The 120,755-nt window shown below is 37.3% G+C and overlaps 1 protein-coding gene and 2 long non-coding RNA genes across 6 annotated transcripts; 2 read left to right on the top strand and 1 right to left on the bottom strand.

Annotated features, from left to right (window-relative positions):
• The first annotated feature begins 2,186 nt into the window (after window positions 1-2,186).
• Window positions 2,187-31,290, top strand: LOC149789040 (alpha-L-fucosidase-like). Its single transcript, XM_089975215.1, has 8 exons — window positions 2,187-2,599; window positions 3,979-4,085; window positions 9,648-9,778; window positions 11,432-11,565; window positions 23,191-23,288; window positions 29,432-29,564; window positions 29,876-30,046; window positions 30,512-31,290. Exons 1-8 carry the CDS (start codon window positions 2,223-2,225, stop codon window positions 30,771-30,773), a joined length of 1,413 nt encoding a protein of 470 aa, XP_089831341.1. The 5' UTR covers window positions 2,187-2,222; the 3' UTR covers window positions 30,774-31,290.
• A 12,537-nt stretch (window positions 31,291-43,827) lies between these two features.
• LOC149789039 (uncharacterized) lies at window positions 43,828-48,064 on the top strand. Of its 4 annotated transcripts, none has more exons than XR_016424291.1 (3): window positions 43,828-44,069; window positions 44,894-46,562; window positions 46,943-48,064. It is a non-coding gene; the product is annotated as an uncharacterized LOC149789039 (long non-coding RNA). The 4 variants fall into 4 exon arrangements; XR_016424292.1 differs by having other exon boundaries at window positions 43,831-45,057; window positions 45,854-46,562; XR_016424294.1 differs by having other exon boundaries at window positions 43,838-44,069; window positions 46,334-46,562.
• Window positions 48,065-48,211: 147 nt separating this feature from the next.
• LOC149789038 (uncharacterized) lies at window positions 48,212-53,733 on the bottom strand. The gene is made up of 3 exons (XR_016424290.1): window positions 53,603-53,733; window positions 52,566-52,714; window positions 48,212-48,526 (listed from the first exon to the last, which is right to left on the bottom strand). It is a non-coding gene; the product is annotated as an uncharacterized LOC149789038 (long non-coding RNA).
• Window positions 53,734-120,755: the final 67,022 nt, after the last annotated feature.

Here is a 120,755-nt window from a genome sequence, read left to right as displayed (position 1 = left end):
CACGATTTTTCTCCATGTTAATTTTCCATTGTCGCTAGAGTTGCCCAAGGGGTCTTGTAATGCTAATTCCCATTGTCGCTAGGGTGCCCCCATTTACTACTATAGTAGATAATATGAAATGAGAAAAGTAGGGGATGTTTTCCTTCACGTACGCGCGTTTTAAGTAATGATCTAGGTAATATAAATTTTGTTTCTTAGGGGGATGTTTTCCTTCACATCCGCGCTTTAACTATAAGAACCCACAGTGTTGGTCGTTCGCACCATTCTAAGGAATAAACAAAGAAGATGGAGGTGACAAAATTATTTAACGATTTGAGACATAGCTATTTTTGGATCATGGATGGGACTTATGTAGTTGAAAGATTGAATAAGGAAGGAAGATTTGAAGGTAGCCTGAACAATGCGAAGAGTCTTGGAGTAGCAAAAGATCTAATAGGGGGAATGATTGAGGAAGAAGTAGAAAGAACCAGAGGATTCATTCATCCACCTTACGTGAGAGTAGGTACTTTAAAAGAAGCCTTGGATCATGTCATAGAAGTCAGGAGCTTCCTAGAAAATAGCTTTTATTGGACTGACTGGTGGTACGTAAAGTGGGGTTATAACCAGTTGATAAAAGCAGAAGAACTAATTAGAGAGGTAATGAAAGTAGAAGTGATGAAGATAAAAGAAAAATGGAGCAAAGAGAGAAAGGAAGAAGAGAATAAGAAGAAGAAATTAGAGTTTAAAAGATTGAATAACAACTGGATGAAGATCCAACAGAAATTCAGAGCGATGGGTCATCCTGACTGGATAACAGAAACTGAAAAGAGGAAGAAGAAAGGAATAATGGAATAAGTGAGAACTTGGTGGAAGAAGTGGAGGAGTTAGAAGAAACCCAAAGGCCCTTTTCATGGCCACTCCAATCTCTCGAAAAGAGATAGACTTTCAATTGCCTACCCCATTTTTTATTTTTTTATTTTTTAAAAAAAGTAGAGACCCCTCCCTGTTTCAATTTTCGTATGTTCCATTTCCATAGACCCATCAGGTCGGAACCATATTAAAATAGGGTCCCGACCCTGTTCCATTTCCCCTAGTCGCTCAACAGACCCAAACTCTATTCCCATGTTAAATTCCCCTTGTCCCTAGAATTGCTATTTTTTTCTCCCATGTTCAATTCCCCATATCCCTAAAGTAGTTTTTTTCTCACATGTTCAATTCCCCTTGTCCCTAAAGTAGTTTTTTTTTCTCCCATGTTCAATTCCCCTTGTCCCTAGACAAGCCCAAAATCTATTCCCATGTTAAATTCCATTGTCCCTATAGTGGTATGACAATATTGCCCATGTTAAATTTACATAGTCCCTATAGTGGCCCAGGGGTGTTTGTAATGGTAAGTCCCATTGTCCCTATGGTGGCCCCATTCACTACTCACCAATAAAACTTCATAAAGAGGTGGTCATCAATAGTAAATAATTGCATCCCTTCTCAGGGATGTTGCCAACAATTTCAAAAGAATATACAGGCTAAGTGTGTTGTTTTAGAATATCCAAACGAAAAAGAAAGAACATATTCATGATCTCATAACGAAGAGTTTTTTCAGCTGTCCACTACGTCCGATGCTTAATTTCTTCCCACACATGTGCCCTTAAATCAAGTCGTGTTAAGGAGTTATCAGATCCTGTCTTAATACCTACTTTTTCTACATATCAGTTTATCAGAAATCAAGAAGAAATGTTATCTTGCATTTTTAAGTGGATTTTTGCGTCTGCAAGTAAATATTACCTTAGAATGAGGTTTGCTTTCTAATATGAGATTAAAAAAATTGCGAAACAATATCAACCATACCTTCATTTATTTCTGTAAATTTTATATCTTAAGCTATTTAAGTAAATACGGGCAGGTGTAAAGATTCCTTTAACCCAGTTTCGAATTTGTTTGAATGACTCTTTAAACTCGCTTTAAAACAACCATGATCTATGCTAGCCTTAGAGGAAACTGGAGTCGCGGAATATTGTAGCAGAAAAAAACTACATGGTACAAATATGGTAATAGACCACTATAGCTCTGGTTTATCAGTAGGTCCTAAGTCGCAAATTTTGTTTGGCAAACATACAGTATCTACAAGTTTTGCACATTTTCTTGGCGCACAATGCATTAAATAGTTAGTACAGAGAACGTTTTTTCCGTAGCTTAAATCACATTTGCGCGACAACGTCTGGTTTTGCACCAGGGTCAACAAATTATAAATGAAGTCATGTGAGTTGTCCAAAATGGCTGCCATGGCTGCTTTCAGTTTCTATTTTGCTACTTTTATTTTTTCTTCTGTAGGTTCAGCACGATATGAGCCGACCTGGGAATCTCTAGATTCTAGACCATTGCCATCTTGGTATGACGAAAACAAAATCGGGATATTTATTCACTGGGGAGTATTTTCAGTACCAAGTTTTAGAAGCGAGTGGTTCTGGTGGGATTGGAAGGGAGACCAACCGACTCAAGATGTAGTGGAATACATGAAGGAGAACTACCCACCAGACTTCACTTATGCTGACTTTGCACCGATGTTTACCGCAGAGTTCTATAACCCTGATCAGTGGGCAGACATATTCAATGCTTCAGGTGCAAGGTACTGTAGACTTTGCTACACGTACGGCTATAATAGGACGAGTTGCCTCCCTTCCTGCATTTATGACCCTAGTCCTACAATGTAAACCCTCGACCCTGATATTTATGTTGGTGGTGGGTTGCTACCCCGAAAACATACATATCATGGTCAGTGACTTACATTGTTGGACCATTCGGGCCGGATCCATTTAATGTATTAATTTCAGGGAGTGGTTGGTGGAAAGTTGAACTGAATATATTCCAGCTTCAATGAAATCCACACCCCATCCTAAAAATGATTCGTCACTTGAGGTTGAATTCATTCAGATCATGTTTGGTACTAACTATTTCAACTAAAGGTGTCATTTAGCGAATTTGATGGTACACACCTTTAAAATTGTGATTATTTAGTTTCTTTCACTTGTCATCAATCAATATTACTTGGGAGACTACACATAAACGCCATGACAACCAAGTTGATGTCTTTTTTGTTTGTTTTTTAATGGTGAATCTGGTAGCAGAAAACAACCATAATATTAAGACATAATCAATATTTAGCAGTCCATACCATAATAAACATGGGTTGTCTGGCTCCTAGATCCTAATTAATGCATTTTTTTTTACTAACCTTTAATCCTAAGAACAAGTATAATCCCTCTTCTATTTATCTATGGTATTAAATCATTTTGGAACATTCACTTGTTAGTCTTCATCCATATCAAGACAGAACACCTGTGTATTCTTTAACTGTGAATCTCAAATTTCAATTGACAGTGAAAAACAATGTCATCCCAAGGCAAGAACAAAATTATTGCATATTAACCATCTAGCCCTGTCCCAAACATTAGTCAGTTCAGGTAATATAGATCTCATTGGACTTAAAATGTAATGTTCTGTTCTGTAACACACTAATGGTAATATTTTAAAATACAGTACATCACATGACTTTTTGATTCTTCACCCCCTAGTGGTGGACAGTTAATCCCCTTTATGCTTGCCCTACAATGAAGCACCACCATGAGCTAGCTTTTCCATCATGGATAGGTTTGGAGATATCAGTGATTGACAGGTGAATAGCCAGTACATATACATGGAAGCCACACAATGGAAAGATTGAAACTGAGTGAATCAGATCAAGAGATCAAAATTTTTTATATATAAAAATTTACCAATAAATGATAAATTTATAGATTCTCTTGTATGTTTATTTAGGATAAGTATAATGATGTAGTCATATTCTATACAACTGTGTATTTGCACTATGACCTTCTTTCAAAAAAATTAAATGCAACTATTTTCATGTACACATACACTCATTTTAGAAAAATGTTCACATGAATACTCCACAAACATTTAACTTTTGTTTATAAAATGCATGTATTTACATTGTTCCTTTTTCAGATATATTGTTTTAACCAGTAAACATCATGAAGGTTTCACAAATTGGCCTTCTAAATATTCCTTCAATTGGAATGCTATGGATGTGGGACCCAAGAAGGATCTAGTAGGTAAGATTATTAATGGAAAAGCAGTTTGCACATGGTGATCACTTTAGCATCTTTATGCATGACTTTCTGTATCTCTGTGCTCAACAAAAAGAAAGTCTTTTCCCCTTAGAGTAATTTGACCAAATTTGAAATGTACAACGACAGTGTCTAACTATTTCTTCTGAGCCACTGGGTATTTACCCATACCATCTTTACTTGCTTACAAGTCAAGTCCAACTTTAACCTACACAGACTCATATCTGCTATATAGCACAATGTGTTGACATTTTTGTATTTTGTTAGGAGTAATCAGTAGAACAAACAACATGGACATTAATTTGCCAGTGCATTATGCTGCATCAGATCAGGTTGCTGGTTGTTTGCATTTGGACTCAACTTATGAGGAAGTAGATATGGTACCAAGAGTTTTGTGACCTGAGATGTTAATACCAAAAAATATTGACATTCTGTCCCAAAAGTTGACCACAGAACCTGATTTGTTGGGACAATGTATGAACAAACCAAATAAAATCATAATTTGACAACATTTATGTAATGTTAGCTAAAATATTATCATAACTAATTGTACTTTAGAATGTTGAATACTGAAAGATAAATAATCTCACCCTGGAATCTTGAATTGTTGATTCTAACCTAAAAGAAGTAACTATAAGGCATGTCAGGTAGCAATTTGAAGTTGTGAAGTAAAATAAATGAATGTATTTAGATTTTAAGTATAGATAACATTTTATATATACATGTAATTGGAATTTATTTCATCTAGATATTTCTAGATGTATATTTATGTTTTTAGTTTTCAGCTTTTGAAATCATGTGGTATCAACAACAACAAAAAATTGTAATCTACATTAAAGCATTTAAATTTTCACAGAATTTTAAACAGATATGAGCATTTATCAAAACGTGTATGTCTAGGAGTGACTACCTCTTGCAGTTAATGTTTGCTAGCCTTTGAAAATGTGCACAGATCCATCTCTAAGTTTGATCTTCACTGTTGTAAAATTCCTGTGTTTATTGATTCCTGTGTTTATTGATTCCTGTGTTTATTGATTCCTGTATTTATTGATTCCTGTGTTTATTGATTCCTGTCTTAATTGATTCCTGTATTTATTGATTCCTGTGTTTATTGATTCCTGTGTTAATTGATTCCTGTGTTTATTGATTCCTGTGTTTATTGATTCATGTATTTATTGATTCCTGTATTTATTGATTCCTATGTTTATTGATTCCTGTATTTATTGTTTCCTGTGTTTATTGATTCCTGTGTTAGTTGATTCCTGTGTTTATTGATTCCTGTATTTATTGATTCCTATGTTTATTGATTCCACACGCAATGAGAAATTAAACTTAATATCTGCCATCATTCTTTTTTCAACCTATTTCCAACAGAGTCCGAAACCAAATGGCATCTCCCTTGAAATGCAGCAGAGTATACATGTATTTGCATTCTTTAAATGGGAATGGATGAGAGTAGTAAAATGAAATTGCAGAAAACAGTGATAATTATAAATGATTATTATATTTTTTATAATATTGCTGATATAAATGAATTTTAAATGCAAAAAAGCACTCTTATACAGTAAAAATTAAAATGATTCTTCTTATTTACACAAACAGCCAAAGTCATTTCAACAATGTAATGAAAAATGTTACAATAGCATTTAACTGGACAGCATCAAATCAAAGTTATAATATTTAAAGGCAGATTGTTTTGAAGCTATGTGGTACCTGCTAATACAAACAATGATCAGTCAGTTGTGAATTAATACATTTTATCGCAGGCTAGCTGATCATTTGATTGGTTTATAGTATAAACCAGTAATAAACAAAAATGTCTTCTTTTTAGTACTATTGAATAATGCAGAAACAAATCTGATCACTGAATACATAAAAGTGGTACCCAGCATTTGGGGTTGGCCAAGGTTGCATCAAGTATCACGCTGAAAATATGATTTTGTATGAATTATTTATCAACAAATGCTTGCTTCAAGAGTGATGACTTGGTTATGAAAGTACTGTAAAATTCCAACCTTCTTCCTCAACACTAATTTGACCCAAGTTTCAACACCAATTCTTCTGAACACTTCATATTTATTTAGCTTCACCTAAGTTGATGTAAGGTATGTAGACATCAAAATTAATTTCCTCATGTCTTGAGCCAGAGAGCATAAATGCATTTATTTTTAAGATTATATTGTTATTATTACTTGTATTACTGATTCTGTTTTAGTTCAAGTAGTTGTTCAGACTTCACATATGCTCTGTGTATTTCTGTATACTTTGTTTGGGTGAAGCATACAAATGTGAAGTTTTAAGAACAGTCAATCTGGACAGTTGTTTTTCATTATTGTGACAAGAAAAAAATTGTGCAATTGAAGTAAAATCTTTTGTGAAGAAAGGCATTAGAGAAAAGTTTAATTTTTTATACCTTATGTGAGATCAGGAAATTCCTGATTGTAGGGTACAGCTTTCATATAGTCAGTGCGCAGCCTTGTCTCTGTATTGGTCCATAAGTCCTTTTTTATTAGTAGTTTATATTGTAACTTGATCAAAGAGCCAGGTAGCCTGAACATGTATCATGACAAATATTAAAAATGTAAGACTTCTTGAGAGTCCCTTGTATGCACCTGGCATATTTTTAGTTGGGGCACATGGCTTTTATAAATTTATATCTATCTGACACAATTTATATCTATCTGACACAATTTATATCTATCTGACACATTCCAAATTTCATGTCTATGTAGAACTTTTCAAGGGTTTTTATTTTGAAACATAGTTTGATATGAGATCTTCTATCAAGAAACTAAAGACTTATTTCCATAAAAATTTGATGAACCATGTTTGCTTTTACACTAACTGAGGAAACCAGAATTTGTGGGAACTGCTCCGGTGGCCTAGTGGTTAGATTGACTGCATCGGATGTGGGAGGTTGTGGGTTCGATCCCTGGCAGAGTCATGCCAAAGACTTACAAAAATGGTACTAACAGCTGCTTCACTTGGTGCTCAGCATTAAGAGGTTAGTGTTAGGACTGGTCGGCCTGGTGTCAGGATAATGTGACTGGGTGGGACATGATGCTACATGTCTGTGGCATGATGCCCCAGTGCTAGACATCACTATAAACTGTCACACTGCAGACATCATAGCGATATGACTGATTTTTTTAAAAAGCTATGTTAAAAATCCAAATCACAGAAACACACAGAATTTGTGGGTGACTTATACACTTTGTAAGGAACAAGCTTATTGATTGTGGGGTAAAACGGTCAGTGGTCATGGTCACTTCGAAGATCTTGCATGATCATTTTAGTACCTTACCAGAGTTTGTGTAGAGCTTATGCTTAATGTATGAAAGAGACCTTTTGATTTTGGGATCGAAATTCCAAGGTCATGGTCAGTGGTACCAAGATAAAAGGGTTTCGTAGAACAATGTTTATTCTAGAGTATGTTCCTTAACCAAACTTTCTGGATCAATTGCTCATAGATAATAAAGAAGCCTGTAGATTCTGGGATTGTAAGGTCAGAGGTCTCAGTCATGGCAAGACTAACATGAAATTATGATTACTGTAAAATGAATGTAATGCAAGATCACATACATTGACCTAAGTGTTGTTGTTGTTGTTGTTGTTGTTGTAGGGTTTAATGTCATTTTTCAGCACACGATAGGCTATATATGGCGACCAGTATTAATGGTGGAGGAAGAACCCGGTAAAACCCTGGAAAGAACCACTGACCCACGAGAAGCTACTGACAAGCTTTCTCACATACCCACATTGGCTGAATCCGAGACTCGAACCCTCACAGACAGAGGTGAGATGGCAGTGATCCATAATGGAGAGCACTTTAGACCACTCGGCCACTTATGGCCCCTTGACCTAAGTGTAACAAGATAACTGGGTGGGATTTTGGATTTACAACACCACTTTGGATGGTGATACAAATACAATATTTAATGATGAATGATTTGAATGAGAAAAGAATTATGATTAATACATGTGCATAATATCCAAAGAATGGATCAATTAACATAATCTGCACGAACTGAATAATGCAAATACAAATAAATGACCTTACACAGTACAAGGACAAGGGGTGAATGATTCACAGTGATTTCACAGCAAAAGAATGATGTGTTTTACTCAAATAGTAAAACTGTATTCACTCAAATAGTGAAAATGATGAAAACAAAGGGACAGATGTACAAAATAGCTTTACAGTCCCAAAAACACACTGGGTATTATAAACCCCAAAGATTAGCCCACAGCTAAAAGATTACATGTGTGGAGTTACACACTCCATCACCACCACACTTGGCTACCAGTCATACTGGTCAATCAAACAGTCAGTATTCCAGGTTGGTCAATCAAGCAATCAGCACCCACCCATATCGGTCAGCATTGCCTGATCACCTGTTACTCAACCAGCAACACTGTTTACTCAGCTCTACAGCTGCTATGGTTCAGCTTCACAGCTGCTATGGTCAACTTCTATGGTTAGCTCTGCAGCTGGTACCATGTTGACTCCGATAACTCTGGTCACTCTGGTCAGCTATACAGCTGCAACTCTGATCACTCTGGTCAGCTGAAAATACATCTAACACCAAGTACTATGCATGACACATATACATTAAAACATAATGATGTTATATATGGTAAACTACACAGATTACGTTATTGACACAATAATTACAAAACAATACACAAGTTCAGACATTAACCTAACCATGCCTGACAAAAATCCTACACTGTTAAATGTTTCTTGCTAATATAAATCTTCTGCTAAGTCACAAACAAGAATAGAAAATATTTGCGTGATACTATGTAACCAAAGCTGCATAGAAAATATACAAAAATAAACGTGGTAGAACAATAGTTATAACTTATACACAAGAAATTAATAACTCACATACCTCTACAGCTGAAGATGTGCAAGTCCTTAAAGTAGACGGCTCACTGACAAGGCATTCCATAATGTAAAGATTTAGTCTTACGGTGAGGCATTTATACACAGACAATGCTGCAATACATCGTCTGTGTGCTGGAAGTATTTGGTTCTTCCCATCGAAAGCACTTCGTACGTGCAACATAAGATGAACTGAACTCAGTATTTCTAAATCTTTGTAGAATATACATAAATCACCCTCGGGTATCGTTGTACACAAGAAACGAAACCTGAGTACATGTATTTAATAAATAAAAGGATTTGTACAATTTGTGACACTAAGGTCAAGGTCATTGAGACCACTTGGTCGTAAATCTCCTATGTCAGTCTTATTGCCTGATTGAGGTCCTTTAAACATGTGGTGTGTGTATAATGTGCTGTTCAGGATATTCTTGTTTTGAGATGAAATAATGCAAAGATAAACAATAATATATTATTTTAAAAATTTCTCAGAATCCTAATTTAATGAACTGTGATCAGATACATGCTGAAAAAAGTCTTGGATTTTAAATGGCAAATTATACATGTTATGAATTCTTTTATTGTCTTCTTAAAAATGCTTGTTTTGCATTTTTTAAAAAGTTGTTATCTTTGATTAACTTTTGTCATTTATTTCCCAGGAATGTTAGCAGACTCAATACGAAGAAGGACTAACATCCACTTTGGGCTATACCATTCTCTCTTTGAGTGGTTTAACCCATTACTACTCCAGGATGAAGCAAACAAGTATGAAACAGATGAATTTGTTACTGTAAGTTATGAATTAATTCAAATACCATGTGTACTCACTTATAAGTACTACAAACTGAACAAATCCTGATCTACTTTTGCTTAATGTGCTAGCAGATCTGGGTCTTTGCAGTTGTTTATTAGGACTAATCAGTATTACAGATAACACAGAGTCAGAACTACTGGTGGATTATACAATGGCTGATCTGGGTCTGTATTATTTGCAGTTGGACCTGGGGCCCTGAGTGGCTGAGTGGTCTAAGGTGCTCATTGTTATGGATCAGATAACATCTCACCTCTGTCTGTGTGGGTTTGAGTCTCATGCTCAGCCATTGTGGGTGTGTGGGAAAGCTTGCCAGTAGCTTCTCATGGGTCGGTGGTTCTTTTGGGGGTTCCCCTGGTTCTTCCTCTACCATTTATACTGGCCGCCATGTATAGCCTAACTTGTGCTGAACAATTACATTAAACCCTATAACAACAACAACAGCAGTTGGACCTGACTTATAAGTGAGTATTGATTTTATCTTATGCACAGGAACATAACTTTGGCCATCACACTAATTTACCATAAATTTCTTGAGAACAAACCAGGTTTTTTGGTTTTTATTATTTTTTCATTATAGGTAGGAAAACAAAGTAACAGAATGATATAAAAGGCAGAATAAAACTTTGGGTATTTTTATTGTCAGTAGCCCTATTTGGCAAGTTTGGCTATCATGTGAAGTGATAAATGATGTTGGGGACCCGAGTGGCCAAATGGTCTAAAGTGCTCTCCATTACGGATCACTGCCATCTCACCTCTGTCTGCATGGGTTTGAGTCTAGGATTTGGCCAATAAGGGTATGTGAGAAAGCTTGCCAGTAGCTTCTTGTGGGTCGGTGGTTCTTCCCGGGGTTTTCCTGGGTTCAAACTCCACCATTAATACTGGCCGCCATGTATAGCCTATCATGTGCTGAAAAATGGCGTTAAACCCCACAACAACAACATAAATGATGTTATCTAGAACAAGAAGTCCCCAGAACTATATGCAAAAATTGAAGCAAAATCACTGGAGTATGAATGTAGGGCTTTCCTTATCAGCCATGAGCCAGATAGTTGACCTGGCTACTTTTATTTTACACATGGCTACTGAAAAAACCTCAATCTCCATTGGTGAGATCCCCCAAACCCTCCAGCTACTATGGCAACTTAAATCTAATGGAAGGGTCACTGTAACTTACTTATGCCCATGGTGAGTAGTGCTGGGTTAAATGAATTGTATGTATTGCAATTCTTCATGTAACACTGTCAGAGGAATGTAACTATGCTTGAAAACTTTCATACTGATGCCTAAGTGAACAAAAAACAATAGAAATTACAATGACATCACTGATACTTCATTGGCATGACCTCACATGGAAGACATACATTAATCTTAGACTTTAACGTATAATACACAAATGAGATACAAACAGTTGCTCTATAATTGTATAAATTACTTGTGCAAATAGAAGAATTTGCTGCCAGCATATTGTAAAATCTAAAGATTTTATAGTAATTCATGCTCAAGACATGCCTAGTTCATAACATTGATGACTGCTAAAACATGGAATAAGTTTTACTAATTTTGTTATGAAATCATTTTGTAAGATTAAATTTGTCAAATAAATTTATGATTTGCCATTTACATATTTAGGGTAAGACCTTGCCAGAACTTTATGAGATAGTCAATCGATATAAGCCAGACATTGTATGGTCTGATGGTGACTGGGCAGGGAACTATACTTACTGGAAGTCCCGAGAGTTCCTGGCTTGGCTTTATAATGACAGGTAGGTGTAGAACACACCTAGGGAGTATTGACTATTATTGATTTCATTTCTATAAATTTGTAGAGGAGAGAAATGCATGACCAGGAAAAGACTATACATGGGTGTGAAATATAGAAAATTATTGCTGAAGTAGTTTTTATTATAATTTTGACTGTAAAGTATATCCTTATATTTTCACACGTGACAGTACAATATTTCCCATCATGCCATGTGATGCTAAAGTGTGTGTGTGTGTGCCTTTTGAAGTTATAATTGCAGTAAGAGCAACATGATCATTTTGTGAGCTTGAGCAATGAATAGAAATTTCAATACATTTGAGTCATGGAAATAATTGTTGCTGAAGACATCCAACTCGTACCTGTTTGCTTCTTCATGAAGTTATGTCACTTTAACCACAATGACAACAATAAAAAAGATCTTGCATGTTGCAATGCATGAATGGAAGTGGTTTTTTGTTCAGATAGGGTAATATAGTTTACAGAATGTAAATAAAATTAATTTATTGCAACATACAGGATTATAACAAACCTACTCTTCCTTGCAGATCACTGTTTTTATCAGTAATGAAATGAGATTGTAATTGAACTTATGAAAGGGTGGCATTTTGCCAGAATGTGATATTAATCTTTAGAACCTTGATTCAGAAGAAAATTGCTACATAAGTTTGGTATTTCTTTTCCTGCTTAAATACTGATATAATTTATTTTATGGTACTCTGAAAAAGACATTTTAACTCATGGTTTTGCCACTGATTAAAATATCACATTTTGTCTCATTTGCTGTACCTTGAAATATGTATATATAGTATTAACATGTGAAAAGAAAATATACAATATAGATAGACAGTCAAAGGTACACTGTACAAACAGTGCCAGGAGTACATTATTATTTGTCATGGAAGTAAATTTCACAGCACTGTACAGTTGTTCCACTAATGTAACACAAAATAGTCAATAAATTATCATAATGTAACTTAAATATTGCTACATATAAAACAATTTCCAGCCAGGGTCATGTTACCAGGCAAAGTGGGTGACTATATTGCCTAAAAATATGAACTTCGCCTTCTTCTGTTATGAAAGCAAAATGACTTTGCCCTGTGATTTTTAGATGGATATTGAGTGACAGTAGTTTATGACTTTTGAAATGCACCCTCACTCAGTCCAGGTCCATTTAAGAGTTTAACATATTTTTCTGAGCTTATTGTGGTTTAAGCTGTCAGTTGCCGAATCATACAGCAAATAACGCCCTTAAACCCAGAAAAACCCCATTAAACTCTAATAATTGCAACTGTTTATTATTTTGTTTATTTTTTATTGTTATTTTAGAAAAAAGAAAATATTTCCTATCAGTTTTACAGCCTGTTTAAGTGTATGAATTCTTGTTGAGGCTTTCTACAGGGAATTCTCCATCTGCAACATAATAGCTACGTCAATATCAAATAATAAATTCTACCAGTGGTAGGTGAACTAAGATTTTGAACATTCTGCAGCATTGGTCTTAATCTTTTATCTAAACTGGCAATGTTTTCTGAGTAGAAGTTCAATATTGGAAGCAAAGGATGTGTTTGTTTGGACATATGAATGACTCTTGGATTTGATGCTATCATGAGTTCATTGTGACTTGTGAATCGTTATTGTCCAGACATGTGAGTAACCAACTTTTGCATCTTTAAATCTATTTTCATGTTGATTAAAAGTTTAGGTTACCTACAGGTGCTATTTACAAATGAAATTATGACTATCAGTAAATGGTTATATTGATGGGGGTCCAATAGTCAAACTGTGCAAGACAGCGACACCAAAAGTTACGATGGGGTGTGTAGCGGATCTCTCACCCACTCACTCACAAGGTTAGCATCTTACATTGTAGGACTGTGAATCCAACTGTAACAATGTTAGTCTTTGAACCCCTACCCTCCTTTCAATCATTGTATCCATTCACCTATAGTTTTAAATTCATTTGTGATGAGCTGCAGTGAAAGTGCTGAAGTTCCGATGTTCTTGGCAGATTTTGTGTTTTCCAGCTATTCTTTTTCAAATGTAGTGAAATAAAGAATTATTTTTATTGAGAAAAACAGCAAAGATGTGTTATTTGATTCTGTCAAATCAATTTGTTAAATTTTCTAAATAAAATATAAACTCACCATTTTTATTTCATTTTAGAGACAAGCAGTGAGTACACTTTAGAGTTCAGTATTTACATTATTTACTTTGCACGTGACTCTATTTATAGAAGTTAGTATAAAGTCGTTCTCCATAAAGTTTATACAGAAATAAACGCATTTGGTCCTGATCACATGATTATGTTCTGACCAGTGGAAATCTTCCCTTCATTTATCAACTGATGCAACTGCAATTATTATTCTGACAATGTTATGTCATAGCCCAAGGGGAAATGTATTGTACATGGGCTTGTGCCAACAAACTTTTGCGCATTGAGCGGTGTGTTTTAATAGCAGACTGACCATTAATCATTTCTCAAGCAAGTTATAACTGCTTGATTGCTGCAAGTTACAATTCTTCAATGTTGAAAACATAACTATTTGCGTTTTCAATTTAAACACCAATATGCATGGATCTCAGAAATGCTTAATTACGCGTATTTGGATGCCAATTTTTGATATGGGATGCAGGAAATTCACTGAGGCAGGAGTTCTCTGTACGCATTTAATAGGTGTGCAGCAAAATTCAAAGACATGCCAGTCCTGCTTCAGCCTCCTGCTTTGTGGGAAAATGTATTGATCAATTAGCTGTGCTGATATTTACAACAGAATTCAGTGACTGAAAGACCCCTTCATGTACATACATGTTGCCATTATAAGAGTACATCAAACAGAATATGATGCAATAGCTGGGCGGCAAGTTCAAAGGCTTTGACTGGCGGCTGAGTGGAAAAATGTACTGATATTTACAGTGATTGAATTCAGAGTCAGAAAGACCCAGAGATGTACATGTGGTCATTTATAAAAGTACATAAAATAAACAACTTTAGCTTTCGTTATTGTGTTCATTTCCGAATGTATCAGAATAAGTAGTGCACGAGAATCAAGACATATTTAGACTTAGGCAAAATGCCATTTGTAAATTTGGATAAGTATTTTGGGGTTAAACGGCAAACTTGCGAAGATTGTAACGAGATTCAGAAGAGTGTTAAAGCTGCTAGAATTGATAGTTCAGATAGGACACTAGGGTGGCGCTCACCAGATAATATGTGCTTTTGAGAGAGTGACGTATGTAAGGTGAAGTAGTTCGCATTTAAAACATGCACAGTGGAGAGAATGTTTGCATACCTCTATGCTACATTAATGTAATGTGGATGATATTTCTTTTGGATATTTTACTTTTGGAAATTTTACATGATTTAAGCACACTGCTAACTAAAATGACTGCTCCCTTGTGTTAAAAAATCAGTCTGAATTAGTCTAAAGTACACTATACATAGCAGCTATTAAAATAGGGAAAATGAATTTTGCCAGACTAGACAATACCAGCTTCTGAAAGTGCAATGAATGAATTACCAAATATATAAAATGTAAAAAAAGTTATCGGCTCTTTTTTATACAATTGACCTCTGAAGTTCAGGAAGTGAAAATGACCAAGTAGAGCTAGCACTTTTTTGAAAGGTGCACATTTGAAGTAAGGCCAAGCTGTATACTCTATAACCCATAGTACACCCATCAATCATACACCAAAATAAAGGGAATTAAAGGTTCTTTGCATTATACCTAAGATATACAAAGTCTTTTTTAAATAGCCAGTATAACCAGTGAGGAAAGCCGGGGACATTCTTTTTCTTTAAATTCCTAACCCTATGCAAAATGCGAAACTGTATAGCGCCACCTTAAAGAAAATAAAAAAATGTTTGCAATTATTTTTTTATATTTTCATATAATTATGTATGATGTTCTGAATAAAATGGTACATTCATATTGCATTTAAGCATGAAAATAAGCTAATTATGATCGTTTTTCTCTTGCTTACATAATTTGCCATGAGGTATGTTTGTGTGAGTAGTGACCTTAATTATGGGGAAATTAGAAGACTTAGAATATAGGAATAGAGTCAACTTAAATTTAAAACTGTTGCAATAAGTGACAGAAATATATGGTGAAAATGTTTCTTTTCATTTATTTGCAATGAAATAAAAAAATAAATGATGAGAAAGTGAATTCGCTTCTTCCATATTAAACAATAGGCAAATATTTTACACTTTGACCTTTGACCTTTATGAAGCTGATGAGTTACCTCCCTTTTCTAATTGTAAAATTCATTGTTGATATCTCAGAAATAATTCTGGCTAGTTTCATGTTCCTATCATTCAGCATAACATTGGTTGCTATGTTTACAAAATGTAATGTGCATTCTTAAAATAGCTCACTTTTATCATGGGGGGAGGTAGGCTGGACTTGTTAGAGACTCTGACACTCATAAATACTGTTCTGTGGGGAAAAAGGCAGGAGAATTATTCAGAAGGATTGTTTTGATGCTTGCGACTTAAATGTTTCAGCCATATAAACATAATTAAATCATAAAAAATAATACCTACATCTTCTTTATGGTGGCACTCACCAGATAATATGTGCTTTTGAGAGAGTGACGTATGTAAGGTGAAGTAGTTCGCATTTAAAACATGCACAGTGGAGAGAATGTTTGCATACCTCTATGCTACATTAATGTAATGTGGATGATATTTCTTTTGGATATTTTACTTTTGGAAATTTTACATGATTTAAGCACACTGCTAACTAAAATGACTGCTCCCTTGTGTTAAAAAATCAGTCTGAATTAGTCTAAAGTACACTATACATAGCAGCTATTAAAATAGGGAAAATGAATTTTGCCAGACTAGACAATACCAGCTTCTGAAAGTGCAATGAATGAATTACCAAATATATAAAATGTAAAAAAAGTTATCGGCTCTTTTTTATACAATTGACCTCTGAAGTTCAGGAAGTGAAAATGACCAAGTAGAGCTAGCACTTTTTTGAAAGGTGCACATTTGAAGTAAGGCCAAGCTGTATACTCTATAACCCATAGTACACCCATCAATCATACACCAAAATAAAGGGAATTAAAGGTTCTTTGCATTATACCTAAGATATACAAGGTCTTTTTTAAATAGCCAGTATAACCAGTGAGGAAAGCCGGGGACATTCTTTTTCTTTAAATTCCTAACCCTATGCAAAATGCGAAACTGTATAGCGCCACCTTAAAGAAAATAAAAAAATGTTTGCAATTATTTTTTTATATTTTCATATAATTATGTATGATGTTCTGAATAAAATGGTACATTCATATTGCATTTAAGCATGAAAATAAGCTAATTATGATCGTTTTTCTCTTGCTTACATAATTTGCCATGAGGTATGTTTGTGTGAGTAGTGACCTTAATTATGGGGAAATTAGAAGACTTAGAATATAGGAATAGAGTCAACTTAAATTTAAAACTGTTGCAATAAGTGACAGAAATATATGGTGAAAATGTTTCTTTTCATTTATTTGCAATGAAATAAAAAAATAAATGATGAGAAAGTGAATTCGCTTCTTCCATATTAAACAATAGGCAAATATTTTACACTTTGACCTTTGACCTTTATGAAGCTGATGAGTTACCTCCCTTTTCTAATTGTAAAATTCATTGTTGATATCTCAGAAATAATTCTGGCTAGTTTCATGTTCCTATCATTCAGCATAACATTGGTTGCTATGTTTACAAAATGTAATGTGCATTCTTAAAATAGCTCACTTTTATCATGGGGGGAGGTAGGCTGGACTTGTTAGAGACTCTGACACTCATAAATACTGTTCTGTGGGGAAAAAGGCAGGAGAATTATTCAGAAGGATTGTTTTGATGCTTGCGACTTAAATGTTTCAGCCATATAAACATAATTAAATCATAAAAAATAATACCTACATCTTCTTTATGGTGGCACTCACCAGATAATATGTGCTTTTGAGAGAGTGACGTATGTAAGGTGAAGTAGTTCGCATTTAAAACATGCACAGTGGAGAGAATGTTTGCATACCTCTATGCTACATTAATGTAATGTGGATGATATTTCTTTTGGATATTTTACTTTTGGAAATTTTACATGATTTAAGCACACTGCTAACTAAAATGACTGCTCCCTTGTGTTAAAAAATCAGTCTGAATTAGTCTAAAGTACACTATACATAGCAGCTATTAAAATAGGGAAAATGAATTTTGCCAGACTAGACAATACCAGCTTCTGAAAGTGCAATGAATGAATTACCAAATATATTAAATGTAAAAAAAAGTTATCGGCTCTTTTTTATACAATTGACCTCTGAAGTTCAGGAAGTGAAAATGACCAAGTAGAGCTAGTACTTTTTTGAAAGGTGCACATTTGAAGTAAGGCCAAGCTGTATACTCTATAACCCATAGTACACCCATCAATCATACACCAAAATAAAGGGAATTAAAGGTTCTTTGCATTATACCTAAGATATACAAGGTCTTTTTTAAATAGCCAGTATAACCAGTGAGGAAAGCCAGGGACATTCTTTTTCTTTAAATTCCTAACCCTATGCAAAATGCGAAACTGTATAGCGCCACCTAGCTACTTGTAAGAAAGTGTGTGATGCCTAGCTTAGTGTTTGGAATAAGTCCTTACTTGGATTGTCAAAATTCAGTATCACTCTGATGGCCGAACAAGAGCTATTTAAGAGGTACATTGACTGACCATACTTTTTTTTAAATGCCCATCGCCTTAGCCCGGTTAGTTCTAGTGTTGTAGCGAAATGTACTCAACAATAGATCAGTAACTAGGCCTAGTTTTGATATCAATAACGTTGACAAACAAACTCTTGCCCATTCACAGGCATATGTTTTGATAGCTGATTGACCATTAACCCTTTTCCGAGTAAGGTAGCAACTATCAATTTCCTGCATATCCTTTGATGATAAAACATACAAACATGTGTTTTAAGATCAGATTCAGTGATCTGGATATATATTAACTGCCTCTTGTACACTATTTCATCATAAAATTAGTTTGAAACTGTAAGTGAACAAGTAGGCCAAACGGGAAATAATGGCAGACTTCGCTAATGGCAGACTTCGCTAAGTCTGAGATGTACCAGTTTATTAGATTGTCTGTTTTCGTAAATCATCGGGCAAATACTTTCAGAAAAATATACAAATCATTGAAAGCAAAGCCAAGGTATCATTTTATTAAAGATTTAACTTTAAACTGCAAATTATGTAGGTAAGAAACGTATAGGACAATGCTATGTTGTGGAATTCGCGAGATGCACTTTAAGATCTAAGCTATTTCCTGACTTGACACATTTGCGAAAATACAGGGGGAAAAAAGCAAATCAGATACAATTTAACCATTGCCTAAAATTACTACAAGAACGTAGACAAATAAATAAACCATAAATATGCAATCCTGTCAATGGACTGTTGTAATGAAGCTATATTAAATTGAGTGATTACATTACGAAAACCTCTCCATCTAAAAATAGATGCACTCACGTCTGTGTTGATTCTGTAGGAAAGAAGGTACTGCAACCTTTGATGGTGGGACTCCTATTTTTACCAAAATGGGAGTCCTGGTCTCCTAGTTTTAAAATCCTAGAGAGATCTCTGAATATGTACATAGAAATTTGTGTTTCAGGAATAGAGTCAGTGAAAAACACTTTCTAGTTGAAAGGAAACGAATTTGATGATCATAACGGCTGTGTTTGCATTATTTTCTTTATAAAATCAGTTTGAAAATGTGAACCTGCCATAGGGTAATATTGGCAGACATTGCTTTGCCTTGGAATAGCCACTTAAATAGATTGTCTGTTTATTATAAATCTTTTGGCAGATAGATTTTATGTGATAGAAGATTTAGCCAGTAAATGTAATCAGATGGGTCAGAAATAATGGGACAATGCTATGTTGTGGAATTCAAGAAGCATTAATGTCAAAGTTATTTGCTGATTTACTCATTTTTGCGAAAAAAGCAGTGAAACAAATACTATTTGAACAATGCTTGACATTACTATAAATACGTAGGCAAATAACAAATCCGTAAATTTGCAATCCTATCGATGGATTGTTGTAATGAAGCTAGAAAGCTAGCTGATATTAGGAAAATCCCTCTTATAGAAGAGATGCACTCATATCATGCATGGCACCATATTTGTTATTCGCTGTGTCGATTCAGTTGGAAATTATAGTCTAGTTCATATATCAACTTAGTTTTAGTAAGTTGTCTATGAATACATGTAGTTATAGTAATGTTTTATCAGCAACAATGAAATTAGGATGAACAGTATGTTACGAGGACACTTGTGCATTTGCTGTCATGTACATCTTGCTGGGATTGTTTTAAACCAGTTATCTTTTCAACTGCCATTTTATGGAGAACTTTCATGAAGTAAATAAAATTGTTTATGTGGTATTTGATTAAGCATTTTTAAGCATTTTTACCAACTTGCAGTTACAGTACTGTGATCCAGTTATTCTTATTATTTAAATTTATGTAATAGTTTGTCATATGGCCAAGATAATACTGCATACATTTCTCTATTCAAACAGACTTTCACATATGAATACAATGGGTATGAATATGATACTTTTTATTCACTTACAAAATGTGTTTTTAATAAGCATATAAAAATTTTTTTACATGAGAAAATATACATGTATTGCTTAACTCATTCGGGCCTGGAGGTTTTTGTTGTTTTTGCCAGAGATGTGAGTAGGAAAGACATTTTTGGGTCTTTTTCTGAGTACATCCTAATACATCAACATTCAACACATTTTCCTTTAGCCTAATGCCTAGTTGTATTAGAAACATGGTTTATCATTGGTTATTTTGTTTCCACATGAGCAGAAAGGTAAATATTGGATTTAATTTTTGTAAATTTTTTTTGTTGCTTAATGGACCCATCATTTTCGTATGGAGACCACTCTTTATTCCAAATGCCCACCTTATCCTAGTTTTTGCAAAGGTTCATTTGTCTGTGTGGAGTTCAGACAGGGCTGCCTTAGATCTGAGGCCAAGAGGTCTAAAATCCTAACATGATATCGGATTCTGACCACGAGCGAATTTTGGATGAAAACAAGAACGGGTCCAAAAAAATAGGTTTTTCTTTCTATACTTTGTAGTGTAACTAGAATGTCCTGATTATTTGGTATCATTGCAGAGCTGTATCTGTCTGCTTTTTTGTAATACCACCCACTTTGGTGTATCTTAAATGACCTTAATGCTGCAGAGCTCGGAAGTAGGGTACAGCCTCATCACGCCTACAGGTGGGATTGAGGCTGAATGAGTTAAAACCAATGTTAAATGCCAATATGTATGCTGAGAAATAATGGTCTTAATTCAAATAAAAGAATCAAGTCAATTATCTGAAGAAAATTATGCATGTACCAAAACCAATGGCCTGTGTGTGTGTGTGTGTGTGTGTAATAAAAGCAGGCACAAAAATATGAGCTTTTGATTAAATGAAGACAAACAATTCTGAAATATTAAGTCTTTTGACAACTTACATGTGTTTAGTACAATCCATAATCCATAAAATGCTGTACATGTATATGAAAAATCCACGAATTCGAGTAACGATCACATGTTATGAATTTTATGTATCAGTAACATCCCATTAGAATACACAAATAACACATACATTAAAAAATGGTAGTCTTTGTTTGATCTGTATCTGATTGTCACTAACCAATTTGCTGTCACCAGTAGCACATGGATATAGTTGCCTAGATGCTACTGTACATATACACATATTTAAATTAGCCTAGATTTTTGGTCAGCTGGAGACAGCTATCTTCTTGCCAATGCTACCCAGGGATTATGGCTATTCATATAGAAATGAAAACATGTGAACAAACTAAAGTTTAACAAACATATTTTTGAGATACTCCATCTTCAGGTAACTTGATGGCCAGATTCTATGGTTTCAAATTTAATTTGTGTTTTATGCTGCTGTTGGTAGCAATAGCAAGCATACAAGTTTTTCCTACACAAACAAAACATTCACAGCACCATAAACATGTTTCTGTCACTTTTGGAAAATGCAACAATCCATCAGATTCCACTGCTTTTGTTAAAGTTTGGTGTTGACTTCCGTTGATGAAAGTTTCTTTGTTTTTATTGAAGATTGTAGTTGGCTTTCTTTGATGAAGGATGTGCATGTGTTATTAAAGTCACTGTTTTGGATGACCAAACAAATCCCCATTTCTTGTTGTAGCAGCAACATAAAAAGATTATTGAACATTGATTGAGACTCAATTTTGTTTTAATTTGCTTAGTATTTATACAGAACAATAAGCGCTTCAGAGGTAATCAATTTTCGTTGAAGTTTCAGCAAAGCTATTTTGTTCTAGGTACATTTGAAAAAAGGAATTAGATGTTGTTGGTCAGTTGTAGCAGTTACTGTTCCTACCTTCAGAAGTTGGTCTACTGTTGCTAGTCCCAGTAGCATGACTATTTTAGTGGATCACAGCATACAGTACTCAGGTCAAATGTCAGCATAAGCAGATTATGATATAACAATGCACTGTGAAGATAGTTTATCAATATGAACAAAGAATTTGTTTATGTAACAGTAGAAAGATTCATTTTATATCAAGTTTGTAGCTTTCTTTCATGGTGCCTCTAAATTTCTCCACTCAAAATGCAAGATTGTATATATAAGTTTAAACAGCCAACATTTGTAGCAAGACAAAAAAAAAACCATTGCCAGATAGTTTGTTTGTCACCCATAAGGATAATAAATTGCAATTTGTGACATTGAAAAAGCCCAGTGTGATGCCTGAATCAACATTTTACATGTTATTTTTTATTCTTATGAGAAGATTTTTTTTCATGTATGAGAAAAATACATGCTTATTAAATAATAATAGAATTCATATGCGATCTCTTCCCCAAAATGATAATAAATTTTGTACACATTATTTTTTGTACTTTTAATATACATGTATATATATTGCATTTCTTGCTTTGCTCCCATTTCTCACTCCTCTATACTCTGTCCAAAAGGAAGAGTCACATTTCCATAAAGTACAGGGATTTCATCTCACCTCCACCAAAAGGCGAAGGTTTGCAGAATTTTATTCAAAGACTTGAAAGCCATAAGGAACCAACGTGGATCTCTTTATTACTTATAACACCTAATAAAACATGATGCATTTGGCCTTAAACACTCCAGATTACAACAAAGGGTTAATCAGTTAACAGCTTGTTGTGAACTTGTGTGTGTTAGCCTTCTAAGCAGATTACTCAGCCACACATCATTTCACCAGTATAATATTTTCTTTCCCCAGTAGACTGCTTCCCATTGTTTCTTTAATGTGTGGATAGAATTCATAAAAATTCCACCTTCTGTCATAAAGTTTATCAGATCAGTTATTTATCAAATGTGTTATATTTCAGCAAATAAAATGGTATGTGCAGCAGAATGATATTCTGTCATACTGCCAGCAGAATGATATTCTGTCATACTGCCAGCAGAATGATATTCTGTCATACTGCCAGCAGAATCATATGTATGGATTCAGATATCTAAGGATTCAGAGTATATAAATTACTTGTGTTAAAAATACATGTATAAGACATTTTTCTATAACCAAGGTACTGGTTTAATTTTTCAGCCCAGTGAAGGACACTGTTGTGACAAATGACAGGTGGGGTTGGGGGTGCTTGTGTCAACATGGTGGATTTCTCACTTGTACTGACAGGTACAATCCAGGTAAGCAGCAGAAAGGTGAAATAACTGGTGATAAAGTTAGCTACATTTAGAAGTAAAAAAATTTGTTGCACCAGCAATAAAGTAGAGTGTATTATGTTATGATGTTCTCCATCTGTCTATCTGTTGATTTCCATGTATACTCAGTTGTAAGTCAATATTTAAAAAAAAATTAAGTCATAATATGGGTGGGGTTGCCTTATTGGCACAGCATATTGAGATTTGACAATTCAAAGGTGAATTAGAGTTCATCTTCTTTATGCTAAAAATGTCATGGTTTCATCTTGATTGAGTAATGAAGTTTGCATGGTAATTGCTAGTAAATATATGACAAGACATTGTTTCTATTTACATTTTAATGCCTATTATGATTTTAAGAATATAACCATGTTCTTAATAATGATTATAATATTTTTTATTAATGGTAAGTGACACATTGGTAAATTACACAGATTTGACAAGGATGATGTGGGATATGTTTTCAGTGTGCCTATTAATTCAAACCGACATAAACATAAAAGTGACAGAAGTTTGAAGTGTTTTTCAGCTTTGCCAGTCATCAAATGGATTTCTTTTTATCTCAGTGTTCAGATGCTGAAATCAGTTTTACAAACACATGTTAGTGCTATGTTGGCTACCCTGCTTCACAGGTCAGTCATTTAATATTATGCCTGCTGGGCAAGTACTGAATGAATACCACATGATACATATAGTGATATGTTTTAGCTACCCTACTCTGCAGTGTGACTGTCAGTCATTGAATGTTTCCCACTGGATGAGGATCTGGAGAAAGCTGTATTTTAATACCATTTTTCTATCATATTATTATAAAAGTAAGCCAATTATATGGTGGAAAACCCTATGTCTCCTTTAAATGGCATACACACTGGTGCTTAATGAAATTGCAGATCAGGATCTGTTGTGTTTTTTATTCTGATGATTTTTAAGTGAACTGCTTAGAGAAGTGGCAGCACATTCTGACAAGGTCTTTTAACATTGGAATAAAAATAGGTCACGCAACCATAGTTCATTTTTAGTAAATGAAGGAAAATATGAGCATAAAAAAGATCTTATTCTGACTGAGCAGCCCAATTTTTAAAGGATAAAATCAAAAACATATTGTATTTTTCTTTTAAAACTGATTGACAATATGGTGGATAAGTACTTTAAACGTTTCTTTCCAGTCTACAGTTTTTGTATGTATAAGAATTTGCATTCATAAGCTATGCTTACATTTCAGTTAGAGATATTATGACTACTTGGGCATGTTGTTTCACTATCACACAGAGATATCAGGATTACTTGGGCATGTTGTTTCAGTATCACACAGAGATATCAGGATTACTTGGGCATGTTGTTTCAGTATCACACAGAGATATTATGACTACTTGGGCATGTTGTTTCACTATCACACAGAGATATTATGACTACTTGGGCATGTTGTTTCACTATCACACAGAGATATGAGGACTACTTGGGCATGTTGTCTCACTATCACACAGAGATATGAGGACTACTTGGGCATGTTGTTTCACTATCACACAGAGATATTATGACTACTTGGGCATGTTGTTTTACTATCACACAGAGATATTATGACTACTTGGGCATGTTGTTTCACTATCATACAGAGATATCAGGACTACTTGGGCATGTTGTTTCACTATCACACAGAGATATTATGACTACTTGGGCATGTTGTTTCACTATCACACAGAGATATTATGACTTCTTGGGCATGTTGTTTCACTATCACACAGAGATATCAGGATTACTTGGGCATGTTGTTTTACTATCACACAGAGATATTATGACTACGTGGGCATGTTGTTTCACTATCACACAGAGATATGAGGACTACTTGGGCATGTTGTTTCACTATCACACAGAGATATTATGACTACTTGGGCATGTTGTTTCACTATCACACAGAGATATCAGGATTACTTGGGCATGTTGTTTCACTATCACACAGATATCAGGATTACTTGGGCATGTTGTTTCACTATCACACAGAGATATTATGACTACTTGGGCATGTTGTTTCACTATCACACAGAGATATGAGGACTACTTGGGCATGTTGTTTCACTATCACACAGAGATATGAGGACTACTTGGGCATGTTGTTTCACTATCACACAGAGATATGAGGACTACTTGGGCATGTTGTTTCACTATCACACAGATATTATGACTACTTGGGCATGTTGTTTCACTATCACACAGAGATATGAGGACTACTTGGGCATGTTGTTTCACTATCACACAGAGATATTATGACTACTTGGGCATGTTGTTTCACTATCACACAGAGATATTATGACTACTTGGGCATGTTGTTTTACTATCACACAGAGATATTATGACTACTTGGGCATGTTGTTTTACTATCACACAGAGATATCAGGATTACTTGGGCATGTTGTCTCACTATCACACAGAGATATGAGGACTACTTGGGCATATTGTTTCACTATCACACAGAGATATTATGACTACTTGGGCATGTTGTTTCACTATCACACAGAGATATGAGGACTACTTGGGCATGTTGTTTCACTATCACACAGAGATATGAGGACTACTTGGGCATGTTGTTTCACTATCACACAGAGATATGAGGACTACTTGGGCATGTTGTTTCACTATCACACAGAGATATTATGACTACTTGGGCATGTTGTTTCACTATCACACAGAGATATGAGGACTACTTGGGCATGTTGTTTCACTATCACACAGAGATATTATGACTACTTGGGCATGTTGTTTCACTATCACACAGAGATATCAGGATTACTTGGGCATGTTTTTTCACTATCACGCAGATATCAGGATTACTTGGGCATGTTGTTTCACTATCACACAGAGATATTATGACTACTTGGGCATGTTGTTTCACTATCACACAGAGATATTATAACTACTTGGGCATGTTGTTTCACTATCACACAGAGATATGAGGACTACTTGGGCATGTTGTTTCACTATCACACAGAGATATGAGGACTACTTGGGCATGTTGTTTCACTATCACACAGAGATATGAGGACTACTTGGGCATGTTGTTTCACTATCACACAGAGATATGAGGACTACTTGGGCATGTTGTTTCGCTATCACACAGAGATATGAGGACTACTTGGGCATGTTGTTTCACTATCACACAGAGATATTATGACTACTTGGGCATGTTGTTTTACTATCACACAGAGATATCAGGATTACTTGGGCATGTTGTCTCACTATCACACAGAGATATCAGGACTACTTGGGCATGTTGTCTCACTATCACACAGAGATATGAGGACTACTTGGGCATGTTGTTTCACTATCACACAGAGATATGAGGACTACTTGGGCATGTTGTTTCACTATCACACAGAGATATTATGACTACTTGGGCATGTTGTTTCACTATCACACAGAGATATTATGACTACTTGGGCATGTTGTTTTACTATCACACAGAGATATCAGGATTACTTGGGCATGTTGTCTCACTATCACACAGAGATATCAGGACTACTTGGGCATGTTGTTTCACTATCACACAGAGATATTATAACTACTTGGGCATGTTGTTTCACTATCACACAGAGATATGAGGACTACTTGGGCATGTTGTTTCACTATCACACAGAGATATGAGGACTACTTGGGCATGTTGTTTCACTATCACACAGAGATATGAGGACTACTTGGGCATGTTGTTTCACTATCACACAGAGATATGAGGACTACTTGGGCATGTTGTTTCACTATCACACAGAGATATTATGACTACTTGGGCATGTTGTTTTACTATCACACAGAGATATCAGGATTACTTGGGCATGTTGTCTCACTATCACACAGAGATATCAGGACTACTTGGGCATGTTGTTTCACTATCACACAGAGATATGAGGACTACTTGGGCATGTTGTTTCACTATCACACAGAGATATGAGGACTACTTGGGCATGTTGTTTCACTATCACACAGAGATATTATGACTACTTGGGCATGTTGTTTCACTATCACACAGAGATATTATGACTACTTGGGCATGTTGTTTCACTATCACACAGAGATATGAGGACTACTTGGGCATGTTGTCTCACTATCACACAGAGATATCAGGACTACTTGGGCATGTTGTTTCACTATCACACAGAGATATTATGACTACTTGGGCATGTTGTTTCACTATCACACAGAGATATTATGACTACTTGGGCATGTTGTTTCACTATCACACAGAGATATTATGACTACTTGGGCATGTTGTTTCACTATCACACGGAGATATTATGACTACTTGGGCATGTTGTTTTACTATCACACGGAGATATTATGACTACTTGGGCATGTTGTTTCACTATCACACGGAGATATTATGACTACATGGGCATGTTGTTTCACTATCACACAGTGGTTGTGGATCAAAATGTTTTTCAACAACCTGTATTTATAGCAGGTCATAAATCACTTCAGATTTCTAAATGATCTTACACACTCTTTGTTGACTTTTGCATTTTGTTTCACATAACTGTTATTGTGATTATTAAAATTGTGTAAAACTTTGTTTTGTTATTTAATACTGACAACAAGCATGTTTTGTGTACCTCCCTTTTGTGTATGTTTTTTTAACATTTTGTTAAGATTCCAAATGCCTCATAAAATCAATGTTAAATCTGTCAGCACACTGCCAGTAGGGCTTCCTATGACTTCATGTGGAGAATGTATATACGTGTCGAGATATGGCTGCTTACAGCAATGCAAATGGTCATTTTGCAATTATAAAGACCAGCAGAATACAATATTCCCTCACTGTAAAATCCCTTGGTATATCTCTGCCCCAAATTTTAACTTCCGTATGGTCCAATTACAACATTTTTTAAATTTTTTAATTCATTGCAAATGAAAACTAATTATAAAGTGGTTTCACATCATGAAATACCTTATTTTTATGTTTTTATGAGTTCCTTTATAACACAACCTTGTTAGAATATCCAATATAAATTGCTGTCACATTTATAATGCAGGCCACTTATGGCTTCCATGAAAGCATTATAAAGAGGAAACTCTAGCTGTCTTCATAAACAATCATTTTACAACTTATAAATTTGCACATTATTTACAACTGTAAATGATTATATTTAGTTACAATTATTTAAGCTTGGTAGAGGGACTGAACTCCCTATTATCTCTGAAACGGTGAGAGTAAGAGCAACACCTTCTGCTGACTTTTTTACTTCTTTGCTTACATCTTTGGATTTATATGTACATGTTTGCTTACATCTTTGGATTTATCTGTACATGTTTGGTTATATCTTTGGATTTATCTGTACATGTTTGGTTACATCTTTGGATTTATCTGTACATGTTTGCTTACATCTTTGGATTTATCTGTACATGTTTGCTTACATCTTTGGATTTATCTGTACATGTTTGCTTATATCTTTGGATTTATCTGTACATGTTTGGTTATATCTTTGGGTTTTTTGTACAGTAACAAAGAGAAGAATAAGCCAAAGAAAGAAAAATGAAAGTATTTGTTGTGTTTTGATCAAATAACTCTCTGTATGATAGCTGACTGAGTCAGTAGTTTCTCATTGTCATAAGGTATAATTTTTTTCTTTCCAAAGATGTATTGTTATTATTTTGGTATGGGGCCATCCATTTAGTATGTACACATGGAAGGTGGAGGGTAACCCAAATGCATATGCTTGTGTATGGGGGTGTGTGTCTACTGATAATGTATGTATGCATAGGAAATGGGGTGGATGAAACCTTGATAATAATTTGTCTAATACGTAACCTGTTCGATTGGGTTCATTCAGTGTTTGAATTTTAGTGGACACTAGACAAACTGTTTAAAGTTACGCAGCTTATTTATTTGATGCAGACAGACATTCAACGTCAGTGGACTACCTGTTTCAGTAAATACATTAATATTATTATTCATTTATGGTTCTGCGTGGATTAAATATAGGCTGTACTATAGAATTTGTGTGTGTGTGCATGCATCATGCATATATACGGAGGTGGGGTGTGTGTAAAAAAGTAAGCATGTGTACATGGGGGGAGGGGTCAAGCTTTGCCAGATTTTTACGTACATACTAAATGGATGGCCCCTATGTCTGTTTATGTTACAGGTAAACTTCAGAAGAGGAAGTGGGAGAATGCCATGACACTGGACAGTGATTCCTGGGGCTACCGACGAACAGCCACACTGGAAGACTACCTGACTATGGACAATATCACACAGATATTGGCACAGACTATCAGGTAAGCATGGAGAGGTCTGCAGATTTCATTAGTATCTTTTGGCAACCATGCCCCTCCTCTCTAGGGGAACATGTTTCAAATCTTCATAGGTTTAATACATTTAACATGGTAACTTTCTGCTCAAACATTTTGGACATCATTTACTGTATCCATATTTTTTCACTTGGCCATGAAAATATTTTAACTGTACCAGTGGAGTTTTAAAAGTACCTCTATCATAAAGAGGTTGCCTCCAGTAGAGACATGTAACCAACACCCAGCCCTGACTGATGATTTGGGAACAACAATGCTTATATTGTTGCTTTTTTCAGTTGTGGTGGAAATGTCTTGATCAATGTTGGCCCCACAAAAGATGGACTTATAAAGCCAATTTTTGAGGAGCGACTCCGACAGCTGGGAGATTGGTTGAGGGTGAATGGGGATGCCATATATGGAACAAACCCTTGGACATATCAGAATGACACATACACTCCTAATGTATGGTAAGAAGATTACAAGCTAAATCATTATAGTGGCATTTGATATAAAAATCGTTTTCATTTTCAGTGCATCAGATTGTAGGGAACTAATGATCTTGTGAAATACTATAACTGTACTAGACGGTGAAGTAAAAATTGTTTACTGGGTTCACTATTTCACAGGAAAAAAATCATATGAATGCTATACAGTTAATAGGTAATGTATATTCGCTTTGTGACTTCAGGTTAGGAGAAACTAGAATTTACATGAATTTACATGCGTGAATAATAATGTTAAACTCTTATAATCTGCAGACCATTGGCATTGGCATGTAATTCAGTGTAATTCATTGTGAGTGACCGTTGTACTTTGCCTCTCTAACTTCTTTAATTCTCTGGAACTTTCTATGGAACTTTTCATCTAGTGTATATATGTGTATATATTCTATTCTCAAACACATTGCATCACTTTACCATTTTTGTCTGCAGGTACACATCTAAGAAGGTTGAAACAGAAACCAATGTTTATGCCATAGTGTTGGAATGGCCTGAGACTGACACCTTGTACCTAGCATCCCCAACCCCGTCTAGTGCTACCGTAGTTACCCTTCTTGGTTATTCTTATCCAATCTCATGGAGGAAACCATCAACCCATCCTAATGGAATTGAAGTTGTGATCCCAATCATTCCCTTCAGTGAGATGCCATGTCAGTGGGCCTGGGTCTTCATGATGGAAGGTCTCATGAATTAAGTTACCCATATCTTATTGTTCCTTGAAATGTTTACCAAGAAAATTGCAATGATACATACTACATCTATCACAAATTACCAGCAAAGGATTTTTGTGGAAGAGATCAAACTTTCTTACTTTCTCAGAATTGATATTTTCAGGAAACTTTACAAACTTTTAATTTTTCATGTCATAATTGATGTGCAGGTTTTTGCTAATTAATTCATAAAATTTTGTTATAGGGCGCTATTGTAAAGTATGTAACTTAGATAATCCACACATTCCATTTGCATAATCTTACAGATTTCTAATCTGTGATATTAAGATGTTTACACAGGTAGGGGTGGACAGATTTTTTTTTTAACAAAGGGGTAAACTTGATTTTTTTTGTCTGGAGGAATTTTTGTTGTACATATATATTTTCTTTACTTCATTTTGCAGTGACAAGTATTGTAATAGGTTTCAAATTGTTGTTTGTATTAATTATAAAATCCACAAAAATCACTACTTAATGAATAAAAATGGATTCTTCACAAGATGTTGTTTGACTTGCAGCGTATTCTCTCATAATCATAGTATGTAGCCATTAAAGTGGACATCCTTATAAGTACAGTACTATCACTTTTAATTTGATGTGAATACTGTATTTTCTGTCAGAAACAATCTTGTTAATTCATTGGAGTGAAAAAATATAATATTTTCTCACTGCCATCAATAGACAACAATAAAATTATGACCAAGAAATTTGAAGTTATCTTGAGATGCTTGCATTGTCAAGTGTTAAGTATGGTTGCTTCCTGTTGAATATGAACCAAGTCGAAATAAACCAGGTGCAATTTTTTTTAACGTGCTACTTTGAAGGGAAGGAGAATTATGTTACAGTTTATATTTTCTTTACAAAATATTCACAAATGACAACAGAACATAACCGTTACAGAGATGACATTGTAAAGGGTCCAGTAACAAATATTCTATTTCAATCTATTGAACATATAGCTAGCGAATACATTGAAGCATAACATAAAAAGAAAATTTGCCTGCTATGAGTGAATGATGGATATATTAAACCCACAGGAAACAGAAAGTATAAATGTTGCTGAAAATCAATGAAATTTTACAAGAAACAATAAATAAATTATATTAAAATAGAATAAAAGTTTTTTTTAAAATATCAGTAAAATAATATTTCTTATTGATATTTTTTATTGAAATATCAGTGATATTATAATGACAAAATATGATTATATTTTAAGAATATATTTTCAGAAATTTTGGCAAAATCTCTGAAATTTCAATCACGAATTCTCTGATATTTTCAGAAATTTTGGTATTGTCAGTCAAATTTCAATTACAAAATCTCGCATATATTTTCAGAAATGTTGTCAACATCTCAGTGAAATTTCATTGCAATTTGGTGAAACACCAACATGGTGCAAAAAGGACATTTGAGTGAATGTCACTGACTTTTCACTGATTTCACTGAAATTTCAGTCATATTTTCACTAGGGTATGATTTTTGTGGAGCATATTTTAATAGGAAGCAAAAAAACTTATTTCTCAGAGTAAACATCAAATAAAAAAAGTCAAAAATCTGCCTTGCACCAGGACCAAAGATTCATCTTTGTTTTGTAGTTCTTTTGATAAAGTTAAAAATTATGCCTAACATTTCTGCTAAAATCAGTCCAAGTCCAAAATCCGTCTTACAGCAGAAAAATGAACTGAAAAATCAGAACTTTTCCATCTAACAATGATCCTTTAAAGGAAAAAGAGAAATTGTATGCTTAACTATTAGACAAATTTACCTTAGCAGTATTCCCAGTCCACATAAAGTCCGTCTGAAATTTGGATTTTTTAAGTGGAATATGCCCTGAATCCACCTAAAATCCAGACAAAATCTGCCTAAAATTTTCGTATGGATCTAAATGAATCTGGTGTTCAACTGACATCTTGTTACTACTATTCCTTCAGAGGAAGTTACATTGTCACGGGGTTTCATCAGAAGAGTTCTTATGGTGTCTGGTTGGTCCTGGATGAAAATTATGCCAATCTGACATCAATATGGCCACAGTGGCAGTCAGCTTGAAAATTTTATAATCACTGCTCATGCTTGGATGGACATATCAGCATGGGTGGGGGGTCACCAAAAGACTTCTTATGACATCTAGCTGGTTAACAAACATAGTGCTAATCTTAAATTCAGTACAGCTGCCATGATAGTAGTGTATGTGGCCACTGTAGGGACAATGGGAATGTCCATACACTACATCAGGCCACTTTGGGGACAAAATTTATAGGGACAATTGGAATTACCATTACAAGACCCCTTGAGCCAACGTAGGAACAAGATGAAAGGTTGGGTTTTGTATAGGGACAATATAATTGGAACAAGTGGGTGATGTCATGGTACTGGACATTGGCAACAATGTTGCAAGTGGCTGACTTCAGTCGGGCCAAATAAGAGTGACAGTGAGAAAAAAGCGGGTAGTGGGTACATTCAGCTAGTTCTGTGGATAGCAGGTAAGTTCAGCTAGATCATAAACTATACAAATAATAACGCTTGGCGGGGCGGGACTGGCAGGACATAGACATAGGACACATACATAGATGGAATGGCCCTGAAAAGGGCCTTTGTGTTTTATGTTAACACCATTCCATTAACATAGAGGGCATCTTACAGATCTTCTTCTCTTCCTCGAACTTCGTCTCATCTCTGGTCCATAGAGGAGCATAGATCCTTCTTTTCCAAAGGGCTGTATCAGTCATTTGGGTAAGGGCCATGATGATCTGACATACATGGGATAGTCCGGGCTGAACAGCATTGACAATACGAGGGTAGATGATTCTACATTTGTCCACATCTTGTGATTAGAACAGGTGAAGGGAATGAAGTGAACTGCAATTATTTATAGTGTAAGAGCTGATCAAAACGGATTGAGTTCTTTCACCAATCCAAACACGCATTACAAAAGTTCAGTCACAGAGTCTGTCTACCCGTCTGAAGAGAGCTACTTGTAACGTCACATTCTCTATATAAATGTGCTAGCATCTGAATGCAGTGAATTCATACTACATTGTTAGAGCCTGACGGAAGCTAAGAAGACGATGAATTGGGATGCACTGGCCGTGGAGATGAGAAGTGATGGCATAGCAGTGGCTACCAAAGCCAACACAGTCCTACTTCCAGAAGAGACCAATTTAAATTGGAATTTAGTGGATTTTCTCTCTTCTTCACAAGAATTTATTCCTGTAAATTCGACACCTTCGCCTTCCTTACCACACGTCGAGGTTTTTAGACAGAGACAGAAAGAATAATTGGAGAAATTTTTGGAACTACAGAAAGAAGTAGAATGAGCTTTTCTCCTTCAACAGCAACAGCAAGAAGAAGAAAAGGCAAGAAGGAAACGACAGGAAGAAGAAGCAGAGAAGAAACAAGGTCTAGGAGAGAAGGAGGTGGTGAAAGGCAAACAGTGACGGTACTCGTAGACATTTTGGCAGAGTTAATGAGTCTGAAACAAATGTGTCAGACTTCTTTAATGCGGCCCAAGAGGAAAAGACTTTACTGTGCCAAACGTTCCAACCCTGTTCAGACACCTGCTATGCCTGAGATACCAAAAACTAGTGATTTCTATCATATCATTGACAGGAGCAAGCCTAGAAGTAGGCCTTGCCCATGGCAAAGGGATAAGGTAGTTAAAGCTGATTACTTCCCATTCCTGAGGGTTTTTTTTTTTTTTTTTTTTTAAAACAACGGTCCTTTTCATTGCTCCCACCTAAAGAGATAGTATTCCAATTTGCCAAAATCAATTAAAACTAAAATCCTTTTTTTCCCATGATGTGTATGAGTGCGTGAGTGTAGGTCCTTATCATTATAAAAAAAGAATTAAGAGACACTTACCTTTTTCTTTCTGGTCTTTTCTGGTACCAATATACAATCCAATATCAACGAGAACACAACTTTAAAAAGTTCATGAGCTTGATTCTGTTTTCTTAATTTCTTTACTTTCACAAGTCTTTCCTCCTCTTCTTCCTCACTTTCTTTTTGTCTTCTTTTCCTTTCTTTCTTGACGTTTCTGGGTTTTTTCTTTTTGGAGGGTACCTCTACTTCTTCCTGTTCGGAATCCCTCTCCCCCTCTTCCTGCTCCTTTTGTTTCTTAGGGCAGTTTGAAAACCAATGTCCTTTGTCTTAACCATGATAACCAGGCATCTTGACTTTTGTCTCTTCTGACACCTATCCTGCTTTTTTGAAGGTCTGGACATTCTGGAGACCAATGTCCTTTCTTTTTGCAGATGTAGCATGTACCTTGACCTTTTTCTCGAAAAGAGGGGGAGTAGTCCGTCGGCTTGTCTGAAGAAAATTTTCTTATGACACCTCGCAAAGCTCTGATCAGAAGTTCGATCTATGTTGGCTTTTCCATCGTTCTGGTAGGCTTGAGAGTAAAATGAATATTGGGATGGAAGACATTAACCTACTATATATACACTGGTCTGAAATGAATATATAATAGGTGACCCTGGCGTTTAAAATGTAGTCATTTGACTTTTTGCAGTTAAGACGAAACGATCGCATCATTTCGTGGAAAAAGGAGAAGAAAGTAAGAGACAGAAACGTAACCTATCACCTCGCACATCAGCTGAAGTCTTGGATGAAATCAATGCCAGCGATTTTGAAGATGATATGAGTGAACCAGAATCCAGGCCCAGAGAGTCTACACCCAACCAAAGTCCACTACCATTAACCCCCTCAAAACTACTATCACATTCGAGAGACGGAAAAGCGCTCCTTTATAAAATTTAGAACAATGGCCTACACTTACACGTTGAAGTTTAAAGATGTTAAGTCCGTTGTACCATTTGAATACTGCAGAAGAGTTCATCACCGATGTGTGGGACTCTTTGTTAACCACACTGAAACAGCAATGTACCACTAGTATCAAGGTACACGAATGTTCATGAAAGAAACTATGTCCCATTTGTCGCCAAATCGTGGACTTGGAACATGCTTCATTCAAAAATACAATTCCTAAACTCAAGAGGAAGAAGATGACCAGCAGAAAGGCAATTTCATATTTTTCGATTTTGAATGCATGAAAGAAACCGGTATTCACATTCCTAATTTCTGCGTGGCTGATCGAGCATGCCAGAAGTGCATCCAAGAGCATCCAGAACGTCCGAAAGTGACTTTGAATGAACGAAGCCAAAATCATTTACATATAAGTGGGACAAGTACAGTTTAGAGATTCGATGAATTACTTGGCCATGCCCTTGAGCCGAATGACTAAAACGTTTGGAATGATAGAAATGGCCAAAGACTATTTTCCGTACTTTTTCAATACCGAAGCCAGTCAACACGTCGTTCTACCCCATTTCTCCTAGGCTCACTACTACGAAAGCGACAACATACACACCGAGCAACGAGAAGCTTTCTACGCTTGGTACCACACTCACGCCTCAGACCCCTTCGACTTTCAGGAAGAGATGTTGAAGTATTGTCGTTCTGACGTGGACATTTTACGGCGTTGCTGTGGAATTTTTTTTACATCTGTTTATGGAGCACGGAGGGTTCGATTCTTTGAAGGAAGCATGCACCATTGTCAAAGCGCGTTCTTTAGCTTACCTCAAACTATTCATGTCCGAAAACACCTTGGCTGTCATAAGCCCTCAAACGACAAACTTTGTCAAATGTCAATACTCGGTAAAAGCCCTACGCTGGTTACATTATTTGTGCGACAAGGATGACAAATGGATCCAACACGTCCGCAAGAGAGGATGCGAAAAGACCATCCGAACATATTCAGTAGATGACTGGGACTTAGAAAACCCGAAGATGGTGTACGAGTTTTACGAATGCTTATTTCACGGTTGTCCCATCTGCTACCCTCAACGAAGACTTGTACCAGGCCACTTGTCAACGGCGCTTGAAGTTACAACAGCAAGGATACCAAGTGGTGGAAACGTGGGAACACGAGTACGATCACCTTTTGAAAACCAATCCCGAGTTTAAACGCGTCGTGGAAAGTTACAAGTGGGTGGACCCACTGAACCCGCGGGGCAGTTTGTATGGAGGACGGACGAATACCACCTGTTTGCTGAACCACGCCGACGAGGAGAAAGAAGAAGTAATCAAATACTTGGACGTGTGTTCGTCGTATCCTTACGTATGCAAATATTGTCACTTATCCGCAGGGCAACCACAATTGCTGACCGAACACATCGACCTGGAGAACATTCTACAATACTAAAGATTGATTAAATGTAATGTCTTGCATCCCACGAACTTGTACCATCCCGTTTTACCACACCATTGCCAAGGAAAACTGATGTTTCCCTTGTGCCATACTTGTGCTGAAACGTGCAACCAAAACCAACCTTGCCAGCACACACAGAAAGAACGCGCCTTGACAGGAGCATGGACCAGCGTAGAATTGTTTAAAGCGCTGGACCTGGGATACCAACTGTTAGGAATGTACGAAATTTAACATTTTCCAAAGACAAAAAAAAAAATACCACAAGGGTAACGATACTCAAAAAGGCGTTTTCACATACTACGTGAATGCCTTTTTGAAACTGAACCAAGAACTCAGCAGTAATCATTCCTGGTGCCAGACTCCTGAAGACCAAACGAAATTCAGAGAAATACTAGGCGCAGGAAGGCAACAATTTAGACCACGTGGAGAAAAACTAAGGAAGGCGATCGTTTGCTAAAGTGATGTTGAATTGCTTGTGGAGCAAAATGGAACAACGGCTCTGTATACCCAAGATGGAGTATTTGACAGAACCTTCCCACTACTTCCAGATGATTGACGATTAACCTAAAGCCACAGAACACGTGGACATCCTTCGTGAAGACTTGATCCTGGTCAATTACGAAGAAGAACCGGACTTTGTCGAAGCCGACGAATTTGGAAATGTCATCATTGCGGCCCACGCGACAGCAAATGCTCACTTAAAAATTGAACGAAGTTTTATAACTGTTAGGAGATCTTCTGCTGTATTGCCTGGGTCACTGTTACCATGACATCCAAGGAGACCGTCAAAGAGCCAGGACGGACGAGCACCCCAACAACGCCGATATTGGCCAGCATATAAAAAGGTTAAACATCCAAGACCGATACCTCATTGCAATCACAAAGACCAAGCGAGAAAGTTGAATAGTAGTCAACAAACATCACCATTTAGGCTCGGTGATTCTCAAGTGGAGTACCTTGACATTCAAAGTTACAGTATTCAGGCAAACGCACAGGGAACGAATATTCATCTTTCACAGGCTCATTTCGATGAGGGTACGGTGAAATCCTCGGCAGTTTGCTCAGGGTTGCAGGGATGTCGTACGCTGTGACCTCAGTGATTCAATACCACATCATGGTTACTTTGCTATGACTACTTCAGCAGGACATCATGGGAACTTTGCTATGACTACTACTACCACTACACCTGCCATAGAAAATGATGCTGTGCGTGTCAAACCTGACGGATGCCAAAGCGATGCCACTTGTCATCATACACCTTTTCACTTTACTGGTTTTCATTGTCAGTGTCATCAACCACGGTTGCATTCCCCGTTGACGTGGCTAAGAAGAGGCGATATTCAACAATTACGCACTTGTCCGTGTTCTTATGCAAAGATAACAACGTTCGTTTCAGCCAATATTCGATGGCGCAGTCAATATAGATCGAGGTGAACGTAACACTAGGTGTTCAGAACGCACAATTGCCAGAGACTTAAATAATCACTAAAAAGACAGTTTATGTCATTGTATAGCAGTTGTAGAAGTAAAAAGGAGTATAGTAGGTTAAAAGTGTATGTTTCATCTGAAGAAGGCATGTTTGCCAGGCATTTATTCTTCACTATCACTATTACAGAAGAACTATAATAGACACACCTGTCAGAATTGCTTTTAGAGCCATGCAAATAGTAGCTGGTGTTGCTGATAGAATAATTTCAATACGGTTACTTTTACGAATATATGTTTAAATGGAACTTCTCGCCGCGTGCACAGATCAGTCTCAAATCAGTTACCAAGCTGTACTCGATGGTTATCAAGGATACGACAGTTAGCAAGGCTGAGTTCGTTATGGTGTTGGTCGAAATACAAATCTACTTACCTGTCCGAAAACAGAAACGGGGCATTATCAGACTAGATCAGGATCATGATTTACATGCAGCAAAAATTGATTAAACGTTTGTCATTGTATATTGATTAACCTGCGAACACCTAGTGTATTTATCTGACATGGCAGCTTCATGCACCTTCATTTGTGGGACTCAAACGGGTTACACTCCTATGCATAAATCTCTAGATATAAAAAACATAAGCGTATTGGAATGGGTTAAAAACCATAATTGCTGGTCAGTCTCTTTTGTTTTAAGTACGTTTGTAGAGTTTTAGTACCTTGTATAATCGTTAGTCATAAAAATAAATTTGGTAAAATAATTAAAATTTAAATTGTGTAAATTTGACATATGTTGTTTTGTTATGGTTTATTCTGAAAAGCAGACAAATTCGAACGCTTCCTGTTTCTCCACTATTCTAGTAAAGTATTTGTTGCATTAGTTCCTTTTAGCTATTCAACAGGTTGTACGGATTCACTGTAAGTAAACAATAGGTGATTGAATCCTATCTGGCACGACATTCTTTGGTGATTATATTTTCAGTAAGATATGTCCATGTTTCATTCGAATATAAGTAATGTTCATACAGAAGTATACATCTTGTCATATGCTTTGACTAAAGTTGCCTTTCTTAATTGTCGGGGTAACTAGGTCAGATCTAGTCAATGTACACGGCACGTGCTGTCCCTTAGTGCAAATGTTTTTTTATTTTATTTTATCAAGCAATAGCTGTATTGCGTATTATAGCTGCTGAAAATTGTTTTTTTTTTTTTTTATATAGCAGTTGTAGATTTCGGTCGTTTCTTGTAAATCCGATGTTTATTATGAGAAGTCTACATTTTTCTTGGTTCCCTATAATCGAATACCTATCGTTATTACGTTTATACCATTGTACTGAAATTTTTGTACATTTTATAGCTTGACAGTGCTAATATTGAAGTGCTGGTTCGTGCTATTTAAGTATTATACAAGTATATGAAGAGTGTTAAAGAATGTTTCCAATGTGAAAGTGAATGTGCAGAAACGAGGAGAGATAGACCAATGTATTGTTTTAGCATTCAGGCCACATTTTGCCAACTAAACCATACTTCTTAAACTAAGCAATTATGGCAGACCATGTTCCATAGTTCCTTCTTTCATGCAAGTTGTGAGCCCACATTATCGCAACTTTACCAGCAAGAAATTCGAGCTCAAGTTCAGAATCCTAAAAAGTAGATAAAATACTTAAAGTAAATTTGTGATGGAAATTTGACAGATTAGTACAGGAACCAAAGATAACTGTGAATACAGTCTTTCTATACTGATTTTATAAATTTATGACTGTACATTTATTACCAATAACATGTTAAAATTTGTCCCACAGATCTATGACGATTAATCTGAGAAATTCTATAACAACACAACTGGAGGACTGTGTATCCCCAGAGAACGGACATGACTCTAGAAAAGCAAATGTTTTACCTTCCGAAAACCATGGTCTAGACCCGTCTCCCCAATATGTTACAATTATGTCATATGGCTGAATCATAGCACCCTGAAAGAACAAACTAGATATCTTGGCAACAAATCTTGCACATGACTGAACTGGTGATTAATTTAGGATTAAGAAGTGCCAAGAAAGAGTTTTAAGAACTGGGACCAATAGAATGAGTAGTGCGATAGCAACAAAAGAAGAAGCCGTTGTTGCTTGGTTTGTTTTTCATTTATCGTAATGCAGGAAAATACAAAATTTCATAAACTCTTTTAAAACAAATATACTATAGGTGACAGAGTTAAAAATGATTATTTGCAAAGAAAACGATGCAGCATTATATATTTTTGGAAATTTAATCAACGGCTTCTGTTGAGGTGGCAGGGTCCAGTTTCGTAAATTGGCCCCTGGCAAATTTCTTACCTTAAAGGAGACCAGAAACCAATGGAAATATAGAATAATAATAAAAGTACTATAGCAGAAAACCTTATTCTGAAGTATCATCTGCGACCGTAATGCCAATATTTAAATATTGGCCTATCTTCTAGGAGCTGAATTTCCGTGACCTCGTATGCAAAATTTCCGCGCCTATTCGGTTACTTTCGGGATGTGACGTCATAGTAGCGACTCCAGCAGCCCAAGTGGGAGTTGCCAGAGTAAAAGACAATACCGTTTTGCGTTGCTTACGGGTGTAATAGAACATTAAGAAAAGCCTGTGGACATAATTTTTTTCTTTTCCGAAAGATAAAGGCATAATGAAAGAATGGGTACATTATTACAAACGAGTCGATTTCAAAGCAACACCATACAGCACTATGTGCTCGTTACATTTCTCAAAGGAATGTTACGAGACGGATCATGAAAAAATGGCAGCTCAAAGATACGCAAATGCTAGGCCTAGACTAAAAGTTGGCGCTGTTCCAGACATACCTTTGGACATTTTAAATCCTGGAAAAAGTGTTAAACGTGTGAGTTACGAAAATAGGCAGAAGGACGAGTAAGTGACCACAGTGGCGTCACTCGGGTTGGTGTCACCCAGTGCGGTAGCTCATGGTGTCACCCCATGGTCCTCCTTCCGTAACAGACCATACAAAATCCTTAGTAATGTCATTTTGGTGTCACCCCCTCTGATGGTGTCACCCGGTGCAGTCTTCACCCCCACCCCCACCCCCCGGGTCCCCTTAGCGACGCCACTGATGTGCCTGCTAGTCATGTATTTAACTATGATCGGTTATCCGCTTATGAAATCCGACTATACCGAGCAGTGTGTGCACTGTAAAATTTGCAATTTTTCATTTTGGTGTCACCCCTCTGAGATGGTGTCACACGGTGCGGTCCGCACCCCCCCCCCCAGCGACGCCAATGAGTGACCACAAAATCCAACAATCAATCCACATATCTTTTATCTAAAACAGCAGTGCCAAAAACAAATCTGAGTAAATGTATTTTCAAGATGTTGACATACATGCCTTAACACGGCACAATCTAAATCAAATCACCACTTTCTTAGGTGAAATTTAGATTTGATTTTAATCAAATGGAAGCTTTGCTAAATATAAGATTCTAAACCTGTCGTGTTTCGAGAAAACACAATTTTCAGTAATCTTTTAAAAATTAAATTTAAAAAAAAAATACATTGTATAAATGTAGTATGCATAAACGGTAATCTGTAATAATTGGAACTGATATAAAACTATTCCTTGGGCAGTTTAAAAAGCAGCGATTAAAAAAAAAAGACGTCAAAGTTTCACATTAACTGTCTGACAATAGAACGGGGGGGAGGGGGACTATTGACCCCCCCCCCCGCCCCAATGTGCGACCGCCCATTTGACGTGCCTTTTCTCCATGTGATACGCCTTATTATTCCCCCATGACAAGCCCCATTTGCATATTCTGGTCAGTTCTGGCTAAATTGCAAAATAGCTAAAGTTTTGATTTAAGTACGCAAACAATAAAGCCGGTGTGACTAATGAACATAATACTTATCCTTGCATTTATCTTGTGAAAAGGAATGCCCTTTGGACATACTTCAAATAAACCATGTTCGACTGTGTGTGTATGTGTAAGCACCAGCAATTGATTGCCAAATAAACGATGCCTATTTTGTTGTTACTTACGATGCCATGGACTTCAGGTTTAAGTCTTAATGCATGTAACACTGTTTGCTGAATAAAAATTTATTCAGAATTAGTTCTTTAGGGGCACATATACTGCATGGTATATTTTGTTTTATTCCTTATTTAATCATGGTAATTAAACTTTTCATATACGGTCGAGGAATGTCAGGTGTTAACTGGCCGAGTTTCTTTGGCGGAAATGGAGATGCGATTTTGTTTGCAGAGAAAATTTCAAAGTGATCATTCATTTAAGCTAATTGGTGACAATTTTATTCTTTTAATTTTTTTTATATACTATAGTACTGTTGTAGTTGTTTAAAAACATCTGAAATTTACTTGAATAATGTTTAATCTTCACGTTCTATTTACTGAAGAAGGAAAAAAGAAAAAAACTGTTGTATGATATTAATTATTTTGTTCAGTGCCGGGTTTAGACGTGTGTGCGTGTGATTTGAATTTGTAACGTAGCTTTAAAAATTTTTCAGTCATATGGCTACGATGTGTGGCAGTTTAGACTGTTGATTGCATACGTTATATTTATAAATGGTTTGGGGTTAGGTTTTTTTCTTCTGACAAATGAAAATTGACAGACATAATGTAATAATCGGGACTGCGCTGCGCAAAATTGAGAGATATTACGAGATCGGGAGGTAGATGAGGAAATACCCCCAAAATCGGGAGGTTTTTCTCCCGGTTTGAGAGTTGACAGGTATGAACTGTCCGGGCTTGTGGAATTTCATTCAGGACTTTTAGTTTATTTAAGTCACCAGCCCAGGGCCTGTGCCTAACAAATTTCTTTTAGCACTTACCAGTACAGTACATAAACTATTATATCAGACTGCAGATTCAACTTTTGAATGTGCAACCCAAATGTGATCTCCTGTCTGCCTCGCTCGCCAATGTTTATGAGGACTGGCTAGTATAGCGTCACGGTACCACGTGATCTGTCGTCTCATCAAAACTCGGAAAAACTCGGCAATTTACGGAATCGTGGTATCTTCCACGCAATATAATCACTACCAGCTTACGATATTTAATTTATAAACATTGCAGTCGAATTAAAATCTGTAGAGAATTACATACGTAAAAGGAAAATTTTGATTTCTAATCTCCTTTAAAGGCACCATAGTGCAAAGTGTCTGTAATTTTGTGAATGTTACAGATCATGTAACTAGTGAAATGTGTCGACTTATAAGCTGAAATAATTTCAAAATAACCTAGAGTCTGAGAAGATTAAATTGGGCAATTGATAAATAAACGAGAGAAAATGAATTTTTATGGGGCCCACTTTAGTTTAAACTTGTAGGTCACGAACTGTTACGGAAGCCTCACGTGACCACAAAAACGTATACGTCATCTTCGTCCAGTGGGCGGGTTAAGAGTCACGTGGTTGTAATTTAAATATCTACTATAAACAAAAATGGCGGACACACGTGAGAGTCAAAAACGTAAAGGTCGCCCGCGCTTGTCGCTTTCCGAGAAGAAACGTCGAAAAACTGCCTGAGAAGCCGAACGGGACTTATCAAGGATTCGTCTTGGGGACCAGTTTGTTCGATGGAGAGCATTGATGTAAGAGGACTGGCATCAGACACTGAAATGGCGAAGTTGTTGTTGGACAGGTATGCCAATGTCTGTGTTATATGGTGATACACATTAGTTTCCCCAGAACCAAGTGACTGTGATGTCTATGTATAAGTGTTCTCCATTTTTCAATATCTTGTTCCTACTGTATGTTTGAAATCACACTGTTTTATTAATACAATGTTTGCACAAGGACATGCTTTGTAATATGCATAAAATAGATGTGATCGGCTGATCAATATTTCACTCGGTGACTGCATAATGCATTGTGTATTTTATGTTGGGGTTGAATATATTATTTATTTTTTATAACAGCGTGCTCATAAAGGTCATTTTGTACACCTGTCAATTATCTTCGTGAGTCAGGTTTTTTTAAAATTCGGCGAGGGAACTTAGATACATTTACAAGCGTTATCGTTATTTATATCATATCTCTCTCTCTCTCTCTCTCTCTCTCTCACACCCCTTAGGTTAATGTGACATGCACATTACTTGCATAAAAGTTTAATAACCTTATCATGTAAACGTGATGGAACAAATAATAAGATTTTATTGTACATCTTTCAACTACTAGTAAATCTATTATAAAGCACTGTATTGACTACAATTACAAAAGGATCTCTAGTCATGATAGGAAAGGTTGTTGTAGTGCTACCAGAAAATATGGCTGGCAGATTGTTATCAGTTAAAGTTTTGAGCTGAAGTCAAGTTAGTTTTATTGATGTGAATTTTTTTAAGATCTATTATTATGTATTCTTGCTTAAATGAAGTATTTCAGTTCTAAGTGTTTAACACAGTGCATAAAGAAACATATTTAAAACATAACTTATAATACAAATGAATATTTGATTCATATTTTAAGTTACTAAGTTACAAAGAATATAGCAAAGATGAACCCAAGCATACAGAACCGATGGCCAGTACATTTTCATGCTTCACATCAACACCTGGCCAAGTGCTTTTGCAACATACTGAGAGAATGAAGACACTTTCAGTATCTGAAGTATTTGCTATTGAATCAGGAAGGTAAAAATGACAAATTTCTTGCAGATTTTTTGTGTGTGGGTGGGAGTTGTCTTACAATTGTCATTCTGCTGAAAACAATGATGTAACAAATGCAATGCTGATAAAGGACATTATTATAACTGCCAGCAGGTTGAGTTCCCACTTCATGCTTTACTTAGTTTGAGTTAGAAAAAACCCCTTGAATTTCGCTTTCTCAGAAGTGGGGTTGGGTATTTCAACTGTGCCACTTGATGCATAGAAAAAGGCATAATTTGAACTGTTATTGTTTTGGTTATGCAAAAAAGTTCCAGTATACTGTGCTGGCTAACCCAATAATCACAGCTATTTTTTTTCCCCCACTCAATACTTAGAGGACCATTGATTGTATACTGAAATTGTGTCTACATGCCTCATATGCTTTCTTTATGCCGTTTCCCATTTGTACATGTATCTATGTCCCACACGCAGTTCTTGCTAACGCCCTCTTCCCATCTAACCACTTAGTTCATGATGAATGCACATAAGACATATTTAATTTAAAAACAAAATACTGAGATAACAATTGAAGTTTGTTTTTGGAAACCACTGGCAGTTCATTAGAACTTTATTCATTAGGACTGGTGATATAACTTATTTGGGATTTAATTTACAATATTGTAAGTTCTTTTTACATTTCATTTTTTATTCTTGGGAATTAAATTACTTGTTGGTTTTCACTCTTTACTGTTATACAACTTTTGGAATTGAAAAGCTGTTTCTGTTTTGATGATTGCTCTTCATGCATTTTTAACTTTATTTTATCTACCTACTTTTCAAGGTTGCCAAACAAATGGATAATATGGCTTTATTACAATGGTCCCAAGACATGAACCAGTTTTGGTTTTCATGCAAGACTGCTAGCAGCTATGCACAATTTTTTGTGAATTTTCAGTACTTTTATTTGAAACATATATGTAAACATTTGCTATTGTATACTTTTGTATGAAATCAAAATTAAAGTGCATATACCTTATCTTCTGATTTCTTTTAATGTATTTTTTTATCCATATATATTCATCACCAAATCTTCTAGGTATGTAGTTTATTAAAAGTAATTTATTTGAAATGTCAGTAATATGGAATATTGAAGGAACAATGATCTGAGGAAAATTTGAATCCTGCTACGCTAACTATTAGCCAGTTCTACAATGTAGCTTTCGCTTTATGATATAATCAAGTTGTCTTATCAATATGGGGTCACCATGACAAAAGAGACCAGCTTTAGGTGCTAAAGGTATTGATTGTGGCATTCTTTCAGAGTATCTTGAGGAGTGTCCTAAATCACATCACCAATACACGAGTAGATCCTCTCACATGGCCAAGGCATTAATAAATGTCTTCATGAACCTTACCTGGAGAATGAAGAGCTGACAAAGCCTTGGCTTGATGAAGATGATCCCAAGAAGAAAGCCAAAGTGCTGAAAACATTGGCACAGGTGTTCTTGGACCAAAGGTTCCTAAACAGTGGAGTATTACTTAAATTTCAGGTATGCCATTTCAGGATTGCAACAATTGCATGGTATTTAAAAGAAAAATGTGAAGACCACTTTAAATACTTTTATTCTCAACTAAATAATAAATTACTGTATATATTTACCATTTGAAGATCTGAATAAGTTAGAATTCATAAGATGTGTGCACATGATACATGTATAGTGACTCTCCTTCTCAAGTCTTTGGTAATTTCAGGTATAATACATGCACATCAGGTATAAACAATTCTATGACACTCTATCAATAAACACTTCAGTAAAGATTTTATGTATACAAAAATTACCAACAGTAATGATTATTTAATAACTGTATTAATCTGTTAGCAGATTACAAATAACACATGTTACAAGATACATGTTTTTGATAATTGCAGAAGCACTGCTGAGCTTGAAGTTTTTCGTCAGCAGATCATGATGTACAGTGCCAAGAGATTTTCATACATCCCTCCGGTGTACAGGATTAGGAATGAGCTAGCTGCTTTGGATCACAATATCCATAGTGGCTGAGGTGTAATGAGAAACAAAGAAGGGGAGATAGTGTAAGCTTGTTTCACTACAGGACATTAGAAATAATTTTATATTTTGATTGTACATTATGATCCCTGCCTGGAGATCAGACAAATGGAATATTATTCACATGTACAAGTCATGAAAACTTTGTATTAGATACAAGTCATTTTGCAACAATCAGCACACATTTATATTTGTGGTAAGGAATCTTAATATTTTCATGCATACCTATCTTGTAATTAGTATTGTTATCATTCTAGTGGATATTTATTTTGATTTGAGCAATGCAAGTCTAATAATTAGATCCAGTGATATGTATAGCACCTTCCCAGGGGTCTGACACACTTTATTAAGGATATATGGGGTTTATGGAATATGCTCAGGACGTTTGGGGTACTAGCTAATACCTGTTCATGAAAACATGTTGCTTTCTGAAGGAATGGGCAAAAATGCATCCTGTCTCACATAGTATTTTGTGGATAGAACAAATAAGAGCAAAAACAACCCCTCAACAACTCCTTCTTGGGAACTGATATGAGGCTCTAATATTGGGTAAAAAGTTAATATGGGTTAGCATGGGGATGCTTGTCACACATGTTAAGAAAATAAAATTTTCTTTAAAACAGGCATGGATGTTACAACAAAAAAAGCTGCAGATGGTCTGTCTACCCTTGCAAGGAAAAGAAAACATCCCCACATCAGGGAGCTTATAAAGAAAGCCCTCATCTGTCAACTTGAGGGAAAGCAGGGTATGCAGAGGAGAAGAAAACTAAAGGAAGATGATCCCAGGAGAATTTGTAGAAACCTGGCACCTCAAGAACCACCATCAACTCTAGGTTTGGTGTGGTGAAGGAGATTTCTCGATTTTAGTTATGTAAAATATGAAACAGTGTCTGATATATGGAGGTGTCAGCTAAGGCAGGTTACACTTTATATAATATCCTGAAATATCAGTAGTTGAAAATAAAATAATGTATAATATTGTATCTGCAGTTGCTGAAAACTTTTTATATTGATTATTTATGATCTTCGTGCCCACGATGTTTATTGGCAGAAATAGACTGGTGTTTAAAAAAACATCAAAGCATTATTGTTTGATGCAATATTATGTGCATGTATAAGAAAACAATGAATAAAATCAATTGTATTCATTTATATACAAACTCATACATGCAAGAAAGTGTTTAAGTTCATGCAAGCCTAGAAGGGATGAAACCAGTGTATTGTCCATTTGGATATTTGTCATGTATCTGCCAGAAACAGCAAGAGGGAATTACATGTCTCTGTCCAGACCCCAGCCTTCCATGTTGCCATAGTATGAACTGCCTATAGGTAGCATGACTGTTGGCACTCATCAAGTCACCTTTATCGTTGAGGACAAGAACATTTCGTCTGTACATCCTGGACAAGGCAAGTACAGCCTCATCAAGGATTAGATCTTGAAACATCTGAAAAATTATTCCAACTGTAATATGCTATTTCTAAAATGTAAAAAAGTATATTTTAATAATAATAGGAACATGCGCTTATTCAAATGTTATTCATCTTCGATCAGCAAATTCCACTGTGAAATACACGTGGATCAAAACTGCACATGGTTTTTATTTTGACATGAACACTGAGAGTTCCATCGCAACTAGAACTGATAGTTTATGTTAAGATGGACAGCTCAATGTTTTTGGGGAGCATTTCTAGAAGTCAGAGACTCCTGCATTGGGATCAATAGGAATGGCTGATTGCAGCTTAGATTTGTTTAATATAGTGAAGTACCCACATTGAAATCAGGTGATGAAAAGAATCTACTCGATAAGCATCAATTGTAAATTAAAACAAAGTCCTTATCATTTGCATATGTATGCATGTCTGTTTTTGGACGGCTTACAATTTTAAAATTCTTTCACAGTGGTTGAAAAGAAATAACATTTACAACAATCATGTATTTACATCAATTATCAATCTTTGAGAGTCCACCTTGGAAATGGAATTCATTGTAAATGTTGTATTGTAAGAGTAACTATCAAAGTTTTAATTCTGTTTGTACATTGATGCAGTATTTTGATTTTATTGGTACAAGGTGCAAGTTGTACATTCATAGGCATGTGCTACACATATCCTGTATACAGAAAGAGGTTTTCTGTAATGTAGCCAACATACCTGTCAAGTTATTCATACCTTTTGTGATATACGTTTTGTACATAAAAATTTTAAGCTTTGGCAATAACATGCTCAAGGAATATATAAAAGTTATTGAAAGAATTAAAGAAATTTCAAAATTGCCATTGAATCGAGTAAATTTGTTTTACAGAAATCATTTGCAGTAATCACATCTCTGAAGCCGCTGTATATATTGGTTTGGAAGAAGGAAATAGACTTGGCATTTCTAATATCAACTGGAATACTATTCCAGAGCAAAGTTCCAGAGTACTGGAAACATTTTTTGAATAATTCCTTATTTGGTTTGGGAATTTTATACTGTTTGATAGACACAGATCACAGTTGTGGAGTATTACCAGGTAGCCTATACTTGAATAGTGATTGTAAATATTCAGGAGCACTATTATTGAATATCATGTACATTAGTTTGGCTTTTCTCAACCGGATTCAGTCTTTAATAGGTAATAATTTTAACTTACCAGCTGAAATTTTCCTTGCTTACTTTCTGGATTGATATAGCCTGAATGCACTTGTTTTAAGATGTGCCAGCTTTGCTATGATTTTATAATTTGAATTACTCCACATTGTGTTACAGTAGTCTAAATAGGGTTGTATGTAACTGTTATAAAATAGTTTTATGTACCTTATCCTACTGAAAAGCCATAAACATGAATAAACTTTTTTACTGACATGTTCAGTCCATGATAGGTTATTATCTACCAAAACACCAAGTAGTCTATCATGACAAACCATTTGCAAATTTGTATCCTTCCATGTCAGACATAGTTCATCACTACCAAGATTTGTTCTTTTTTAAAATGTTGAAATAAGTAATATTTTAGTTCTTCCAGTATTTACCACTATGCCATTGCATGTGTACCAGTTGTTCAGTTTGTTTAGGGCATCCTGTAAATAAATTTATAGTTTGTGCTTTGAGTTTTGGATGTCTGACAATGTTGTGTCATCTGCATAGAGATCTGTAGATGAATTGAGTCCCTTAGTAAAAAGTGGTAGGCCATTAATAAATAGTATCAGTAGTAATGGACCTAAAATTGAACCTTGTGGTACTCCATATCTAATTGTTCCAGGTTCTGACAGAACATTATTTATATAAACATGTTGTGTTCTCTCACTTAAGTTTGAAGTAAACCATCTAATTGTGCTTTCATCACATTGGTTGATTTTCAGTTTCTTAAAAGAATTTCATGTACACCAACCCATAAACTTTCCTGAAATCTACAAATAGAGATCCTATTATTCAACTTTGATCAAGTGGTTGAAGCCATTTACCAGTTAGAGAGATCAAGTCAGTCTCACATGAATGTTTCTGTCTAAAGCCTGATTGAATAGGGTGTAACAGCAACTGTTTCGTTAAATATGACATGAACGAGTCATGGGCATGTTTTTCAATCAATTCTGACAAGTTTTGGTTGTATTGAAATTGGCTGGTAGTTATCAGCATCATTCTTATAACCAGATTTGTGCATAGGCATTACTTTTGCAGTTTTCCATATTTTGGGGACAGATGAGGTTGCAATATTTAAATTGATTATGAATGTTATGCTATCTGAAATAGCTGAGACAGAAGTTTTAATGAGTGGTGGACCAATCTGAACAAGTCCTGTAGCTTTCTTGATATTAAGTTTACTGAGACATTTTTTAACAGTTTTTTTATACCTGTGGGATAGAGAAACATACCTCCTTAGGGATTTTTCAGTTCATTATAGTCATTTTCTATCACTGGTTCTTTTAACTTAGTGGTAACGTTAGTGAACAAAAATCACTCAAAATATTTGCAATGTCAGTGTCATCAGTGACTTTTGTGTCATTTACCAGAAGTGAGTGAATTTTATTTGTCTGATCCTTGTGTGTTACCCCAGTGAGTTTACTGAAGACTTTCCAAAATGGAGTTTGTGTTGCTCTTTGTGTTTTCAAGCATTGATTGATAAAAAGGTTTTTTTTAGCCTTTTCAATCAGACTTGTTATGTTATTTCCCCATACTTGATATTGTGCATGGTTTCCCATAGCCTTCAATTGGTCTTGTGTCTTCATAGTATCTCGAATTTCAGTAGTAAATCAGTTAGGTTGGATTTCATACTTTACTCAGTGTACTTTTAGTGGTGCATGCTTAGAGACTACATTCATAAATCAGTCCACACTTTTAGAGCTTCACATATGTCATCAAAATTTTGGATAATATTCCATGGAACTTTATATAGATCATCTTGAAATTGTTATTTACTTCAATTTTGGAAAGATCTGTAAGTGATAGTTTTGTGTGTATTTTTCCTATTTCTGTTGCATTTAACCTTTGTTGTCAAAAAAGTAGGATAGTGGTCACTAAGACCAACATTTGGTACATTAACATAAGCCACATTGTTTGGTAGGTTGGTATAAATGTAATCAAAAAGAGTGCTTGATATTTCTGTTACACTTGTGGGCTCATTTACCAGCTGGACTAGGCCTAATGATTAAAAAAATTCCATCCAGTTACTCCTTATTTGAGTATTGAGTAGGTCCTTATTTAGACTGCTGAGTATATGTTTCTTTCTCCTGTGCATGAACATTTTCTATTTAATTTCAAAGAGTTATTATTCCAAATTGCTTTGGAGGAAGGTGATCTTTAAATGAAACCAACTAGGAATGATTCTGCATTATTTTGAGAAATTTCGACCCAAATACTCTCAATTTCATGTGACCTCAAGTCAGGTCGCCTTTCTTCATTTACATCTTGTAATGTATACAAGACCCCCGCTGTCTCTCTGCCCCTGCATAATGGTTTATTGTATCCTTGACAGTGAAATAGATTATCATTGTGGCCAGCATTTAATTTGGTTTCAGTGAGTCCTAAAACATGCATATCTTTTTCCTTGGAAGACAACATTAACTTAATCTGTTCTATATTTTCCACTATACCTTGTACATTTAAGTGACCCATGTTAAAACCTTTTGTATTTAGTTTCATATCAATTATATGTATTTTATCATGCAATGGGGTACTCTATGAGATTGTCTCCATAATACTTTTACCATTTTGGTATTATATAAGGTGGCCATATAAATGAGGTGGCCTCTGTATTTTCTATGGTATCTGTGCATAGTCTTCCTTTATCAGATCATATTGGAGTGGGGTGTTGAGTAGCAACAAAAAGTAAAGCAGTTTAAACATACATTGTTTGGTAAAATAACTAATGCTTTAACACAAGTATGCATTTTCTAAGTTGTGCAAAACGCTACTGACATAGATATTAGAGTCTTTGCCAAGTTATTTGGTAACAAACATTTTTCAATATCTATCAATACTTGTTTTGCAAGATATAAATAAACAATTACCCTTATTCTTGTCTGCCTTGTCTGAACTATGTGTAGAGCTTGGTCAGCTCAGTCTTTAGGCTGCACAGCATGTCTTCCTCCTCTCCCCCATCTGGTTTTTCAACTTCTTGCTCCATGCCTCATCCTTCCTCTCCCTCTTAAAGGTCGCTCTAGAATTGAGCTTGAAAATGAGCTGATTTAAGTCAATCTAATGAATTTTAAGATGTAAATGTATTTAATAATTTGACAACTAATATATTCATGATTACTTATCAAACTTATAGGACTATAGTGCTAACTTTGGATCAGAAATTAATACATGAGAGGTTGTGATTTGATGGAAGTTTTTTGGGGCTGGATCAGGTCAAGTGTTGGGTGGGGTGGGGATCCAAAATTTAAAAAGGGCCCCTACTTTCCTCGAATGGGCACCAAAGCAAAGTCTATGTGTCTATTTACTCAGTGTGCACAATACCCAAGAAACATGTGCAAGAATAAAGCTGTGGTCAAACTTAAGCTGACAAGTGACTGTACGTTTGTGTGTGTGTAGTTTTTTATGATCCGGCCCCGAGTTTTGAACCTGGATTCCATATTCTAGTCGCAGATTTTTTTTTAAAAAAAGAAAGCTTATTTAAAACCTTGTGTATGTAAAGTATTAAGTTGGAGAAGCACACAAATTCTATTCCGCTTTGTTGGAAACGTCAGAAAGGTGGGTGTTAGGGGTCCACTGGTGACAATCTGGTTAGAATTTATAAATTGATTAATGAAATTACTCAATTCTGAGCATTTTTAAATATGCCTGACGCTTTTCATTTATAAAATTGAGTGGTGGGGACGTGAGGGAGTACGAATTCTACTGGGCAAGAAATAGAGTGAGTACCTGTGGGTTTTTGCAATACTGTACAGAGCACGTTGATTTAAATTATTCTCGTACCACAAAAACTTTGAAATATAACCATAAAAGTAGTTCTACAGACATTTCATTGTTTCCTCTCAAAATTAAAATTAGAAAGGAAAAGGATAAGAAGAAAAGAACGAGATCAAAAGAAGATCGTACTCACCGTTGTTGACATTTTGGGCGGTCTCGTAGCGTGGTTGTGTTTTACGTCATCATCTTCAGTGTTTACAATGTGGCCTACGATTATGCAAATTTCGGTCACCGAAATTATGCGTGTTATTCATTCGGGATCTGCCGATCATTGCCGAGCGGATTTTCAACATGGAGACGATAGATTCGTTACTCTACGTACGAAGATTTCAGAGAGCTCGTATTTCATAACGAGAACCCCTACGTATTTGATATTACCCAATAAATGCCTTTTAAATAGTATTTAATCAGTTGATATACATAAATGTCCCAACATTTTTGCAAGAAAATTCACCCTCAGCTGCACTATTGTGCCTTTAAGGCTATGGTGTGACTTTTTCATCTATTATTGTTTACTATTTATATATATGGATATATTTGTGAACTAGGTGTTTCAGGCTTGTGTTGTTCTTGAAATGGATGTCAGACATGTACACCTTCCATAGTTGCTCTGCAGTATGTTGATAGTGAAATACCAATAGTCGGTTAGGAAGAAGAGCTAGCCTCCCATAGCAGTAGACACGTGGGTTCAAGGCAAGTAGATTATCTCAAAAACGGCTTGGATGACAACTATTCTGAATTGCATCAAACTATTTAGTAGACAATGTTTTTCAAAATTTTCATCCAGGGAAAGAGCTTGCGTTTGCACTGTGAACACCACATGCTATAAAAAATGGCCTTTGGATGTGAAAAATGCACGTATAAAATAGGGGTTGGGGTGCATAAACTTCTTTTGCTATGAACTGCTGTTGACTTCTCTGGTCAATTGAATACTATTCTTATGCTTTGTTTTAATATAGGTATCCAAAAATATGGAGCTTTTTGACTTCACTTGTGTATTTGATTTTTTATGATTTTTTATACTAGGTCGCTGATTGCGGTATTAAATTTGTACATAAAAACTGGTCCCTGCCCCCTGAACAGATTTCCGTACAGTCATTGGTTATTTCTTCCGGTTTACGGTCAGGCCTAAACATAAATACAATATGCGACTACTGGCTGATTCGGACCAGGGTTGATTCGGCCCAAAGTTCGGGCCGATTCAAATTACAGGCTGATACATCCCAAATGCCAGGCTGATTCGGATCATGTGAAATATTGCAAGAAAAACAACGGAACACATTGTTTTATTAGTTATTGGTGTTTTCGCATCCATAATAATATAATGTAAAAGGTCGATATTAAGCTCTTAAATTAAAATAAGATAGATATTAGCACATTTAAAACCAAAATCAGAACCAAACATTTTACCAAAATAACTTTCCAGTGCTTCAGTAAAGAAAATGTAAAGCTGACCTTTAATAAAAGAGGCAAGTATCAACACTATCCAACTGTAATGCATATAAACTGACCCAATGTGTTTATTGATTTCTCATGCAAATCGTTTTTTTTTTTTACAATTTTTTTTATAGCTTTGTTGATGGGTAAAATGATAGCATAACCTACTTCGCTGTTGTCGTTGAATTGCTCTTATGTTGTCGTTAAATTGGTATATTATGTTGTCGTTAAATTGCTATATTCATTATCGCTGAATATTGTTTTTTTTTTTTTTGGGGGGGGGGAGATCTCAAATCAGTAAAAACCAACTTAATTTCATTTTAACATTTAAACATTTAAAAATATATAATTTAAACATATTCAATCCATTAAATATTGATTTCTGAATATATATTTTTATACATTAATACGTATATAGTATAAGAGGGCTTCGATGTAACCAATAATCGCAGTTATTTCAAGTCGGTATTATAGTTTGTGTTATAGTACGGTATTTAGTAAATTGACAAATAACGCCAAGGGTTGTAATTGCTGCGATGGTCAAACTGGTTTTGTCAATTCATGAACAGATGACCACACTATTCGTGCTTGCAGTTAAATCAAGGACGCAATGATCACACAAAGTAATATGCAAGCGGTGATAATTTAAGTTCAGATGGCATCCGAATGTAAACTAAGGAGATGCCAACGTAAACAGACACGAAAGTGCCAGATAGGATTGGCATTAAGAAGTCCTACACTGATAAACTGACTTCCACCAGTCGGCTACCAGGTTACGTGCCAACATTTATGGACCATGTTAGTTTGTCCATTGCTATATTACATAACAAAAATATTTAAATTACGTTACTTTTTATCTTTGTTCTTGTAAAGCATCCGCTTTCAATAATAAAATGCATACATTTTAATAACACATGATAAATTCAGCAATGAAAATCACCTACGGTATGCATTTTTTTATATAGGTATATTTATTATAAACGAATATTCTGCATAATCTATTTATAAAAAGGAATTAGAATAGACTAATATATGTCGACGAAATAAAAAGTAACTGATATGCGCGCGCGCGCGCGCACACACACACACACACACACATATATATATATATATATATATATATATATATATATATATAAGCAAATTTACTGCATTGGTTTTCACTATATACACCCGCTCCATCTATTATCACGATTATCATGTATACGCTCGGAGTTTTGTTTGCTTAAAGGTCACCGGCCATACTCCAACATTTTTCTTTTTACATCAGATTTGCCTTACATGATTAAAAGTAATTATACTTGCACAAAAAGAACAAAAATATTATCAAGTGTAAAGAAGAAATAATAATTTAATTACTATAAATAGAAGTATACAACGCTGTTACTTCCCCTTAGTTGAGATTTCACACCTATAGAGGACGCCAACCGGAAATGACGTACATTTATCCCTCGAAGACGAAGTACATGCTTCTTGTTGTCGAAAAATAAAACACTATAAACTATGGATAGGGAATATTTAGATGAAACTAATGAAAACTAATTGACTGTTCAGCCTTAAATCGGTATGCATGCACGACGCACTAGATTGTGTCGCTTTCAAAACTGTTACATTGTTTCAATTTATTTTGAAAATTCCCGTTAGTACAGTAGTAAAGAATCAATGCTGGCTTCTCTGTGTCGGCAGGCTTTATATAAAAAAAATCGGCACACTTAAAGAATCCAAAGGAATCAAACTTGACTTCCTTTTGTCGGCCAACTTCATAAGAAAAATTAGGCACACGAAAAAGATACCAAAGTCAGTTTACGGGTTTGGTTTGCTTTGCAATAAAATAACCTATGTATTTGATATCCTGTCGGTAAGGTTAAACAATGAGTTTATTGCTCCCTGCCAGTTGTGTTTATCACCTGGTCTTCTATGTGTTTACCATATGTAATCATAATTGATGTTTGCAGGGTAAATAGTATACACAACAATAACTTGCTTTAATAATACTTTTGTAACCCATGCTAGCGAAAAGATTATCATTTGCACTCGGTGAATGTATTTTAAAATAATGATTTTTTTTTATTATTTGCGAGATACCGTCTTATAGTTAATCTGGATACAATACAATCTGGGTCAATTTGCAACAAGTAACTTATCATGCGTAAATGGCAGGTGCCTTCAAGCAATCGGGTGATATTTTCGTCTCATTTGCGATTTTGTTTTTATTTGACATAAGCGATACACACTACACTAAGGATGCATACGCAAGCCGGCATCCGCAATATATATATTTTTAAAAAATAATTTTCGCATGATGAAAAAAGAAGGAATATATGATAACAATGCAAGGTTAGTTTCTTTCATTTTATTTTCAAACAAGTGTCTGTTTATCAATTTCTTTTGTACCGTGTGTGTGTGTGTGTGTGTGTGTGTGTGAGAGAGAGAGAGAGAGAGGCACAAATTAAATACAAAATTATTTCCTTTCTAATTTGTACGGAATAATGGAGCAAATATGATTGACGATATTGACCAGTAATGACAAGCTTTCAATTTACGCGAGCATATACTAAGATAACTTGAAAAATAAAAACAATACAATTAATGGTAAGAGCTTCATAATGCATCAACTAAATACTGACAAAATGCTCAACATTATTCTCTCTCTCTCTCTCTCTCTCTCTCTCTCTGTATGAACCAGTGTTACAACGTGAAGCTTACAATTAAGTATATTTTTTTATAATATCTCGTGTACACTACCCTTAGCAAAATGTATACGCATTATGTAGAATAGTATATGTTAAGTAGTATTGTTTTTATAAATGATTATTGATAATTTGACCGGAAGACTTAAATTGAGCATGTCGTTGTGGAGATGCATTTATTTTTAGCATAAAAATGAATACAAATATTTTAATTAGAACGAGCAAGATATGTCATTTTGTGTTCTTTCTTATAAATATGTACGTTACGAAGTATGATTATTTTGTTTCAAAGAATATCAAAATAGTTTGTTTAAATTTAGTTTTTTTTTTCTTCCTAAAACATATCTTACATAGCATCTACTTGTTAGTTGAAGAAAAAAAACTTACAAACTATTGTTAAATTTGGCCAAATTGTCTTTCGAATTGGGCCTAATTGTCTTTGGGCCAAATTCACTATAATCCGGCATAAATGATACAACTTTCCCATCCCTCCCTTACTCGATCCCACATTAAATCCACCTTTTTTTTATTGTAAACATGGTCTTTCGGAAAAAGAAAGAACCCATTTTCCCCATCATCACTCTGTTGGTTACATCCGTATGCAACACAGTGCACCATATTTGCTGTACTAAAGCACGATCGTACGATATATCACATAGACATTTGCGTGGGGAAATTAAACACTAGGTTGAATAGAAGGGATAACTGTACGTCATATCCGGTTTTGGCGCACGGAAACTACCAATTGTTTACGGAGATTGCCGAATATTTTTTCATTTAAAAAAGCGTTGTTTTAAGTCTAATTAAACATTTTTACGATGTGCATACATAAGCAATGCGTTTTGTTTATAACTATAATAATATCACACGTTTGTACAATATAGGTGGCAGGTGACCTTTAAATGCATATTTGAATTGCTCAACGTACCTGGGAAATAATAATAATAATAATAATAATAATAATAATGAGGACTTTGTATAGCGCCACATCTTTAAAAGCTCTAAGCGCTTTACAACATTAGACAACACCTATATGATAAGAAACATAATAATATTATTACAAAAACAAACAACATGAAATTAGAAAAACATTAAAAAATAACAAATATGCTGAGAATACTTTAGGTAGGAAACATCTTTAAGTTTGTTCTTGCAGTCGAAATAAGCGAGTTTTGAGAGCCCTCTCGAATGTGATCCCTGTGTCTTTGTGTCAAAGTTCAGTGGGCAATTCATTCCACGTTGCAGGGCCCTGGTATGAAAAAGAACGCTGTCCATATGACTTTGTTTTCATAGTGGGAATAATGAGTATACGATTGTCAGAAGAGGAGTGTAAGTATCTTGCTGGTGTGTACACATGGGTGAGGTCAGATAGGTATGTTGGACTGGAGTTCGACAGTGAAATGTAGCACAGAGAACAAATTTTGTGTTTGATTCTGGATCAAATGGATAGCCAGTGTAGGGTACAGAGCAGCGGGAAGGTGTGCTCTGATCGTGGTACTCTAAGTATGATTCAAGCAGCTGTGTTTTGAACTTTTTGAAGTTTCTGGAGTAGATATTGAGATGAACCAGACAGAATTGAGTTACAATAGTCCAGTCTTGAAAGTGCTAATGAACACACAAGTGATTTAGTGGCATCAGCTGAAAGATATTTGCGAATTGAGCTGATGCCTCTCAGCTCAAGATATGCAGCCTTGCATATGTTCATGACATGTTGGTGTAATGTGAGAGTACTGTCCAGAGTAACACCTAGGTTTCGTACTGATTGTGTGAATTTAATGTTGGCGTTGCTGGTATTTATTATTTGAGGTAAAGGATGTGAATGAGAAAGTCTTTGTGTTGTGATCGGAATGGCCTCAGTTTTATCATCATTCATCTGCAGCTTGTTACAAGTCATCCATGATTTCACATCAGAAATGCACCTCTCTACACCTTGGATGGTAGCATCAACTTCAGTTGGGTGGCTAGATTTGTATATTTGGGTGTCATCAGCGTACAATTGGTGAGACACTGGATGATGATCTATGACACTTGAGAGCGACTGAGTGTACAGAATGAAGAGAACAGGTCCAAGAACAGATCCCTGTGGAACACCACAACATAGATCAACTGGGCTGGAGTGTATTCCATTTGCAGATACAATTTGTGTCCTTGTGTCAAATGCTGCAGACAAATCAAGGAGGGTGAGGACTGTAATCTTTCCGCTGGCAGTTTTGAAAAATGATGGGAATTCCCCAGATGAGAGAGAGGTATTAATAACATCAGTTAGTGAGGGCAATACTGGATCTAAGCACTCAAGCTGCAGTGATGTTGGAATTGGATCAAGTTCACATGACTTTGGTGCACTCTTCATCAGGATTGTACGTACGAAATCCATAGAGACAGGTTCAAATGCTGCTAATGGTTGCCGCTTAACTTCTGTATCCCAAGTGTATGGTGACGACGAGTCAGTTGAAATTGTGGTGTCAAGCTTATCTCTAATGGGTTGTACTTTGTCACGGAAGAAATTTGCAAACATGTCCGGAAGGTCGACTGGAGAGAAGGTAGTTGGAAGTTGTGTTGATTTGTTCCTTGACATTAGCTTGTTAGTAATCACGAAGAGCTCTTTGCAGCTGGAACTTTCCATGATCTTAGTAGTGTAGTGGGCTGATTTCGGTGCATGGACTATATTTGTGACATTCTTCTTAGCGACTCCATAGATTTGCTTATGAATAGTGAATCTGGTGGAAAGCCAGAGCCTCTCAGCTTTACAGCGGTCTCTTTTAGCAGTGCGAAGCTGGTCCCTTACACTGCTATACCATGGAGAACACTTTTGAATTGATACTCTGCTCTTGGTAGCTGGGGCATGTTTGTCAAGTAGTGAACGCAGACAGTTATCGAGTTGTTCTGCGGTAGGAGGTAAGCAAGTTGTTAGGTTAGCTTGGATGTCGTGCATTAGTTTGGTTCTATTTATCATACGGAGGTTTCTCTTATTAGCAGATAAAGGTGGAGGGTTAGGGACTGATTCGTCAAGATGGCATATAATGCAGAGGTGATCTGATGCAAGGTCATGGGATACCAGGGAGGACCGTAGAATGTTATCATCAGGTCTATGAAGAATCCAGTCTAAAATGTGACCATGTTTATGGGTGGGTTGGTTAACTGACTGTTTGAGGTTGAAAACATTAATGGAATCTACGAGTTTTGATGTATTTGAGTTTCCGGGACAGTCAAAGTGAAAGTTGAAATCTCCAAGAATAATCAGGTTGCCACCTATCGAATTTCCATAGTCCAGGAGATTCGGAAACTGCTCCAAGAAGAGAGAGTCAGCCAGCGTGTTTTTTCTACTAGAAGGAGGGCGGTATAGGCAGAAAAAATGGACTGACCTTTGCTCCAATGTGAGTGTGGTTTGGACTAGTTCAAACGATGTGTGGTCGAAATTGAATGTTGTGGTATAGTTAAGATGTTTTATCATGGAGTTCTTTGTGATGACAGCAATTCCACCTCCGCGAGAATTACATGGGAACGACTTGATGGAGTAACCAGTGGGTGTTAGATCCGCACACTTGGGCTCATCGCCTGATGTTTTTAGCCATGTTTCTGTCACGAAAAAAAATGTCAACATTTTGGTCGTTGATAAAAGTAACTATTTCTGTGCGCTTTTCCGGTGGTCCTACTGACTGGGCATTGAATAATGCAATGCGCAGAGGTATTTCTTGGATAGTTGACACAAAGGTTGACGAATTAATTGGGATTTGAATTAGGTTATCTAAATTAACGGTCGAAATTTTTTTAAATGGTTGTGCCGAAATAAGGGAGATAACTGGAATTCTTCTTCCTGTTCTACGCCGGCCAGCTTTGAAACAACGTTTCTTTTTTCGCTTCTGTTTACATTTAGGTAATGATGAATGTAGTCCCAGTTCGTTTAGTCTAGAGCACATTGTAGTGTGGAGAGCCGAGGAGTGAACATTTAAAGCAATTAATGAGGGTCCATCGTAGCATAAACGGGTCGACTGGCGAGTATCACGTGATGGCGGTTTGTTCAAAAACAGTGGAGCAATACAGCTGAGAAAAAGTCTAATTATTCTCGTTTCCAAAACAAGGAGATTAAGAAACACATACAAATTGAACAGCCAATACATAATGAACACAATAACGAAGATGAAAACAGGCAACAAGCACAAATATCATGAAAACGGCACTAAAAAACGGAACAGCTGCTTCAAGCCGGTTAAGCGATAGCGGCCATCTTGTTCACAATCATATTTAAATCCGAGACGAAACTTTTTCTTTTCTTTCTCATGTTCCGAATAAGCCTGGTCGGAATCGGCCTGTTACATCATTAAGGAGACGCACGTTCCTGTATATTATGTGCGAATAATTAACTAACGATAATCATAAATACGCCCTGTAAATCATGTGACTAAAATCCTTCCTGAAAAATCCAGAAGATTATTGTATAAAACGGACCGTTTATGCACAACATATAAGTACTGAAGTGTATGAAAAATGATTTAATACAGGCATTGTAAGAAAGATAACGTACATGAGTAAATGTATTTATTCTCTTCTCTCACTCACTCTTATCTCTTTCTCTCAAAAATGCCACTTTTCATTATTACTAATATTCTATAACATCAATTCATAACTAAAATAATATCAACACTTAATTAAAATATTTAAACAATATTTGGCTCACTCTGTGGGGGCTACTCATGGGCTAGAATCTGAATGTAAAGACTAATTCCCAATTGGTGGTAGGCGTATCCCAGCATTACAGTGCATACTGGGATGATCCCAGCTTAAGTAGAGTCTGCGCTAGGCTGCTCCCAGAATTTGAGTATATTCTGGGCTGATCCCATCTTCAAGCAAATCTACGCTAGGCTGATCCCATCATTACAGTGTACACTGGGATGATCCCAACTTAAGTAGAATTGGCGCTAGGCTGGTCCCATCTCAAGTAAAATATGTGCTAGGCTGATCTCATCATTTGAGCATATTCTGGTTTTATCACATCTTCAAGTAAATCTATGTTAGGCTGATCCCAGCGTGATTGTGTATTCTGGGATGATTCCAGCTCCAGTAAAACCTATGCTAGGCGGACCCCATCATTCATGTGTATTCTGGGTTGATCCCAGGTTAAGTAAACTATGTGCTAGGCTGATCCCAGCATGTTAATGTATTATGGGCTGATCTCATCTTAACTAATTCTATGCTAGGCTGATAGTTTATGAGTGTCCGATTGGGGGGAAAATGCTAGGCTGATCCCAGCTCAGTCTGAACGTCTGATTCCCACTCGATGCTAGGCTGATCCAATCATTACAGTGTATTATTGTCTGAGGGCTGACGCGAGCTCAACTAGAATTGGTGCTATGCTGATCCCAGCCCAAAGTGAAAGACTAATTCCCAATCGGTGCTAGGCTGATCTCAGCATTAGTGTATTCTGGGTTGAGGGCTGACGCCAGCTCAGCTGGAATTGTTGCTATGTTGATCCCAGCTCAGTGTGAAAGGCTGTTTCCCAATCGGTGCTAGGCTGATCCCAGCATGACAGTGTATTCTGGGTTGAGGGCTGAAGCCAGCTCAACTAGAATTGGTGCTAAGCTGATTCCAGCTCAGTGTGAATGACTAATTCCCAATCTTTACTACGCTGATCCCAGCACTACAGTGTATTCTAGGCTGATCCCCCCAGCTCAAGTAAAATTTGTGCTAGGCTGATCGCATCATTCGAGTATATTCTCGGCTGATCCCATCTTTAAGTAAATCAATGATAGGCTGATCATTTACGTTATTATTATAGCATATGATTGTCCGATTGGAGAAAAAAATATTCTATCCCATGGCAGCCCCACGCGCACGAATAGCGTAAGAACACAACCCCACGGTGTATCTATTAATCGGTTGTGATGGGTGGTGGTGGCGGGCCAGTACAAATCCTTAAGAAATGTTTGATGCAGATACTCTAAATCCATTGTATGTACCTTTGAAAAGCTAGTGAGGTGAAACCCTACATTTATTGTCTGTACCTTTGAAAAACCAGAGAAGTGACTGATCATTTCGTACTATATATGATGCAGTGTTACGTAAGATTATCTAATGCAGTTGGCACTTTGAATTCAGCTGACAAAAGCCCAATGAAAACAGTAAGAGGCTAATAACAAACTCTTGCATAATTCCCTGTCTGCCTCTCAATTTCAAGGTACATGTACAACACCTCTATCCCAGTGTCTGCCACTTACTAAGCCTCATAATCTGACATTACATCATCTTACCACACCACCAATTCCCTCCTTAATGTCATTATCTGAGAAACCCCATTATAAAACCAGCAACATGTACTTAAAACAACTTGAAATCATCATTCAGTTAGTAACATGGGAAGCGCTAGGCTTGTATTAACTCGTGGTCATTAATTAACAAGGGAAGAGTTAGGCTTGTATTAATTTGTGTCCGTCAGTTAGCAACAAAGGAAGCGTTAGGATAGATACCTTGTGTCCATAACATCAGAAAGAAGGTAAGTTGCTAACTTTGACAGAATTTCGTATTATTAAACAAATTCTAATGTGATCTTTCGATCTGGGTTCACTAGTAACAGCATATATATATATATATATATATATATATATATATATATATATATATTAAAGAGAGAGAGAGAGAGAGAGAGAATTATAAATATAAAAATATACACCAGCCAGAACGGAAAGTGCTATCCTTGGATTCCTATAGACGAATGCTAGAAAACTGAAGGCAGAATTAATATTTTAATACAAATAATACTATCATACAGGTTAGATAATTTTTAATTAATTCTCGTGAATCTACAGTCATTCCGGATTCCTATGAAAGAAATCAAGGTATGCATAATTAATTATAGAGAATTATTAATATACACCGGACAGAACTAATTAATTATGGGGTCGTCATGCGAGTGTGTCTGCTACACACGAGGAGCAGCAGAGAGGGTGAACAGACCATAGAATTCCGACAAAACAAATAAAACAAACAAATAAAATCATCTCGTAGAAAGGTCAAGATTTTTACAAATAAACTTTTCCTTGAGATGTTTTATTTCTGTAATGACCGATTGTACTAATAAAACCTCAGTTCGAAATAGTAGCTGAAAAAATAAAGTACTCTACGTGTTTATTTATTTTTGTTTATTTTTTGACGACCAACGTTGGTAGGTACCCTCTCTGCTGCTCCCCTTCTGCTGATATTAATTAAATCATTATATTATAATAAAATGATACATCCAGAATCTCATACTGCAAGAACAGCACGAGAACGATTAGAAGCAATTAAAAAATTTCTTCCTGTCAGAGACTCATTTAGAAAAAATCTACAAGCGCAGCAAGAAGCACAAGTTGAGTATGAAGAAGAAACTAAAAAACTATTTAAACCCGTCACTGCAGCTACTGAGAAAGTTACAACTGTCATCAAAGAAGATCTTCTTCCGGTATCAGAAAAAATAGCAAGAAGAACTAAACAGGCAAAGAAGATTTTACGAGACCTTCCAACTGACATAGCTGCAGCTCAACCTCCACCTGTTGGTGAGGAAATACTTGAAAGTATTGGAGAACTTCGTACTGAAGTCGCCGATGTGAGAAAAAAACTTGCATCTAAATCCAAATCAGCAGGAGAAAACTTAAAACTAATTGCAAGATTTAACGAAGGAGTTGTTAATACTATTAGACATACTGAAAGAGAGAAATTACCTGAGATGATATTAAATAATATATTTAATAAATCTAATTTTTTAAACCCCCTTAATGAAAACACAAGTGATGATAATTTCATTAAATGGATATATCGCGTATATTACAACAAAAAACAAGCTAAAGGTTCAGAGTTCAAAAGTCTTGAAGAAGAAGTAAAGAGACTTTACAGAGAGAGACCGAAACAACCAGAACAGGGAGGGCTCTCCCAGTATCAGCTTCCTCCACCTCTGCAACAAATAGAACAACAACAATCTTCTTCACCGCAGGAAGAGATGATGTTGAAATCACCTTTTGATAAAATAAAACAGATGACAAGAGGGGTAAAGCAAATGATGAAAAAAAAAATGGGGAAAAAAACTAAACAGGAAAAAAAATTACGTTCACTGGGTGAAGAAAGAGATCCTGACGATGATCCTCCTGGGGCTGTAGGAAGTGGTTTTCTGACTGCAGTGCCAGGAGAAAATAATTTTGTTTGTCCTGATAATATCATCAATGACGTGTCACGGTTAGAAGTTCTCATAGGAGGAAAACGTGCCGGAAATAATTCACCAGAAATAATTAATGAAGCAGCTGATATTTGTCGGCGACTATTTCAAGGTGGTATCATGGATATCGGCGTTTACCAAGAACTTATTGATGAGCTCATTGATGATTAGTCACCGCGATTAGATAAATGGTAAATAAAATAAGATGATTGTGCATGATAATCATCGCAAACCCACACAGGTTAGAGCGGTAAACTCACGATTACCAATCTATAGTGTTATTTACGGAGATGGACTTGGTGATGTCATTCGGGGATTATTTACAAGGAGAGCTCCAAAAGTAGCACCTGTTGCAAAACAATTATCGATGAAGGCTATTGATATTGTTCATGATAAAGCTCCTGGTGCAATTGTCAATGTTGCTGGTAAGGCGTTCTCGGCGATCAAGGAAAGACTAGCACGATTATTGCGACGAAAACAACAATCACCGGTGAAACTGGCAAGTACTGAGGTGATGCCTGCAGATGTCAGTAAAATAATAAATCAAGCTGCAAATCAAAAACTAGCAGCGTTAGCAGATCAAGGACTCGGTGAATCTGGAAATAATATCTCAAGTTTGATATCCGGAAGTGGAACTTTCCGAGGTGGAATTTCCCGAAAGCGGTAATCAACGTGTTAGACGAAAAATAATTATAATAAAATGTTCAAGCGCGTATCCGACACAGCATTTGACATGGAAGCACCCGTCCTTAAGGATGAATCGGTACGTGATTATCAATTTTATTCCTATGACGCAAAACAACCAGATCAACGTGGAAGAATTGAACTACAAGTTCATGACACAAGTAGATACTTTTTACCCGCTGATGCCTTTCTTGAGGTAGAAGGTACAATTTTAAAAACGGATGATACTAATTACGCAAATCCAGTAAAAATTGGTTTTGTCAACAACGGGATCATGGCATTATTTAGTGGCGCCACATATATGATTGATGGAAAAAATATTGAATCAATTCAGAATGATGTCGACGTTGCTACAACAATAATAGGATTAGCAAGATATTCTGATGATTATACAAGATCAGCAGGTCCCACAATGATGTTTGTGAAAGATAACTCCAATAACCCTGAATGTGATCCGTATAATATAAGACGACCAAGAAATTTTGCCGATAACAATGATGCTGATGTGTGGCCAGTGGTTCATGGTTCTGGCGAAAATTTCAACTTGGGATTTGCAGCACGTAGAAATATGTTGCTAGGAGGCAATAGAGGTTTTTCATGTACAATTCCACTATCGCATATTTTTGGATTTTGCAGGAATGTTAAAAAGGTTATTTTTGGAGCTAGACACACGGTTGTTCTTGTAAGAAAGAACGATGATAATGATGCTCTGTGGAGACCCGCTGGTGATGCTGGTAAAGTAATATTATCGAAACTTTCACTGTGGATGCCGGTAATGACTCCAACGATCGCAGAAGAACAAAAATTGATTTCTTTCATGGATGCAGGTGGTAAATCCTTGTTGTCATGGTTAACAACAAGCACAGACAGTATGCAAACTAACGTTAACGGTCAGTTTACATGGCATATAGCATCACAACAGGGTGTTTCTGCACCACGACATATTTTTATTGCTTTTCAGGGAACTAATCGTTTAAACTCACAAATTCACTCTCATATGATATTTGACCAACTAGGTCTCACAAATATTTCCTTACGGATAAACGGACAACAGGAACCAACAGAGAATATACAACTAAATTACGCACAAAATCATATAGGACGTGCATATCATCGTTTGATGTCATTTATGGGACGTGATCAAAATGTTGATACTGGGTTGCAAATATCACAACTAGATTTTAAAAACTTGTACCCGATTTATTATTTTTCATTAGAACATCTTGATCTATCAAAACAATTTGTCGTTGATATACATCTCAAAGCAACATTAAACACCGGTGGTGTCGATTACAGAGCGATCGCGGTCATACTTAGCGACAAAGCCATGTTACTTGAAGGCGGTAGTGGTCGAATGAGAGTTGTTGATGCACCAGTGGAAAATCTTTAATTATTTAGAAAACTATATTTTATATAAAAAATGTCGTACAGTCATGTTAATGTTACTCTGACTCCCGGTCAGGTAAAAAAGCTTCAATCAAAAACCGCCAACAAATGCGGAACTAAAATATCACTAAAACGAGATCATATTAGTGGTGGTCCAAACAAATTATCGCTGACAAATAATCAGATTTAACATTTCAATAAAGCTCTGGAATCAAAAACTGGAGTTCAATTCCATCTATCCCCGAGCGCCATCAAAGACATGTTTAAAACCGGTGGTATATTTCCACTTCTTGCGGCCATTCCGGCATTAATAGCTGCAGCTGCTCCAGCCGTAGCAAAAGCAGCCGCGTTAGGTGCTGTTGGAACAGCTGCTGGAATGGCACTAAAGAAAGCAACAGGGCAAGGATACAAAAAAAAGGGACGCGGCTTAAGATTACCAGGATCTCGTTGGGGGAGAGGCCTAAGGCTTCCAGGATCACTTCGTTAGATGTTCCAGCATCAAATTTTGATTTACTTAATGCCGCTAAAAATTAAAAATAAAAGCCTTTAGAGGTGTTTTTATGCGAGATCAATTACCGAAACAACCAAACAAACTAGGAACAGGTAGTATTAATCTCGATGAACGTTCTGGACCTGGTACTCATTGGGTATCATACGCGGTTGATCCACGTGGAATCATTTATTTTGATTCGTACGGGTTAGCTCCACCTGTTGAATTTATCAAGTATGTCGCACCACTTCACGCAACAACCTCTGGTTGTAAAGTTTGGTATTCAACGCTACCCACACAAACAATGACAGATCCGCCAATATGCGGCCGTGAAGTAATTAATGTACTCGACGCTATATCAAAATCATCCAGGCCGCCACATAAAGTCGTGCACGATTATACAAGCAACCGATTTGTTGCGCGTAAAGCGTTTTAAACAACGGGTCTTATTATAATGGTTGACATCTACGGAAGATCTTCTACTAGTAAGAAAATAAAATCCGACGTTGATCTGTCGAAGTATGCGACTAAGGATGACCTTGCTGATATCATGAACCTGGCTGGAGTTGACCCAGATGAAGTTGTTATTTTTCAAGATCGATATGGTAAACTAAAAACCAGCAATATCAAATGGAATGATATAGTTCGACGAGTACTTGGTGCAGTTACGGATAATATTCCCGTGTTTACTGACGGTGGTAGAATCAGAGATTCAAGTATGTCACTTAAAACCATCAGAGATGAAATTGCAAAAAGTGTTGCTAATCGTATGAAAAACACCGGTGACACAATGACAGGTGAACTCAGCATGAACGGAAACAAAATAGTAGCTGTAACAGCTCCAAAATCTGACAACGACGTCGCAAACAAACTATACGTCGACGACGTGGATGGAAAACTATCCACGCTGCGGGCCGAATATGATGTTCACGTAACCGGTTTTATAAGACTTCGAAGAAATTTTCAGAAAACCGATGATGCCATAAATAAGTTCTTTGGAACTCCTCCCGTCGTTGACATGAAACTCGTTGATATCAAAACTGACCTAGACACGATCAAACGAACACAGCTAGACATCATAGCGGGAATTCCTGAGATTATCAATAAAACCAATTTGATTAAAATTCCAGCTGGAATAACTCCCGGGCACATCACAAACATCGTATGCACGGTATCATCGGGATTTGCAACATGGTCGCAGCAAAATAATACTATCAAATATACCGCAACAGTCACTGGCGTGTACAGGCTGCCTGTGTTTAGTGCTGCAAAATTTGAAAAATTTACAACGTTTCCATGGCGTCATTCCACCGACAGGTTTTCCGGGGTTGTATCTGTTGTATTAAATAGCGCAAACGAAGAAATATTTATTCTGGAAGTAGCTGATAAGAAATTAACCGCAACATTTTACTGGTGGTGTTTGGAATTTGTAGCTGAAACACCTCAATTGGTTACTGCATAAAAATATATATGGACGGTGCACAATACAGATACAATCAAGCACGTGAATGGCAGGTGGCGCTAAAAGATCAAGTCGATCAATATACAGTAAAAGTAAAAAAATATCGACGACGATTGGTTATCGTCGACGTGATTGTTTATTCAGTATCCGCTGTTGTTGCTGGAACCGGTGTCATATTATCAGCGTTGACAACGATGGCACCAGTAGCTGTAACTATTTGTATTTCAGCAGTAACAACTATTGCAGGTGTGCTTAATATCATCACAAAAAAAAATATGTACTTGCACGAACGAAAAATTATCCGATTACACAATAAAATTACATACAGCGACGGTAGCATACTCGAAATTATCCTCGTTGTTATCAGCGAGTCTCAGTGATGGAATTATATCTGATTTCGAATTTTCAATGATAACCAAAATATACGACGAAGGTATCGGTATTAAAGATACAAGTATCAATAATGACAGAATTACTCCAGCAGATCGTGACCAACACAACTCCGCCAAAGATAACGATGATCTCGGTAAGTTCAATTAATCCTGAATTTAGTGTTAATTTTCCTACTGCAATTCCAGTAAAAGAAATAGCACTAGCGCAATTACGAGTATATTACAGCAGGCCAAATATCAGATCAAAATCATTTAATGGTACACCAGCAAATAATTCGCTTGTATTTGCTAACAACAACAAGCCCGATGGAACACCTGACTGGGTTGTTGTTGGAATACCAACTGGCAGTTACGAGATTGAAGAGATCAGTGAGGAATTTCAACGTAGAATAAAATCAATAACAGGAAAAGAAGCAAAAATATCAATTAATGTTCATGAACCGACCCTGTCCTCGACGATTGAAATAAACTCGCTTGATTATGCCGTTGATATTTATAATCCACGATAAGATCCGTGCTAGGATGGCCTGAAATTCCCCCGGTGTATTAAAGGATCACCAGAACCGAAGTTAAATGAATTTCTTACGAACGTGAGTAATTATGCAAGCGGATTAAATTATCTTGATGGAATCAGCGCTCATCATTACGCTGATCCAATTATTTTTGATTATTTAATTAGTAGAAAAATAATTACCAAAGAAGTAATTGAATCAATAAGTAAAAAGTTTAAGGATGAATATCAGGCTCGATTTAAAATTTTACAGAATTTATTTTCTAGTATTACACAATTTTACAGCGATGATGTAAAACAACAAATCATTGAGTCAATACAACATTTAAATAAAGTTATATCAGATTTTCATGATGTTAATACAGCAATTACTAATAGATCGGTCATAATAATTGTATTTGATGGTAAAAAAACAGGTTCAAGATTAGATGATTTTTTTGATGATTTATTTACCAATCATTACAAAAAAACCTCCGAGGAAGCATTAAAATTTACATTACCAGAATTTGACACAACTGAGTTAAAAAAATCTCTCAATGATCTTATCAACGAAAACGTTCCTAAAATACTCCATGCATGGAGAAAACTGCCACCACCTTCAACCGTTCTTAGATATGATAATGATCCACATGGCGGCGGAAGACACGTATCTCCGGGAATCGTTAATATAACACCGACGGTCGCGGTCAATCTGGTTTGTGACGTAATCGATGGCAGCTATCAAATAGATCTCGGAAGATCAAATCAGGCTCAACAAGGATACATCCTGTACACGTTCACACCACAAGTTCCCCCTGGAAGTTTAATCGTGCAAGTTTAATCCTGTGTATTTGCGGTGTCACAATAATATGTTAACACGAATCAATTTTAAGCTCACAGACCACCTTAATCGCTTAATTGACATACGTGGAGAAGAACTTGTGATAACTCTGTATGTAAAGTCGTAAGACTTTTATCGTAGATCTTTATGTAATGGAGTGCTTTTTACACACGAGGATTTCTTAACAGTTAGAAGAACATTTGTAACAGAGATCAGACTCAAATTCGATGAACTTAAAAAAAAAAAAAAAAAAATATTTTATTATTACTGGCACAAATTTGTGTTTGGTACAAATTAATCGGCCTAGGCAGCTAAAAAAGCTGGTCGATGAAAGTAAAAATTAAAATTTCTATCACAAAAAAAAAATAAGATTTATTAATTTTCCTGATTTTTATTATTTTTTTACTGAAATTGTACGAATTACTTGATTTTGACTACCAACTACCCCGTCAGAAACATAAAAATGTACGAATTCCTTAATTTTGACTACCAACTACCCCGTCAGAAACATAAAAATGTACGAATTACTTGATTTTGACTACCAACTACCCCGTCAGAAATAAGAAATTCTAACTTTGTCAAATTGTTCCTAATAAATTTTATTTATTATAAATTAATTTTATTTATTAAGAATATTATTTTTACTGAGATTTTTATTTTTTTTACTAAAATACAACGAAATTGCTCAATTTTCCTGATTTTGACTACCAACCACCCCGTCAGAAATCAAGTAATTCGTACATTTTTCTTTGATTTTGACTACCAACTACCCCGTCAGAATCAAGTAATTCGTGCATTTTTCTTGATTTTAGTATCAAAAAAAATCTTCAGTAAAAATAATAATTCAGAAATAAATAATTTGTAAAATTAAGAAATTTGTACAATTTTGTAAATTTGATGGGGTAAATGGTAGTCAAAATTAAGAAATTTGTACAATTTTGTAAATTTGATGGGGTAAATGGTAGTCAAAATTAAGAAATTTGTATAATTTTATGTTTTTGATGGGGTAAATGGTAGTCAAAATTAAGAAATTTGTACAATTTTGTTAAATTTCAGTAAAAAAAAAAAACAAATTAATTCAGTAAATAAATAAATTAATTCAGTAAATAAATAAGTTAATTCAGAAATAAATAATTTGTAAAATTAAGAAATTTGTACAATTTTATGTTTTTGATGGGGTAAATGGTAGTCAAAATTAAGAAATTTGTACAATTTTATGTTTTTGATGGGGTAAATGGTACTCAAATTAAGAAATTTGTACAATTTTATGCTTTTGATGGGGTAAATGGTAGTCAAAATTAAGAAATTTGTACAATTTTGTTAAATTTCAGTAAAAAAAACAAATTAATTCAGTAAATAAATAAATTAATTCAGTAAATAAATAATAAATCTGAGTACCAAGTAGCCCATCAAAATTATGAATAAATAAATCTGAGTACCAACTAGCCAATCAGAGTTATAAATTGCATGAATCTAAGTACCAACTAACCCATCAAATTCAGAAATAATATTTCTGATCAAAGATCTCAGTCATCTTCATCGGAATTACTACTTTGGATCGTTTCACCAGTAACGAAGTTACTTTCTGACATAATTTTTCTTAATTGTCTTATACGAGTACTAATCGTTTTCTTTGCCTCATACTCGTGGGATAATAACGATTTAATTCTTTCTACGGCGGCAGAGAGAGGAACGAACTCCTTCACATGATCATCTTCTACGGTAGCTAGCGACTGAAACATTGCCGCCTGAATCCGTTTCATGAGCTTGTATTCAGATGATAGTGTGTGTGTCCCCTGGGTTTTACGTTCTTGTAAAATCTCAAAGTCAGAAACTATTTTTTCAGGATTAAGTTCATCAGATATATTAATTCCATCTTTTTTCAATTTTTTAATAGCAACAATTACATCATTGATATTTTCATCGTTCATTATATAATATATAAATCTTTAAAATAAAAAAAAATATCCCTAGAACCCCTATCGAGTGTTTAGCGAGTTCGTCGGGATGTTTCAAGGACAGCACAACCAAGAACTCGTAGCTTGCCACCGCAATCTACCAAGTTCATTAGGCAAATATTCCCTCTACGAGAGCCCCTAACCCGCCAAACAACGGTCTAGAAGGCCCAAGAGGGAAGACGGCACAATCCTCATTAAACTCGTAGCTTGCCACCGCAATCTACCAAGTTTAGAGGATATACACATAACATATATACAATGAAATGGTTATATACAATGAATGAAAGAGCCCCTATCGAGTGTATTAGCGAGCTCAGATTATGAATGAAGAGCCCCTATCGAGTGTATTAGCGAGCTCAGATTATGCATTGGACGGCACAAACATATAACTTAACTAAGGACAGTACAAACATATACGCTCAGCAAAAATCCCACCCACAATAATTAATCCAGTGGGTGATACGAAAATATGTATCAACCACAAGTCAATATTGTGGTTGAATTTTGCTGAGCGGGGGGTTTTGCGGTTCCCCCATTATTATAAAAATCGCAATTATGCGCGCACCACCGACAAATTGTCAGCCATGGGGGTTCGATCCTGGACCGCGAGCGTCACAGTCCAATACCATACTGATTGAGCTATCAAACCTTGTTACGAATATATATTTCGGAAGTTAATATATAGTTAAGCTATATAGCTAAGGAACCAATATTTACACTAAAACAGCGGTTTCTGAATAATAACAGTTTCTGTATTTATAACAACAGTTTCTGAATATAAAACAGCGGTTTCTGAATAATAACAGTTTCTGTATTTATAACAACAGTTTCTGAATATAAAACAGCGGTTTCTGAATAATAACAGTTTCTGAATATAAAACAGCGGTTTTCCTAAGCAGACTGCGAATCAATAATAACAGTGGCATGAACACACCTGCAGATCGATTACCATGACAACGGTTTCTGTTCTGTACCTGTATTACAGCTTCCTTGCGGATCAATAACATTATCATGATTTCTCGTAATGTTGTATGATGGGAAATATTTAAAAACCATAAATAATACTTCTACGAGTAATTAATTACGATGTAATTAGTTAAACTGACTAATTACGATCATAAAAAATCAAAAATCTACGAAGAAAACTATATATTACAAAGTAATCTCCCTTTTATATAATCAAAAATTCAGTAGTATACAATCAGACAGTACTGGGCCCCCTCAAATAATGATATAATTCAATGTGGTGATGATAATTATTGATACTGAAAGGTAATTTTCTGTTTATATTTTTTCGAGAAAGCGGTTTTATATATATTTTCTGCCACTCTTTGTACTGATTGCGGGTGAATATCAAAATATTTCGCAGCAGAAGATATTGAACGCAATATTATTTCTTCACCAGTTTCTGTGTTTGTGGAAATTACCGCCCTCTTTCCGATTGTCTTACATCTTCCTGTATTACCTCATGCAGAGTTCACGCTTTGTGTGACAACACGAAGGTTGGATAAATTATTGTTTTGAGGATTTCCATCAATATGATCAATAACAAGACCGTCATTGATCATCCCATTATGACATTCATACGTAAATCTATGACACAGATAATGTTTCTTCCCAACAGTAAATATGAGATAACCAAAATTATTAATATAACCAACTTGTCTCTTCAACTTGCAGTGTCTGATGATACCATTAATATTTGATTCATAGTTTGTTATGACAGGATGTGGGACAAATTTATTTTGCTCCATTATAATAATATTATTTGTTTAAATCATTGTTTGTCTGAAATCTTGATATATAATCCTCCACGGATTTTATAGCGTTTTCACCGCTATTATTTTTTTTGTCATAATATCTTTTAAGTTTTTGAACCGTTTTCCGCCGCACTTTCCACATAATTCTGTTTTTCCTCGCACTCCAATACCACACCGCAGACACGGTATTGGTCCTAGACTTCCTCGTCGTATGTTTTGTGAGTGTATCCAACAAAATTCCTTTCTGCAGGATTTGTTGCATCGATTTACTGAGCCGATCATCAACCATCTGCATTGAGACATTGTATATATATATATATATATATATATATATATACATATAATATTTTTTATTTTAAATATTTGTTTTAATTATATGAACGAGTTTGAGAGATTATCCCAAACTAGGCCTGTTAAATATAAATTCAACCTCGACAGATTATCTTCTGACTTGCCAGTACGAGATTTGGTTGATCCGAAAAATAAAAGTTTGATCTCGAAAATTCACGACGCCAAGAAAGAATTTTACATGGATGGTGCATCTCTTACATGGTCAACGTTCAAGATCATACGCCTTGACGGAGTCAAGAAAGCTGACAAAGTCACGGACGCCACAGTGAACGACAAGCGAGCGGCAACTATCATCAACTACATCGCTGAATACGAGGGCAATCAAAAATATTTCTTCAGAGTAAAATTTATTGTATTAACAGAAACAGGTAGTTGGATTATCCGTGACAAATATGATCCTGTCCTTGGCAATAATAAAACTGTCATATTAAGTAAAAATTCCAGACCGGGTCTACTGACGGGTATTGACAAACCGTATTATGAGCGAGCGTATCCTGTAACAGCGGTTATTTATGGAATCTATGAGATAAATAAAAAACCCAACGTTGATAAACTAGCGCCGATGAAATTTTCAAGGTTAAATTGTGTAGCCGAACGAGTAATAGAACACTTTACAAACGCGATGCGTGGAAATGGATTAACTGATTTAAGGCGTGAAAAAATAAACTCGTGGGCTGATTCAGTTAAGGATACCGGTGCTACAATAAAAGATGTTGCTGAGTTAGGAAAAATATTAAAATTTCCAATAACCGTAGCGACAATAACGGGAGAAATTCTGTACCAATCGAAATATAAATCGAAGGGAGCTCCAATAAATATTATCGATCATAACGCGCACGCATGGACTAACGCAGTAACAATATTTCCACGTGATCGAACTGTTAGATTTTACCCCACAGATAATTCTGATGGAGGAATGTTTGATTTTATCAACGAAATAAGTAAAACCGATCCTGTATCGGTATGGTTATTTAAAAGTAATGAAGAAGGTGAATTTGATCAGTTTGTCAAACCAAACGGTGAAATATATCGCACAGAATCCCTCCATGACGAGATGAAAAATCTCGCGAGGTTTTTACAGTGCAAGCACGCGGAAAATACTGACAAATTACTAACTAATTGTTTTACCGTTCCATCTGTTGCGGCTCATTTCGCCAGAGAAAGAAATTCATGGAAACCAACACGAGTTGATTTACTCGAGGACGTACGCGCAAGTTGCGTCGAATATGGACATGGCGGATTATGGAATACCAAATATAATTACAATGATGTTATTTCGGTTGATATGGTTGCATGTTATCCAGGAAGTTTTCTGGGATACGGAGATTGTTCTGTGTACTTTGAAAGATTTGGTCACCCTACAAACGAGATGACGCGAGTGGCAATTAATGGACCATTACCTGATTTTGATCTGACTGGATTCGCCTGTATTGAATCATTCGAGTTTAACGAAAATCTTCACAAGATTTGTTATGTTTGGTTTGGTAGACATTTTTGTGAAAAACGTTGGGCACCTATAGTTTTGTTACGATATATGCTAGATTGTATGATACTGACATCGTTGGTGGTCAGTGAGGCAATTATATCATATCATGCACAGACCAAAGTTTGGTTGCCCATGTCAGATTCTGAAGTTATCAGCGAGTTTAAGGAAAAATGTCCTGATGTTTCCGAAGATGATATTCCTAATAAACTCAAAACCGCAAAAGATCTCGGTAGAAAAATTATAGGTAAATTTACTCAAGGTGGTGCATATGATTATAAAAGACATCACGCACGATTAATTCTAGATGATGCCGAGTACGATTTTATAATCGCTGACACTACAGCGAAAAATATATTTGTAAATCGAGAAAGTGTTTATTTATCCGACGGAACAAAATTGGGTACGATCGTTAGTTACATAAATGACGTATCCCCACAATATACTCATCTAAGATCTTCCATGTTGGCTTATGTTTCTATAAATTTATTATCGATGATTAATAGATTTCCTGAGACCGCAGTCAGAGTCGCAACAGATTCGTTTTATATTTCGAGTAAATATTTAGAACCTGTTATGAAATTTACAAGTAATGATGAACGATGGGGTTCGTGGAGAATAAAAAAGGAACTATTACACAATTATGCAGAATCAGCAGATGTTCCAATGAGAGATTTTTATCGTAAGGGTAATACAATATCAGAAATGTCGAAAGCACCATCGTTGAGTGATCCAATAACCAGATATAAGACAGTATATCTCAATGGACCTGGTGGATGCGGCAAAACAACTCGAACGATTAATGTTTTTAGAAATTCAGATATAATCGTGCTGACACCCACACATAGACTTGCACGTGAGATGAAACAGCGGCAAGTACAATCGTGTACGTATCATAGTTTCTTTCGGTGGCGCGGAGATACATGGACTCCTGAACGGATGGGAGAAAAATATATACCTAAAATAATTATTTGGGATGAGATATGCACGGTGTCATTGGATACATTAAAAACGTTTCTTGATTGGTTGTTGACGAAAAATACCGCTATAATAATGTGTGGCGATCATGGTCAACCGCCGCCTTTTGTTGGACCATCTCCACATGATTGGTTAAAAAATTTCGTTGATTATTACGAAGAAATAGATGATGATCATAGAGCTCTTGATGCAAATTTGAGGGAGTTTAAAAAATTAATCAGATTACAATCAAACAAAATTTAGTGTGAAATAATACGTGGAGTGATCTCAGAGACCTCAATGAGTGATTTTTTGAAATTATGGAGACCCACCGATTTGATCGTAGCAAGTAGAAAAATAATCAGAGACGCTTTACAACAACAGTTATTTCAACTACATAAAGAAAAACACTCAGAATTACCCGTACCGTTGTGTTATAGACCATCAGATACACGAAAACAGAATATTAATGTTGATATTCCAGGACCCTTGACAGAGTCAAGGAAACAGAATCTCGTATTAAATGATATTGTCGCCGTTGATATCAGTGTGGTCGAAGATGCAATACACGCTGACAAATCTCCATGGGTGTTGGGATACGCTATGACAATCCACTCGTCTCAGGGATTAACTATTTCTGATACACGAGTTTGGATTGTAGACGATCGCATCGAGTGGTCAAATTTAGTTTATTTAGCGGTATCGAGGGTCAGAAATATATCTCAATTACGTAGAATTATAATTCCTGAAATCGTTGATAAATTTAACATCATCGATGATGATATAATAAGAAAAAAATTAATCGGATACAAACAATCTGATAAAAAAAATAAACACGACTTTGATCTTGATGTTGAATTTATTATTGAGTTAAAACAGCAGCAGAACAATCATTGCGCCAGTTGTAATTGTATAATGTTATGGCGATATTCGAGTAATGATTCAAGACAATTTACCGTAGATAGAAAAGATAATAGTCGCGGTCATACACGAGAAAATACCATGCTGACCTGTCTCGAATGTAATCGACGTAGAGGCGCCAGGGTGCTAGTTAAGTGATCGAAATCACTGAAGTGATTTTGGTGGTAGTTGTGTATCCGCGGGAATTATTTGTAGTTGTTCACGTGTAAATCCACGTTGAGGAGCGGCCGAATCTAATCTGTAGATTGCAGGTCTGGAAACGCCTACGTTTCTCCCAGTGGATCTTGTCACGGTAGATATTTTGTGTGTGGTAACACTCCAAATAGGATCAGTTGCTCTCGCTTTACCACCTTCAAGTTCACCAGGTTCATATAAATATCTGACTGTGACATCACCTAATATTTTTTGTTTTTCAACATCTTTTCGTTGTGTTGGTATATTTTTTTTGTAATTGCATTAATGGGTTTCATGTTGGTTGTTCGTGTGATCTCATTATTTAATGCAGCTATCACGCTTGGTAATCTTGCCACCCATTCACGAGATCTTTTATCCTGAATAAATTCCCTCGCGTATTGATATCCAAATAACCGCTCAGCAAGTGTTCGATTAAATCGCTCAACAATTGCTTGATCACGATGAATTGCAGTATGACCTCGTCGTATTTTGGTATTATGCCGTTTCATCAGCGATGATACTGGACCAAGAAATTCCTAACCAGGATCAACCTGTAGTAGCTGTGGCCATCGCAGACCACCTTGTGGTCCGAGTCCTCGTTGATAAATTCGTTCAAACGCATCGGCTACTTCTGATGATGTTTTTGCTGATAGCGGCTCTGCTTCTTTATATCTACTTGCAACATCAACTACGGTTAGCGCGTATTTGTACGTTTTTCTACGCACAGTATCATGCGGTAAAAACAGAATATCAGCTTGATGAACTTCATTAGGAACACTGACATCGAAATACGCGTACTGAATTCGTTTAGGACGTGGTAGATAAATTTGCCATATTGCTTGTTTGGATAACCACGCTTTAGCAGTAGAATGTTTAACCGCTGCTGCATCAGCGAGTTTACCAATTGCCGCTTTGCCTCTCTAGTATCCTCTTGGTGAATAATAAATTAATTCCATTATTAATTACCAGCTCCAAGCGCTAATTTACCTTTCATCGAGGATCTTACTAACCAATTAGCTAATGATTCTCTAATATTTTTATTTTTTATAGAATTTAATGCATGAATTAATTTCACATCTGCAATATGCCTATGTTGTAGATTTTGACTTTTATAAGCTACATCATGAGCATGAAAAGCTCGATCAATAGCGTTTATTGGTTCCTCGCCTGGTTTTGGTTGATCTTGATTATCGAGCCTGATATCGAGTCGAGTACCAGGACCGCAATAATTATATCCTGGTAGATGTTTTTCTCCACTGTATTTAGCCCATGGAGCACCTGGAAACTTTGACATCAAATTAGCAATATCACCACCGCGCCTATTAGGTAAAAACGAAAATTTCTTTCTACCGCATATAGAACATTTTCCACCGTACGCTATTTTTTTGTTTTTTGTTATAACCGTAGCTAAATCAGTAGTTGGAGTTTTAACTTTACAGCGTAAACAATATAAATTCATGTTATAATATATATGGATATAATTGATTTCTCAGCAACTCGGCAACGAGAGCCAGTTAAACACCATCGTGCGCTACCAAATTCCATCAGAATGATTATCATAGGACCATCTGGATCGGGTAAGACGCAGTTATTACTTAATCTGATAATGAGATGGTTGAAATGGGATAAATTATATTTAGTAGCACCATCCGTTGATGATCAACGATGTTATGATGTACTTAAAGATTTCAGTGAAAACGCACGATTACAGGATAAGATAATGATGTTATAGAGTTTATAACCGATATTAATGAAGCACCATCCGTAGATTCCATAGACGGATTTATTAATAATTTAGTTGTATACGACGATGTGATGCTAGATAAACAATCAAATCCAGCCAGAATATTTTCCCGAGGTAGACACAAAAATACAGACGTGATCTATGTTACTCAACGACATACACAAATTCCGAAGGTGATCAGAGACAACTGCAACATTTTAGTTGTATTTAATGGCGTAGACACACACACACTTAGAAATATTCATCAAACTTGGTGTGGTGGTGACATGGATATAATTAAATTCAAAAATTTCTTCTCACGAGCGCAAGCTACTCCGCATGGATTTATAACAATAAATTTACATGATCCAAGAACAAGATATCGTGTGGGTCTTGATAAAATATTTGGGTAACAGGGGAGCAGCAGAGAGGGTACCTACCAACGTTGGTCGTCAAAAAAATAAACAAAAATAAATAAACACGTAGAGTACTTTATTTTTTCAGCTACTATTTCGAACTGAGGTTTTATTAGTACAATCGGTCATTACAGAAATAAAACATCTCAAGGAAAAGTTTATTTGTAAAAATCTTGACCTTTCTACGAGATGATTTTATTTGTTTGTTTTATTTGTTTTGTCGGAATTCTATGGTCTGTTCACCCTCTCTGCTGCTCGAGTGCATATAACACCGATTGAGTGACATCATTTTTTTTGGTGATGTGTGCTTAGTCGTGAGGGAATATGGGCTCGTGTGTGCAGGCAAGGCGATGGGCGCCGTTTACCCGCGGACCTGGGGTAGAATCTCCGTAGAATACGAATTAAAAATTCCCTAAATTGTATGATAGTATTATTTTGCGAAAAGAAAAGCAAATCTGACCTCTATTCAGACGTTACTATACTCCTATATATGAATTATGCAGACCTCAGTCCAAGAATGTTGCAAATTATATTTCGCGTCTGTTATGCATATCTGTTATTTAACTCCTGGTTTGTGATTTTATATAATTTTTGTAATTTTTATTCATGGTTGTAAATTGTACAAAATATCTTTAGTTAGATCTTATCTACGTGACCCGAGTCTGTTGAGCGTAAAATTACATAGGATGTATAAATAGAGAATAGCAGAGCACTCGCCCCATGGAGAACTCGCCCTGGGATAACTCATCCCAGGTGTCAGGAGAAGTCGTCCCATGATGGTCGGAGAAGTCGCCCCACTTCGTCTAGAGAAGTCTCCCCACTTCGCCTGGAGAAGTCGCCCCAAGGATAATAGATAGTAATTCCCAGATGTTGCCACATGGTTGTTAAGGCTTTATTTATTGTTGTTTTTCTTCAACTTAATAACTTATTAAATCTATAAAATGTGGATATTTTTCTTCAAGTTTTCCATTTGATCAACTCCGCTTCTGTACTTAACGAAAAATAAGTGTTATCTGTCCCTTTAGCTCTGTTCTTCAACTCATTAGATGCATTTTATTTGGAAAAATAAGAGAGGATGTAACCATGATGTGATGTCTGCAGTTTTATTTATAAAATGGTTCCAACATAATAACCTAAGTCATCCTGAGATGACTTTATGGCATTGATTTCTATAACCCGAAATCGACTGAATTGGCGCTGACCGTCAATAAGCCAAATGGTTATGTTATTATCTCTCTAACTGAACAATTTAATCTGATTTTTCATTGAAATTTGCTAACCATTGACAAATGATACTTGAACTCAATAAAAAGCATATTTGATGCCTTCTCAAGAAATGCGGTCGCTACCGAGTTCATCATCTCCATGGGGCGAGTTCTCTGCATACCATAAATAGATGCTGACTTGTGTTTTGACAATTACAAATAATAATCTTAATAATAAAACTTATTAGCGCCCTTGGATTAATTTCTTATTAGTTGACGGGGTTTGGACTGTTCTAGAAGAATTCAGTAACTTCCCATTGGTTAGGCTAAGTTACATGTATAGGCAGTTTTGATGGAAAATGAGTATAAGATCCGTCACGTTTGGCATATTGTGAAATATAGTCGCAATAGAAGAACAGAAGGTGCATATAAGGAAAGAACAGAGCAATCTGATTCATTCCGATTTTGGTGTTATCCTCATTTCTTGAGTTCCTGCTGTACGTCTGCCGACGTATATATTATGTTGTAATTAGAAATTATTCGAGGAACAAAAATACATTGGTTTGGACTGGTCCATGGTAATGGAAAGTGCTTATTATTTGGACTATACTATTATTCTGGAAATGTTGTGCATTGTTCGAAGGAGTTCTGGACATCACGATCTTCACAGTGTCACGATTCTTGGTGGACCAGTACATTTTCAGTTTTGAAATTTATACGGAAATTTTCATTCTTTTGAACTTGCACATAACTTTATCTGGATTATTTTGGATTCACGTCACAATACTGTAAGCTCCCCTGACGGTTTCATTTATACCTTTGATAATTAAACTGTTTGTTGCTTCTTTCTGTTACTTAGTGTGTGACCACAGAGTCGTAACAGGTCTCCTAATGATCTATATATTAGATGCTCAAAATGGAGAAAATGTGTTTACGAGAAGTGGGCCAGAAATGATCTTTAATGTGCTGGTGTCTGTTTTTCGTTGAATATGCTAAGAAACACCTGTTGGAGATTAAATCAACAAAAATGCAATGAAACACGTTAATCTATTTTAAGCTATTAAGTGAATAACTTGAACATACGTGTAAACATGGTTCCAACAAATGCGTTGTTAATTCCTTTAACTATGTTTGATAGATTATCACGCGCAAATTTATTCTTCTGGGCCAAGTTGCAAGCATTCTGAAACAACTAATTTCTTTCAAATAAATAAATGAATCAGTAATGACAACAGAGTGGACAACAATTCATACATAATTAACACCTTGATCTTTGTAATGCAAACTGCACTACACAGACACCAATCTAGGGAAATTAAGCTCTAATTTTATATAGGCTGCAGTATTCCATTTTAATTTATATAGGCTGATGTGTTCCATTAATTGGACACTTCGTCACAAAATCAAAACAAACAAAATGTTATAAAAAACCAAAGCAGCCATAAATATGAATACGTTGAAATAATGTCTTGTTTGATTAAATTGTTAAAATTGTGTGAAGATCCGTGTACGTGAAAGTGTACGCGAGTTTAGCATTTTAAACTGCACACTGACATTGACAGAAGAAAAATTCAGAAACGAAATTGTGACATTTGTAATCGACTCGTATTGTATAGATATAAAACAACGTGGTTTTATCCCTGACGATTAACATAGTCGAGGAAGAAAAATACTTGAAATTATTACTAAAACTATTTTAATGTTAACGATTCTACAACGGAGAATGTTATTCAATAAACGCTTTTAGGTTGGCAAAATTCAGTAATGGGCAAATTCCTTAACCTATTCAAACAACTTCAGGGATTATCGTAACAAAAGGAGAGGAAATCGATGTTTTGTAAATAAGAAAATAGACCCATAACATTTTCAAAGCTAATATAATATCAATGAGATACGAGCATGGTTTTAACAATTTACGAGTTAAATTTATGTTAAGTGTGTATGCCAAATACCTTGGATTACACTGTACTTGTACTTCATATTCATAGTTAACATTTATTTTCTTTATCATTTTTATTTTATTGATAGCACAGACGTTTCTTCAGTTCTTCAGAGAACAATCGTAAAATGGTCTTAGTGAAGACTATGTCCATTCTTTTGGGCATCACGATCCTTGCGATCCTAATTATGACTCCATCAGCTGAGGGAAACCCAATTACGGACTGCTGAGATACGTGGAGCCGGTGTTCCAGATGGAGTTCCCCGGCAACAGGAATACTCTGGCAATCCTGTGAGGACAGATGTAAATGCAATGGTTATGCCACCGGTACCTGTAGGGAAGTTCCTTCGAAGTGTCCCCTCACAAGCACAGCTTGGCAGTGCCAGTGTTCTGGAAAACTTTCTGGGCGAAAACCTATTTGGTGCGGATTCTAAAATGCTTTGAATGCAATAAGTATATATATATATATATATATATATATATATATATATATATATATATATATATATATATATATAATTATTTCATCATTTGCATATACGAGTAGAGTTTTATACAATGCTGAAACAAGTATGCTTCAGAGGCAAATAATACAAGTTTTTATGAAATTTACGAACTTGTTGTCACTACTGAATAAAACATTTTGATGAATTGTGTGTTAAAAGTTAGCAAGTTTATTTGGATTCACAATAAGTTCAGTAAGTCTTCGAGCATAACATGGCCCCATGAACAGTTTATCTGGAGGAAACGTTTCGCAGAAATTTCCAAAGATCATTGAAATTTTAATCTGATGTTTGATTATTCTTAAATTGTAATAAAGACAAATCCATTTAATCTTGGGTGTAGATTGTAAGTCTTTCATGTGTCTCTTTTCCAGATGGAAGTGTGCCTCATAAATTAACGCGCATAATTCACGACCAGGAGGTGCGGGAACGAATCCTCTTCTGCCGCTCAACCACGTGTGTGTGTGTGTGTGTGTGTGTGTGTGTGCAGGGTGCAAAACGGGGACACCAGTGAGAATAAACTTTAACGTACTGGGGACACTCCTCCAAACGGGGGCAGAGATTATTTCCATTATCTTACTTAGTAACAAAAACTTTGAAATAAGCGTATCTGATTATGTCCCCGTTAGGTTGTTTTTTCTTTCTTTCTTCCCACAAACCAAAGACCAAAAATTTGCACATCACATTGATCTGAAAACATCGTGTGTATCAGTCGTAAAATGTCTACCTTCTCGCGCACTTTGCTACTGCAGACTGCATGAATGAGATTTAACAGGATTCAAAGCAGACATCTTAAGAATGGACGAATATGCATCATGTCGTTTCTTTTTAATAGAGAACGTCGTTTGTGTTTCTTGATAACCCACTGTTCATAACACACTTTCGCCAAATATGACATATTGGGAGAGAATAACTAATTAGATGGCTTGGGAAAAATAAACACCATTTTGTGAACATAAATTGGTATGATTTATTTACATGTTCTTTTGAAAAAATTACGATGGGCAAGAGCCATGTAGCTCCGCTTGTACAGGTTAAATTCTTGTTACATGTTGGACACCTCCGTTTCGAAAGAAAATACACCCGTATGCTTGAAATGTCCAAATTATGATCCGAGTAAAAAAAAAAAAAACACCTGTACGTTTACCTTTCATGACTCTGGCCGTAAAATTTTCATACCGAGAAAGACTTTACACCGCTTAAGTTGAGTGCCCAGAGTTTGCTGATTTACATCAACCGGCAAAGTTTAAATAATCGTGGCCGCTCAGTTTCTCTTACCAACAATATTTTCAAACTTTGACGCAGTTGTACACAATAGCGGGACATGCTTTTATGGGTATATTACAATATTCCGACAGTTCCTTATTTTAAAAACTCTGACAGGGTCCATTTTACGACATTAATGACGTGTTCTTAGTGACTGGTTAATCACTTGATTTCAAAAATATTTTCCCAATGATCAACAAGTAATCACCAAATTCTAACATGTATGAAAGGAGATGTAAATATAAAGGGTACAGGCCCAACGTTTATTACAATATTTTATGTTTTAGTCTATTTCTGGTTTTTATTTTAAAAACAAAGTAAAACTCACAATTTTTAAGTATGTTAATGTCCAAGTCTCTATCTCTCTCTTACCGCTCCGGTAGCCTAGTGGTTAGAGCGTCCGCCTTGGATGCGGGAGGTCGTGTGTTCTATCCCCGGGCGAGTCATACCAAAGACTTACAAAAATGGTACTAACAGCTGCCTCGCTTGGCGCTCAGCATTACGAGGTTAGTGTTAGGATTGGTCGGCCTGTCAGGATAATGTGACTAGGTGGGACATCATGCTATATGTCTGCGGCATGATGCCCCAGTGTTAGAAAACACTAAAACATGCCACACTGGAGACATTGTAGCGATTTGACTGATAAATTATTGAAGCTACGTTAAAAATCCAAATCACACTCTATCGGACTAATTGTTTGACCTTTGTGGATGTAGATGTATATTTCTCTCGCTGTCTGGATCTATGGTTGCAACACTGTTAAATAGAGAGAGGTGTACTTCATTACGCAAAACTCAGACCCCACCTTCAGTTTGTGTACCGTTCCATTAGTACATGCTTAATATCGAGTTATGTGAATTAGAGAGCAGAGATAAACGTGGTTAATTCATATACTGCCATTATTCATATGTGCAGACAAAAGTTAAGAATCTGTATCTTCCCCGATTTTTTTTGTATCAAGTTCTTCGTTTAGCTTGATAAATATATACGCTGTAGTCGCGGTGTCCATCGCACTTAACTAGTAATGCTGTGTGCTATATATAACCTTCATGTACATTCTTTTTCGATATGCGGGACGCGAAAATGTTACGTGCCAAAGTATGGTTAGTAATCTCAATTGTCAGTTTTTAAAGGCAACGTATTACACAGCAGTGTTTTCAACTGAATATTGTACACAGTAATAAAGCGACCAGAACAGGACTGTTATAGGGTAAGTATAATGAGTACATAGCATAAACGTCATTAAAAGTGTAGAGATTTGAAGATGTCTCTCAGTTACAAATAAAACTTTGATTAGTATCATATTAAGATTTCTGAGTGCTCGATTCGGCATAAAATCGTAATTTACTGCCTGCCAATTGGATGATGTTCCAATAATTCTAACCTTCAGCGAATAACATCACTTTTGAACTAGGTCTTTAAAGTGTGTTTTAGTATAATTTTCCATGTAGCTTCTTTGCATACATTACTCTTTACATTGATTTTGCTTCAAATGACGGAATAAAAATATCTGACAAAGTTTGAAAAGTCAAGAGAGGCCGTAAATTTTAAATATGCCAGATAAAATTGGGGGATCAAATTTCAGTTATAGATATACCAAAGTATGTATCCTGCCTTTAATATGAGACAAGACACACCTGCTTTTTCTGCTCAATCGAGAATATATTAATATATCATTCCCATAACACGAACAACATAGCATGTGTGAAAATTATGAAGAAACATGTTATGGGAGTATATCGAAGATAAGAATTACACATTAAGACATTAAGATCTAAATAAAATGGATATGAACTTGTTGGGGGCAATACCATTCCAGCGTTACCCAAATTGGAATGGTTCTTGTCATCTCGGCGATAGATACAGGGCGAAATGCACAACGGGTATTTGTGCATAATACGGTCCGTTAGATTTATGGCAATGATTTCAAGCAGTTTATCTGCTTTTAATTGAGAGAGAGAGAGAGGCCTAGCTGAATTGCAAAGACACTTTAGATATAAAAAATAATGTGACAACACACCCCCTTTTGCAGAGGCTTTCGACTACCTGGAACAGCTCTAAATTTTCCTCGCCGTTGATAGAAGTAAAGCTTCACGAGCGTCCATTAACCAGTTTTGATATTCTAGCGATCACGATCTCAGTCTCAGTCAAGCATTTACGATGTGTCTTTATGTGTGATAAAGTTTCGTCAACAGGAACTGGGGGGGGGGGGGATTCATTGGGTGGTACGTTCATACGTGGTAACGCCTCTACATCTTTTTTATTTTCACTTGTACGGACATGCACGACCACTTGAAGTTATTAATTCGATGCTCCAGGGGTGCCAGCGCTTTTTTATTTATGCAATATCAGTAAATGCAGTATACTAACTAGAGGCCAGCTTGGAGTAATCGAATTAGCACGTGAAACGCTCGGTTACTGAATGTAAAGCTCGGTGTAAAACACACAGGGAGTGTTTCTACAACGACGAAGTGGAGTTAAAAGAGAAATCCACGCGGTTCTATTCCACATTTAATATGTTAATCTAACATTGACTCAGCTAAGAGAAAAATCTCAACTGACATTAAAAAAGGACGCATTTGTCTGTGTAACAATTCTTGGGCAAAGACGAAAGCGGTCGTTTCTGCCACCATTCGACAGCGCAATTAATATAGATCTAAGAGAACATAATAAAAAGTGTTCAGAATGCACACTCGCCAAAAACTTGTATAGTCTCCAAGAAGATGCTTTCTATGATTGTATAGCAGTTATATAATCAAAATATGGGTAACTGATTAGAAGTACGTGTTGCACTTGGAGAAAGCAAGCTTGTCGAGCATTTATACTTCGCGATCACATTATTAATAGAATACTTTTTATAGACACACAAATTGCTGTTGGAGTGATACCAATAATTACTGGTGTGACTAGCGGTTCTGGTAAAAAAAAATTCACTACGGTTGCATTAAAAATATGTGTTTGTACAGAACTTCTCAATTCAATAATCAAGCAGTACTCGAGGGCTATTCAGGGCACAACTCGTATCATAGTTCGAAATGGGGCTGGTCGAAATGAAAATCCACCTACCTCTCTGAAGACAGAAACGGGGACTGATTTCCAGGCAGTAAATATGTAATGCTTGCCAGTGTATACTGATACACCTGCCAACACACAGCACTCTAATCATCTAACGTGTGTGTGTGTGTGTGTGTGCTCGTGGGACCCTCCTTTATGGGACTCAAACACTGGGGAGCCTCATGGGACCCTCACTTCTGGGACTCCAGCATAAATACCAAGTTAAAAAGTCACTTCTATTAAAAGGGTTTGGAAACATACATACATACATACATACATACATACAAACACACACACACACACACACACACACACATATATATATATATATATATATATATATATATATATATATATATATATATATATATATTCATGAGAGACAGAGAGTCGTCCACGTCCTGTGTTGGTGTCTGTATTTCGTTGCATATGCTAACAAAATACCCGTTATAGATTAAATCAATAAAAATCCAAATGAAAAATGCCAATCGATTTTAGGATATTTATGTGAGTCAATTGAACATACGTGTAAACACGGTAGTGACATATGTGTTGTTAAACCCTTTGCCAATGCTTGACAGCTTATCTCACGCAAATTATTATTCTCGACAAATTGTAAGCATTCTAAAAGAACCACTTGCATTCAAAGAAACACGAATGATAACACTGAGGGCAAAAATTCATACGTAGTTAAGACATTGATCTTTATAATGCAAATAGCATAACATAGATGCTAAACTAGGAAAATTAAGTTCTAATAGTATACAGACTAACGTGTCCAATTTCAATTTTATATAGGATAATGTGTCCCATTTTATTTTATATAGGATAATGTGTCCCATTTTATTTTATATAGGCTGATGTGTCTCATTTAATTGACCGCATCATCAAAAAAAAAATCAAAAGGGACAACATGTTACGAATGCACAATATTGTAAAAAAAAATAATACGTCGAAATACTGGTTAGTCTCATTCACTTTTTTATTAGAGTTGTATAGAAATCTTGTAGATGAAGGTGAAAGCGACTTTAGCATTTTAAACTCCACCCTTAACACTCCCACGAATACAAGACAAATTGAGAAGCGAGATTGAGACATTTGTAACTGAATCATATTGAATAGCTATACAAATATGGTTTATACCTGACGATTAGCATACTCTAAGATGAACATTTTTTGATAACGATGAAGAAAAATGTTTGAGAAAAAAATGAACTAATTTGTAAATGTTGCTCAAATGAATCAACATCGGGGAGAGACAGTAATTCAATAAACTCGTATGGCTGACAACATTCAGTAGTTGATAAATTCTCTAGCCTCTTCAAACAACTTCAGGGATTACCGTCCCAAAGGGAGTGAAAATCAATATGTTTTGTAAATAAGACAAAACCCATAAAACTTTCATATCTAATATAATGTTAGTGAGATACTAGCAGGATTTTAGCAAGTCACAAATTTAATGCCGAAGATCTTGGATCACTTATACTTACTTCAAATTCATAGTATACTTCGTAAAATTTATTTTCTTTATAATTTTTATTTTACTGACAGCATATGTTTCTTCAGTTCTTTAGAGAACAATCGTAAAATGGCCTTAATCAAGACTATGTCCATTCATTTGGGTATCACGATCCTTGCGATACTAATTATGACTCCATCAACTGAGGGAAACCCAATCACGGACTGCTGGGATACGTGAAGCCGTTGTTCCACATGAAGTTCCCCGACAACAGGAATACTCTGGCAATCCTGTGAGGAAACATATAAATGCAAAGGTAATGCCACCGGTACCTGTAGGGAAGTTCCTTCGAAGTGTCCCCTCACAAGCAAGTCTTGGCAGTGCCAGTGTTCTGGAAAACTTTCTGGACGAAAACCGATTTGGTACGGATTCTAATGGGCTTTGAATGAAATATACATATTTTACTTTTTTGTTTGTGAAGGACAGAAAGTGGTTGAATATGACAGCCACAATAAATTTGAAGTGAAAATGTCGAGTGTTTTAAAATGTTGCCCTAAATAAAGAGAGGGATTGACCTTGACATTAACCGAAATAGACTCAATGATACATATCGTTATCTTTTTAGGATGTTTTTGCTACAACATGAAAGAAGGAATGTAGACAACTCTGGACCTTTCCTGCTAACGGCTAGATCAAATAAAACGATGCTAATATTTTTATTTCGGACCTATTTTTCATGTTTTAATTTATCATTTGGCATCGTTTGTATTAATTAATATAAAATATCAACATCATGGTTTTACATTTCAAGAGCCTTCATGTTTTGTGCGCAAAGTAAATATAAGTAAATATCACAGTACATTAAACTTTTTCCATGTAAATATTTACATCATTTGCCATGTACGAGAAAAGTATCGTGCAATGATGAAACGAATAACAAAACATCATATGCTTTTGAGGCACCCCCACCCCCAAGTTTTCATGACATTTACGAACTTTCTATCATCACCGTGTATATGTCAAAATTTCATCGGATTAATTGGATTCGCAATACATTCAGAAAGTCTTCGGACATAAAATGGCCAATTGAACCGTCTATTTGGAGAAAACTTTACGCAGAAATTTCCAGGAATCATTAAACTTTTAATCTGATGTATGAGTACTCATAAATTGTAATGAGGACCAATCCAGTTATCTTTAGTGTAGATTGAAAGTCTATTCCATTCTTATCTTTTCCACGCGGAAGTGTGCCTCAGCGGTTAGCGCGCATGACTCACGACCAGGAGGTGCGGGTACGATACCTGTCTTGTCTTTCTACAATGGTGTATGTGTGTATTTTTGTGTTTGTGTGTACGAGGTAGGAGGAGTAACGCGCACTAAATATAAGAAACTACAGTTTACGTGTGGTCAGTTAAAGAACAACGAAATAACTGTTATTAAGACAAATATGCAACAAATACAGTACAGTGAACGGGTTAGGCATTTTCGGAACGAAAATTGCACACACACACACACACACACACACACACACACACATCTCACATAACGGAACATTGATATATTTAAATATTTGGGACCATTTATGGGGGTGGGCGGAGGGAGGGTAGGGGAGGAAGCCCTGGTATTTTTAAAAAGAGAAATCGCAAAAGTAGATCTTGATATTTAACATGGACGCACATACGATTCTACGACATTAAATATTCAGTTAAATAAATTAATATAATGTTAAGCAAACCGTGAAAATAAATGTATCAAATACGGCTGTAAATTCACCAAAAATAAAATCTAGCACCATTGAATGATGATATTGACCAATAAATAGAGAAGAACTTTAATGACAAATACTCTTTATTCTTTCTAAAATTATAAAATGATGACTTCTAATTGTTTAGGTACAGTAATGACGTCGATAAAACAGAGGAGAAATGAGAGGAAGAGCTCAGTGGAGCAATACGCTATTGTTATTATTGTCAACTGTTTTAGTTATGCATAACTTACCTAAATTCTGGAGAACTTTTTTATACAAAATAAAAAAAACCCATAAAGTAAATATGCTAAAAATTGGGTAACAGGAAAGGTTTTATTGGTTTAACATCATTTTTCAGTACATTATAGGCTATAAATCGGGGTCAGTATACTTGGTGGAAAAGAACACGGGGAAAACCAAGTGGACAGAGGTGAGGTGTGTGTGATCTGTACAGGCAAGCGCCTTAGACCACTGAGCCATCCAGGGGCGTGGACAAGAAGAGAATTTAGGCTTAGCAGGGTCTAATCTGCCGGAATTTGTCACAGCTGATAAGAAATGAGAATATACTAGATAAAATACCTTAGATCTGCAAGCCGACAGGAAAATTTTTATGCATTTCAATGACGTGGACATAATGACAGAGGCCATTTTTCCAGGTGGCATACCGATCTAAGGTATTTTGTTTAGTACATACTTGAATTGTATCAGATGTAACAAAATGTGATATATTCGGGTAGATTTTAACATACCAAACCTACATTTTCTTCCTGTCAGCCACTTTTAGCAATATTTATTTTCCATCTTCTTGTTGGTGACATGATATACCTTTCTATCATGTGTTTTTGTGTGGTTGTGTGTGTGTGTGTGTGTGTGATTGTGTGTGTGTGTGCGTGCGTCCGTGTGTGTGTGTACGACGGGAACACGCAATACATATAAGCAACTCTATTTTACGTTTGATAATTTAAACAATAAAACATAACTCTTATTCTCTCAAATATGCAACTGGATAGTAATTTAATATATATATATATATATATATATATATATATATATATATATATATATATATATATATATATATATAAACCATTGCAACATTTAGGACCCAATATTGAACTTTCACGGTAGTAGTGAAGGGGGATACCCTACGTACAATGGGAATTAGCATTACAGAACCCCTTGGGACAATCTACGTACAATGGAAATTTAACATGGCGAAAAATCGTGGGTCAATCTACGTACAAGGGGAATTAACATGGGAATATATCGTGGGACAATCTACGTACAAGGGGAATTTAACATGGGAATAAATCGTGGGTCACTTTACGTACAAGGGGAATTTAACATGGGATTTTTTTTTTTTTAAATTTTAAAAAAAGGGGTAGACAATGGAAAGGCTATCTCTTTTCGAGAAATATGGGGGCCCTGAAAAGGGCCTTTGGGTTTTCTTCTTCTTCTTCTTCTGCTTCTAATTTCTTCTTTTCCTCCACCAACTTCTTATTTTATCTCCAACACTCTTTCTCTTCTTTTCTTTCTTTTTTTTCTCCTCCTCTTCTTCTTTCTTCTCTTCCTCCTCTTCTTTCTTCCTCTTCTCATTTTCTTCTTCTTTTTCAATCTTTTCGTTCCATGTTCTTATTCTTATCTTTTCCTCTTCATCCTCCTTCTCCTCCTTTATTTCCTTCATCACACCACTGATCATGTCCTTTGCTTTTCTTAAGTTGTTAATTTCCATTTTTACTCTATGCGGACTATAAGAATAGTGGTCTTCAACGAGTCGTACGAGCATTTGTTCTATCATGCCCAAATTGTCAAGGACGTCTTGCAATGATTGAAATTTATCCAGGTGGTTTGAAGCCATCTTCTATGTAGAATGGTTTGAACGAAGAATACTGTGGGTTCTTATACTTAAAGCGCGTACGTGAAGGAAAACATCCCCCTAAAAACATAAAATGGATCTTACCTAGATCATGACCAAACAACGCGCGGACGTGAAGGAAAACATCCCCCTACTTTTTCATTTCATATAATATAACCCAAACTATACTCTCCACATTTGCTAAGAAACGATAAAGAAACCCATAATCTACTATTCACACAAACATACCTTTACTCTTACAAACACAAACACAAACACATACCCTCACATTTTTTAAAAAAAGAGTTAGTGTTTATTTTCACACTACTCTACCTACACACATTGGCAAATTGATCGTTATTTCTTTTCTAGAGTATTGGGTAGCCCTGAAAAGGGCTGTTTTTTGAACTCCTGATGCACCTATCTAATGGTTGCACCTTCCTGGCCTGGCGCCACACACGCATCTTCTTCCCCAGTCTTCTTTCACCTTTCTTCTGGGGAGCGCAGGGGGAGGATGATTCGCTTTAACACCCCAATCCTCTGTCTCGGGAATATTGAACGACATCCTCTCTTCTCTTTTCTTTTCCTCTTCTTCCCTCTCTCTTCTCTCCTCCTCTTCCTTCTTTACTCTTGCTTCTTCTACTATAGCCTCCGCTGATAGTTCGTTTACTATGCGCCTGGCATATTCCAGGTGCATCTGGAGTTCTAACAGTTTCACTATTCTGCTATTCATTCTTCTGGCTGTGTTGATCAATCAACAAGGGTAGCTAGACTGCCCAGCGAGTTTCAATTTATAGTGAAAGCGCGGACGTGATGGAAAACATCCCCCTAATAACATAAAATTGATCTTACCTAGATCATGAACAAAAAAACAACAACGCGCGGACATAAAAGAAACACTCGCTCACTTTTTTATGCTACCCATCACTATTGTAAAATTTTTTATAAATCACTTCAATAGACTATCCACATACGCAAGGCAATCCAATCTAACCCCAAATATACACCTCAAACAGCCCAAAAAAACCAAACATCATTTTAATCTACTATCCACACCAACCTACTTTATCACTTACAAACACAAACACACAAACACACAAACACATACCCTCACATTTTTTAAGAAAGAGTTAGTGTTTATTTTCACACTACTCTACCTACACACATTGGCAAATCGATGGTTATTTCTTTTCTAGAGTATTGGGTAGCCCTGAAAAGGGCTGTTTTTTTGTTTTGCTATGGCATTCTTTTTTTAGTTTCTAAGAATGCGATATCCTCTGAGGATAGACTTTCTGGCAATAGGTCTGCTTCTTCGGAAAGAGAAGAAGAACTCTTTGGTGTCGATACGGCAATCGACAAAGCCTCTGTCAGGTTCAGGTTGCTGCTGCTGCTGTTGTTGTTGTTGCTGTTGCTGCTGTTTTTGAAGTCTGTACTTCTCTGTCCATTCTTCTTTTTCCCTGTTCACTTCTTCTCTGAAGAGCTCTTCTATTAGGTCTTCAGTGATTTTTAACATTCTCACATTCTCTATTTCTTCTGGCTTCGGTATCAGACTGTGTCTGACCCTATGCAAATTCACGTAGGCTTCGTTGAGCTTAGCTAGTTTGGAGCACATCTTCGTAGGAGGATGAGTCGACAATGGATGGTTAGACTGGAAACAACCCCCGGTTCTTAAAGTCAAAGCGCGGACGTGAAGGAAAACATCCCCCACACGGTTTTCTAGTCGCAACGTTCAGTGAGTGTCATGAGAGGGATAGTAAGAAATGAAAGAGCATCAATCAAACAGTCTTATAGCTAAACAAACCACAAAGGCATTTTTTCAAAACACAACATTTTTTATTCAAAAATCACTTAACACTAACCAACAACAACTCTAACATATTTTAAACAATAATCCAACACTATAACATCAAACAATTTTTTTCTTCAAATCACAAACATTTTTTCTCAATGGACAATCTACTTTAAACAGGGCTGACAACGTTGTGAATGAAATTGTGATTTCCACTGTTGGAAATCATTAGGCCATTGATGGACACTACGTTTCCTAGCTTGAGACAAAAGATAAGCATAATGGTCACAAAACCATCGATCTACTTTCACATCGTTTCTAGCAGAAGAACGAGGATCGAAATGAGTTACTAAATGTTCTAAGGAATAGCCCAGGATGCGATGATGCAGAAAATACATACAGTACTGTCCACACACCAAGGAATCTGTGCCTTGTAATTTCACATTATTGAATCGGGTGGTTTGAGCATTTCTTCTCATAAAGTCAATGATATCGTCTTCCAAAGGGGGCAATCCATACGAATCGAAATATTCCACACATCCTTCTTGAGGAAAGTAGACGGCTACCCAGTGGGTTCCTGGGAGATGACTGTCGTCCGTGTTGATCACGTAAGCTTGATGGTCTTTAGGTTTGCGATGAGGGAGTTCATCTTTAGCACAGACGACAGGATTCCAAGAAGCCGTATACGAACTGTGGTTCAAAAGGTAATAAAGTTCCCAGGTATCCATTGTTTTGTGTTTTTTCTTCACAGGTAATAATAAGTTGTCAATTCGATCCTGACTTTTTGCTTGAAAATGTCTGACGAATAAACGGTTATTCGTTCTGTTTCCTCACTCTGATTCAGGAGAGCTTCGATACGATGGATCTCTTGAGTGGTTAATGGTGGACAAGAATGTTCACGCAAGTCTTTATACCACTGGTACAACACGTCTTTGTTCGAGATGAGGCTCCAAGCTTCGTCCAGATACTCGTCCAATTTTTCTTCTTGACTTAACATCAGGCATTTATCGTGTTGAATTTGACTGGGATGATCGTTTTGACATCCATAGCAATTTTTCTTGATCAATTCCGTCATTTTGTCGACCAAGTGTTTGGCAAAACAGGAGACTAAATGGGCTTCTTGTTCTGGCCATCTCGACTTCATCATGATCACTTCTTCTTTTTCCACAGTCTCCTCATATTTCATGTCCAAAGTTTCTCCACTAGGTAAAGAGGGATAACAGTCTTCCATGGTTTCTAGTAATCTAGAATGACTTCTCTCAAACTGTTGATTTCTATGGTATTGTCGAATTCTGCATACAGGATGACGTTCACCGTTACATCAGGGGTTCGGTCTTTAAACTGAATTTCCACACGAATCTGGCCAGATTTTATAGGGTGGAAATGTCCCTCGTCGCTGCCTTGGTCTGGAGTGAAATCGAAAGCCCACAAAGCATAGCCTCCTGCATAATCTTTGTACGTAATGCCGTGACTGGTGTTGGTTCCTAACTGACCCGTGGCTTCGTACAGGGACAAGTACGATCTCAAGTAATTTTTGTTGGCAAAGTCGGGTTCGAAAGGTCGGGTACACAAGGTCTTGCCATCGCGACTGACTTCGATTTTGGACACGCCAAAGTGATGAAAGTTAAAAGGATTTTTACCTAAATCTCCGTTGAAGGCTGTATTCTCGACGATACCAATGATCAAACGTTTGGGTAACTGTCCTTGGAACAAATGATCTTCGATCATGGATCGCTGTCCCTTGGGAATGGTGAAGGTTTTCACTTCCACGCGTCGTATGGGATACTTGGCGGTCGTTCTGCTCAATGTTTGACTGATGTCGTTACCCACTTTAGGTAACACTTCCACGCGTCGTACGTAGAGCCTGGCTTCCTCGATGACAGTTTTGCAAGCGTCATTACCTATCAAATGGAACGCGGCACTGCTACGATTCAGTCTCAGGCGGACATCCACCCCGTTCAGCAAATATTTCTCTTGCAACCACATGTCCAAATGCAAACGATCCATCAGTTCTAAACTTTTGTTTTCTATGATTCTGTTTCTTCGTTCTGTAAATCCCTCATTGTATGATTTAGTTTTATCCTTTGTATCAATTTCTTTTGTTTCAAACTCGTTAGCATCGTCAGCTTCCCATACCACACAGGCATCGAGATGAGTGTTCTTGGCGTCTATTCCGTACGTCAAGAGATTTTCCAGGTACGCTCGATAAGGGTAAGTATCCATGCTGCTGCTGACCAGTTTGTTATTCAAGTACAAGTCCAATCCGCTAAACAAGGAATGCATGAAATTGTTGACGGGAGCTATTACATCAGTACTTTCTAGGGGCGAATTGTCATCTTCGATAACTTTGACTTTCAAGTACAAGTAACTGCTATTCAGATCGATGTAATCTTCGGGCTGTCCTTTGATTTCAAACTCGATGGGAGCTGAGGCTGTCAATGAGGAGACGGGATGAAATTCCACCCACTGGGATTCTTGCATCGTCATCATGGTGGGGGGCATGGCAAACAGATCCAGTTCCGTCTTGGAACAAGCGCAAGACTCTCGGTGCATCATTTTTTGTTCTGTTCTTTCTCAATAATCGAAAACGTCTAAGTCTCGAACGGTTTTTCTTTTCTTGGCCTTTCTCGCTTGAAGTCTGGTGAAAGGGTGTTTTCTTCGTCGTCGTCTCTTTCTGCCTTGTCCTTGCTGAATGCCTGACTCGGTAGCGTGCAGGGCATTTATAGGTGTGTCTCATCGGCCTAAAATGTCTTTGCCCGTTTGTAGGAAGACATTTTTACCAGCCCTCATGAAGGCTTCTTTAGGGTTTTGTTTGTCGATGATGACATTTTGGAGAAATTCTTTGCCTTGCGTCAGTGCCGCATCTTTCAAGGCGTGCAATCCGCGTGTCACCATCGGTTTCAACACCGGGGCCACCGAACGAAAGGCCGATTTTAACATGTCTCCTAAACCGTGTCCTCGCTGCTGAGCCACCCCTCGGTACACTGGATACATGACTTACTTACGAGTCGTGAGAGAACCGTTTTCGAAAATGGAGTTTCACCGTGACTTTTCCTTTGGTGAATGAAATATTTTGTCCCAAATCTCCTTTTATAGTAATGTTGACCGTGTCCAAATACGACTTGCTGACCGGTAAATAGTGAGGATGGACAAATTCGCGGTGTACGTGGTAAGTGTTTCCACCTTCCTGGTCATTGGTTGTGGTACTATCCACTTTGAAAGGAATGACACGCAGTAACGGCACAGAGGTGTGTCCCACTACGTTGTACTCCACCACATCGGAGTACACAAACATTAAATTCAGTCCTTGGTTCAGTTCTACCGGTTTTCCAAAAGCTTTGTAAAAATCCATATTACTGTTGATCCTGGGGCTCCAATTGTTTGCGACCATTGTTGAATATCCACCCAAAATTTCAAACAAACTACCATTGAACCTGAAGGACACCAGTTGAGTATCCTGAAATTTCATCAGTAAGCGACGAGCCACTTTATGGTACTCCAGGGTGACACCTTTAGTAGGTTTGTTCAGGGCTTTGCCAAAGGCGAACTCGAACCTGTCCGCAATAGTGTCCACCAAATGTTGGCCACTAAAATAAAACCCTGCCGGAATTTTGAAGGTGTAGATTTTGAAGGGTGGATTGCTGGCTGGTCTTGTGTCCCCTGAAAACTCGATGTCATTCATGGTCTTTTGTAATTGTTCGTTCAGGATTTCCACCTCAAAAGTGTTTTGCTTTTCGGTGATGTTTTGGATTTGTGTAGGGTGAATCATTTCTACCAAAGCCACTTCCCAATGGGCTTCGTGATCTAACTGGATGGCTTGAGGTAATTTGGCCGTGTAACAGCACAACGTGTTATTGGGAAACACCTCCATGGAACTGTCACTGGGTAAGGTTAAGTAAAATTGGTTTTGGTGACTCATAATTCCAGAGTTCTGTGGCTGTCCGAGGGAATATTACTGGACGTCAGAGGCGTGTCTCCGCCCAAAATGGGGTTCTGGTTGTGGTTGATGTTGTTGGAGTGGTGACTGGCACTGGCGCTGGACACAACGTTCCCGTTCGAGGAGAATTTCAGGGAGGGATTGGGAAGCAGGTAACCGATGCAACTGCTCAATAAAATGGTCCACAAGTGTTTGTCTCCTTGTTGCAAACTCAAATTGGCAATGGCTGCCCCGATGACACAATACACCACGAAGATTTGGCAGAAAAAGACGATTTGCGTTTTAGGCACACGTTCTCCACACCACACCCACAAGGGTTGTTTTTGTAAATCTTGCACAGAAGAACTAGGTGAAGAAGGAGTGGTCGACGTAGCTGCGTCTGATGTGTGAAAGGGCATGATGGTCACTTCTTCTTTTTATAGTCGATGACTTGCGAAGCGTCGATCCAAGAATCGAAACTGGGTGGATATCCTTTCCAACGTACTTTGACTTCTTTGACACGTCGTTTGCCCACTTTACGGGTTCTGCGTTCGAGAATGCTTTCGATGTCGTACACGTCGTCTTTTTTTTTGGTGACACGTTGTAACTCGGTCAAATAAAACGTTCCTTTGAGTACTTCTCCGTTCATGTCTTCCAATTTATAGACGGCAGGATGACGGCCATGCACTCGTCCAGTGACGCGAAACAATTCGGTCGTCCAGTTAGGTAAGTAACCTTTGTCGAAAGTGCGTTTGGTTTTGCCAATGCGCACCCAATCTCCTACGGTCAACTCTCCACTTTTCTTGGGGACAGCCCTCGTCGGGGACGTACCAAACAGGCGCTCAAACACCAGCACTTCGTTGTCGGGAGTCACGTCTTGCGGGGCACGTCCGATGCTTCGATGGTAAGATTGGTTGTACGCTTGCACCAGGTGCGGTAAGATGTCGATGTACTTCAGAGTGTGGTGATGCGTAAAATATTTCCACATGCGTTCTTTCAAAGTGCGTTGAAAACGTTCCACGATGCTGGCTTTGGTTTCGGGATTCTCGGTGGTAAAAAAATGAATGTCACGTTTCTTTAATTCTTTTTGGAAAGCTTGGTTCAAAAATTCGGTGCCTTTGTCCGTTTGCCATCGAAGAGGGTGACGACCGCTTTGTTTCAACACCCGTTGCAGGGCTCGCACTAACTCGCTGCTCGATTTGGAAGTCAAGGGCACGACCCAAGCAAATTTGGAAAAGACGTCGATGACACAGAACAAATATTTGTAGCCACGATTGTAGCTGGCCAAATGAGAGACATCGGCTAAATCGGCTTGCCATTGATGATCGATGCCTTCCACTCGGGTGCGACTTCTGGCAAACGTGCGTCGAATGGGTTTGTGCAAAGTGTAGGTAGCTTGTTCTTGTAACCATCGTTGCACTTGAGGTAAACGGAGACTTTTCAGTCGCGTTTTGGCAGCACAATACAATTTTTGAACTCCTGCGTAACCTGCAGGATGGGAGGGATCGTAGTAAATGCTAGCTAAGACTTTTTCCATTTTTTTTGTGTTGATTGGTGTCTTAATAAGGCACCCACTCTTGGAAGAGGCTACTTTTTTTCTCTTGGGGTATTTTCTTGGATTGCAATGCTTTGCGTGTGCGGCCAGCAATAGGTGTCGAAGAGGAGGAGGAGGATGTCTGAGCAGGGGATATCGGTTCTTGTTTCACTTCTGTCTTCACTTCTGTCTTCACTTTCTTTTTCTCTTGTGAGGAAGAAGGGGTGGCCATCATCTTTTTAATCCATCCAATTCTGGAGGTAGGTGGTGTTGTTAACTTGCGTACTTTTTCTGGTGGAGTTTGAAACCCTTCTTCTTCTTTTCCTTTTTCTGTCTTGGTCACGGGTACTGGTGGTACTGGTACTGGTACTGGTACTGGTGATGGTGCTGGACTTTTCATCAAGGTCTTAAAATCTTTCAAAGTGGGTAGAGCTGTTTCGTCTAAAGCTTTCTGGTGAAAGACTTGTAGTCGTTGCAAGAGTTGACCGTACTTTTGCGATTTTTCTGTTTCGGACAAATCTTGGCGATCCATCAAGGACTGCAATTCGTGTTGTAACTGGGACATCTCGCTCAAATTGGGATTGGGAGGTAAATGCGGGGTGCGTTGTTCTTGCGAACGATGGTATTCCATCCATCGTTTGTAAGGCACTAAAGCTAGTTTTCGTCCTTCCATGGGGTTGTCAGCGGTCGATTCTGAGATCTTGGGACTTCCGAAGGCCTTTTTATCTTGCTCCCACTAGCCCCCCCAACATGGTTCCCAAGACTCCTTTCAGTATGGGGCCTAACAAGAGAGGTAAAATGCCTCCACGTTGCACTAACATCTTCTTTTTTTGACGAATGGGAATTTTCTTTTGAACCATTTGGCGAAGAACGTGACGATGTTTGCTTAAGCATTGTTTCTGGTGTTTGGACAAAGGGATCGTGCCTTTCAAAACGTTCAAACAACATTCGCACACGGTATCGATGACCTCTTTGGAGGCCGTTTGAATGAGTTTTTTTCGTAGGGGTGGAGAAGCTTTGGACAGGACAGATAACAGGTCCCCATGTTTGGCTAAACGTGGTGGCAGTCCTTTCCTTTTCTTTCCTTGGGGTTTTCTGGAGGGTGACATCTTTGAGTCTTTAGGAGCACCTAAAAACACTGATACCCTACTCGGTCACAGGCCTTTTTTATACTGGAACGCGTCGCCACTGATTGTCTTTACGGCGTATCAGTTTGAGGACAGGCATGACACGTCGTGCAGGGGTACGTAACGGACTAAATCGAGCCAGTTCTTGCTTGGACAAATTCAGTAAACTTTGTAACATGCCCGATCTTTCATGGACTTTGATTTTGGGAGAAGGTACTTTGTGAGCAGCAGCCACTGCCGCTAAATGGGAAGGTCCTGCCACTGGGGAAGTTCTTTTGGGGGTCATCAACGGAGAAGTTCTTGGTGTGATCAACGTCTCCAAGTACTCTTCAGTTCCTGGTGACATCAACGGAGAAGTGGACAAACGTGAGGCTGCCGGAGACGCAGTCACTGCCGTGGCAGGTCGTGGTTTGCGAGTGTAAGGTTGCGTCCTGGCCGAAGTGCCTCTCTTGCGACTAGTTTTCTTCTGTGGACTTTTCTTTTTCTGAGGACTTTTTTTCTGTTTCTTTTTCTGGGGGCTTCTTTTCTTTTTCCGGGGTGGTGTCTGGTAAGAGGAGGGTCCTGCCACTGGAGAAGTTATTCTTCTTGGGGACCTGGTCTTTTTCTTTTTCTTCTTGGGGCTTCGTTGGACTTTTGTCTTGGGAATAACTTTTGGGGCATTAGGATCCCATCTTAAGAGTGAGCGAATGATGACCCCTCCTAGAGTACCGCTCCCTCCAGGTTTCAAAATGATTTGTTTTTTGGTTTGAGTGTCGATGCGGGGATCGGCCAGTTGGACCAAAGCGACTTTGTTTCGATCGAAAAAGCGTTGGGTTTGATGAGGAATCTGAATGATTCCTTGGAGTAATTGACGTGCCGTCACCGTGAACCATCGTAAGACTTCTTTGAGACTAGCTTCTAAGACACGAGCTCGTGTTTGTGGATCTTTTTCTCGACTGATGCCATACAAGGCACGAATCAATTTGACGGGAAGATGCGACTGAAGGGACGTCATGTTCACACTGTGTGAGACAGACGAAAAAGGGTCTGAGGTTTTTATAGATTTTTTGATGGGGAGTGAAATGAAGTCGAGGACGGAGACGTGTACAGGACAGGCCCTCCGTCTTGGCACCAGTGGTGAAACAAGTGGGTACGAAATCGCAAAACCTCGGGAGTCGTAGGTTTCAAATCGACGAGTAAATAAGCGTGTGGCGTTTGAGTGGCATCGTCGTACGCCTGAGTCAGCCAAGGCGTTCCTAACTGTTTGGCTAAGACTTGCACTTGCGATTTATCTCGAGGGCTTTTAAACAAGACCACGTAATGTGCATTGAGACTGATGGTGCGATGGGCTTTACTTTGTTGAAACAAATTTTGGGTGATGTAAACGACACTGGCATTACGGTGATGCCCTTTGCGCGTGAACCACAGTTTAATTTCTTCTTCGTCTTCTCCTAACATGTCGTCGAAAATGACCAAATGGGTTGAACGGGAGTCAGAGACGATGCCATCGTCTTCTTTAGGAATACCTTCCACAAACACGATGGAATCGCCTTGACTTTCTCGCAAGAGGCTGTACGCCGATTGCCACTCTTTCTAACACCACACGATTCGTTGAGGGGGTCGATCGATCAAATGATGTTTATGTTCGATCAAACGTTTGACGAATTCGGTTTTGCCTGAACCGCTAGGTCCAGCAATGAGCATGTTAAAGGGATGGCGAAGATACAAAGCCTCCCAACTGGCACGATCTAAGTGTTCGTCGATGACTTTGACAGTAGAGGAAGAGGGAGCAGAGACAGTAGAGGTAGCCATGGTGTGAGAAATGTCACTTGTGACACGAAAACAAACAAGACAAGAGTTTATATACTTTTTCAGAACACGTTTATTGAATGTTTTTTTTTATCAAACATGAATACGAAAGACAAAAATACATAAAAGCCAAAGGGTTAAGTACAAGGATAAAAGGCACATGATAACGATGAACGTGGAATAAAAACAAGTGTCTGTACAACATGTTTTGGGTAATGTTCTAACCAGTTCTATAGTAGGGGGTAAGGTCACACAAGTGTCCTCCCGAAAGGGTCTTTCAGGTCTGTCCACGACAGTCCTGTCCTGGGTGACGGGTTCTTCTGGCACCGTCACTAACACGGGTTGAAAAGTAACTTTTTTCCTTCAACAACTCTCGTGCATACTGGGCCACTTCTTGGGTCCAAGCCTCAAAACCCCATTCTTTCCAGGCACGGACATCTGTCCAATGGGGATGTAAGTCACAAGCTACACACACATCGTCATACACGTCTTGGGTAGCTAAAAGTTGACGAATCTTTTTTTCCTGTTGAGGTCGAGAAGTATCCAGATGAAAACGCAAGGCTTTGAGCAAAAGGAGTTTTTCGTGACCATTTAAGGCCATGGAGGTGGTAAGTACTGATCGTAAAGAGTCCACAAAGAATCGGCTGGTAAACGAAATCCCAAAAAACAAGTCACTAAGACACACACCACTTGTCGTCCCAAATTGAACGGATACAGTTCTTGTAATAATTGATGGTAATGATCCACGGTTTGAATATGGTCATTGAGTTCCTTCCACGGAATCTGTTGGATGACATGTGACATAAACCGTGGCATGGCAGCCTGTTTTTATATTCTCTTTTTTTGGATGCAATACACGTACTTTCTAGCCAGAGATCTTCGTTCTCCAGTAGCGAATCTAAATCTTGCATACTGTAACCGAAACGTCAGAGTTCGTTTAGAAGTTTCCTCTTCCGCTAAGCAGATTCCACGTAACAAATGTTGGTAATCCTTTACCTTGTCTTCCTCAATGTATTGCTGTAGGTGAATCTCGAAGTAACCATAATTATGAACATGTCGATCATTAGCGACCTCAAAGTGTTGAACAATGTCTGACCATTGAAAGAATTTCTGACGAATCAGTTCTCTTATACCATTCAGGTACCAGTGGTTAAAGATCTGGTGACGTAACGGATGCAATTGTTCTTTACGTTTCACTTGTATTTTGACCAGCTCTCGGTAAATCCTTTCTCTCAACTCCACAGGCAAAGCACGAATGTTCTCTTGTAAAGTATCCATAAGTATATACACTGTTTTTGGAATCGTTGGGTGGTGTCCAATAGCCTCGTTTACCTTTGTGCCTAATGTAATATCCACTCATAATCAGTCTTCTTGTACTTTGGAACAGAGCATAATTTAAAAACGGACGAATCACTTTGAGTTTGCGTTTCACTTGTATTTTGATCAGTTCTCGGTAAATGCGTTCTCTCAACTCCACAGGCAAAGCACGAATGTTCTCTAGCAAAGTATCCATGAATAGGTCATACTAAATCCTCTTTGGTCTGACACAAGAAATGTACTGTTTGCACAAACATGGTTTTACTTCAGTGTCGAATTTAAATCGTTGAGTCACTAATCTACACATTACAATTCGTTCAGAAGTTTCCTCTTTCACCAAGTTGACATTGTGTTCAAGATGTTGGTAATTCGTTAACTCTTCCTCTGGAATTCGATGCAGTACGTTTACAATGATGTAGGTAGAATCGTCCATACCAAACCAATCCTTTTTAAAACTAGAGGATCGTTCATCAATGTCTGTCCGATGGAACACTTTCAATTGAATCAATCCTTGTATAGCCTTCAGGTACCAGTGGTTCAAACACCGGTGACGTAACGGATGCAATTGTTCTTTACGTTTCACTTGTATTTTGACCAGCTCTCGATAAATGCATTCTCTCAACTCCACAGGCAAAGCACGAATGTTCTCTTGTAAAGTATCCATGAACAGATTATTATGGTAAGAAGTTACTTCAATGTCTCGGTCCCACTAAGGGTAAGTAATGACAATTCGGTGACCATCGAGCATGTTCTACGTAGGCCGAATCTTGCGGTTCCCAGTGGTGAAGTGACACACCGCAACTGAAGCACTTGACTTTATCTCCTTCGCCCAAGTAGAAAAATCCGGCTCTGGCTAATTCTTCAGGGGTCGGTCCTCCCAGATACTTTGGCCATTTTCCTTTGAACGATTGAAGACGATTTTCAAAGTCGCAGTATTCCGACAAACGCACAGGAAACGAATATTCGTCTTTCACAGGCTCGTTTCGATGAGGGTTGAGTGACATGGGTAGGAGTTTGCTCAGGGCTGGATGACATCCGTAGGGGGGTAGACGTGAAGGTGAACATTCCCCTTTAAAACGAAACCCAGTAAAATGTCCAAGAGGACGAGCAGCATCGCTTTCGCATCCCACAGGTTTGACACGCACAGCATCACTTTCCATGATAGGGGTAGGGGCACTAAAGTTCCCATGATGCTTTACGGCATCGCTCAGGTCACAAGGTACAGCATCGTATCCATCGCAAGGCTCACAATCGCACTCGTCTGCAAACTCCGTTACGCAATTACAATGGTAACCACATGGACAATCGCAGTTTCCTTCCGGACATTTTCCGTCGCAATGTCTGGGTCTTATCCATCCAATATTAGTCACACTAGAGGAAGATACAACTTTTTTACAATCCCCAAACTGGAACGATGTCTCTTTCAAAGTATTCATCTTGTTCGCTCGGTCTTGGTAGTCACAATGAACTATCGATCTTGCCTAGGGTTCCTTTTTTATATACAGACCAATACCGACGTGACCGTACGGCAACGTAAAGTGATTGGGAAGTCGCACTCGCTTCTGGTACACGATTTGATAGACTTTTTCCAAGGGTCGACTGACGATGTGATGAGTGGGTAAACGTACAATCTTGTTCGGTTGATAGGTGGTCACTTTAAAGTTTCCATCCTCTCCCGATTGCAAGGCTTCTTTCAATACCCCAAAGTTGACCACTCGACTGGTACGATAATTCAGAGTCAATCCTTTCACTTTGCACGTCGTGTGCACTTCTCCTTGTTTGTCCCGGTATTCGTAGCCGTAATTTTTGGGACCGCCACTGACGAAACTTAGAATCTTGTCGTCGGGATGCTCGTCTGTCCAGGCTCCTAAACGGTCTCCTTCGATGCTAGGGTGATGTTGAATCGGGTGATGGATGTAAATGCAACTGTCCGTGTCAAAGTACAGGACGCGTTCTTCTAACAGTTCTAAAGCTTCGTACAATTTTAAGCGAGCATGGGCTGTCACGCAAGCCGCAATGATGACATTTCCAAAAGGGTCGTCTTGTACAAAGTCCAGATCTTCTTCGTAATTGACCAAGATCAAATTCTCTCGAACGACGTCCACGTGTTTCATGTATTTGGTTTTGTCGTGAATCATCTGGAAGTAGCGGGAAGGTTCTGTCAAATATTCCGTCTTGGGTAAACACGGTCGTTGTGCCATTTTACCCCACAAGCAATTTAACATCACTTTGGCAAACGATCGCCTGCCTTCGTTTTTCTCGATGTGATCTAAAGTGATGCCTTCTTGTTCGTAGTATTTCTCTTTGAATTGTATTTGGTCTTCGGGAGTGTGACACCAGGAAGGATAGCCGCTGGCTTCTTGTTTCAGTTTCAAAAAGGCATCCACGTAGTCTGCGAAAATGCCTTTCTGAGTAGGGTCACCCTTGCGGTATTGTTGTGTCTTGGGAAAGTGGCAAATTTCGTACACTTCTAACAGTTGGTATCCCATGTCCAGAGCTTTGAACAATTCCACGCTGACCCAGGTTCCCGTCAAGACCCGTTCTTCCTGGCTGTGATGGCAAGGTTGGTCTTGGTTGCACGTTTCGGCACAAGTACGGCACAAGGGAAACATCAGTTTGCCTTGACAATGGTGAGGTAAGACGGGATGGTATAGGTTCGTGGGAGGCAAAACTTTACACTTGATCAAGCCTTCGTATTGTTGAATGTTTTTCAGGTCGATGTGTTCCGTCAGCAATTGCGGGTGCCCTACAGGAAAGCGACAATATTTGCACACGTAGGGATACAGCGAACACACGTCCAAGTATTTGATTTCTTCTCCTTTCTCTTCGTCGGCTTGGTAGAGCAAACAGGTGGCATTGGTCCTTCCTCCGTACAAACTATCCCTCGGGTTCAGCGGGTCCATGAACTGGTAACTTTCCACAAGGCGTTTAAACTCGGGATCGGTTTTCATACGGTGATCGTACTCGTGTTCCCACATTTCCACCACTTGGTATCCTTGCTGTTCTAACTTTAGGCGTCGCTGACAAGTGTCCTGGTACAAGTCTTCCATGGTTCGTTGCAAAAACTGATTTTTAGTGCCACGGTCAGGGTAACAGACGGGACATCCGTGAAATAAGCAACCGTTAAACTCGTACACGATCTTGGGGTTTTCTAAGTCCCAGCCATCGACCGAATACGTTCCGATGGTCTTTTCGCCCCCTCCGTTGCGGGCATGCTGAATCCACTTGTCTTCCTTGTCGCACAAGTAATGTAACCAACGTAGGGCTTTGACCGAGTATTGACGTTTGACAAAGTGGGTCGTTTGAGGACTGATGACAGCCACGGTGTTTTCAGGCATGAATCGTTGTCGATACACTAAGGAACACGCTTTGGCAATGGTGCAAGCTTCTTTCAAAGGATCGACCCCTCCGTGTTCCATGAACAGTTCTCGAAATTTTCCACAGCAACGCATTAAAATGTCCACGTCGGAACGACAATACTTTAACATTTCTTCCTGAAAGTCGAAAGGGTCGGAGGCGTGAGCCTGGTACCAAGCGTAGAAAGCTTCTCGTTGTTCGGTACGCATGTTGTCGGGGTCGTAATAGTGAGCCTCGGGCAAATGGGGTAGAACGGCGTGTTGATTGGCTTCCGTATTGAAAAAGTGTGGAAAGTACCCTTTAGCCATTTTTGTCATTCCAAACGTTTTAGGCATTCGACTCAAAGGCATGGCCAAATAACTCATCGAATCTTTAAACTGTACTTGTCCCACTTGCATGAAAATGATTTTGGCTCCGTTCAAAGTCACTTTAGGACGTTCGGTGCCTTGTTCCGTATAGTATCTGAGAAGAAACTGTCCATCGTATCCGGAAAAATTGTGAGCCATCACCGTGGCATGACGATGACAATCTCCGTAACGTTCGATGTCCTCTTGGCTCCACGTCTTGTCGACGGGGTCTAAGACCCATTGGGCAAAATCGGCTAACGTGTTTGGTCCCCGAAAGATTTTTTCACGCCCTCCGGGAATCTTGCTGCAGTGAGGGCAATGACTGAAGATAGATTCTTGAATGCACTTCTCGCACGCTCGATGAGCCACGCAGAAATTAGGAATGTGAATGCCAGTCTCTTGCATGCATTCGAAATCGAAAAAGATGAAATTGCCTTTCTTCTTGTGACCGTCCTCTTTCTCTGTTGGGGGTTGGTATTTTTGCACGTAACATTCGTGTTCCAAGTCCACGATGTGGTGACAAATGTGACATTTTTTCTTTCCTGAACATACGTGTGCCTTGGTATTATTGGTACGTATGACTTGTTCACACGTAGAGCACAATCTCAGGAGTTGACAAGCGCATTTTTTCTGTGAACCTTGCGTCTTCAAATGTTGTTGGTAACAGGTAGGGCTGACAAACGTGCGCAGACAAGTTGAACAAGGCACTGGTTCTTCGCTCAGACAGGGTGAAGAGGCCAAACATCCTGTGCATTTCGATCCACAATGCTTGTGTTGCTCTCGATTGTTATAACCATGGTCACATTTCTCACAGTAATAACCGTATCCCAGGAATCCGGTGATACTGGTAATGGTATCGAAATGGTCATCGTGATGATAAACATGAATGTATTTTCCGTCCTTAAAATGTTGGCCTCGAAACAATAGAGGCCCGCGCATTTCTTGAGGGTGCACTTTCAAGGTGTATCGTGGAGCTAGGACATCTTGCAATTTTTGCATCTCAGGAATGCCACAGGGTGTGTCTTTGGGCAGTCCGGCTTGTTGTAACAGGAGTTCTGCTTCGTTTCGTTGTTTGGCTCGGTCGGAACGTTGAATAGTGTTCCAGGTTCTTTTCCATTCTACCGTGTCGTTCTTGTTGGCATAGGTTCGTCCCACCACGATGGCACGGGCTAAACACATCTGGTCATGAGGGTTGTTAATTCGGACGAGACTCGTTTTGGTGTTGCGAAGGTCGTCCACCAATAACATCTTTTTGCGTCCTGTCCCTTGAGGAGGAGAGACGGGGGTCATGTCCAGTGTGGCTTTACCATCGGTGATGTCAAACTGATCATTAGATTGTTGTACGTGTTGAATCTTGTCCATGACTTTGGAAGCAGTCAATTCTGCAGGGGTGCTAAACTCGATCCAAACAGGGGATTTCAAACCGTCGTGTTGTATGGAAAGTCTCAAGCGATCGTCTTCTTTGGGTTGACATTGTCGCTTGAGTGCAGTGAGCAAAGAATCCCACACCTCAGTGATGAACACTTCTGCTTTCTCTAACGGCACTTCAGCCTTGAAATCTTTAAACTTCACCCTGTATTTGTAAGCCGTGGTTCTAAATTTTCTAGAGGAGCGCTTTTCCGTCTCTCGAATGGAATAGTACTTTTCAGGGTTGACTAAGGGTGGTGAACTTGGTTTAGAGGGTTCGGATTCTGGTTCACTCATGTCCTCTTCAAAATCACTGGCATGAATTTGTGCCAAGATTTCAGCCCTGGTACGAGGCGATAGATCACGTTTCTGCCTCTTACTTTCTTCTTCTTCTTTCTTCTCGAATGAATGGGATCGTTTCATCTTGAAAGCAAAAAGTCAAATGACTCAAGTTCAAACACCATGAGCTACTTTATAGTCATAGCAGACCAGCGTATATAAAAGGGTGTGTGTCTTGTCCTTTCACTATTCATTTCACTCTCAAGCCGAGCACAACGATGGAAGAGACTAACCAGATGGAACGTTTCGTCAGAGCTTTGCGAGGGGTCATTAGAAAATTCTCTTCAGACCAGCCGACGGACTACTGTCCTTCCTTTCGAGATAAAAGTCAAGATACTTGCTATATCTGTCAGAAGAAAGGGCATTGGTCTTTAGAGTGTCCAGACCGTCAAAAAAGAAAAAAAACAGGGGACAAAAAAGACAAAAGTCAAGATACCTGTTATTATTGTAAAGAAAAAGGACATTGGTCTCCAGATTGCCCAAAAAAGAAACAAGAGGAGTCTGAAGAAAAGAGGAATTCTTCAGAAGAAGAGAGGGATTCTTCGGAAGAAGAAGAGGAAGAAAAAAGACAATTCTATTTACAAGAGGCAAAGAAACAGGAGAAGAAGAAAAGAAGAACGGAAGAAAATGAGGAAAAGACGGTGAAGAAATTCAAAAAACAGAGAGACTAAACAAGGAGAAAGAAGAAGTCAATGAACTTTTTATTAAAGTGTTGTGTTGTGAAATGTGAATTGGATTGTAAAAAATGGATAAAAGAATAAATGAATGATATAAGGTAAGTGTCTTTGAGTTATGATTTTAAAATAAGAACGTACACTCACGCACTCATACACAGACACGTACTATAAGGGTAAAATGGGTGGGTTTTTTATTGAGTTATTGGCAAATTGAAATTGCATTTCTTTTCGAGAAATGTGGGTGGCCCTGAAAAGGGCCTTTTTTTATTTATGGTGTAGGGGTGAGTTTAAGCAATCAACTTTAACTGCCTTATGCCTTTGCCACGGCCAAGGCCTACTTCTGAACTGCGTAATGTTGATGATGATTGGGTTGAAATCACTAAGGGTGGTACGGTAGGCTTAGTCACAGGGTTGACGTGTTTAGCTCGGGAAGGTCGTATTCTCTTCGGTCGTGATAAAGAAGTCTGATACATTTGTTTCAGACTTCTTAACTCCGCTAAAATGTCCAACAGTACCGTGACCGTTTGATTTTCACCCTCTTGTTTCTTTGCTGTTACTTCTTCTTGCTGTTGCTGCTGTTGTTTTTTTCTTATCTCTTCTTCTTGCTACTGTTGCTGTAGGAGAAAAACTTGTTCGGCTTCCTTTTGTCGTTGTATAAATTTCTCCAATTCTTCTTTCTGTCTCTGTCTAAAATTCTCCACTTGCGGTAATGAAGAAGGTAACGAAGGTTCCGGAACAAATTCTTGCGAGGAGAGAAAATCCACAAAATCCCAATTCACCTCTTCTGAAAGTAAGTCCGGGTTCCCTTGGGCAGTCTCGTTATCAATAAGTTAACGTTTTGAACGAAAACGAAAATAGGTATCAGAGGTAATCAACCACACTTAACGTAAATATACAGATCACTGAAGCGATGTTGCAAAATAAAAAACCAGACTTATACACAAAATCGTTCAATAATGTTTGCAAATGCATAATTTTAGATGTATCATTTTCGGCCATCAGCTTAAAACATTATTTTTAGCCATAATGTCTATAGTCGACGAAAATATGTGCCATACCGGAGGAGAAAGCATATGGTTTATAATATTATAATAGTCGTTTTTATTTACTACAAGCGGTCGTTGATAAGAATTAAATACATATTTAACGAAGAATGAGGAACATCTTCTTTCTGTATAAGTTTCGTCCGAATTTGATTTGTGGCACCATGTCCTTTGTCTAAACAACCTAGCTAGATTTTGAATTATTGTCAATAATATCTAGTCCTCAAACTTTGGCAATTCTTTAAATATACAAACAATTCTCTGCTTGCGTCATGAGTCAAGTGCAGTTACAAATATTAGCTTGCAAAAGCGTCAAATTTTATTCGTGTTTTCAATATACTGTAAAGACAATCTGTTTAGATTTTGACAGAGTTTCAAACATATTTAATCTTTAAAATAATTATTTATGTTTTAAAAGTTTCCGTTATCATCCTGGTTGTAACTCAGCAGTTTCAAACAGCCATTTTATTCATTAAGAAAATAAAAGTGCGCCATCGGTATTATGAATAGTACTTTAATATGCGAAATAATTGTAATTATTTACTGAATATTGTTTACTTTAGTCATCAAGTTCTGTCCGACATTCTGACAAATGGACCAGTTGGATGCTTGACTATAAATAACGGAAAGACACACAAAAGGAGGAACGAACAATTCCATTGCTATATATAGTCTTTGTTATATTTTAATTAAAGAAACGTCAAGGTATCACAGTCAACCTATTTAAAAAAAATCCAGGGTTTCAACTTCCACTATATGATCTACTAACAGCTCCTTGATTTTCGCCAGTATCTCGAAATCAACGATGATAGTAAACATTAAAAGTCAAATGACGACAAATACGTACTGATCATATAGTTAATATAATGTGTAAATACACATACAATACAAATGAATGTTCCATTTACGCTGACTTGCCGCAACATAGTCTTGAGCTGACTTTTTAGTCACAAATACCAGTGGGATTTGTTTCATTTTCTCTCCTTTGTGTATGAAGGAGTGTATCGGCCATTGATGTAAAACCGACTTTCGGACAATCTTGAATGCGCCATCAATAAACATTGATAGAAATTCTTTAACAGCTGCAGCTGAGTGTCTGTGGCCAGGATGGCATATCGGGGGGATTCAAGTAGGCCGATAAATCAGCCCTTCACCCGTGATGATATTGATTTCCGGGTGAGAGACTGATATCACCTGTTCACTAAAAGCTGCAATTATCTGCTTTCAAATTTGACTGCATACATCATCGGTTTGCATGTTATAAACTTACCGGTATTTCTCGTGGCTGTGCAGCTACCGCCGGTTGAAGGGTTCTTTTGGTGACATGTAGATTATATTTCCTTAGCAAATCATATTTTTGGTGACTTGTAAATCCACCTGGAATAGCACAACCATCTGTCCTGTGACCATTTGGAATTTCGCGCTTGACATGGCTGTTACCAATTACCTCTATGTGTCTAAAGTGTACGCGGGTTTGTTCCGGAATCATTTTTGCATGCAGCAAAATTGCACATTTTAATGAACAAGTGATATCAGACCCACAACATCTTCCATCATTATCAACACAGATTTGTGGGGTTGATTTATCAGACTAGGATTCAAGGACTACCTACCTCTGCCCTCATGAGACCCTGAACCTGTACGTACTCTGTGTTTATCAGTGGAATAAAATACGTGTACTGGTATAAACATATGTAGTTACACCGATTTGTTCCGCCAGTGGTAATTGGATTAGTTGTAAAGTGGATAATATTGTCATATATAGGTCATTTCAATTATACCACAACATTCATATCGTTTACCTCAAATGTTGCATATGTTGCTCCGTCTTCTGCTACTTTCTTGTCTAATTTTTATTACCTTGGTCGCCAGCTTGACTCTCGTGACAACACCTGGATCAGGAGTATGCACGTGGCTGTCATGTTGAAGGTAATAGTTACTAAGTTGTATAAATATTACTGGACATTTTATTGATTAATTACGAACGCTACACCTAAAGGTTGTTTTATTACTGTGTGTGCGCTGAAATTTAACCATTCAAGGAGTACGTCTGCATGATATGAACAAATATAAAATTTCGGGAAACTCAAAAGAAGTGTTGTCCTTGTAAAAAAAAAAAAAATCCCCAACTTTTCTGCCTCTTGAAGTACATGTCAAACATTTGGACCGGCATCGATACTCTAAGTCAAACTTCCAGATTTAAAAAATGGTGACGTTGGTTTTGAGTCTGTTAATAGCGTACATAAATAATGTTTACATATTTGTACTGAAAATATTTTTATATTTTTTATGATATTTTTATGAAAACTACGAATGTTACCGTAGAAGTTCAATGATTCCCTGTAAATATTGAGATTATCGAAGACGCACATCCCAGAAGAAGAAATGTGTTTTGTGGAAAATCTGTACATACGGGATTATTTTGATCAAGAACATGGAAGGCCATCGCCGCCAAAAATGCGAAATTAAACCTATACGGAAAATGGCTTACAGTAATTAAGTTGATATGAGAGAACGAGGGGCGTCTCAAAATCATTACACAAACGCTGCATTATTAATTCTCAAGAATCTAGATGGTACCATAATTTCAAGTCGATGCTTGCATCAAATGTAAGTCGCAATACTATTTTACAATAGTGACGGAGGAATGAATATGCATTTAATATAATGAATAAAGTTACCGTTACTGGAAATTAACGTGGAGATCGAAGGTGAAGATATATAATTGCATCCTTTTGACTTTTAATTGACTGCAGTGCATGCTATCTACATAACCAAAACGGTTTCTTATGTCTCTAATACTGCTTAATTAAAAAACTGTTGCTGTTAAAAGTAGTAAATGGGGGCGATTCAGGGACAATGGGACTTACCATTAAAAACAGGGTCCCGGCACTTTGGGGACTATGTAAATTTAACATGGGGAAAACTGGCCCGGCACTTTGGGGACAATGGGAATTAACATGGGAATCTATTTTGGGTCAGTCTAGGGACAAGGGAAATTTAACATGGGAGAAAAAAGCAATTCTAGGGACAAGGGGAATTGAACATGGGATTTTTTTTGTTTTTTTAAAAAAAATAAAAAAATAAATAAAATAAAATAAAATAAAAATAAAAAGAAACGGGTAGGCAATTGAAAGTCTATCTCTTTTCGAGAGATGTGGGTGGCCCTGAAAAGGGCTTTTGGTTTTCTTCTTCTTCTAATTTCTTCTATTTCTCCACCAGCTTCTTATTTTCTGTCCTACACTTTTTCTCTTCTTTTCTTTCTTTTCTTCCTCCTTTTTCTTCTTTTTCTCTTCTTTCTGCTACTCCTCCTCTTCTTTCTTCCTCTTCTCATTTTCTTCTTCTTTTTCAATTTTTTCGTTCCATTCTCTCATCCTTATCCTTTCCTCTTCATCCTCCTTCTCCTCCTTTATTTCTTTCATCAGAACATTGATCATGTCCTTTACTTTTCTTAAATTGTTGATCTCCATCTTCACTCGATGGGGACTATAAGAATAGTGATCCTCGTTTAGCCTCACTAACATTTGCTCCATCATACCCAAATTGTCCAGGACGTCTTGCAATGTTTTCATTTTATCAAGTTGGTTTGAAGCCATCTTCTTTTTTATTCTCTGTAGAATGGTTTGAACGACGAATACTGTGGGTTCTTATACGAAAAGCGCGGACGTGATGGAAAACATCCCCCTAAAGCCCAAAAGTTATATTACCTAGATCATCACTTAAAACGTGCGGACGTGAAGGAAAACATCCCCTACTTTTCTCATTTCATATGATCTACTATCATATAAGTGAAGCAGCAATTAACAAAACCAAATCTACTATCCACACACGCAAAGCATTATAATGAAACCCAATAATCTACTATCCACACAAACGTACGTGAGCGCTTACACACACACACACACACACACAAGGAAAAAAAAGAGTCAGTGTTTATATTCACACTACTCTACATACACACATTGGCAAATCGATTGCTATTTCTTTTCTAAAGGTTTGGGTACCCTGAAAAGGGCTGTTTGTTTTTAACTCCAGATGCACCTATCTAATGCTGGCACCTTCCTGGCCTGGCACCACACACACATCTTCTTCCCCAGTCTCTTTTCACTCTTTTTTGGGGGAGAGCAGAGGCGGGATAAGTGGCTTCAGAATCCCAATTTTCTGTCTCTGGGATTCTGAAATTTCCTCTCTCCTTTTCCTCCTTTTTTTTTTTTTACTTCTTTCCTCCTCCTCTTTCATCATTCCCTCTTCGACAATGCCCTCCGCGGCCAGTTCATTTAGTATACGCCTGGCATATTCCAGGTGCATCTGGAGTTCTAGAAGCTTTACAATTCTGGTGTTCATTCTCTTGATCAATCAACAAGGGTAGCTAGACTGCCGAGCGATTTTCAATTTATACTAAAAGCGCGGACATGAAGGAAAACATCCCCTAAAACAAATTGATCTTACCTAGATCATGACCAAACAACGCGCGGACTTAAAAGAAACACTCACTGACTTTTTTATACTACCCATCACTATTCTAAAAAAATTTCATTTATTCAATAATATACTATCCACATACGCAAAGCAATCAAATCAAACCCCAGATCTACTCTCCCCACACGTCAAACTGCTAAAAACATGATCTTAATCTACTATCCACACAAACGTACGTGAGCACTTACAAACACACAATCATATACACAAACACATACACTCACACTATAAAAAAGAGTCAGTGTTTATATTCACACTACTCTACATACACACATTGGCAAATGGATTGTTATTTCTTTTCTAGAGTATTGGGTAGCCCTGAAAAGGGCTGGTTTTTTTTGTTTGCTATGACAATCTTTTAGTTTCTAAGAATGCGACGTCCTCTGACGATAGACTTTCTGACGATAGGTCTGCTTCTTCGGAAAGAGAAGAAGAACTCTTTGGTGTCGATACGACAATCGACAAAGCCTCTGTCAGGTTCAGGTTTCTGCTGCTGCTGTTGTTGCTGCTGTTGCTGCTCTCTCTGCTGTTTCTGAAGTCTGTACTTCTCTGTCCATTCTTCTTTCTCCCTGTTCACTTCTTCTCTGAAGAGCTCTTCTATCAGGTCTTCAGTGACTTTTAGCATTCTCACATTCTCTATCTCTTCTGGCTTCGGTATCAGACTGTGTCTGACCCTATGCAAATTCACGTAGGCTTCGTTTAGCTTAGCTAGTTTGGAGCACATCTTCGTAGGAGGATGAATCGACAATGGATGGTTAGACTGGAGGCTACTCCGGCTTTAAAGTCAAAGCGCGGACGTGAAGGAAAACATCCCTCCACGGTTTTCGAGCCGGAACGTTCAATGAGTGCCATGAGAGGGATAGTAAGAAGTCAAAGAACATGAATCAAAATTTTTATAGCCAAACAAAAGACAAAGGCATTTTTTTTAAAACACATTTTTTTAAAATTCAAAATCACTTAACACTAACAAACAACTCTACGATTTTTTAACAATAACTCAACAATATAACATCAAACATTTTTTTCAATTAACATTCTTTAAACAGGGCTGACAACGTTGTGAATGAAACTGTGATTTCCACTGTTGGAAGTCATTAGGCCATTGATGGACACTACGTTTCCTAGCTTGAGACAAAAGATAAGCATAATGGTCACAAAACCATTGATCTACTTTCAGATCATTTCTAGAAGAAGAACGAGGAACAAAATGAGTCACTAAATGTTCTAAGGAATAGCCCAGGCTGCGATGATGCAGAAAATACACACAATATTGTCCACACACCAAGGAATCTGTGCCTTGTAATTTCACATTATTGAATCGGGTGGTCTGAGCATTTCTTCTCATAAAGTCAATGATACCGTCTTCCAAAGGGGGCAATCCGTACGAATCGAAATATTCCACACATCCTTCTTGAGGAAAGTAAACGGCTACCCAGTGGGTTCCTGGGAGATGACTGTCGTCCGTGTTGATAACATAAGCTAGATGGTCTTGAGGTTTGCGATGAGGGAGTTCATCTTTAGCACAGACGACAGGATTCCAAGAAGCCGTATACGAACTGTGGTTCAAAAGGTAATAAAGTTCCCAGGTATCCATTGATTTGTGTGGTTTTCTTCTTCACAGGTAATGATAAGTGACCAATTCGATCCTGACTTTTTGCTTGAAAATCTCTGACAAGTAAAAGGCGTTTAGCTTCGTCTCCCCACTCTGATTCAGAAGAGCTTCATACGATGGATCTCTTGAGTGGTTAATGGTGGACAAGAATGTTCACGCAAGTCTTTATACCACTGATGCAACACGACTTCGTCCGAGATGAGACTCCAAGCTTCGTCCAGATACTCGTTCAATTTTTCTTCTTCACTTAACATCAGACATTTGTCGTGTTGAATTTGACTGGGATGATCGTTTTGACATCCATAGCAATCTTTCTTGATCAATTCCGTCATTTTTTCGACCAAGTGTTTGGCAAAACAGGAGACTAAATGGGCTCCTTGTTCTGGCCATCTTGACTTCATCATGATAACTTCTTCGTCTTTGTCTTGAGATTCTTCTTCCCCGGTCTCCTCACATTCCATCTCCAAAGTTTCTCCACTAGGTAAAGAGGGATAACAGTCTTCCATGGCTTCTAATAGTCTAGAATGACTTCTCTCAAACTGTTGATTTCTATGGTATTGTCAAATTCTGCATACAGGAGGACGTTCACTGTGTGATCTGGAGGTGGATTTGCAAATTGAAGTTCCACACGAATCTGACCCGATTTTATAGGGTGGAAATGTCCCTCGTCGCTGCCTTGGTCTGGAGTGAAATCAAAACCCCACAAAGCATAGCCTCCTGCATAATCGTCGTACGAAATACCGTGACTGGTGTTGGTTCCTAACTGTCCGATGGCTTCGTACAGGGACAAGTACGATCTCAAATAATTCTTCGCGACACCAAAGTTAGGCTCAAAGGGTCGGGTACACAAGGTCTTGCCGTCGCGACTGACTTCGATCTTGGACACATTGTAATGTTGAAACTCAAAAGGATTTTGATCGTGGGTTCCGTTGAAGGCTGAATTCCTGACAATACCAACAATCAAACGCTTGGGTAACTGTCCTTGGAACAGATGATCTTCGATCATGGATCGCTGTCCCTTGGGAATGGTGAACGTTTTCACTTCTACGCGTCGTATCGGATACTTGGCGGTCGTTCTGCTGAACGTCTGACTGACGTCGTTTCCCACTGTAGGTAACACTTCCACACGACGCACGTAAAGTCGGGTTTCTTGAATGATAGTTTTGTATTCATTGGCATGGGCCATCAAATGGAAAGCGGCACTGCTACGATTCAGTCTCAGACGGATATCCACCCCGTTCAGCAAATACTTTTCTTGTAACCACATGTCCAAATGCAAACGATCCATCAGTTCTAAACTTCGCCCTTGCAGAATTTTCTTACGATGGTCGTTAAACCCCACATTGTAAGGATTGTCATCTTCTGTCAGGACTGTGTCGCTAAACGTGCCTACACCTGCCGTGTCAGGTTTCCATACCATGCAAGCATCCAGATGAATATTCTTGGCTTCTTTTCCGTACGTCAAGAGATTTTTCAGGTAGGCACGATATGGGTAAGTATCCATGCTGCTGCTGACCAGTTTGTTATTCAAGTACAAGTCCACTTCGCTGAACAAGGAATACATGAAATTGTTGACAGGAGCTACTCTAGCATCGCCTCCTGGATTGGTGTTGTCCGTTTTGATCACTTTCACTTTCAAATACAGGTAACTGCTATTCAGATCGATGTAATCTTCGGGTTGTCCTTTGATTTCAAACTCGATGGGAGCGGAATCCGTCAAAGAGGAGACGGG

The sequence above is a fragment of the Sinohyriopsis cumingii genome, chromosome 11, assembly GCF_028554795.1.
Source record: "Sinohyriopsis cumingii isolate HCF-2022 chromosome 11, ASM2855479v2, whole genome shotgun sequence".
Taxonomy (NCBI): Eukaryota; Metazoa; Mollusca; class Bivalvia; order Unionida; family Unionidae; genus Sinohyriopsis; species Sinohyriopsis cumingii.
Note: the sequence above shows the minus strand (reverse complement) of the source record. Positions and strands in the feature narration are given on the sequence as shown.

Bases quoted from the DNA above. Each gene is read 5' to 3' on its own strand.
- LOC149789040 (XM_089975215.1), top strand. From the start codon at position 2,223: ATGAAGTCATGTGAGTTGTCCAAAATGGCTGCCATGGCTGCTTTCAGT. The intron at 23,289-29,431 runs GTAAGCAGCAGA...TTTATGTTACAG, and splicing joins TACTGACAGGTACAATCCAG to GTAAACTTCAGAAGAGGAAG. The intron at 30,047-30,511 runs GTAAGAAGATTA...TTTTGTCTGCAG, and splicing joins ACATACACTCCTAATGTATG to GTACACATCTAAGAAGGTTG.